The 143,826-nt window shown below is 43.5% G+C and overlaps 6 protein-coding genes and 1 pseudogene across 10 annotated transcripts; 2 read left to right on the top strand and 5 right to left on the bottom strand.

The window, feature by feature from the left end:
* The first annotated feature begins 4,592 nt into the window (after positions 1-4,592).
* LOC106579984 (NLR family CARD domain-containing protein 3) lies at positions 4,593-27,278 on the top strand. 2 transcript variants are annotated; one of them, XM_014160479.2, is made up of 11 exons: positions 4,602-4,963; positions 14,999-15,121; positions 17,535-17,648; positions 19,667-19,783; positions 22,596-22,677; positions 22,985-23,213; positions 23,315-25,127; positions 25,221-25,394; positions 25,580-25,753; positions 25,836-25,882; positions 26,000-27,278. In XM_014160479.2, exons 2-11 carry the CDS (start codon positions 15,042-15,044, stop codon positions 26,557-26,559), a joined length of 3,390 nt encoding a protein of 1,129 aa, XP_014015954.1. In that variant the 5' UTR covers positions 4,602-4,963; positions 14,999-15,041; the 3' UTR covers positions 26,560-27,278. The 2 variants fall into 2 exon arrangements, with proteins under 2 accessions (XP_045558284.1, XP_014015954.1); XM_045702328.1 differs by lacking the exon at positions 14,999-15,121 and having other exon boundaries at positions 4,593-4,963.
* Positions 27,279-32,880: 5,602 nt separating this feature from the next.
* On the bottom strand, positions 32,881-34,048 carry LOC106579639 (metalloreductase STEAP4-like; annotated as a pseudogene).
* A 495-nt stretch (positions 34,049-34,543) lies between these two features.
* Positions 34,544-43,998, bottom strand: LOC106579991 (metalloreductase STEAP4). Of its 2 annotated transcripts, XM_045702313.1 has the most exons (11): positions 43,671-43,997; positions 43,370-43,587; positions 43,118-43,225; positions 42,806-42,876; positions 42,630-42,717; positions 38,662-38,940; positions 38,477-38,571; positions 38,262-38,372; positions 38,112-38,154; positions 37,010-37,174; positions 34,545-35,758 (listed from the first exon to the last, which is right to left on the bottom strand). In XM_045702313.1, the coding sequence occupies exons 2-11, from the start codon at positions 43,583-43,585 to the stop codon at positions 35,495-35,497; spliced, it is 1,440 nt and encodes a 479-aa protein (XP_045558269.1). In that variant the 5' UTR covers positions 43,586-43,587; positions 43,671-43,997; the 3' UTR covers positions 34,545-35,494. The 2 variants fall into 2 exon arrangements, with proteins under 2 accessions (XP_045558272.1, XP_045558269.1); XM_045702316.1 differs by having other exon boundaries at positions 34,544-35,758; positions 43,370-43,998.
* Positions 43,999-77,877: 33,879 nt separating this feature from the next.
* On the top strand, positions 77,878-80,805 carry LOC106579976 (Golgi-associated plant pathogenesis-related protein 1). 2 transcript variants are annotated; one of them, XM_014160465.2, is made up of 5 exons: positions 77,878-78,330; positions 78,945-79,053; positions 79,224-79,327; positions 79,964-80,041; positions 80,295-80,544. In XM_014160465.2, the coding sequence occupies exons 1-5, from the start codon at positions 78,318-78,320 to the stop codon at positions 80,309-80,311; spliced, it is 321 nt and encodes a 106-aa protein (XP_014015940.1). In that variant the 5' UTR covers positions 77,878-78,317; the 3' UTR covers positions 80,312-80,544. The 2 variants fall into 2 exon arrangements, with proteins under 2 accessions (XP_014015940.1, XP_014015930.1); XM_014160455.2 differs by lacking the exon at positions 80,295-80,544 and adding an exon at positions 80,554-80,805 and having other exon boundaries at positions 77,908-78,330.
* A 1,960-nt stretch (positions 80,806-82,765) lies between these two features.
* Positions 82,766-85,944, bottom strand: LOC106579970 (nascent polypeptide-associated complex subunit alpha). Its single transcript, XM_014160441.2, has 7 exons — positions 85,725-85,944; positions 84,905-84,993; positions 84,556-84,624; positions 84,289-84,435; positions 84,049-84,177; positions 82,962-83,084; positions 82,766-82,780 (listed from the first exon to the last, which is right to left on the bottom strand). Exons 1-7 carry the CDS (start codon positions 85,942-85,944, stop codon positions 82,766-82,768), a joined length of 792 nt encoding a protein of 263 aa, XP_014015916.2.
* A 155-nt stretch (positions 85,945-86,099) lies between these two features.
* LOC106579955 (uncharacterized) lies at positions 86,100-104,590 on the bottom strand. Of its 2 annotated transcripts, XM_045702287.1 has the most exons (4): positions 104,255-104,590; positions 94,967-95,256; positions 87,738-94,886; positions 86,100-87,575 (listed from the first exon to the last, which is right to left on the bottom strand). In XM_045702287.1, exons 1-4 carry the CDS (start codon positions 104,337-104,339, stop codon positions 86,391-86,393), a joined length of 8,709 nt encoding a protein of 2,902 aa, XP_045558243.1. In that variant the 5' UTR covers positions 104,340-104,590; the 3' UTR covers positions 86,100-86,390. The 2 variants fall into 2 exon arrangements, with proteins under 2 accessions (XP_045558243.1, XP_014015885.2); XM_014160410.2 differs by having other exon boundaries at positions 86,100-94,886; positions 104,255-104,589.
* A 7,415-nt stretch (positions 104,591-112,005) lies between these two features.
* LOC106579951 (FAST kinase domain-containing protein 4) lies at positions 112,006-135,128 on the bottom strand. The gene is made up of 11 exons (XM_014160396.2): positions 134,804-135,128; positions 133,689-134,201; positions 133,128-133,448; positions 128,082-128,256; positions 123,411-123,568; positions 123,180-123,290; positions 122,662-122,806; positions 122,247-122,498; positions 122,060-122,171; positions 121,870-121,984; positions 112,006-112,648 (listed from the first exon to the last, which is right to left on the bottom strand). The coding sequence occupies exons 2-11, from the start codon at positions 134,097-134,099 to the stop codon at positions 112,547-112,549; spliced, it is 1,902 nt and encodes a 633-aa protein (XP_014015871.2). The 5' UTR covers positions 134,100-134,201; positions 134,804-135,128; the 3' UTR covers positions 112,006-112,546.
* Between the last annotated feature and the right edge of the window lie 8,698 nt (positions 135,129-143,826).

Genomic DNA, 143,826 nt, shown 5'->3' with positions numbered 1-143,826 from the left:
TACACTCGCAAAGCCGACCAAAAACTGAGGGCTGAGGGGCTTACATTGCAAACTTCCCTTGCTTGGCTAATCATTTGGACCACCCACCAAGATGGCGACGAGGATTCCCGCAAAGGGCATAAGGTGAGGGTAAGTGGACGAGGGTGTGTCTTTTAAGTGTTTGGACCTCATCCCTACGTTGTCTCGTGCCGAGCTGCGCATGTGCAGGCTGTCAAATCAAAGGCATTCCTTTGATATAAAGTTGTTTTTGACAAAAATGAAAATGTGTCAGTTTGTCACTTTCACAAGGTTGGAGTAATAACAATTTAAATTGCTTAAGACATTGGCTAGAATCTAAGTTGTGTCCTTAGATTTTGAGAACTTACAACTAACAAAGAATTTTTCACTTCTCTCATTGACTTCTCAAACCCCCTGGTCTGTTTCGCAAGCGTTCCTTGAAGTCTCGCGATATTGCGCGTCTGGGTTTAGAAACTCTGTGCCATAACCATCAACTTCAATGGGGTAGAGAAGTCCCAAGGATTCCGGATAGCACGGACCCAACTGAATCTCAGCTAACATAGTAACTTTACAGAGCAATGAGGAAAAAGTCGGTGGTTGAGTACTTGTATTCCTTAAAAGTCTGTATTAAAAGAGGTGGCAGGTAGCCTAGTGGTTAGAGCATTGGGCCAGTAACCAAAAGGTTACTAGATTTGAATCCCCGAGCTGACAAGGTAAAAATCTGTCATTCTGCCCCTGAACAAGGCAGTTAACCCAGTGTTCCTAGGCTGTCATTGTAAATTAGAATTTGTTCTTAACTGACTTGCCTTGTTAAATAAAGGTAAAACAAATATATATATTTAAAAAGTTGGCATTTCAGCTCTTTACAAGAAATGTAACGACTGATCAATGTTGTTGCTATCAAATCCCGTGACCAATTATCAAAACTCAACCTCGCCTTGATATAAGAGAACGGAGTTGAGCGTTCCTCGACTAGCTTCAATGTGGCTGAGCCAAAGATATTCCAAATTCTGCAGAATTCTGCAAAAATATCCACCGTGTACAAAGTAAAACACAAAATAAAGCATGCAGAATTAGGCTGATTCTCGCTAATTATCAAAAGCCAGAAAAGAGCTGTTAAATTCTACAACCACAGGAAGCGATTCCCAAACCTTCAAAAAACAAAGCCATCACCCACAGAGAGATGAACCTCGAGAAGAGTCTGGTCTTGGGGCTCTGGTCACAAACACAAACAGACCGCACAGAGCCCCAGGACAGCAACACAATTAGACCAAACCAAATCATGAGAAAACAAAAAGATAATTACTTGACACATTGGAAAGAATTAACAAAAAAACTGAGCAAAGTAGAATGCTATTTGGCCCTAAACAGAGAGTACACAGTGGCAGAATACCTGACCACTGTGACTGACCCAAACTTAAGGAAAGCTTTGACTGCATCTCAGTGCTAGAGGCATCACTACAGACCCTGGTTCGATTCCAGGCTATATCACAACCGGCCGTGATTGGGAGTCCCATAGGGCGGCGCACAATTGACCCAGCGTTGTCCGGGTTAGGGTTTGGCCGGGGTAGACCATCATTGTAATTAAGAATTTGTTCTTAACTGACTTGCCTAGTTAAATAAAGGTTAAATAAAATAAAAAAATAAATGTACAGACTAGAGGTTGACCGATTATGATTTTTCAATGACGATACCGATACAGATTATTGGAGGACCAAAAAAAAGCCGATACCAATTAATCGGCCTATTTATTTATTTATTTGTAATAATGACAATTACAACAATACTGAATGAACACTTATTTTAACTTAATATAATACATAAATAAAATCTATTTAGCCTCAAATAAATAATGAAACATGTTCAATTTGGTTTAAATAATGCAAAAACAAAGTGTTGGAGAAGAAAGTAAAAGTGCAATATGTGCCATGTAAAAAAGCTAACGTTTAAGTTCCTTGCTCAGAACATGAGAACATATGAAAGCTGGTGGTTCCTTTTAACATGAGTCTTCAATATTCCCAGGTAAGAAGTTTTAGGTTGTAGTTATTATAGAAATTATAGGACTATTTCTCTCTATACGATTTGTATTTCATATACCTTTGACTATTGGATGTTCTTATAGGCACTTTAGTATTGCCAGTGTAACAGTATAGCTTCCGTCCCTCTCCTCGCTCCTACCTAGGCTCGAACCAGGAACACATCGACAACAGCCACCCTCGAAGCAGCGTTACCCATGTAGAGCAAGGGGAAAAACTACTCCAAGTCTCAGAGCGAGTGACGTTTGAAACGCTATTAGCGCGCACCCAGCTATCTAGCTAGCCATTTCACATCAGTTACACCAGCCTAATCTTGGGAGTTGACAGGCTTGAAGTCATAAACAGTGCAATGCATTGCGAAGGGCTGCTGGCAAACGCACTAAAGTGCTGTTTGAATGAACGCTTACAAGCCTGCTGCTGCCTACCACCGCTCAGTCAGACTGCTCTATCAAATCATAGACTTAATTATAATATAATAAACACACAGAAATACGAGCCTTAGGTCATTAATATGGTAGAATCCAGAAACTATCATCTCAAAAACAAAAAGTTTTTCCTGTCAGTGAAATACAGAACCGTTCCGTATTTCATCTAACGGGTGGCATCCCTAAGTCTAAATATTCCTGTTACATTGTGTAACCGATGTGAACTGGCTAGTTAGCGGTGGTGCGCGCTAATAGTGTTTCAATCGGTGACGTCACTCGCTCTGAGACTTGAAGTAGGGTTTCCCCTTGCGTTGCAAGGGCCGTGGCTTTTGTGGCGCGATGGGTAACGATGCTTCGTGGGGTGTCAGTTGTTGATGTGTGCAAGGGTCCCTGGTTCGAGCCCGGGTTGGGGCGAAGAGAGGGACGGAACCTACACTGTTACAATTGCACAACCTTCAATGTTAAGTCATAATTACTTAAAATTCTGGCAAATTAGTTCGCAACGAGCCAGGCGGCCCAAACTGTTGCATATACCCTGACTCTGCGTGCAATGAACGCAAAATGACACAATTTCACCTGGTTAATATTGCCTGCTAACCTGGATTTCTTTTAGATAAATATGCAGGTTTAAAAATGTATTGATTTAAGGAAAGGCATTGATGTTTATGGTTAGGTACAGTCGTGCAACGATTGTGCTTTTTTCGCAAATGCGCTTTTGTTAAATCATCCCCCGTTTGGCGAAGTCGGCTGTCTTTGTTAGGAAGAAATAGTCTTCACAGTTCGCAACGAGCCAGGCGGCCCAAACTGCTGCATATACCCTGACTGTTTGCAAGAGAAGTGACACATTTTCCCTAGTTAAAAGAAATTCATGTTAGCAGGCAATATTAGCTAAATATGCAGGTTTAAAAATATATACTTGTGTATTGATTTTAAGAAAGTCATTGATGTTTATGGTTGGAGCAACGTGTACCTAAGCGATTTTATGCAACGCAGGACAGGCTAGATAAACTAGTAATATCATCAACCATGTGTAGTTAACTAGTGATTATGATTGATTGATTGTTTTTTATAAGATAAGTTTAATGCTAGCTAGCAACTTACCTTGGCTTCTTACTGCATTCGTGTAACAGGCAGGCTCCTCGTGGAGTGCAATGTAAAGCAGGTGGTTAGAGCGTTGGACTAGTTAACCGTAAGGTTGCAAGATTGAATCCCCGAGCTGACAAGGTAAAAATCTGTCGTTCTGCCCCTGAACAAGGCAGTTAACCCACCGTTCCTTGGCTGTCATTGAAAATAAGAATGTGTTCTTCACTAACTTGCCTAGTTAAATAAAGGTCTAAAAAATATATTTTTTTAAATCGCCGTCCTAAAATACCGATTTCCAATTGTTATGAAAACTTGAAATAGGCCCTAATTAATCGGCCATTCCGATTAATCGGTCGACCTCTAGTACAGACTCAGTGAGCATAGCCTTGCTATTGAGAAAGGCCGCCGTAGGCAGACCTGGCTCTCAAGAGAAGACAGGCTAAGTGTACACTTCCCACAAAATGAGGTGGAAACTGAGCAGCACCTTCTGCAAAATGTATGACCATATTAGAGACACATATTTCCCTCAGATTACACAGATCCACAAAGAATTAGAAAACAAACCCATTTTGATAAACTCCCAAATCTACTGTGTGAAATACCAGTGTGCCATCACAGCAGCAAGATTTGTGACCTGTTGCCACAAGAAATGGGCAACCAGTTAAGAACAAATGCCATTGTAAATACAACCCATATTTATGTTTATTTATTTTCCATTTTGTACTTTAACTATTTGCTACAAAACTCTATATAGACATATGACATTTGAAATGCCTTTATTGTTTTGGAACTTCTGTGAATTTAATGTTTACTGTTAATTTGTATTGTTTATTATCTATTTCACTTGCTTTAGCAATGTTAACATGTGTTTCCCATGCCACTAAAGCTCTTAAATTGAATTGATATTGGCAATGAATGGATGAACGTATAACGCCACACACAGCAGACTGTCGACCAATGGCGTTCACGTTGTCATGCTGGTCACGCAATCCCTTCTCAACGTCAGGGTATGCGTCGAGAAACATGCCTATTTTCCTCGACAGTACGTAATGTCACGATTCCAAAGCTATATAAAGATAGTAAATTACGTATCTCACATCTTGGAAAACATTCGTAATTCTGTACTTCTTGTTGGCGAAATTCATGCTAATGTTGACTTTTTGAGCTAGTTCTCAATTGACTCCCATTCACTCCTTAAAGGAGAGCTCTCCTTGGCCCAGAGGCACCCACAATGCACCATGCGGCTCATTGACATGGGATGGGGCAGGTTTTCAATGAGAGTTTCCCATCTCCTCAAAAATATCTCTGGCTGAGCTAGAGCGAAACAAAAAATAAAAGTGAAACTACAATGTTGAAGCCCAGAGGGGGAGAGGACAGATACAAGAAGATTTCGGCAACAAAGCTCCTTCAAAAACAGGACTGGTGAGCTTAATCTTATTAATTTATATAATACTAGCAAATCCGTTATTATTATGGGACACTTTGAATAGTCTAGATGAGAACAGTTAAATTAGCTGCTGTTTGAAAGTTTTAATACAATTGTATTGAACGTTTCCAAGATGGCGTAACAGTCAGACGTCTTTGTCCTGTCGTGTCCCTTGTACATATCTTTTTACATCTTTTTCTTCGCATATCTTTGAAAAATATTTTCTTAAACCTCCATTTCTAAATACTCTCCTGCAACCCGCCTCACCCAATGTGGCGTGGATCTGTTTTTATTTATTATTATTATTATTTATTTTTTTCTAAAGTATTTCTATTTACTTCGGATCTGGAATATCTGAACTGAAGTTAGTCAGCTAACTACCTACCAGCTATCAGTCAGCAAACCATTGCTAGCGGTCATCAGCTAACCTTTAGCTCGGAAAGCTCTCGCCAGTTCGAACAACGTGACTCAAACCAGAGCATAACGGAATTATTATTATTATTATTATTTTATATATATTTTTTTTCCCCATATCCCGGATTCCTACTGCAAACTCTGAACATTTTCATCTGGATCTTCGCAACTAGCTAACCGCAATCCCGGGTGACTACTCCTGGCTAGCGTTTCCATACCGGAGCAAGCACCAATTAGCCTGAAGCTAGCTCGGCCAGGGCTCCTGTGCTACCACCGAAGCCCACTAATGGGCTACAATATCCGGACCCCTTCTACTGCCGGTACGGGGCACGGAACCCCGCCGATCCTCTACGACTGGAATACCGACATAATCTGCCCGAGGATTCCAACAGGCCCCTCAGGCGCGATGTCCGCTGAAGGCCCATTCTGCTAACCGGCCTGCTAGCTATCTAGAGCTACTTGGAACCCTACTAATTCCACGACTGGTCTATCAACGTCACCGCACGAAGAGGCAAAAACAGACTTACTTCCATCGTGACGTCCCCAAAGGCTAGCTTGCTAGCCCCGGTCTGCTAACTGCTAGCTTGCCTGCCTCGGTCTGCGAACTGCTAGCTTGCCAGCCCCGGTCTGCTAATTGCTAGCTTGTTTAGCTCCGGCCTACTAACTGTTAGCATCGGCCTGCTAACTGTCTGAATCGCCGTGTCCCCAGTCAGCCCAACCAATCACTGGACCCATATGTTCACTTGGCTACGCATGCCTCTCTCTAATATCAATATGCCTCGTCCATTACTGTCCTGGTTAGTGATTACTGTCTTATTTCACTGTAGAGCCTCTAGCCCTGCTCAATATGCCTTAACCAACCATGTTGTTCCACCTCCTACATATGCAATGACATCACCTGGTTTAAACGTCTCTAGAGACGATATCTCTCTCATCATTACTCAATGCCTAGGTTTACCTCCAATGTACTCACATCCTACCTTACCTTTGTCTGTACACTATGCCTTGAATCTATGCTATCGTGCCCAGAAACCTGCTCCTTTTACTCTCTGTTCCGAACGTGCTAGACGGCCAGTTCGTATAGCCTTTAGCCGTACCCTTATCCTACTTCTCCTCTGTTCCTCTGGTGATGTGGAGATTAATCCAGGTCCTGCAGTGCCTAGCTCCACTCCCCAGGTGCTCTCATTTGTTGACTTCTGTAACCATAAAAGCCTTGGTTTCATGCATGTTAACATTAGAAGCCTACTCCCTAAGTTTGTTTTACTCACTGCTTTAGCACACTCTGCCAACCCAGATGTCTTAGCCGTGTCTGAATCCTGGCTTAGGAAAACCACCAAAAACCCTGAAATCTCCATCGCTAACTATAACATTTTCCGCCAAGATAGAACTGCCAAAGGGGGCGGTGTTGCAATCTACTGTAAAGATAGCCTGCAGAGTTCTGTATTACTATCCAAGTCTGTACCCAAACAATTTGAGCTTCTACTTCTAAAAATTCACCTTTCCAGAAACAAGTCTCTCACTGTTACCGCTTGCTATAGAGCTCCCTCTGCCCCCAGCTGTGCCCTCGATACCATATGTGAATTGATTGCCCCCCATCTATCTTCTGAGCTCGTGCTACTAGGTGACCTAAACTGGGACATGCTTAATACCCCGGCCATCCTACAATCTAAGCTTGATGCCCTCAATTTCACACAAATTATCAATGAACCTACCAGGTACAACCCCAAATCCGTAAACACGGGTACCCTCATAGATGTCATCCTAACTAACTCACCCTCCAAATACACCTCTGCTGTTTTCAATCAAGATCTCAGCGATCACTGCCTCATTGCTTGCATCTGTAATGGGTCTGGGACCCACCCCTCATCACTGTCAAACGCTCCCTAAAACACTTCTGCGAGCAGGCCTTTCTAATCGACCTGGCCGGGGTATCCTGGAATGACATTGACCCCATCCCGTCAGTAGATGATGCCTGGCTATTCTTTAAAAGTGCCTTCCTGAACCAAGGAATAGATATAGTCCTTGGTTCACTCCCTTGATCAGCACAAAAACATCCTGTGGCGTTCTGCATTAGCATCGAATAGCCCCCGTGATATGCAACTTTTCAGGGAAGTTAGGAACAAATATACACAGGCAGTTAGAAAAGCTAAGGCTAGCTTTTTCAAACAGAAATTTGCATCCTGTAGTACTAACTCTAAAAAGTTCTGGGACACTAAAGTCCATGGAGAGTAAGAGCACCTCCTCCCAGCTGCTCACTGCTCTGAGGCTAGGAAACACTGTTCCCACCGATAAATCCACTATAATTGAGAATTTCAATAAGCATTTCTCTACGGCTGGCCATGCTTTCCACCTGGCTACCCTTACCCCGGTCAACTGCCCGACACCCTCCACAGTAACCCGCCAAAGCCCCCACCATTTCTCCTTCACCCAAATCCAGATAGCTGATGTTCTGAAAGAGCTGCAAAATCTGGACCAATACAAATCAGCCGGGCTAGACAATCTGGACCCTCTCTTTCTAAAATTATCTGCTGAAATTGTTGCAACCCCTATTACTAGCCTGTTCAACCTCTCTTTCGTATCGTCTGAGATTCCCAAAGATTGGAAAGCTGCCGCGATCATCCCCCTCTTCAAAGGGGGTGACACTCTAGACCCAAACTGCTACAGACCTATATCTATCCTACCCTGTCTTTCTAAGGTCTTCGAAAGCCAAGTTAACAACCCGATTACCGGCCATTTTGAATCCCACCGTACCTTCTCCGCTATGCAATCTGGTTTTAGAGCTGGTCATGGGTGCACCTCAGCCACACTCAAGGTCCTAAACGACATCATAACCGCCATCGATAAGAGACATTACTGTGTAGCTGTATTCATCGACCTGGCCAAGGCTTTCGATTTTTCATCAATATTTTTCATAGCTGTCTATTTACTACCACAAACCGATGCTGGCACTAAGATCGCACTCAATGAGCTGGATAAAACCATAAGAAAACAGGAAAACCATAATCCAGAGGCGGCACTCCTAGTGGCCGGGGACTTTAATGCAGGGAAAATTAAATCAGTTTTACCAGAATGTTAAATGTGCAACCAGAGGCAAAAAAACTCTAGACCACTTTTACTCCACACTCAAAGACCCGCACAAAGCTCTCCCTCTCCCTCCAATTGGCAAATCTGACCATAATTCTATCCTCCTGATTCCCGCATACAAGCAAAAACTAAAGCAGGAAGCACTAATGACTCGTCAGATGAAACAGATTCTAAGATACAGGACTGTTTTGCTAGCACAAACTGGAATATGTTTAGGAATTCTTCCAATGGCATTGAGGAGTACACCACATCAGTCACTGGCTTCATCAATAAGTGCATCGATGACGTCTTCCCCACAGTGACTGTACGTACATACCCCAACCAGAAGCCATGGATTACAGGCAACATCCACACTGAGCTAAAGGGTAGAGCTGCCGCTTTCAAGGAGCGGGACTCTAACCCGGAAGCTTATAAGAAATCCCACTATGCCCTCCAACGAACCATCAAACAGGCAAAGCATCAATACAGGACTAAGATTGAATCGTACTACACCGGCTCCGACATGTGGCAGGGCTCGCAAACTGTTACAGACTACAAAGGGAAACCATCCACGAGCTGCCCAGTGACACAAGCCTACTAGACGAGCTAAATTACTTCTATGCTCGCTTCGAGGCAAGCAACACTGAAGCATGCATGAGAGCATCAGCTGTTCCGGACGACTGTGATCACGCTGTCTGTAGCCGATGTGAGTAAGACCTTTAACCTCTATGGGCTAGGTGGGACGCAAGCGTCCCACCCGTGGTGCACTCCATCAACAGCAGGTGCATTTCAAGAGCGGCAAATTTGAATCCAAATAAATGTCAAAATTCAAATTTTTCAAACATACAACTATTTTACACCCTTTGAAAGATAAACATCTCCTTAATCTAACCACGTTTTACGATTTCAAAAAGGTTTTACGGCGAAAGCATAAATTTAGAGTATGTTAGGACAGTACATTTACAAGAGTTGTGTGTAATGTTGTGCCAATTCAAAGACAGGCGTCACCAAAACCATAAAATCAGCTAAAATTATGCACTAACCTTTTACAATCTCCAACAGATGACACTCCTAGGACATTGTGTTAGACAATGCATGCATTTTTAGTTCTATCAAGTTCATATTTATATCCAAAAACAGCGTTTTACTGTGGCGTTGATGTTCAGGAAATCGTTTCCCTCCAATAACCGGCATTCAAGTCAGCACCACAAATTAAATAATTAAAATGAGAAAACATTGGTCAAATATTATATTGTCATTTAAAGAATTATAGATTTACATCTCTTGAACGCAATCAACTTGCCAGATTTAAAAATAACCTTACTGGGAAATCACACTTTGCAATAATCTGAGCACTGCGCCCAGAAAAATACGCGTTGCGATACAGACTAGCCGCCATGTTGGGGAGATCTAAAATCGAAAATACTATGTAAATAATCCATTACCTTTGATTCTCTTCATCAGATGTCACTTCCAGGTATCACAGGTCCATAACGAATGTAGTTTTGTTCAAAAAAGCTCATCATTTATGTCCAAAAATCTCCGTCTTGTTAGCACATGATCTAAGCCCGCCGGACTTCACTTCATGAACGAGGGGAAAAAAATATATTTACGTTCGTTCAAACATGTCAAACGTTGTATAGCATAAATCATTAGGGCCTTTTTTAACCAGAACATGAATAATATTCAAGGTGGACGAATGCATTCTCTTTTATAACGTATTGGAACGAGGGTACCCAACATGAACTCGCGCGCCAGGTGTCTAATGGGCCATCATCGTTCCATGGCTCTTGTTCGGTCAGATCTCCCTCCAGAAGACTCAAAACACTTTGTAAAGGCTGGTGACATCTAGTGGAAGCAATAGGAAGTGCCAAAATATTCCTCAGCCCCTGTGTTTTTCAATGGCATAGGTTTAAAGGTAATACAACACATCAGGTATCCACTTCCTGTCAGAAAATGTCTCAGGGTTTTGCCTGCCAAATGAGTTATGTTATACTCACAGACACCATTCAAACAGTTTTAGAAACTTTAGGGTGTTTTCTATCCATATATAATAAGTATATGCATATTCTAGTTACTGGGTAGGATTAGTAACCAGATTAAATCGGGTACATTTTTTTATCCAGCCGTGCAAATACTGCCCCCTAGCCCTAACAGGTTAAACAGGTCAACATTCACAACGCTGCAGGGCCAGACAGATTACCAGGATGTGTACTCCGAGCTTGAGCTGACCAACTGGCTAGTGTCTTCACTGACATTTTCAATCTGTCCCTGAGTCTGTAATACCAACATGTTTCAAGCAGACCACCATAGTCCCTGTGCCCAATAACACTAAGGTAACCTGCCTAAATTACTACCGACCCATAGCAGTCACGTCTGTAGCCATGAAGTGCTTTGAAAAGCTGGTCATGGCTCACATCAACAACATTATCCCAGAAACCCTAGACCCACTCCAATTTGCATACCGCCCCAACGGATCCACAGATGATGCAATCTCTATTGCACCCCACACTGCCCTTTCCCACCTGGACAAAAGGAACACTTATGTGAGAATGCTATTCATTGATTTTAACTCTAACTCTACACCATAGTGCCCTCAAAGCTCATCACTAAGCTAAGGACCCTGGGACTAAACACCTCCCTCTGCAACTGGATCCTGGACTTCCTGACAGGCCATCCCCAGGTGGTAAGGATAGGTAACAACACATCTGCCACGCTGATCCTCAACACGGGGGCCCCTCAGCGGTGCATCTCCAACACCATCATTAAGTTTTCCGACAACACAACAGTGACCACCGACAACGCAACAGTGACCACCGACAACGATGAGACAGCCTATAGGGAGGAGGCCAGAGACCTGGTCTTGTGGTGCCAGGATAACAACCTCTCCCTCAATGTGATCAAGACAAAGGAGATGATTGTGGACTACAGGAAAAGGAGGACCGAGCACGTCCCCATTCTCATCGATGGGGCTGTAGTGGAGCAGGTTGAGTGCTTCCTTGGTGTTCACATCACCAACAAACTATCATGGTCCAAACACACCAAGACAGTCGTGAAGAGGGCACGACAAAGCCTATTCCCCCTCAGGAGACTGAAAAGATTTGGTATGGGTCCTCAGATCCTCAAAGTTATACAGCTGCACCATTGAGAGCATCCTGACTGGTTGCATCACTGCCTGGTATAGCAACTGCTCGGCCTCCGACCGCAAGGCACTACAGAGGGTAGTGCGTACGGCCCAGTACATCACTGGGGCCCAGCTTCCTGCTATCCAGGACCTCTATACCAGGCGGTGTCAGAGGAAGGCCCTAAAAATTGTCAAAGACTCCAGCCACCCTAGTCATAGACTGTTCTCTCTGCTACCGCACGCAAGTCGTACCGGAGAGCCAAGTCCAGGTCCAAAAGGCTTCCTGACAACTTCTACCCCCAAGCCATAAGACTCCTGAACAGCAAATCAAATGGCTACCCAGACTATTTGCATTGTCCCCCCTACCCCCTTTTTTTACGCTGCTGCTACTTTCTGTTTGTTATTATCTATGCATAGTCACTTAAACTCAACCTACATTTACATATTACCTCATTTACCTCGACTAACCTGTGCCCCTGCACATTGACTCTGTACCAGTACCACCTGTATATAGCCTCGCTACTGTTATTTTACTCTAGCTCTTAAATTATTTGTTATTTTTATTTTAGTTTTTACTTATCTATTTTTACACATTTTTCTTAACTGCATTGTTGGTTAAGTGCTTGTAAGTAAGCATTTCACAGGTCTACACCTGTTGTATTCGGAGCATGTGACAAATACAATTTGATTTGAAATCAACCTAAAAACTGTGATCTAACCCACCATTTGTGAATGCATTGACTAAATTAAATTGTGAAAGGCTAGAAATCACCAGCAACACACATTATGAGATTGTAAATGATACACTAAGCATGAATTTCCACTTTAATATTCTACCAATTGGATTATGGAATTTTAACATTATGATTCTCATATATTATAGTTGATGGCTCTTTCATTATACTTGTGTCATGACATTGATGATTATAGCACATTTCCTGTAAAATACATAGGACTACATGTAAAATGCATGAATGAATGGGTACTTTGAGTAAAGGAAATTGTGGCTTTGACTTGCAAACATTGTTGTGCAAATCTCTCTTCACCCACCATCAACACCTACATCTCAGCAATCCTCATCCATGCCATTGACCTTATGATTTTGTCTATGTTTTCTATAATCATTCTCAGCAAATAAATGAGGTAAAATTACAACGCTCCCCCCACACCATTATTTTCCTTTTTGAAATGTTTAATTAGCCTACAAATTGTCAGTGCCTTATTTTCATGTACAGAACTGTACCTAGAATACAAGGGTTGGATTTGCACTAAACAATTTCATGTCAGAAAAATCATGTTGAAAATCTGGTTTACGGTTAGCCTCATACATTATCTCCTGGTATCATTTTTTTATTGAGAACATATAGCTAGCTCATCAATATGCAAATGATGTGAGTTTAGCTATTCTCTGCTTCAGATGTACAATGACATGGAGCACATTGACTGCACATGCCCATTAGACCAGTAATTCTATCATACTGTAGGCCTATGGCTGCATTGGTGATGCATGCCATTATGATAAGCTGCAAAATGGGTTCACTTCAGCTGATATCCTGAGACAGTGACAATCAAATAAAACAGATTGGAGAGCTCACAACTGGACAAAAGGTCATGTTCATTTGAGAAAGCAACACAGAAACACAGACAAATTAGAAACAGATCCCCTGTTTTCAATTGTGATTTGATTAATTAACATTGACACTAGTTTATCTTGAATAATGTTAACACTTAAAACAAGCTTAAACACTTCACATCAATGAATCAACATTGGAGGAATCAACATATAATTTCAAAATGTACTAATAGCCCAACTTGTTTCTAAATGTTAGACATCTTAGTAAATAGGCTATTATTAATAAAGCATAATTTCGGGTGAACAAAGTCCATACCAAAGGTGGCCAACCTTGCACCACTCCCTGATCTACTGGGTGAGCATGCTTCTATTCCAGCCCAGCAATAATATACATTATTATCAACTCATTAGGTTTGATAAATTAAATCAGATGTGTTAGTGCTGGGCTAGAACAGAAGCCTGCACCTCCAGGATTAGGATTGCCCTGCTACATTTGTAATATGTTTGTAGCCTACATTGTGTGTGACTTTTAACTGTATTGTTATATACAACATTTGCTAACATAAGTACACATACATACAAGGATGTGCCAGCAGTCTCTTAGGACATTCACTGGGACCTCTTCATCTGCAGACAGCTCTCCATATCTGAGGACAGACAGCACAAAGGAACAGGCTTCATTTTATTACAATTAGACAGCCCTGACTTATCTCTCTGTCTGGCTACATAGTTTTCCTCTCTAGGGACTAGAACTGGAGAATCTTTCCATGTCATCCCATGACCTGCCCTAACTAACTAGCACACGTACTCCCTTTTCTGACAGTGCGCAATTGGCCCAGTGTCGTCCAGGTTAGGATTTGGCCAGAGTAGGTCATCATTGTAAATAAGAATTTGTTCTTAACTGACTTGACTAGTTAAATACCAAAAATGTAAAAACGCTTCTCGAGTTGCACAGTGGTCACTAGAGATCCTGGAGTCCAGGCTCTGTCGCAGCCGGCCGCGACCGGGAGACCCATGGGGCGGCGGCACAATTGGCCCAGCGTCGTCCGGGTTAGGGGAGGGATTGGCCAGCAGGGATGTTCCTGTCCCATCGCACACTAGCGACTCCTGTGGCGGTCCGGGCGCAATGCATGGTGACACGGTCGCCAGGTGTACGGTGTTTCCCCCAACACATATTGGTGCGGCTGGCTTCCAGGTTAAGCGGGCATTGTGTCAAGAAGCAGTGCGGCTTGGCTGGGTTGTGTTTCGGAGGACGCATGGCTCTCGACCTTCGCCTCTCCCGAGTCCGTACGGGAGTTGCAGTGATGGGACAAGACTGTAACTACCAATTGGAGAGAAAAAGGGGTAAAAAAAATGTATAAACAAAAACAGCTGGAGCTGTTATTTACAAATGCATTTTGGTTTTTGATTTAGAATTATAGATAGGCCTAACTCAAGATAACAAGCTAATATGTAGTTAGCTAGCTGATGATTTTTCACTTAGCTATAGTATGTAAAGTTGGCTAGCTAGCTAGCGGCTCATTAGCCTACACACAGTGGCCTGCTGTAGCTAGCTAGCTAATAATACATTGTATTTACTTACTTACTTAAAGAGGTTCACGCCAACTCCCATGAAGTGGTCAATCATTTGGAGCAAAGCATTGTCAAGCGGAGGCACCGCCTCTGCTCGAAATGTACCGAGCTTGCCAGATCAGGATCTTGCAAGCTCCGTACGTACGAGGCAAATTCCTATTCAAGCCCACAGTATTTTGTTGTAGACAAAATACTTTCGCTTTCAGAATTGTCTGAGGTTTTGTCTAGGCAGAACAGCTCAGCATATCACCCAATCAAAACCACCCAAACCTCTTGATTCAACAGAAATCTGGAGTCACTACAAGTATTTGGGGGAACTGCCTCTAAAATGAGTCACTCTGTGGGGAGAGAGGAGGGGGCCATGGCCCCTAAAATGAGTCCCTCTGGGGAACTAGACAAGGAAGCTGGGTGAGTGAAATAATGGTTCTTTGTTTCTGTATATCTGTCAGTGTGTCATTCTGCTGATTTTAAGAGTGTGTTTGTAAATTCAAAGCTTTATCAGATTGTCCATTCATCAGAGTGCTCCGAGAGCGAAACATTCAGAGCACACACTGCACGATCTTGCCGAGGAGTAGGGTTGATCAGAGCGTTCTGACCTCACAACAGTAGTCAAGCATCCAAGCTAACTGGCTTAAGTTGGCTAGCTACTTCCAGACACAAATGAGAGAACACCTCACTCTGACCATTTTACTCGCCCTAACAGAGCTGGTTAGGCTGTTTTCATGTTATCTAGAGCGTTGGTGACTAACTGCTTTAAAGCTAATTTCCTGCAATTCTACATATTTTGACATGCTTAGGCTTGTGACCACAGGTCAGGTGAATTCAGGTTGCTTTGAACATTAAATTAACCCCAAAAAAGTGAGAAGGTTGGAAGCAGGGATCGATTCCAGTTCTCAGATGGAAAGTTGGATGCGACACGTGCCGGGAGCATTACCACTACACCACGGCTCTGCACAGGAAATACTAATATTAATGGTTGATGGCAGTGGGTAACCAAATCATAGATTGCGGTCTCCTTGTCAATAGGTTGCTTAAGGTAAAGACAAAAACATTTTGAAACTCTTTAAAATAGGGCTGGAAGAAATTCCTGCTTGCGCCTCAGGAGGGTTGGCCACCCCTGATCTAATGTTTCCCAAGTGCTGGGTGTTTGAAAAAGTTCTTATAACAATTAATTTCTCAAAATCACCCAACCTTCAAGAAAAATGTGTTTTTATTTTACTAGGCAAGTCAGTTAAGAATACATTCTTATTTTCAATGATGGCCTAGGAACAGTGGGTTAACTGCCTTGTTCAGAGGCAGAACGACAGATTTTTACCTTGTCAGCTCAGGGATTCGATTTTGCAACATTTTGGTTACTAGTCCAACGCTCTAACCACTAGGCTACCTGCCGCCCCACAAATAACAAATGTCAATATTCTAGCCTGCTAGTTGAAGATCCTTGCCAGTTTCTTACTCTACACAGACAAAATATGATGCGTTTATGAGTTGAGTCCCCCTACTATCTCTGCCTAGCATGTACACAATACTAAAAAGTTCTATTTGAGGCCTGGAGCATTCAATGTCCAATGCTTATTTGTATGACTTATTGAAAACTGCCCATAATTCATTTTCAAGGACACAAGTAGGCATATCAGATTTCAAATATGTGACTATGCTGACAAAATTGGTAAGAAATTGAATCATAAAATAAGTGTGGAGAATATCAGCAGTGTACTTGCCTACAAGAACCCTAATTACAGTATAGTTTAGCCCATTGTTAAGAATGAGAATTATTCCACTGATCAGACTAAATGAAGTAAATATACTGAACAAAAATATAAACGCAACATGTAAAGTGTTGGTCCCATGTTTCATGAGCTGAAATAAAAGATCCCAGAAATGTTCAATTTGCACAAAAAGCTTATTTCTCTCAAATGATGTGCACAAATTTGTTCACATCCCTGTTAGTGAGCAGTTCTCCTTTGCCAAGTTAATACATCCACCTGACAGGTGTGGCATATCAAGAAGCTGATTAAACGGCATGATCATTACACAGGTGCACCTTGTGTTGGGGACAATATACATTTTGTTGCCGACGTTTACTGACAACGGTGATATTCAACGGGTGTTGTCCGTTCGTAAATTTATCAGTTATTCTGCACTCTGGCACACTCAGGCAAGAGTGCTCTTAAATCGGAGTAGATAGCCAGAGTGAATTTACCAACGCACCCTAAATTACATTCATTATCATCAGAATAGCTGATAGAGAAGGTCTGTTTCTGTTACGTTGAAGCCCAATCCAGCAGAAGAGACCAGACTCGAAGAGGGTTGATGGAAAATAAACATCTCTGCTGATATAGGGTGTTTCACATCCTCTTCCTTTTTCTACAGGAAATTTAGTAAAGTGTTGTAAAATGTACAGAGAACAGAGATAGACAGAGGACACTAGTGCCCAAAAGCCAGTTTTAGCATGGGCAGCGTCCAAGACTTTCAGCATTTCGAAGTAGTCAACAAGGAAGGATCCCATGATTCCATCCACGTCATCAGGAGGGGTTAGGCAATGAATTACACTCGAGAACAAATATTCCATAACTTCAGGTGATAGTAAATCACAAACTTTGGCTTTATATCTGTTCAAACAACACACTCCAGGTGGCAGTATGCACCGTTTCAGTTTGTTTTCCAATTCATAGAAGTTGTAGAAGAAAATTGACTACTTCAAAATGGAGATGGCCTCAATGGCACTGCCCTTGCTCTCACATACACCATAATGAGACAGATACAATGATGTGATGTCTATGACAGAGAATCAACTCCAACACTGACTGTATGCTTTTGACAGGATCCAGCAAGAGAGACCAGACTCACCTGGACCTAGCTGTGTGTCCCTGAAGTGTGACGAGTCAATGGGTCATCCAATAGACTTCAGGAGGGGAGACTATTCTATTGGAAAAAGGTGAGACAGGTAATAGCTTCTACCAGTGGAGCGTCCGGAAAATGGCGGAAGTGGATGTTCTGTTTGAGTCAGTCGTGGAGATGAGTAAGAAGAATTGGACTACAGTGGCGAATACCAAAGGAAATAAGAGAGGTCAAGTGGTAGTGGAATTAGTAAAGGTGGTCTAGAGTTTTTTTCCCCCCTCTGGTAGCACATTTAACATGCTCATAGAAAAACTGATTTAAGTTTCCCTGCATTAAAGTCCCCGGCCACTAGGAGCGCCGCCTCTGGACGAGTGTTTTCCTGTTTGCTTATGGCGGTATACAGCTCATTGAGTGCGGTCTTAGTGCCAGCATCGGTCTGTGGTGGTATATAGACAGCTACGAAAAATACAGATAAACTCTCTGTTCGGGTGTCTGGAGTAAATCCCTCTCGTCCGATTCATTAAAGAGAAATTCTTTCTCCAGTTCAAGGTGGGTAATCGCTGTTCTGATTTCTAGAAGCTATTTTCGGTCATAAGACACGGTGGCAGAAACATTATGTACAAAATAAGTTACAAATAATGCCAAAAAAACATGCACAATTGGTTACGGGATTGTAAAACGGCAGCCATGTCCTTCGGCACCAAGCCTAGTTCTGATTTGTTTTTGGTTGGAGTAAGGTTTTTGGATCAAGGTTGTTACCTGTTTGTAGTCTATTAAAATCAGAGAAAATAAGCATCATTGTGAGTGCCGCTGAGTTTTTTTTGGGACTCAGGGATTTTACTGCAGAGGGATTACAAGGAATCCTGTCAATGAATACTCCATCATTACAGGTACCTGAGCCGGTTTAGGGACATTATTCTTTATTTAACCTTTATTTAACTAGGCATGTCAGTTAAAAACAAATTCTTATTTACAATGACAGCCTAGGAACTGTTGCTTAACTGCCTTGTTCAGGTGCAGAACAGATTTTTACCTTGTCAGCTCAGGGATTTGATCTAGCAATCTTTTGGTTACTGGTCCAACACTAACCACTAGGCTACCTGCTACCACTGAACTGAACTGTGACTGAAGGAGTGGGATAGTCTTTTTTTTATTGTTTTTAAAAACAATTATTATTAATATTGTATTCTGCATTGTTGGGAAGGGCCCATAACCATTTCACTGTTAGTCTACACCTGTTGTTTTTACGAAGCATGTGACAATTAAAAACTGATTTCATTTAATAACTCATGAACTCAGTTGAAGCAAATCAGCACTGCATTTCTGTTTTGTAAGCAGTAGTGTAGTTTGAGGGTTCTTTTAGATGGTGGATGGATGACTCTGTGTTGACAAACACTGGATGGAGACCAATTCCTATTTAACAAATTTCATGATTAACAACAATTAACAAACAACTGACCAATCAGAATAGAGCAAAGTAGTTGCTAGGTGATAATCAATTACTATTACAATTCCAAACAACTGATTCACCAAATTTAACAGTGACTTATAAAACAATAAGATCCCACATAAAATAATCCTATAGTAGTAGGGTAGCAGGCATCCTTGTGGTTAGAGAGGCGAGCCTAAATGGGTTGCCAGTTAGAATCTCGGGTCCGACAGGAAAGATCTGTTGGGAAGTGAGCTGGTAATCAGAGGGTTGCTGGTATAAAATCCTAGATGCTATTGCATACCGTTGTGCCCTTGAGCAAGGCACTTAACCCCCCCACAACAACATCTCCCCTAACGCCTACTGTGGCAGCCCCCTGCACATTTCCAAAACCTGTATATGTATACATGTCTTTCAAATTTAGTTTGGACCTTGTGTGCGATTGACCAATAAAGAAATCTTAATCATACCCCTTGTCCTGGGACCAAATCCGACCATAGAATGGCTATAACTAAGTACCCACAGGTAGATGCTGATATGTAAGTTATAGACATGTGCACGGGTAGTGGATACAGATTTTACCTAAAGATTGCTATGGCACATTTGGTTGTAAAAGGCCCTTAGTGTGTATACTATAACAAGAGGCCCCACTTAAAAATCATATTTTTTGTCACTTCTTCTGAAAGGGTCCAGCAGGAGAGACCAGACTCACCTGTACCCAGTTGTGTGTCTTTGAAGAGTGACATGTCAATGGATCCTCCATACAACTTCAGAAAGGAACCGTTTTCTACTGAACAAATGAGGTGAGAACAAACAGCAGGTCTCCTGTTTCATTCTACACTGAACAAAAATATAAACGCAACATGCTACAATTTCAAAGATTTTACTGAGTTAGACTTATAAGGAAATCGGTTCATTTGAAATAAATTCATTAGGCCCTAATCTATGGATTTCACATGACTGGGAATACAGAATCCCCCCCCAAAAAGTAGGGGTGTGGATAAAAAAAACCTGTCAGTATCTGGTGTGACCACCATTTGCCCCTTGCAGTGCGACACATCTCCTTTGCATAGTTGATCAGGCTGTTGATTGTGGCCTGTGGAATGTTGTCCCACTCCTCTTCAATGGCTGTGCGAAGTTGCTAGATATTGGTGGGAACTGGTGCACGCTGTCGTACACGTTGATCCAGAGCATCGCAAGCATGCAGGCCATTGTCGTGAAGTTGGTACCATTAATGCGATGACGATTGTTTAATTATTACGATGATTCAATTACTCATGTAACAATTAACTCATTAGCAATCTTGGGGCACCACGGAAAAAGTTTAACGAGTTACCGTTTCCCGAATTAACTCTAAAGATATAAATATATCGTTTTACCAGTCATCCATTAATTATTATTACCTCATCAGTCTCATTCTGAACGTCATTGACTTCAAATCTGCACCAACCCTAGTCTCCATGATGAATCAGCAATACACACATTGGCTTAATTATTTCTTTACTAAGTAACTAAATAATCACACAGACTTACATAAACACACACACAGGACTAATGCAATGGAAAGTCTTACCCGATATGCCGGCTTGTTACACAATGAAGGGGGGGGGGGCGGGAGAAGAAGAGACAAAGGAATTCAGCTATCGTACATACAGTTGAATAATACGCTCATCGTAAATATGGATATTTAGCACCCTAACAATCGCTCATTCGGATTTAGAAATGCAACACATATTTACGCTTGTATGTCTTTGTCGTCTCGCTCTGTTGAAAACGCCCGATCAGTCTATGGAGTCAGTCGACAGAATCTCTGGTTGTCCACCAGAGGTCACCATGTCCTTTGTAGTTGTAGTAGGTTGGTCTCAGAGTACCACGCGGTGTTCAGCGGGCCTCGTCCTTCACTCTGTTTGTTTAGAATATATACCCTAGAGATACCTATAGTGGTGAGAGGAAATTGTTCTTTGTCTCTCGTCTTCGGGTCGAGTTTCCTAGGCTTACAGTGCATAAACAGCTGCAGACTGAATGTTCCTGTGTAGTCTTCTTCGAGAGTTTCAGAGGGTCTCCACGTTTTCTGGTCTGGTAGAGATTTTCGTCTTCTCTGTTGAAAGTTTCAGAGTTTATAACCACTTCGTACCTTTCAGCTCGCGCTGTCGGTCACACTGGTCTAATGTAGAGTCGAACCATTTTACACGTCCGGCTTACCGTCCGTATACTGGTCTGTAGAAATTCCAACCATTTCAACGTGTGGTTGGTCCTCACATTCTCTGGTCTAATGTCAATTTCGTTAGCAGTTCTTTTATGCCCTTGCCTTGGAAGGCGGTTTCATCACGTTGCCACAAGGTCTGTGCTCGCATGGGCGAGGTTACTGACTGGGTAAAACTTTATATGAAAAACAATTCTCCCATTTAGAGGCTAAAATCATATTTCATCTTCTCACAAATAGCTTCATATTTAATCACATAAGTTCCACAACATTTAGATGATCTGAAGCCTATGATCCTCACCCAAGAGGAAAAGTCATGACACCATGGAAGAACTGAGACATTTTCAGCTTCCAGGAATTGTGTACAGGTCCTTGTGACATGGGGCCGTGCATTATTATGCTGAAACATGAGGTGATGGCGGAGGATGAATGGCACAACAATGAGCCTCAGGGTCTCGTCATGGTATCTCTGTACATTAAAATTGCCATTGATAAAATGCGATTGTGTTCGTTGTCCATACATGAACCCCTCCACCACCATGGGGCACTCTGTTCACAACTTTGACATCAGCAAACCACTCGCCCACATGGCGCCAGACATGTTGTGTGCCATCTGCCCGGTGCAGTTGAAACGAGGATTCGTCCATGAAGGGCACACCTCTCCAGCATGCCAATGGTCATCGAAGATGAGCATTTGCCCACTGAAGTCGGTTATCACTCCGAACTGCAGTCAGGTCAAGACCCTAGTAAGAATGACAAGCACGCAGATAAGCTTCCCTAAGACGGTTTCTGACAGTTTGTGCAGAAATTCTTAGGTTGTGCAGACCCATAGTTTCATCTTCTGTCTGGGTGGCTGGTCTCAGATGATGTGGAGGCCCTGGGCTGGCGTGGTTACACGTGGTCTGCGGATGTGAGGCTATTTCAACGTACTGCCAAATTCTCTAAATCAACATTGGAGGCAGCTTATAGTAGAGAAATGAACATTCAACAGCTCATTCTTGTAGTCAGCATGCCAATTGCATGCTCCCTCAACTTGAGACATCTGTGTCATTGTGTTCTGACAAAACTGCACATTATAGAGTGGCCTTTTATTGTCCCCAGCACAAGGTGTACCTGTGTAATGATCATGCTGTTTAATCAGATTCTTGATATGCCCCACCTGTCAGGTGGATGGATTATATTGGCAAAGGAGAAATGCTCACTAACAGGAATGTAAGCAAATTTGTGCACCGAATTTGAGAGAAATAAGCTTTTTGTGCATATGGAAAAATTCTGTGATCTTTTATTTCAGCTCATGAAACATGGGACCAACACTTTACATGTTACATTTTATATATTTGTCAGTATAGATAGAAAGCACCTAGTGACTAGCCTGTCTGAACATTTTGAAAATGTTTTTTTTCCCCCTGAAGCCACAGAGCACAACAGAGATCAGAGATTCCCAGTGGTCAGTCTTCCCAGAGTCATCCAACAGACCTGTCTTGCATTTTCAAGGTGAGCTGGGCTCATTCTGCCGGTTATGTTGCAAAACCTTTCTTAAACTGAAGCAAACAGAACAAAAACGGGGAGGGACCTACCTGAATTTGTCCAATAGAAACATCTCGCTTTGCTCTGTTTGCGTCCGTTTGTTTCTTAAACAGTTTCAGTAATGAATACACCGCTGGCTCATATGCAAAGTAACAGTAATTTGCATGAAGTGCCAACAAGTGAGTAGTATGATACTAATGGTATCAAAACAAAAAGCAAAAACTAAAGAATAACATTTGTTCCATTTTGATATCCTTTTCATTCTTTCTCTAAGCTACTTGAACACAAAATCATTACCTTTGTGAAGAGTGAGTTGAAGACGTTTCAGAGGATTCTTAATCCAGATCTCCCAGAATGCTTTGAGAGCCAGAGGGAGGGTGAGGAGAAAGTGGACGCTGAAGAGAAGAAGCAGGAGAAGAGTGCCAAAGAGGGGGCTCTGAAGATCACACTGCACATCCTGAGAGGCATAAACCAGAAGGGACTTGCTAACACACTTGAGAAAAGTAAAAACTCTCTGCCTTTAGTCATCAATGCCTCATTTATTCAATAAAAGCTATGATATAAAGGCTACTGATTTTAATCTGAATATTTTCTGAATTATCAGGTTATTTAGGCGAGCTTGCTGTGTGCCAAAGCAAACTCAAATCCAATCTGAAGAGGAGATACGAATGTGTTTTTGAGGGGATAGCAAAGCAAGGAAACCCAACACTTCTCAATAAGATCTACACAGAGCTCTACATCACAGAGGGTGGAAGTGGAGAGGTTAATAGAGAACATGAGGTGCGACAGATTGAGACAGCATCCAGAAGACAAGTAACACAAGAGAGATCAATCAAATGCAATGATATCTTTGAGCCCTTACCTGAACAAGACAAACCTATCAGAACTGTGTTGACAAAGGGAATCGCTGGTGTTGGAAAAACAGTCTCTGCTCAGAAGTTCATTCTGGACTGGGCTGAAGGAAAAGCCAATCAGGATATCCAGTTGATATTTTCACTCCCATTTCGGGAGCTGAATGTGAGGAAGGGGAAAACATACAGCTTGATTGAACTTCTCAATCACTTCTTCATAGAAACAAAAGAGTCAGGAATCTCAGACTTTGGAAAGTACAAAGTTCTGTTTGTCTTAGATGGTCTGGATGAGTGTCGACTTCCTCTAGATTTCCAAAACAACGAGAGCTTGAGTGATGTCACAGTGTCAACTTCAGTGGACATGCTGCTGACAAACCTCATCAAGGGGAATCTCCTTCCCTCTGCTCTCCTCTGGATAACCTCCCGGCCTGCAGCAGCCAATCGCATCTCTCCCGAGTGTGTTGACCAGGTGACAGAGATACGAGGGTTCAATGACCCACAGAAGGAGGACTACTTTAGGAAGAGAATCAGTAATAAGAACCTGGCCAGCAGAATCATTTCACACATTAAGTTGTCAAGGAGCCTTTACATCATGTGCCACATACCAGTCTTCAGTTGGATTTCAGCAACGGTTCTTGAGAGACTGTTGAGTGAAGCAGAGAGTGGAGAGATGCCCAAAACTCTAACTCAAATGTACGAACACTTCCTGATCTTCAACATACTGATAAAAAAACAAAAGTATCCAGGGGAACCACAGAAAGCTGAAAGAGATTCACAGATGAAAATCGATAAAGAGATAATTTTGAAACTGGGGAAGCTGGCCTTTGAACAGCTGGAAAAAGGCAATCTGATCTTCTATGAGGAAGACCTGGGAGAGTGTGGCATTGGTGTCAAAGAAGCCTCCGTGTACTCAGGAGTGTGTACACAGATCTTCAGAGAGGAGTGTGGGCTGTACCAAGACAAGGTGTACTGCTTTGTGCATCTGAGCATTCAGGAGTTTCTGGCAGCGTTATATGTGTTTCTCACATTCATTAACAACAGTGTGAATCTAATGGCTGAACAGGAAACCAACACCAGAAAGCATCAGACATCGAAATACACAACTGAAACCATCCTACACAAGAGTGCAGTCGACAAGGCCTTACAGAGTGAGAATGGTCACCTGGACCTGTTCCTCCGCTTCCTTCTGGGCCTCTCACTGGAATCCAACCAGACTCTCCTACGGGGCCTACTGACAAAGACAGAAAGATGTTCACAGACCAATGAGGAAACAGTTGAGTACATCAAGCAAAAGATCAGGGAGAATCCTTCTGCAGAGAGATGTATCAATCTTTTCCACTGTCTGAATGAGCTGAATGACCATTCTCTAGTGGATGAGATCCAAAGCTACTTGAGCTCAGGAAGTCTAGCTAGAGAAGAACTTTCACCTGCACAGTGGTCAGCTCTAGTCTTTGTGTTGCTGACTTCAGAGGAGGACCTGGATGTGTTTGAGCTGAATAAATATTCCAGTTCTGAGGAAGGTCTTCTGAGGCTTCTGCCAGTGGTCAAAGCCTCCAGAAGAGCTGTGTGAGTGTACCTAAACCCTCATTAGACACCAAACATTTTAAAAGGGGAAATTACCTTAAATTAACGTATTATTGATCATTGATTCTTCTTCAGGCTGAAAGGATGTAACCTCACAGAGAAATGCTGTGGAGCATTGGCCTTAGCACTCAGCTCCAACTCATCAGTCCTGAAAGAGCTCGACCTGAGTGACAATGACCTGCAGGATTCAGGAGTGAAGCTGCTCTCTACTGGACTGGAGAGTCCACACTGTAGACTGGAGACACTGAAGTCAGTACTGTCAGGATGTGATGTATAAGATATTCCAAAATTACAATTTAACATTTGTTATTGGTGTCCACCATGGATGTTAAAAGTGTTAAAATGTCTCTCTGCTTTAATATAATGTGACTCCGTGTTTGAAATGAAAAACAAAAAGGTACCCATTTCTGAAAGTGAAATTCCTCTTTCTGCAGGTTGTCATTCTGTGGAGTCACAGAGGAAGGCTGTGCTTCTCTGGCTTCAGCTCTGAAGTCAAACCCCTCACACCTGAGAGAGCTGGACCTGAGCTATAATCACCCAGGGGAATCAGGAGTGGAACTGCTCTCTAGTGGACTGGAGGATCCACAAACTAAACTGGAGACACTCAGGTAGAAATACAGATTCAAACAAATTGTGTGGTTTACTGCACTTCTCACACTTAAATTACTGTGTTCTTCTACTTTCCTACAGTGTGGACCATGATGCAGAGTGCTGGTTAAAATCTGGCCTGAAGAAATGTAAGTTTTGATGGCACTCCTGAAGGCTGCTTATCTAATAACCTTAACATTTGAATAAAACAAACTGTCTTCTCATACTATAGTTGTTGATTTGCAATTCATTTTGTCCTCCATCAGATGCCTGTCAGGTCACACTGGACCCAAACACAGCACACAAACATCTCTTTCTGTCTGAGGGAAACAAGAAGGTGACATGGGTGGAAGAGGAGCAACCATATCCTCATCACCCAGCGAGATTTGATCACTGGTCACAGGTGCTGTGTAGAGAGGGCCTGTCTGGGCGCTGCTACTGGGAGGTAGAGTGGAGTGGGCCTGAGACTCATGTAGGTTTGACCTATGGAGGAATCGGCAGGAAAGGAGAGGGTTATGATTGTGGGCTAAGATACAATGACAAGTCCTGGAGTCTGCGCTGCTCTGATAACACTTTTGTTGCCTATCATAATACTAGCAGCACTGCCATACCTGCTCCCTCCTCCGGCTCCCACAGAGTAGGAGTGTATCTGGACTGGCCAGCCGGCACATTGTCCTTCTACAGCGTCTCTTCTGACACCCTGACCCACATTCACACGTTCCAAAACACATTCACTGAGCCCCTCTTCCCAGGGTTTAGACTTTGGAATCATGACACCTCAGTTGCCCTTGGCTTGCTCAATAAGAAATGTGGTGGCCATGACTGAAGCCAAACAAGTTGTCTTGGGGGTGTGGTTTAATGTATGTGTGTACGTCTGTGTTCGCACGTGGCAAGCATTTGTACATTCACTCTGCCAAAACAGTACACAGTCACTCGCCCTTCTAGATAACTTGAAGTAGTCTAACCAGGTCTTGTGTCTTGAAGTCACTTAGGCTAGCAAGTACTAGCCAACTTATTTCTCCAATTAGCTTCAGTTGGCCAACTTCTTTCTCCAATTAGCTTCAGCTGGCTGGTGTGCGACCATGGCAAAGTTGGTTTGACTTTGGATAGCCTATCTCTGGAGCTAGTTAGGGACGTCAATTTATTACATTACGATTGGGTCACATGTAGCTGCACTCCGAATTGATGATTACTTGGGTGCTGCCAGCTGTGGGCAGGATTGAAATAAACCCAACATAAGGAAAACTGTTACGGTACCCTTCATAATTATCTCGCAAATCTCTGTTTTGGACGAAACTGACTTCATGACAAATGTTCTTATTTACACTTTGTAGAAAATTTTGAAGCTAAAATAAATGTTTCTGACTAATATTGATGCCACATAGGCTGTTTTATACCAGAGATGTTGTTTAATGCCTTAAATTGCTCTTTAAGCTTAAACTTATGATTGTCTTTCCAGTTCAATAGTCAATATACTGTAATTGTTTTAATCTCAATATCAGAATTGTTATGTTTGTTGTTTAATAAACATTGTTACACTTCTCAGATTAGATGAGTTTATTAGTCACATGCACAGTTTATTTCTCTTGGAAGCTTTGATCGTCTCCACGGCAGCCCCGTTAATGAGGATGGGGGCGTGCCCAGCCTGGTTCCACCTGAAGTCCACAATCAACTCCTTTGTTTTGCTGATGTTGTGGGAGAGATTGTTTACCTAGGTCTATGCCGTCAGTGCCTACCTCCTCTGTAGGCCATCTTGTCATGGTTGGTAATCAGGCCTACTACTGTCGTATTGTCATCTAACTTGATGATGGTGTTGGAACTGTGTGAGGCTGCGGTGTGTACACAGGGAGTACAGGAGGGGACTGCGGATGCACCCTTGTGGGGACCCAGTGTTGAGGATCAGTTCGTAGGAGGTAATGTTGCATAGCCCATGAGGAAGTCCAGGACCCAGTTGCAGAGGGAGCAGTTCAGTCCATGAGCTTTGTGGTGAGCTTAGAGGGTACTATGTTATTGAAGGCTGAGCTGTAGTCAATGAACAGCATCCTCACATTCCTTTTGTCCAGGTCGGTGAGGGCAGTGTGCAGTGCAATGGCAATTACGCAATTGCCATTGCGTAATTGTCTGGATCTGTCAGGGCAGTAGGTGAATTGGAGAGGGTCGAGGGAGGAGCTGATGTGGTCTTTGACTAGCCTCTCGAAGCACTTCATTATGACAAAAGTGAGTTCTATGGGTTGGTAGTCATTCAGTTTAGTTACTTTCCCTTTCTTGGGCACGGGAATGATAGTGGACATCTTGAAGCTGGTGGTGATAACGGCCTGAGCTAGAGGGAGAGATTGAAAATGTCTGAAAACACAACAGCTAGCTGGGCTGGCAGCCTTGCCAGGGTTGACACACTTGAATGACTTACATACGTCCTCCGTGAAGACCGTAAGCACGTAGCCCTCGTTGTCATCAAGGTCTCTCCTCGGCAGCTCAGAGTCATGCTTGAAGCATGAGAAAAAGGTGTTTAGCTTGTCCGTTGGGGTGGCGTTGGTGTCTGCGACATAACTGGCTTTCTTTTTGTAATCCGTGATCGTTATAAGCCCCTGCCACATACGCCTTGTGTACGACCCGCTGAATTACTTCTCCACTTTGTCCCTTGCCGTATTTATAAGCAGCATATCTCTCCTTCAGTTTCCTGACAAGGCTGCCATCAATCCACGGTTTTTGATTCAGGTAAGTTTTGAAAGACACTATCGGTATCAAATCATCTATGCATTTTTTATGAATCCGGTTAATGAGTCGGCATATTCATTGATGTTATCCCCAGAGGCACCCCGGAACACATTCCAGTCCACGTGATCAAAACAGTCTTGGAGCATGGATTCAGATTTTTATTTTATTATTTTATTGAACCTTTATTTAACTAGGCAAGTCAGTTAAGAAGAAATTCTTATTTACAATGACGGCCTACCAAAAGGCAAAAGGCCTCCTGCGGGGATGGGGGCTGGGATTAAAAATAAATTAAATAAAAATATAGGACAAAACACACATCACGACAAGAGAGACAACACAACACTACATAAAGAGAGACCTAAGTCAACAAAATAGCAGGGCAGCAACACATTACAACACAGCATGGTAGCAACACAACATGGCAGCAGCACAACATGGTAGCAGCACAAAACAGGGTACAAACATTATTGGGCACAGACAACAGCACAAAAGGCAAGAAGGTAGAGACAACAATACATCACGCAAAGCAACAGAAACTGTCAGAAAGAGTGTCCATGATTGGGGTGGCTTTACAATTTTATTTTGTAAAGCTGTTTCTTGCATCAAACAACACAACAGCATTTTCAGTCACCTTCTTGTCTGAAGGTCAAGTGGATAAAGAGGTTAATGTCAAGCCCTGCATGTTTTTTTTCAAAAGTCTAATGGAATCTAGGTCTACATTGAACACCACACATTGGCTTATACTGTAGGCTGAATGGTAGAACAGCTATTTCCTTGTTAAAATGTTATGGGATGCATTTTCTACATTGTTTTTGATGGAGGACCACTCTGGTAGGCCTACATTATGACCAAATAGCCACAGTAGACTACATGACCACTGTTAAAACTGAAACTTAAAGCAGGTACAGCCTCAGTGTTCACAGTAAACCGGCCCTGGAAGTTGCATAGAATGTTCACAACGTTTAAGTTTGCGCTCAGCAGACCTGAAATTTGCTCAGTTTGAGGGAACATTGATTATGATATGAAGAAAATGTATTTCAGAAGAACAGAATATTTTTTGGCCTACTGTAGACATATGTTATCTGGCTATGCTCCATGCCATAGGCTGTAGGCTTGTTCATTTAGCTGACAATATATGCTTATAAGTCCAATTATTTTATTTTATCAGATTTTATAGAAAGAATATAATTACATTTAGCTGAATAAAATAGAAAGGATATTTTCCCCATTAGCCTACAGAGTGAGTGCCCATATGAAGTGGCTATGTTGAGCGTAAAATTATACTTTTAAACAGGTCCTATATGATAGATTTAGAGTTACTTGGCAACTTTAGTTGTGAATGATACAAACCTTAGAATGTCTTAGAAATCAAAACATATATGGGCTGCATGGTGCAACATAAGCTATTGATGATTTGAGAAAGTAGCAACAAAAACAACTTGCGCTCTGTTCCTTGCCTCAGGTTGCACAGCTGTTCTTTCTTGAAGTGATCATATTGGGCGGAATGCAAATTTCATTGGGTCTAGGGTTTCTGGGATAATGGTGTTGATGTGAGCCATGACCAGCCTTTCAAAGCACTTCATGGCTACAGACATGAGTGCTATGGGTCGGTAGTCATTTAGGCAGGTTACCTTAGTGTTCTTGGGCACAGGGACTATGGTGGTCTGCTTGAAACATGTTGGTATTACAGACTCAGTCAGGGAGAAGTTGAAAATGTCAGTGAAGACACTTGCCAGTTGGTCAGCGCATGCTTAGAGTACACGTCCTAGTAATCCGTCTGGCACTGAGGCCTTGTGAATGTTGACCTGTTTAAAGGTCTTACTCACATCGGCTGCAGAGAGCGTGATCACACAGTCGTCCGGAACAGCTGATGCTTTCATGCATATTTCAGTGTTACTTGCCTCGAAGCGAGCATAAAAGTAATTTAGCTCGTCTGGTAGGCTCGTGTCAATGGGAAGCACTCAGCTGTGTTTCCCTTTGTAGACTGTAATAGTTTTCAAGCCCTGCCACATCCGACGAGCAGTGTAGTACGATTCGATCTTACTCCTGTATTGACGCTTTGCCTTTTTGATGGTTCGTCGGAGGGCATAGTGGGATTTTTTTATAAGCTTCCAGGTTAGAGTCCTCTCCTAGAAAGCGGCAGCTCTACCCATTAGCTCAGTGCGTATGTTACCTGTAATCCATGGCTTCTGGTTGGGGTATGTACGTACAGTCACTATGGGGATGATGTCATCAATGCACTTATTGATGAAGCCAGTGATTGATGTGGTGTACTCCTCAATGCCATCGGAAGAATCCCGGAACATATTCCTGTCTGTGTTAGCAAAACAGTCCTGTAGCTTACAATCTGCTTCATCTGACCACTTTTTTATTGACCGAGTCACTGGTGCTTCCTGCTGTAATTATTTATTGTAAGCAGGAACTTTTGTGTTGTCACTTTTCAATGGTTCATTAGAGATTGCGCATCATTGAAAGTCATTGCTAATACAAAGCTCTTAATTATTAAAGATGTAGTTTAAGTATAACTGACTGGTGTGTGAAGTTTAACTCTCCTCATTTGGTAATGCAGAAATTAGCCACCACAAGACGCTCGGTGTGTGGGTGCAATAATTGAATAACATAGATTTCTACATTTATTTTTGCAACGCTCGCGCACGCAACGCGAGTGGTGTGGTCAGCCTGTTAAAATACCTTGTTTTTGTACAGACGTCACCCTTACCTGAACAGCACCCTCACCAGAGAAGTAGAAATCAAAAAGGAGAGAAACTGGGAATTGCAGTTGAGTGCAGGTAACATAGCTAAGTAAATGGAAGAATACTCTTATTGCAATGTGGATGGCTCTTAAAACAGCATTTGGTTGTGCAAAGTGTAGTTTTTATTGACCGAGTCACTGGTGCTTCCTGCTTTAATTATTTATTGTAAGCAAGAATCAGAAGGATAGAATTATAGTCAGATTTTCATAATGGAGGGCGTCCCCGGTCACTAGGAGCGCCGCCTCTGGATGAGCGTTTCCTATTTGCTTATGGCGGTAAACAGCTCATTGAGTGTTGTCTTAGTGCCAGCATCGGTCTGTAGTGGTAAATAGACAGCTACGAAAAATACAGATGAAAACACTCTAGGTAGATAGTGTGGTCTACAGCTTATCATGAGATACTCTACCTCAGGCGAGCAAAACCTCGAGACTTCCTTAGATGATCCTTAGATGCACCAGCTGTTGTTTACAAATATACATAGACCGTCACCCCTTGTCTTACCAGATGCTGCTGTTCTATCCTGCCGATACAGTGTAGATCTTTGACATTATGGGGTATTGTGTGTAGGCCAGTGAGAGAAAACAAATGTAATCAATTTTAAATTCAGGCTGTAACTCAACAAAATAGAGAAAAAGGAATGGGTTTTGAATACTTTCTGAAGGCAGTGTATATAAACTATTTATATAAAAGTATGTGGACACCCCTTCGAATTAGTGGATTTGGCTATTTCAGCCACACCCGTTGCTGACAGGCGTATAAAATCAGCACACAGTCACGCAATCTCCTTAGACAAACATTGATGGTAGAATGGCCTTACTGAAGAGCTCAGTGACTTCAGCTCTTTCCAAGAAGTCAGTTCATCAAATTTCTGCCCAGCTAGAGCTGCCCCGGTCAACTGTAAGCGCTGTTATTGTGAAATGGAAATGTCTAGGAGTAACAATGGCACAGCCGTGACGTGGTAGGCCACACAAGCTTACAGAACGGGACGGCTGAATGCTGAAGTGCGTAGTGCGTAAAAATCATCTATCCTCAGTTGCAACACTCACAGAGTTTCAAACTGCCTCTGGAAGCACCAAACTGCTTCTGCAAGCAACATCAGCACAAGAACTGTTCGTCGGAAGCTTTATAAAATGGGTTTCCATGGCCAAGCAGCCGCACACCAGCCTTACATCACTGTTTTTCACGGTTCGGGATAGGCACCTTTGTTCCAGTGAAGGGAAATCTTAACGCTGGAATCTTGACATTCCAACTTTGTGGCCTTTTCCTGTTTCAGCATGACAATGCCCCTTTGCACAAAGCAAGCTCCATACAGAAATGGTTTGTCAATATCAGTGTGGAAGACCTTGACTGGCCTGCACAGAGCCCTGATCTGAACCCCATTGAACACCTTTGGGGGGAGTTGGAACACTGACAGCGAGCCAGACCTAATTGGCCAACATCAGTGCCCGACCTCGCTAATGCTCTTGTGGCTGAATGGAAGCAAGTCCCCGCAACAATGTTCCATCGTAGTGGAAAGCCTGCCCAGAACTGGGGGCTGTTACAGCAGCAAAGGGGGTACCAACTCCATATTAATGCCCATAATTTTAGAATGAGATGTTCGATGAGCAGGTGTCCACAAACCTTTGGTCATGTAGTGTACAATATATAGACTTGAATCTAGTAGCCAATTGTTTTCATGGTCATGGCTTGAACCTTGATGCGTGTACCTGTCTGTTGGCATCTATAGGTCCATTTTGCAGGCTCCAGGCAGACAAGGTGTTGAAGCATTTTAACCACCTCAGCTCCAGGGACCAGACTGTTCATGTACATATAACCAAATTTACATTACATCAATATACAAATCAACATATAAAAACATAAAAAACAAACATATAGCTCTCACATTTGCGGGTACTCTTCATTGGCCTCTGGGTAATAATTCTTCCTCAGGTTGTTACTGAGGTCCACCAACACCTGCAAATCAATAGGGCATCAAATACACTGATTCATATGAGCCAAATACACTGGAATATACATTATATTGGCTAAATACACAAGCATTTCTCTACACTCTCAATAACATCTGCTTATATGTATGTGACCAATAAAAATGTGATTTCAAATACACTGGAACATAGAATATATTGGCTAAATACACTGGGACATACATTATATTCGGCAGCTATACAGTTACATCCTGACAAAACAGACATTCATACATATAGCAGAAGTAATAAAACATATATGCTACCTTTCCCTTTAGCTGATTGGCCAGTGGTACCAGGAAGTCATAGTGTTCTCTCTGGACAGCAATGAAGGTCAGAAGGGTTGACTGAGCAGCTGCAGCATGGCCCAGGACCTGCATATATATTATCAACATATTGATACACACATAAACACACATACAGTATATTCACATGTAGTCCTTCAAACATAAAGAAATATATTGAAATACATTTACAACACAGTAAAAACACATCATCAGATCTATTTTATCATGTACCTGTGCTCCGTGGAGTAGGAGGCTGCTGCTGTGGGGCCGTCAGCTGTCGAACACCACCCTGTACCCCGCCTGCAGCAGACGCAGGCCCAGAGAGCACCCCAGGTCCCCTGTCCCAAACACACACACCCTCTCACACTTAGGTGGGGCAGGCACAGCCTCGCTCATCGGCGACAGGGATACACACTCACTCTTAAATTTGGGCCAGAGGAGAGGTGCTGGGTCCTGGCTAAAGACCTCTTGGACCTGGCCCTCATCGCCGATTTCCACCGCCGACACCTCGGTCAGCCAGGTATGCACTCAGGTAGGACGCCAGAGGGCGTCCCTGGGGGGTGCTGTCACGCCCTAATCTGTTTCACCTGTTCCTGTGATTGTCTCCATCCCCCCCCTCCAGGTGTTGCTTATTTTCCGCAGTGTATTTATCCCTGTGTTTCTTGTCTCTCTGTGCCAGTTTGTCTTGTATGTTTAGTCAAGTCAACCAGTTTGTATTTCCAGTTCTCCTTTTTCTAGTCCTCCTGGTTTTGACCCTTGCCTGTTTCTGGACTCTGTACCCGCCTGCCTGACTATTCTACCTGCCTTGACCACGAGCCTGTCTGCCACTCTTGCCTACCCCCTTGGATTATTAGACATTGTAAGACTCCAACCATCTGTCTCCTGTGTCTGCACCGGGGTCTCACCTTAATACTAACAAAACACATTCATAAAAAGAGCATACGAAGTACATACAACAAAAGGGAGATGAGGCTAAGACAACAGAAGGAAACAAACAAATCGACAGAACATTTACAATATGGAAACTTTTTTTGAGCAATAACAAATTAAAAGGTACATTTAAACAGTATGATCCATTTTAAATAGCCTGCATTATTCACCTGTGCAGTTTTAGTTTCCTCATGAACCAGGTTTCCATCCAACCTTTTTATGCGCGTGAACTGTCAGGAAAAAAATGTCATGACAGGCCTGATGACAACAGCACATTTGTAATTAAACCTTCCAAATATGACAACACGCTAGACAAGGTGGGATCTTTTTTTGAGTCTCAAATTATGCAAGAAATGACGGTAGAAACGCCTTTATGCGCAAATATTGATATGTTTATTATGTCGAAGTAAACATGGAGTCACACAATGACAGTGTGTGTGTGTGTGTGTGTGCTCCTCCCACACATGGGAAAGCATGCAGTTTGTCTACAGATTAAATAAGTTATGACGAACTTCACAGGGTGGTGAAAGTGCACGGTGATGAACTCGACGCAGTCTGTTTTCTGGAGGAATTGACAACACTCTGCCCTAGAGAGCATCACACTGAGTATTTGTGTTTGATTTGCCCCTGGAGAAGTAGCAGACAGACACAAAATATAAATTCAAAAACTTGGATACGTCTCAAACCTGTTTCATCTGGGGATAACTATACAGTCAGTCAAAGAGAGGATCTGTTTCATCTGGGGATAACTATACAGTCAGTCAAAGAGAGGATCTGTTTCATCTGGGGATAACTATACAGTCAGTCAAAGAGAGGATATACAGTAAGAGAATATGAGAGCGAAAGAGCTTACACCATTCTATTTACATAAGAGAACTAGTGTCTTCGTGCGGTTGAAAAAATATCCATTAAAATGCAACAATTTTTAGAGTGTAATACAAAAAGAAATACAACTGCATATCAATTAGATTATATTAGTTTTTGATCCCGGAAACATGGCAAACGATTGAATGGTAGCCAACCTCTGAGGGTGAAATAGCCAGAACAAAAATGAGTTCATGCCTCAAAGACAAGGCTATCACACTGAGGGTGTTATTTTGTGTGTGTGTCCTCTAAGGTATCAGTGGTTGGCTGTCTTTAGGGTTCCTCTGATCTGCCCCCCTCTCCCATCCCTGGCGTATGCGGGTGATGGTTCGGTCCACACAGGGGGTGATGAGCAGCAGCTTGAGCAGCAGCACCACAGAGGGAAGCACCAGACACAGCATGTAGCCTGGTGGGGTGTACCACTTGTAGATGGAGGAACTCAGGAATCGGTTCCAGCCATACAGGTAGGTGTGAGCCGTACACAACAGCAGAGTCAGGTGACCCAACTTGGACTGGTGGGGGAGAAAAGAACACACAAACACATGAACCACACACACACGCCAGGCACATGCACAGATAGAGGTCTAAGGGAGCTTGAGCACCTGCCCTTTTGCCATCCTATGAGAAAATTAACTTTGTTTGAATTTGTCTAGTTTCTCTATTGCTATTCAAATTAATTGCCCATCAAACTAGCTAATTATTTAGGAAAATTGCGCAGAGATGGAGAGAAACATTTTGTGTATTTAAAAAAAGGATCACCAGTCAGACCGCTCAAGAGGTATGCTTAGATACACAGAGAAATAAACTAAATTAAGTATAATGATTATGGTTCTAGATTACAGGAAACATATGTTTCAGATGTTTGAAAAATGCCAAATTCTCCAACTTCAGGCCACCAGTCCGGACCATCACCAAGCCATCCTCAGACACTGTAATTTTGCCCCCTCAAATTTTGGGGGTGGATGACGCCCCTGCACATACATCTCTAGGTGAATTCTCCTGGCCTGTTCTAATATATTCTTCCTATATTATATCTGATGAATAACTTAACGTTTAAATCACTGCACCAATTTGTGGGGAATGAATCAATTAGAGAATGAGCCAGAGTTTCTACTGACCCAGTTGCATTTATGAATGAGTGTGTGTGTTCCCTGTAGTGATGGAAACACAGTTTATTATCCCCAGCGCATAACCTCTGGCTTGTCTGCTGAAAATCAGATTACTTTCCTAGAGTACAGTTGCATTATGGCCTGGATGTTGGCTCTGCACCCCGCATGAATACGTCAATATTGGAAACACTGAAGGAGATAAGTGTACAAATTAGGGCAGGTAATTGCCAGGGACCTCACAATACGATATTATCACGATACTTAGGTGCGATGCGATATGTATTGCAATTCTCACGATTCTATGTGTATCATGATTCGATACTTTGATTTGATGTTCCAAACATATTGTTCACTATATGTCTGCTGCAGAGAGATGAGAGCGAGCATGAGAAAATGTTTTATCAGTCATGGAAACAAAAGTGCTGAAAACATTGACTCACTATTTAAAAAGAAGATGAGAACAAGCTAAAAGATGAAAAATCCAAATTGATACTTGGAGTCAAAGTATGAATATAACATCGTCCAAAATAATATTGCGTTACGTAACTGTATCGATTTTTTTCCCCGCATAGCTAGTAAAAATGGGCAGAAAATTTGTGCCTAGCAAGTGAGTCTGGCCTAAGCATTCAGTGTGACAGGTCCTGCTGATCCCACCTGTATGAAGCTGAACTCCCTCCAGCTAAGAACGTTACTGATGGAGGGAAGAGATGTGATTCCCAATAGGACGTACAGGCCAAATCCCAGAATTCCCAGGGACAAGTAGGAGTCACCACGCCAGGCCGTTGTGGTATCAAACGTTGTGGTCCTGTTCTCTCTGATCTGAGAGAGAGAGAAAGAGAGAGAGAGAGAGAGAGAGAGAGAGAGAGAAAGAGAGTGAGAGAAGAGAAAGAGTGAGAGAATGAGGGAGCGTGAGAGCAAGAGAGAGGCGTAATCCAGTATAATCAAAACCAGTGCTTGAATCCTGCTATATAGGTGTGTGTCCAATGTACAGATGTATGATCTTAATATGACCAGTATTGTGTCACAGCAAAATAATCCTGCAGCAACAGGATTTGAATGTTTTGTCTGTTCACACTTTTCCACTAATGTAATGTTACTTGATTGGTGGTTAGGCTATTAGCGGACCAAAATTAGGCTACATGAAAAGTGCAACGCTGTTAAGACATGCTCCGGAACTTTGGTGACTAAGAAAGTATTTTTTAAACCTCCTGCTTTGGGCTGGATGTCTCAATGTGTAGTTCATATATTCATAATCAATGAGCAAAATTACTTTCTTACCTCAATTAGCCATGAAATACTTAGTATGAAAGCGACTGTTTTCTTGGAGCTGTGCCATGCCATTTTCCCTACATTTCCCCATATGGGCCAGCCTCCTAGCAATTGGAGTTCTAGCCAAAGAGCTTTAGCCCCTCACATTTGAGTGACAGCTAGCAAGAGGCCTGCCCAGCATTATCCAATGAGGTTGCATGGCGGGCCCAACGGCTCAGTGCCCAGAGCAGAGAGAGTGAGAGGAGAGCCAAACCGTGGTGCACATATATGACCACTTTTGACTGAGTGCTACTTTCAGAACTACTGGCTAAAAAGTATACAAAAGTTCAGGACAATCTATTTAATTAATGTAACCAGCGCAGGAACATTTTCAGCGACAACAGAGTGGTTAAATTAAGATCTTACATCTGTACACAATTTTGTCTATTCAATGTTCACTGTTTTGAAAGTGTTTAATTTGGCCTTACAGCTAGTTAGGTGTTCTTACCAGAGAGACAGTATGTTCAGTGACCCAGAACATCAGATAGTACCTGAGAACAAAATCAATACTTTCTTCACTAAAAACTAAAGGAAGATACGTGTGTGTGTGTGTGTGTGTGTGTGCGTGCTTGTGCATTTGAGTGTGTGCTCCACTGACCGTATGGGTAAGATCAGTGTATAGAGCACGTGCAGAAAGGCGAACCCCAGCGACAGTAGACCCAGCTGTTTCCTGCACAGCATCCAGCTATCCAGCCAATTAGGGAAGCGCCTGATGTTAAACATACATATACACTTATAATCAACATAAATACATATGCAACATCGTGTGAACATACATGCATGCAAACACACACATACACACAGAGATCTGACCTGTACTTGGTGCCTCTGTAAAGCTGCAAGAAGGAAGCCAGGACACCAGGCAGGTAACAGAGAGACAGCATGATCAGAGACACGATGGGACACACCTGGAGAGAACACGAACACACCTTGAACAGCTGACAACACACATAGAAACAAACAGAACACAAACACTCAGAGGGACTGTGGGCCAGTACCTGGTTGGCCAGTGAGACCATGATTCTGAAGGAGATGTCTTCACCCTGGGTGACGTATGCATACATGATGTCTCTGATTAGCAGGTAGAAGAAGAAGGCAGCGCTGAGGCCGATGGCGATGCGCAGGGGGAGCCTCCACTGGGGGAACAGCTGCAGGGGGAAGTCCTCCAGCTCCCGGGCCACTGAGAGAGATCCCTGGTCCAGGGCACTGAGTCCCAGCTTGGTGGCTACCGCCATCACCACCTGCTTGGCCTCCACACTGTCTCCGCAGATATACACCTGACATATATTTATGCACATACAGTGGGGTCCTGAAATTATTTACAATATACAATACATAGTCAATCATTCAAATACTGAGCTATATTGTATGCTCCAAAAAATTGGGGAAATTGTAATATTTTGTACTAATACAATTCCTGAGAGAAAGATATTTTGTTTAACAAGTAATAAAAAAAATCTCAAAAGGGTAGGGGTCAAAATTATTGACACCCCTGTTTTCAATACCATTCAATAGCTCACTTTGCGAGGATAACAACACTGAGCCTTTTCTGAAATGATAGAAAAATGCAAATGCCTGGAGTTTGATAAACACCATTGGTACTTGGATTAAGACAAGTACAAGGTGCTTTTGTCAAATGACATGACATGACAATAGAGCTCCTTGGTCAAGCATGCCAGTTGTGGATTTGGCATTGAAAACAGAAGCATATGCAGAAAAGTAGTTACATTTATATTTTAGTCATTTAGCAGACACTCTTATCCAGAGTGACTTACAGGAGCAATTGGGGTTAAGTGCCTTGCTCAAGGGAACATCAACAGATTTTTCACCTAGACGGCTTGGGGATTCAAACCAGCAACCTCTCTGTTGCTGGCCTAATGCTCTTAACTACTAGGCTACCTGCCACCCCATACTTACTGTTAAATATGGTGGATCTTTGATGTTATGGGGCTATTTTGCTTCCATTCGTCCTGGGGCCCTTTGTCCTAAGGTCAACTGCATAATTAACTTTACCCAGTACCTTGACATTTTAACAAAAAACCTGGTTGCCTCTGCCAGGATGTCGGAACTTGCCATCAAGTGGATCTTCCAGTAAGACAATAACCCCAAACACAAATAAAAATCCACAAAGATATGGTTAATTGGACAAAAATAATTACTCCAAATGTGTTCTCCAACTCATAAAACATGTGAGAAAAAGGCTCATTTTCATTATCCTCACAAGGGGAAGGTGCTAGAGTATTGAAAACAAGGGTGCCAATAAAAAAAATATTATTACTTTCTCTGAGCAATTGTATTAGTATAAAATAATATAATTTCCCCAGAAAATGTGCATTGAATATAACTTATTTTCAAGTCTTTTTTGCTAATTTCTTTGCTCAAGGGTCCCAATAAATTTTTGACCTGATGGTATTTGGACAAATTCAACTAACTGTTGTAATTTATATTTGGCAGCCAACAAATATCATTTTTTTGTTTATTTTCAAATAACTCAAATATTATTTGGTTTTCTAAGAGCTGAATTTGAATATTAAAGAAAAGTATTGCCTTTGAAAACTATATATTCAACTACCCAAAGTATTTGAAAAGTTGGTATTTTCAAATAAAATACAAAATAAAATAAAAGTTCCCAGGTCTGGTGTGTGTGTGTCCCCCCATGTGTGTGTGTGTGTGTGTGCATGCTTCTATATGCTTCTCTTTACAGAGGATGCACAATACAGGTTTCTAGCTCCAGAATGAAGATGTTCTTAATTAACACAGAGGAGAAAGTAAAATCAATATACTGACAGTCAAAATGGACAGTGCCTTCAAAAAGTATTCACACCCCTTGACTTTCTCCCCATTTTGTTGTGTTACAACCTGCATTTGTCATCGATTAAATTGAAATTCTGTGTCACTGGCCTACACACAATACCTCATAATGTCAAAGTGGAATTATGTTTTTAGAAATGTTTAAAAATGTATACAGTCTCACCGTCAACAGTGAAGAGGTGACTCCGGAATGCTGGCCTTCTAGGCAGAGTTGCAAACAAAAAGCCATCGCTCAGACAGGCCAATAAAAAGAAAAGATTAAGATGGGCAAAAGAACACAGACACTGGACAGAGGAACTCTGCCTAGAAGGCCAGCATCCCGGAGTCACTTCTTCACTGTTGATTTTGAGACTGGTGTTTTGCGGGTACTATTTAATGAAGCTGCCAGTTGAGGACTTGTGAGGCGTCTGTTTCTCAAACTAGACACTCTAATGTACTTGTCCTCTGGCTCAGTTGTGCACTGGGGCCTCCCACTCCTCTTTCTATTCTGATTAGAGCCAGTTTGCACTGTTCTGTTAAGGGAGTAGTACACCGCGTTGTACGAGATCTTCAGTTTCTTGGCAATTTCTCATATGGAATAGCCTTCATTTCTCAGAACAAGAATAGACTGGCCATTTTGAGCCTATAATCGAACCCACAAATGCTGATGCTCCAGATACTCAACTAGTCTAAAGAAGGCCAGTTTCAATGCTTCTTTAATCAGCACAACAGTTTTCAGCTGTGCTAACATAATTGCAAAAGGGTTTTCTAATGATCAATTAGCCTTTTAAAATGATAAACTTGGATTAGCTAACACAACGTTTCATTGGAACACAGGAGTGATGGTTGCTGATAATGGGCCTCTGTACGCCTATGTAGATATTCCCCAAAAAAGCTGCCGTTTCCAGCTACAATAGTCATTTACAATATTAACAATGTCTACACTGTATTTATGGGCATTTCAACCACACCCGTTACTGACAGGTCTATAAAAACGAGCACACAGCCATGCAATCTCCAAAGACAAACAGTAGCAGTAGAATGACCTTACTGAAGAGCTCAGTGACTGTCAACATGACACCGTCATAGCATGTCACCTTTCCAACAAGTCAGTTCGTCACATTTCTGACCAGCCAGAGCTGCCCCAGTCAACTTTAAGTACTGTTATTGTGAAGTGGAAACATCTAGGAGCAACAACGGCTCAGCCACGAAGTGGTAGGCCACACAAGCTCACAAAATGGGACCACTGACTGCTGAAGCGTTTAACGCGTAAAAACCATCTGTCCTCGGTTGCAACACTCATAACCGAGTTCCAAACTGCCTCTTGAAGCAACGTCAGCACAAGAGCTGTTCATCAGGAGCTTCATGAAATGGGTTTCCATGGTCGAGCAGCCGCACACAAGCCTAATATCACCATAAGCAATGCCAAAGCGTTGGCTGGAGTGATGTAAATCTCGCCGCCATTGGACTCTAGAGCAGTGGAAACACGTTCTCTGGAGTGATGAATCACGTTTTACCTTCTGGCTGTCCGACGGACAAATGTGGCTTTGGCGGATGCCAGGAGTATGCTACCTGCCCCAATGTATAGTGACCAACTGAAAAGTTTGGTGGACGAGGAATAATGGTCTGGGGATGTTTTTCATGGTTCGGGCTAACACTGCAGCATACAATGACATTCTAGACGATTATGTGCTTCCAACATTATGGCAACAGTTTGGGGAAGGTCCTTTCCTGTTTCAGCATGACAATGCCCCTGTGCACAAAATGAGGTCCATACAGAAATGGTTTGTCGAGATCGGCGTGGAAGAACTTGACTGGCCTGCACAGAGCCCTAACCTCAACCCCATGGAACACCTTTGGGATAATTTGGAACGCCGACTGCAAGCCAGGCCTAATCGCCCAACATCAGTGCTCGACCTCACTAATGCTCTTGTGGCTGATGGAAGTAAGTCCCCGCAGCAATGTTTCAACATCTAGTGGAAAGCCTGCCCAGAGGAGTGGAGGCTGTTACAGCAGCAAAGGGGGGACCAACTCCATATTAATGCCCATCATTTTAGAATGAGATCTTCGATGAGCAGGTGTCCACAAACCTTTGGTCATGTAGTGTAGAGTATGTAGACTTGAATCTAGTAGCCAATTGTTTTCATGGGCATGGCTTGAACCTCAGTGTGTGTACCTGTCTGTTGGCATCTATAGGTCCATTCTGCAGGCTCCAGGCAGACAGGGTGTTGAAGCCTTTAACCACCTCAGCTCCAGGGACCAGACTGTTCATGTACATATAACCACATTTACATTACATCAACATACACATCAACATATAAAAACATTCCAAATGTACTATATAGCTCTCACCTTTGCAGGTATTCTGCGTTGGCCTCTGGGTACTGATTCTTCCTCAAGTTGTTACTGACATCCACCAACACCTGCAATTCAACATGGCATCAAATACACTGATTCATACAATCTATTGGCCAAATACACTGGAATATACATTCTATTGGATAAATACACTGGGACAAAGATTATATTGGCTAAATGCGCTGGGACACGGAATATATTGGCTAAATACGCTGGGACATACATTATGTTAGCCAAATATACAGTTACATGCCGACAAAACAGATATTCATACATATAGCAGAAGTCATAAAACATATATGCTACCTTCCCCTTTAGCTGATTGGCCAGTGGTACCAGGAAGTCATAGTGTTCTCTCTGGACAGCGATGAAGATCAGAAGGGCTGACTGGGCAGCTGCAGCATGGCCCAGGACCTGCATATATATTATCAACATATTGATACACACATAAACACACATACAGTATATTCACATGTAGTCCTTCAAACATAAAGAAATATATTGAAATACATTTACAACACAGTAAAAACACATCATCAGATCTATTTTATCATGTACCTGTGCTCCATGGAGTAGGAGGCTGCTGCGGGGCCGTCGGCTGCCGAACACCACCCTGTACCCCGCCTGCAGCAGACGCAGGCCCAGAGAGAGCCCCAGGTCCCCTGTCCCAAACACACACACCCTCTCACACTCAGGTGGGGCAGGGACAGCCTCCCTCATCGGAGACAGGGATACACACTCACTCTTCTCCTCACTCCTCTCCTGATCCGTCATGCCTGAACAGGGACAGGCAAAGATCACCTCGAGTCGTAGACTGAATCAACAGAAAGTGTCAAAAAGACCTAAGAGTTTAAAATACCTTCCTGAAGTTGCAATCACAGAAAAAGTACATCCACATAAATGTAGCTCTCAGGATGAACGTCCCTTTCACTTCGCTAAGTTCTTCAGCAGACACCTCCTCTAGACGGAGTTACAGTCTAGATAGAACACTGTCAATCAATGCTAGGACAGCTTACTGTAGTTGAACTACTACAATGAAATGTTCTCTTTATTACATGTCCCAAAACTATAGTCTTCAGAGTTGGAGCAGCTCCTCTGAATTATCCTGATTAAAGTCCTAACTGACTGACTGAGACACTACAGACTGAGTCTCTATTTGTATCTGGGCTCCTGGTGTGAGGAGGGAAGGAATTAGTCTCTCTGCCAAGCTGGAAACTTTGTTGGAAGAGGAGCAGTGTGTTTTTGCTTGTGCATTTCCTTATGTGTGTGTGTGTGTGTGTGCAGGAAAACCCATGGTACTCACTCTATAGTGTCTCTGAGGAGAGGCCAGTGGTTTCTGGGAAGCAGGGAGGTTAGATAATAGTGGAATACCAGACCTGGAGATCACGTTGAGGACACGGTGATCTTTCTGGGATTAGGCAACTACAAGTCACATGCGCGCACACACACGCACACACGAAGTCTGTGCTCTATCATAAAGAAATATCAAAATGAAATACATTTTTAAAGTAGTATGTATTTTGCTACAAGAGTTACTAAATGGCATACAGGTGCTTTCACAGTTCATGACAATAACACAACATCAGATACACTTTGGTTTGTTGTAATCCTATCGTTTTCATAAACTGCCTTACCTCAGATAGCTTTTAGCTCAACATTATATTGTGTGCAACAATAAGCTTGTAACTCCACAAAGCACAGAATGTCAGAAGAAATTAGTCACATCCCCATGAACAGTGTTTCCCAAATACAGCGTTGGTGACCTTGAGTTCAAATGTGGCTTGAAACACTGGTTTCGTCACAGCAAGAGCAATCTAAATGCTTGGGGTGGGTCAGAGCACAAAATAATTAGTGAACCCAAGCTTTAGACTGGGCCTAGTTTAAAGTCACCCCACCCCCTAGCTCATCCTATACAACTACTGCTTTACACATGTTTCCTATTCATTTACTGTCTATATACACCATTATATAGACATACACTGAGTGTACAAAACATTAGGAACACCTTCTGCTCTCAGAACAGCCTCAGTTTGTCGTGGCATGGACTCTACAAGGTGTCGAAAGCATTCCATAAGGATGCTGGCCCAAGTTAAATCCAATGCTTCCCACAGTTGTGTCAAGTTTGCTTAAATCTTTCGTCTTGCCCATTCACCCACACACAATCCATGTCTCAATTGTCTCAAGGCTTAGAAATCCTTCTTTAACCTGTCTCTTCCCCTTCATCTACACTGATTAAAGTGGATTTAACAGATGACATCAATAAGGGATCACAGCTTTCACCTGGTCAGTCTATGTCTTTCTGTTTTGTACACTCAGCGGATGTACTTTTTCTATATACACTGCTCAAAAAAATAAAGGGAACACTTTAACAACACTTCATAGATCTGAATGAAAGAAATAACCTTATTAAATACTTTTTTCTTTACATAGTTGAATGTGCTGACAACAAAATCACACAAAAATAATCAATGGAAATCCAATTTATCAACCCATGGAGGTCTGGATTTGGAGTCACACTCAAAATTAAAGTGGAAAACCACACTACAGGCTGATCCAACTTTGATGTAATGTCCTTAAAACAAGTCAAAATGAGGCTCAGTAGTGTGTGTGGCCTCCACGTGCCTGTATGAACTCCCTACAATGCCTAGGCATGCTCCTGATGAGGTGGCGGATGGTCTCCTGAGGGATCTCCTCCCAGACCTGGGCTAAAGCATCCGCCAACTCCTGGACAGTCTGTGGTGCAACGTGGCGTTGGTGGATGGAGCGAGACATGATGTCCCAGATGTGCTCAATTGGATTCAGGTCTGGGGAACGGGCGGGCCAGTCCATAGCATCAATGCCTTCCTCTTGCAGGAATTGCTGACACACTCCAGCCACATGAGGTCTAGCATTGTCTTGCATTAGGAGGAACCCAGGGCCAACTGCACCAGCATATGGTCTCACAAGGGGTCTAAGGATCTCATCTCGGTACCTAATGGCAGTCAGGCTACCTCTGGCGAGCACATGGAGGGCTGTGCAGCCCCCCAAAGAAATGCCAACCCACACCATGACTGACTCACCGCCAAACCGGTCATGCTGGAGGATGTTGCAGGCAGCAGAACGTTCTCCACGGCGTCTCCAGACCCTGCCACGTCTGTCACGTGCTCAGTGTGAACCTGCTTTCATCTGTGAAGAGCACAGGGCGCCAGTGGCGAATTTGCCAATCTTGGTGTTCTCTGGCAAATGCCAAACGTCCTGCACGGTGTTGGGCTGTAAGCACAACCCCCACCTGTGGACGTCGGGCCCTCATACCACCCTCATGGAGTCTGTTTCTGACCGTTTAAGCAGACACATGCACATTTGTGGCCTGCTGGAGGTCATTTTGCAGGGCACTGGCAGTGCTTCTCCTGCTCCTCCTTGCACAAAGACGGAGGTAGCAGTCCTGCTGCTGGGTTGTTGCCCTCCTACAGCCTCCTCCACGTCTCCTGATGTACTGGCCTGTCTCCTGGTAGCGCCGCCATGCTCTGGACACTACGCTGACAGACACAGCAAACCTTCTTGCCACAGCTCGCATTGATGTACCATCCTGGATGAGCTGCACTACCTGAGCCACTTGTGTGGGTTGTAGACTCCGTCTCATGCTTCCACTAGTGAAAAGCACCGCCAGCATTCAAAAGTGACCAAAACATCAGCCAGGAAGCATAGGAACTGAGAAGTGGTCTGTGGTCCGCACCTGCAGAACCACTCCTTTATTGGGGGTGTCTTGCTAATTGCCTATAATTTCCACCTGTTGTCTATTCCATTTGCACAACAGCATGTGAAATTTATTGTCAATCAGTGTTGCTTCCTAATTGGACAGTTTGATTTCACAGAAGTGTGATTGACTTGGAGTTACATTGTGTTGTTTAAGTGTTCCCTTTATTTTTTTGAGCAGTATATATATATATATATATATATATGTAGCAAGCACTCTATGGCTTAATGATCCCCAGGCTTGCCTCATTGGGGCAGGAAGTCCATATAAGGCCCGGGGGTGGAGCCAGCAAGTTGTCTTCCTTCAATCACCACTCCCCTTACCTCTCTCTGCCATCTGCCACAATATAGATATATATTTATATATATACACACACACACACACTGATCAAAAGTATAAAAGCAAAGAATGTAAAGTAAAGTGTTGGTCCCATGTTTCATGAAATAAAAGATCCCTGAATTTCTTCCCTGAATTTTTCCATATGCACAAAAAGCTTATTTCTCTCACATTTTGTGCACAAAATTGGTTTACATCCCTGTTGGTGAACATTTCTCCTTTGCCAATATAATCAATCCACCTGAGAGGTGAGGCATATCAAGAAGCTGATTAAACAGCATGATCCTTATAGAGGTGTACCTTGTGCTGGGGACAATAAAAGGCCACTTTAAAACGTCTCAAGTTTTGAGGGAGCGTGTAATTGGCATGCTGACTGCAGGAATGGCCGCAATAACTGTTGCTACAGAATTTAATTGAATGTTCATTTCTCTACCATAAGCACCTCCAACATCATTTTAGAGAATTTGGCAGTACATCCAACCGGCCTTACAACCTCAGACGACGTGTAACCACACCTGCCCAGTGGGTGGACCTATGCCCTCCCAGGCCCTGCCCAGTCATGAAATCCATTGATTATGGACTCATTTATTTATTTCAATTGACTGATTTCCTTATATGAACTGTAACTCAGTAAAATCGTTGAAATTGTTGCTTGTTGCCTTTATATTTTTGTTCAGTAATATATTAATTTATATTCCGGACTCTGACATTCGTTCTGATATTTCTTAATTTCTTTCTTTACATTTTTGGGATTTGTGTGCATTGCTTTGTATTGTTAGGTACTGTATACTGCACTGTTGAAGCTAGAAACATTAGCATTTCGATGCACCTGCGATAACCTCTGCAAAATATGTGAACGCAACCAAGAAAATTTGATTTGAGCTCTCTCTCTCTGTGTGTGATCAGTCTCTGTGTGTGGAAACGACATTAACAACCCTCCCATACACATCATGAACCACACAAAGACAGGCACACATAGACACACTGCTACCCACCCACCCACAGTATACCACAGGGAGCAATCACAGGTCAGCAGTACTGTCGTTCACCTTAACCCAAACACAGCAATTATGGTGTTCTATGAACACAGGAAGAGAAGCTTTCAGAGGTGGAAGTGAGTAATGATGTTAAACCTTGACCTATAAATCCTATATAATAATGTTTTGTGTATTTGTATTTGGAGAAAGAAAGAGAGAGAGAGAAATAGCTAGAGGGGGAGAGAGAGAGGCTAAGTCTTACATTAGCCTGTAATTTGTGGGTTTTCTTCTGAACCCATGTCACACCCACTCACCAGCAGTCATTATCTCATAAGACGGGAGGGGAAGATACAGATACACACACACAAACAAACTGATAATGGGGTACAGCGCCGGCATAGTTACTGGCCTTCTGATTGGTCTGTCCCCTTACCAGCAAAGTTTCTGCTACCTGGCAACTAACAATATGCATTCACTTCCTCCCATAATAACAAGGTTCTTCAGTTTTGGCTTTGACCGCTATTGGAATTTGCAGGTTTTTGTTCTTGCCCAGCAGCAAAAGACTGTGATTAATGTAGTTATGTAGTCAGACAAATCAATTTATAACATTTTTGACATGTTTTTTTTCTGGATTTTTTGATTGTTATTCTGTCTCTCACTGTTTAAATAAACCTACCATTAAAATTATAGACTGATCATTTCTTTGTCAGTGGGCAAACGTACAAAATCAGCAGGGGATCAAATACTTTTTTCCCTCACTGTATGCGTTGTCTCAGCCTGTGCTGCGTGTTTTGTGCTTTGTATATTATGGCTCTCGTCCCGTATCACTCTTCGAGGTTTACCCTCGCTCTTTTGTTTGGGTACATCCCAGTGTTTTGTATACGTGTTTGTTGTGGGTGTATTAAAAACCCAGATGATTTATTCCTGCGCCTGTCTCCTTTATACCAGCATGACAGATATACTGTACGGTGGAATCTCCCTCTTGACCCCTGCTCCAGTGGTGCTCTGTGAGGCCTGTAAAGTTAAATGGGTCCGATCTAATATCTCCTTGTAACACGCACACGCGCTCACATGATCCCAGAAGCTTTATAGCATTTCAATCACGGCAGTCGTAAAACATCAATGAGTGATTCTCCAATGAGAGATGAGCTTTCAGCACCCTGGATGACCAGTGTGTGTGTGTGTGTGTGTGTGAGTGACCATGGAGGCTCCACCTTGTCTCCACCAGCTCGTCTCCCAGTAGTTCATCTGCCTGGAAACTGACAATACACTCTTACCTTCATTCCCATCTCTCCATACAACTCCACTCCCTCCTCACGATCCCTCCTTTCTACACATTTTCTTCGTTACTATCATTCCCTTTGACATCAAATCCCACTCTTGAACAAATTCCTGACTGTAGTCCATCTATAATTTATCCCTCTGACCACACTCTGTTGAATATTTCACTCTGACAGTCATGTATAATACCAGTTAAATCTGTCAGGCTGCTCTCAAACCGTTGTAACGCTCCCTGGCACTTAAAGGAAAAATCCACTTAAAAACAATGTTTTTGTATTTTTTCATTAGTTCACAGTTAATACTGTCCCAAAATGTTTTGCATGTCAGCAGATACTGGACTTTCAAGAAGAAAAGTTTCACTTGCCACATCATCATGATGATGCAATGCATTTTACATCATCGTGATTGTGTGGCAAGTGACACTTAGCGTCTTGAAAGTCCTATATCTTGAAAACTTGGACTTTTCCTATAATTTGTATCTGTATTTGTATTTATTAGGGATCCCCATTAGCTACAGCTACTCTTCCTGGGGTCCAAACACATTAAGGCACTTACAATACACATACAATAAAAGATAATACAGTACATCATATAACATTCTTACACCACTACATAATGCATCTACAACACAAAATGTATGATACCACCACATAACAATATTACACTGTACATGTGTGCAGAGTGAGCATGCTAGCCCCTATGTGTATACGTGTGTCTGTACCTGTGTGTGTCTCTTCACAGTCCCCGCTGTTCCATAATGTCGCGCCTGCTCCCACTCATCCTCTCTGGCGCTCGAAGGCGCCAGGCTGCCCTTCATTACGCACACCTCACACAATCATTACGCGTGTCTGCGCTTATTGGACTCACCAGGACTCCTTCACATTTGTTGATTGCCCACCGAAAATCTGTCTGTTCCTCGGTTAGATCCCTGTGTCAGCATTATTGTCATTTTGTTTTCCCCTGTCCAGACGCTGTCCATTTTCCGTTTCTGTCCGTGTTTCATTAAACGTTCACTCCCTGTACTTTCTTCTCGTCTCCAGTGTCTGTCCTCACACATAAAGAGGATTTTATCTGTTTTTTAAATCTAATTTCTACTGCTTGCATCAGTTACTTGATGTGGTATAGAGTTTCATATAGTCATGGCTCTATGTAGTACTGTGCGCCTCCAATAGTCTTTTCTGGACTTGAGGATTGTGAATAGACCTCTGGTGGCATGTCTTGTGGGGTATGCATGGGTGTCAGAGCTGTGTTCTAGATAGTTTAAACAGACAGCTCGGTACATTCAGCTTCTCAACACCTCTTACAAAAACAAGTAGTGATGAAGTCAATCTCTCCTCCACTTTGACATGCAAATCATTAATGTTAGCTTTCCATGTACATTTAAGGGCCAACCATGCTGCCCTGTTCTGAGCCAATTGTAATAAGTCCCTCTTTGTGGCACCTGACACACGACTGTACAGTAGTCCAGGTGCAACAAAACTAGGGTCTGTAGGACCTACCTTGTTCAAAATCAAATCAAATTTTATTGGTCACATACACATGGTTAGCAGATGTTAATGCGAGTGTAGAAATATGTTTGTGCTTCTAGTTCCAACAGTGCAGTAATATCTAACAAGTAATCTAACAATTCTCCAACAACTACCAAATACACACAAATCTAACAGGTAACCTAACAATTCCCCAACAACTACCTAATACACACAAATCTAAAGGGGTGAATGAGAATATGTACATATAAGTATATGGATGAGCGATGGTCGAGCGGCATTTGCAAGGTGCAGTAGATGGTATAAAATACAGTATATACATGTGCTATGAGTAATGTAAGATATGTAAACATTATTAACTTGTTATGGATAGGGGGCAGTATTTTCACGGCCGGATAAAAAACGTACCCGATTTAATCTGATTATTACTCCTGCCCAGAAACTAGAATATGCATATAATTATTAACTTTGGATAGAAAACACTCCAAAGTTTCTAAAACTGTTTGAATGGTGTCTGTGAGTATAACAGAACTCATTTGGCAGGCCAAAACCTGAGAAGATTCCAAACAGGAAGCGCCCTCTCTGACTATTTCTTGGCCTTCTTGATCATCTCTATCCAAAACAGGGGATCTCTGCTGTAACGTGACATTTTCTAACGCTCCCATAGGCTCTCAGAAGGCGCCAGAACGTTGAATGATGACTTTGCAGGCCATGGCTGAAAAACAGTAGCGCATTTGGATAGTGGTCGATCTGAGAACAATGAGACTGGGGGCGCGTCCACGAGAAGACTCCATGTTTTTATTTTTTCGTCTTTGAACGAAAACAGGGTTTCCCGGTCGGAATATTATCGCTTTTTTACAAGAAAAATCGCATAAAAATGGATTTTAAACAGCGTTTGACATGCTTCGAAGTACGGTAATGGAATATTTTTCCATTTTTTGTCACGAAACGCACCGGGCGCGTCACCCTTCTTTACCCTTCGGATAGTGTCTTGAACGCACGAACAAAACGCCGCTATTTGGATATAACTATGGATTATTTGGAACCAAACCAACATTTGTTATTGAAGTAGAAGTCCTGGGAGTGCATTCTGACGAAGAACAGCAAAGGTAATCCAATTTTTCTTACAGTAAATCTGAGTTTGGTGAGTATCAATCTTGGTGGGTGTCAAAATAGCTAGCCATGATGGCCGGGCTATCTACTCAGAATATTGCAAAATGTGCTTTCACCGAAAAGCTATTTTAAAATCGGACACCGCGATTGCATAAAGGAGTTCTGTATCTATAATTCTTAAAATAATTATGTTTTTTGTGAACGTTTATCGTGAGTAATTTAGTAAATTCACCGGAATGCTAGTTCTGAACGTCACATGCTAATGTAAAAAGCTGGTTTTTGATTTAAATATGAACTTGATTGAACAAAACATGCATGTATTGTATAACATAATGTCCTAGGAGTGTCATCTGATGAAGATCATCAAAGGTTAGTGCTGCATTTAGCTGTGGTTTTGTTTTCTGTGACATCATATGCTAGCTTGAAAAATGGGTGTCTGAATATTTCTGGCTGGGTACTCTGCTGACATAATCTAATGTTTTGCTTTCGCTGTAAAGCCTTTTTGAAATCGGACAGTGTGGTTAGATAAAGTAGAGTCTTGTCTTTAAAATGGTGTAAAATAGTCATATGTTTGAAAAATGGACGTTTTGGGATTTTTGAGGAATTTGTAATTCGTGCCACGCCTATCATTGGATATTGGAGCAGGTGTTCCGCTAGCGGAACGTCTAGATGTTAGAGGTTAAAGTGGCATTATTTAAAGTGGTATTATTTAAAGTAACTAGTGATCCATTTATTAACCTCTCTGGGCTAGGTGGCACCAAATCGTCCCACATACGTAACAGCCAGTTGAATCCTGTGGCGCGATTTTCAAATACCTTAGAAATGCTATTACATCAATTTCTCAAACATATGACTATTTTACACCATTTTAAAGACAAGACTCTCGTTAATCTAACCACACTGTCCGATTTCAAAAAGGCTTTAAAATCCATTTTTATGCCATTTTTCTCATAAAAAAGCGATAATATTCCGACCGGGAATCTGCGTTTAGGTAAACAGACGAAAGAAAATAAAGCATGGGGTCGACTCGGGCACACGCCTAAGCCCATAGTACTCTGATCGGCCACTTGCCAAAAGCGATAATGTGTTTCAGCCAGAGGCTGCCTCGATATCGTTCAGCTTTTTCCCAGGCTCTGAGAGCCTATGGGAGCCGTAGGAAGTGTCACGTTAGAGCAAAGATCCTCAGTCTTCAATAAAAAGAGCCAAGATGAAACACAACTTGTCAGACAGGCCACTTCCTGCATGGAATCTTCTCAGGTTTTGGCCTGCCATTTGAGTTCTGTTATACTCACAGACACCATTCAAACAGTTTTAGAAACTTTAGGGTGTTTTCTATCCAAAGCCAATAATTATATGCATATTCTAGTTACTGGGCAGGAGTAGTAACCAGATTAAATCGGGTACGTTTTTTATCCGGCCGTGTCAATACTGCCCCCTAACCCTAACAGGTTAAATGTTTTACTCACATCAGCCACTGTGAAGGAGAGGGGGGGCCGCAGTCTTAGTTAGCGAGCTGCGACGGTGGCACTGTATTATCCTCAAAGTGGACAAAGAAGACGTTTAGTTTGTCAGGAAGCGTGACATCGGTATCCGCGATGTGGCTGTTTTTGTTTTTGTAGTCTGTGATTTCCTGTAGACCCTGCCACATACGTCTCGTGTTTGAGCCATTGAATTGCGACTCCACCTTGTCCCTGTACCAGCATTTCGCTTGTTTGATTGCCTTGCGGAGGGAATAACTACACTGTTTATATTCAGCCATATCTCCAGACCTCTTTCCATGGTTAAATGCGGTGGATCGCGCTTTCAGTTTTATGCAAATTCCACCATCCATCCACGGTTTCTGGTTAGGGTAGGTTTTAATAGTCACAGTGGTTATGACATCTCCAATGCACTTATTTATAAACGCACTCACAGAGTCAGCATATAGGTCAATGTTGTCTTCAGGCTGACCGGAACATATTCCAGTCCACGTGATCAAAACAATCTTGGATCGTGGCTTCCGATTGGTCCGACCAGCGTTGAATGGTTCTCATCACTGGTACACCCTGTTTGAGTTTCTGCCTATAAGCCGGGATGAGCAAGATAGCATCGTGGTCGGATTTGCCGAAGGGAGGGCGGGGGAGGGATTTGTATGCATCGCGGAAGTTAGAGTAGCAGTGGTTGAGAGTATTAGCCCTGTCGTGCAATCAATATGCTGATAAAATTTAGGTAGCATTGTTCTCAAATTTGCTTTGTTAAAATCCCCAGCTACAATAACTACAGCCTCCATATAAATAGTTTCCAGTTTACATAGAGTCCAGTGAAGTTCCTTGAGGGCCGTCTTGGGTTTGCTTGAGGGGGGATGTACACAGCGGTGACTATAACTGACGAGAAATCTCTTGGTAGGTAGAATGGCCACCAATTGATTGTAAGGAATTCTAGGTCGGGTGAGCAGAAGGACTTGAGTTCCTGTATGGTGTTATGATTACACCATGAGTTGTTAATCATAAAGAATACACCCCCGCCGTTACTTTTCCCAGAGAGGTGTTTATCTCTGTTGGCACGAACCGATTCCGACAACATATCCCGAGAGAGCCATGTTTCCGTGAAACAGAGAATGTTACAATCTCTGATGTCTCTCTGGAAGGCAACCCTCACTCGAATTTCGTCTACCTTGTTATCAAGAGACTGGACATTGGCGAGTAGTATACTTTGGAGTGGTGAGCGATGTGCCTGTTTACGAAGCCTGACCAGTAGACCGCTCCATCTGCCCCTTCTGCGGCGCTGTTGCTTTAGGTCAACTGCTGGGATCCGATCCATTGTCTTGGGTGGTGGTCCGAAGAGAGGATCCGCTTCAGGAAAGTCATATTCCTGGTCATAATGTTGGTAAGTTGACGTTGCTCTTATATCCAATAGTTCTTCCCAGCTGTATGTAATAAGACAAGATTTCCTGCGGTAACAATGTAAGAAATAATACATAAAAAAACAAAATACTGCATAGTTTCCTAAGAATGTGAAGCGTTGTGTGGATGGCGCTGAGTGATAGTGTTGTTAAGAAGGCAGAGTAGCGCTTTATTATGGACAGATTACTCCCCATTTTTGTTACTGTTGTAACCATGACCATTTATAATCCAGGCTTATTCCAAGAAATTTAGTCACCTCAACTTGATACCTTTCCACATTATTCATTACAAGATTTAGTTGAGGTTTAGGGTTTAGTGAATAATTTGTCCCAAATACAATACTTTTCATTTTTCAAATATTTAGGACTAACTTATTCCTTGCCTCCCATTCTGAAACTAACTGCAAAGCCAGTGGCATGTTGTTAGTAAAGTTTGAAAAAAGTAAGGGGCCTAGACAGCTGCCCTGGGGAATTCCTGATTCTACCTGGATTATGTTGAAGAGGCTTCCATTAAAGAGCACCCTCTATGATCTGTTAGACAGGTAACTGTTCATCCACAATACAGCAGGGGGTGTAAAGCCATAACGCATGTGTTTTTCCAGCAGCAGACTATTATCGATAATGTCAAAAGACGCACTGAAGTCTAACAAAACAGCACCCACAAACGTTTTATTATTAATTTCACTCAGCCAATCATCAGGCATTTATGTAAGTGCTGTGTTTGTTGAATGTCCTTCCCTATAAGCGTGCTGAAAGTCTGTTTGTTTACTGTAAAATAGAATTGTATCTGGTCAAACACATTTTTTCAAAAGTTTACTAAGGGTTGGTAACAGGCTGATTGGTATGCTGTTTGAGCCAGTAAAGGGGGCTTTATTAATCTTAGGTAGCGGAATTACTTTGCTTCCCTCCAGGCCTGAGAGCACACACTTTCTAGTAGGCTTAAATTGAAGACATGGCAAATAGGAGTGGCAATATCGTCCACTAACATCCAATTTGTCAGACCCCGGTGGCTTGTCATTGTTGATAGAATTCAAAATGACAATGCTTAGCTTTCATAATTTGATCAGTTAAACTTGGATGTGTAGTGTCAGCGTTTGTTGCTGGCATGTCATGCCTAAGTTTGCTAATCTTCCAAAGAAAAAATCATTAAAATAATTGGTAATATCAGTGGGATTTGTGATGAATGAGCCATCTGATTCAATGAATGATGGAGTTGAATTTGCCTTTTTGTCCAAATGTTCATTTAAGGTGCTCCAGGGCTTTTTACTATCATTCTTTATATTATGTCATTTATCTTTGTTTCATAGTATAGTTTCTTCTTCATTTTATTCAGTTAAGTCACATGATTTCTCAATTTTCTGTATGTTTGCCAATCGGTTGTGCAGCCAAACTTATTTGCCATTCCTTTTGCCTATTCCCTCTCAACCATACCATTTTTAAATCCCTCATCAATCTTTTTCTTGAGTGGGCAGCTTGATGAAAGACAGTTCATATTTAAATCACCCAGAAAATATACCCCTCTGTTGATATCACATACAATATCAAGCCTTTCACACATGTTATCCAGATGCTCACTGTTAGCAATTGGTGGTCTATAGCAGCGTCCCACAAGAATGGGCTTTAGGTTAGGCAGATGAACCTGTAGGCATATTACTTCAACAGTATTAAACATGCGATCCTCTCTAAGCTTTACATGAATGGGGTTCTGAATATAAACAGCAACACCTCCACCATTGGCATTTCTGTCTTTTCTGTAGATGTTATAACCATGTATTGCTACCACTGTATCATCAAAGGTATTATCTAAGTGAGTTTCAGAGATAGTCAGAATATGAATGTCATCTGTTACTAGCAAGGTATTAATTTCATTAACATTGTTTCTTAAGCTACATATGTTAACGTGGGCTATTTTTAGCACTTTTCTGGGATGCTTGATTGTTTTAATTGCTTTACTGGAAAGCTTATCAGAAGCAGATATGCTCATGTTAGTTATGTTAGTGCAGGGTGAGCTGTCCACAGTGGACTTCCTACTAGGGCACACCGCCTCAGTGCTAACAGTATAACTCTATAACTCTGGTTCATAGGCACATGATTAATGCAAATAATGCTGTAGGATCAGCAGAGGCATTCATGGAAGTTGGAGATATATGCAATTGGTTACTTAAATTGTGTCTCTACCAATGCCCCTGGTATAATGTACATTTGCTGAAGTATTTTGACAACTTAGCGACACAATGGTAGGGATTAACTGAGCTGGGCTTGGGTCATTGATAAGTCATTGTATCAACACAGTCTTATAATGCTGTGAAAGGCCCAGGAACCCAAATTATTCAGGTGGATCCCATCCTTCTTATAAAACTTGTCTTGTTTCCAAAAGGTATTGAAATTGTCAAGAAAAGTTACAGCCATTGAGCTGCAATAATCACATAACCAGGTGTGGAGAGAAAGAATCCTGTTAAAGCGTTCAATGTCACGATTCAGAGAGGGCACAGGGCCAGATATAATGGGTATTGTATTAGTGTTTAACAGAGAATCAATCAGCTCTTAAATATCCAGTTTAAAATGTTCAGAACTGCCCTTCATAATGTCATTAAAATCTATATGGACTACGATAGAACCAATTTGTCCTGGCGTAAAACATTCTGGAGGAGCTTAGTAATGTAATTTACTCAAACTCTGGGATAGGACATTGTTTTAGCACCAGGGACAGTCACATTTCTTACCATGGAGCTGCCCAAAATCAAGGCTGGTGAGAAGGCTGAGGAAATCTCCTGGCGAACTTCAGGCAACACCGGCCGGTCGGACAATGACAAACGACAAGGCAGAGATTCAAACGCTGTCCTGCCACTGGCATAGAAAAAGTAAACATTCCACTCTGCGTTTTCCCCAGTTTCTTACGTAGGCTGGCGACCTGCTTTGTCAAGGAAGTCATTCAATCCTATAATCCCTGGCAAGCAAACAATTGCCGTATTGGAACTTATCTGGGACTAACTTTGTTAGCTTGATGGCTAGCAGCTTAGCAAGCAGCTAGCTGTTAAAAGCAGAAATGCAATGTTTATTAATAACTTTTCAAGTTCAAAAATGTGCACTCTGCTCAAACAATACCATGGTAATATTTCACTGTAATAGCTACTGTATATGGGACAGTGCAGTTAGATTAATAGGAATTTAAGCTTTCTGCCAATATCAGATATGCCTATGTCCTGGGAAGTTTTCTTGTTACTTACAACCTCATGCTAATTGCATTAGCTCAAACGTCCTGTGGATGGGACACTGATCCCGAAGAAGTTTTAACATTGGTATATTCAGAAACTACTCTCACTTACAGTAACCATATACTTTGCACATGAACCGCCGCCCGCTTTGAGTAAGAAATCATTAATGTATTTACGTGAAATGCCTGGGTCGCCGGGGATCTCTCGTTGGACAGGGCAGCCTTGGAAATGCTTGTAAGGCTCTGATTGTTCAAAATGGTTCCACCAAGTCTTCTACTGTTGTCCTTCTTTGTAGTTGTCCGGTAACCGGTCACTTGTTGTGTAGTCCTGAACAGAACTACAGAGTCTATTTTCCATCTATTCGCTCTTGAAGATGCTTCTTTGAAGATAGGCTAGCCAGCCGTATCGATGGTTCCCCAGTGGGGTGATGAGGGTAGCGAAATACGATGGTTTGAGCAGAGTAACTGGATGGTCCCCCTTAAATTCGCTTTCCAAGATACTTTACTTAGGACAGCTAATCAGCCATACCAGTGATTGTCCAGGAGGTGACTTTATCATCTCCACCTCGTGTTGAGATTCAAAGTTCAAACCAATTTAAACGTACAGCTGCAGCAAGTTATAAAAAACAATTATCTCTCATAGCTTCTTAAATCCCATCCCTCTCTTAACAAAAACACTTTCATAATTTGTCATATTACAAGCACAATGCATAGTATGGAAACTTCATACATGTAGTGGGCATACTTTCCAAGTTGAACTGTATTTCCATTCTAACATTTTTAATGACATCACAACATAACAAACAAAATGACGTTAGTGTTCTATAGATCGCCTCTGACCATTTCCCACGTTCTATGATAGAAATATTGTTCCAGTATTCACTTGTTAGAGTTTCGGTGGAAAAAAGTATGTTGAAACAAAGAGCATTCCTTTGGTGAATCTTGGAGAGGGAGAGAGAGATCTTCTCCCTTGATTTACAACAGGATGTGAGTTGTTCATCCCCACTAGTTCTTTCCTTCCCTCCTCTACGGGTGAGAGGGGGTCTGATTTAAGTTATTTATTGCAATCCTTATCTGACTTATTTGGATTCTCGTGGACAGTCATGACATTAGGCTACTAAATGCATCATCACTCAATGCATCAACCATTGATTGAGGAGCGTGCAGCCTCTCGCTGGGCAACAGGTGATATTACGCCCAAACTCTGTATGCCATGGGCTCTCCAACCCTGTTCCTGCAGCTGCCCAATGATTAATTTGGTAAACCAAGTAAAATCTGTTTGGGAACATCGATTGTATCATGTTTTTACAAATACAAATTCAATATAATCGTAGGCTAACTGTAAGCTGCCCTGCACAATCAATGAACCAACAGTGTCGTCTAGGCCTATATGTTCTCTCCAAGACTCGTGGATAGAAAGTTTGGAGCATAGCATAAGGTAACCAGCCCACCCAGTATGCATTTTTTAAAATAATTTTTCTATTTAACCTTTATTTATCTAGGCAAGTCAGCTAATAATAATAAAGTTGACACTTAAAGGCGATTACTAGAATTCTTTTAATTTTGTAGTATAGGCTAGACCAATTATTTACCAAAGACATCTTAAATCTGTTTTTTTATGTTTTTCTGCCATGCATAATATGCAATAGGCTATGTATTGTATAAAGGCGCAATGATAATTTTCATTCAGGTTAGATTGTTGGGGGGCTCATACAGTGCATTCGGAAAGTATTCAGACCTGTTGACTTTTTCCACATTTTGTTACATTATAGCCTTATTCTAAAATTGATTAAATTGTTTTTTTCCCTGCTCAATCTACACACAATACCCCATAATGACAAAGCAAAAACAGGAAATATCACAGTTACATAAGTATTCAGACCCTTTACTCAGTACTTTGTTGAAGCACCTTTGGCAGTAATTACAGCTTTGAGTCTTCTTGGGTATGATGCTACAAGCTTGGCACACCTGTATTTAGGGAGCTTCACCCATTCCTCTCTACAGATCCTCTCAAGATCTGTCAGGTTGGATGGGGAGCATCACTACACAGTTATTTTCAGGTCATTCCAGAGATGTACGATCAGGTTCATGGCTGGCTGGCTGGCCCACACCAGGACATTCAGAGACTTGTCCCGAAGCCACTCCTGCGTTGTCTTGGCTGTCTGCTTAGGGTTGATGTCCTGTTCGAAGGTGAACCTTCGCCCCCGTCTGAGGACTTGAGCGCTCTGTAGCAGGATTTTATCAAGGATCTCTCTGTACTTTGCTCCATTCATCTTTTCCTCGATCCTGACTATCCCCACAGCATGATGTTGCTACCACCATGCTTCACCGTAGGGATGGTGCCTGGTGTCCTCCAGATGTGACACTTGGCATTCAGGCCAAAGAGTTCCATCTTGGTTTCATTAGACCAGAGAATCTTGTTTCTCATGGTCTGAGAGTCCTTTAGGTGCCTTTTGACAAACTCCAAGCAGGCTGTCATGTGCCTTTTACTGAGGAGCGGCTTCGATCTGGCCACTCTACCATAAAGACCTGATTGGTGGAGTGCTGCAGAGACGGTTGAACTTCTGGAAAGTTCTCCCATGTCCACAGAGGAACTCTAGAGCTCCGTCAGAGTGACCATCGGGTTCTTGGTCACCTCCCTGTCCAAGGCCCTTCTCCCCCGATTGCTCAGTTTGGCTGGGCGGCCAGCTCTAGGAAGAGTCTTGGTGGTTCCAAACTTCTTCCATTTCAGAATGATGGAGGCCACTGTGTTCATGGGGACCATCAATGCTGCAGATTTTTTTTGTACCCTTCCCCAGATCTGTGCCTCGACACAATCCTGTCTCGGAGCTCTACGGACAATTCTTTCGACCTCATGGCTTGGTTTTTGCTCTGACATGCACTGTCAACGGTTCGAACCTTATATAGACAGGTGTGTGCCTTTCCAAATCATGTCCAATCAATTGAATTTACCACTGGTTGACTCCAATTAAGTTGTAGAAACATCTCAAGGATGATCAATAGAAACAGGATGCACCTGAGCTCAATTTTTAGTCTCAAAGCAAAGGGTCTGAATAATTTCTGTTTTTTATTTGTAAGACATTTGCAAAAATTTAGAAAAAAATGTTTTTGATTTGTCATTCTGGGCTATTGTGTGTAGATTGATGAGAAAAAAGACAATTTAAATAATTTTAGAATAAGGCTGTAACATGACAAAATGTGGAAAACTCAACGGGTCTGAATACTTCCTGAATGCACTGTATATAGGCCTATGCATATGCTCTTATATGCGTATGGGCATTTTGAATTAATCATCACCTCTGAAAGCACTGTCCATTTTGATATTAGGCTTTGAAACAACTTCCACAACAACCATATTTTCCACTCAGTTTAACCTGTCTGGGAACCATCCTAGTCAACAGCCAGTGGAACCGCGTCGCGCGAAATACAAATACCTCATAAATGCTATAACTTCAATTTCTCAAACATATCATGTTACACAATACATGCATTTTTTTCGATAAAGTTCATATTTATATATAAAAACAGCATTTTACATCGGCGCGTGACGTTCAGAAAATATTTTCCCTCAAATGCTTCCGGTGGATCAGCGCTACAATTTACAAAATTACTATTCGAAAACATTGGTGAAATATAATATTGTCATTCAAAGAATTATAGATTAACATCTCGTGAATGCAACCGCATTGCCAGATTTAAAAATAACTTTACTGGGAAATCACACTTTGCAATAAACGAGGTGCTATGCTCAGAAAAAAAGGCTAGGCGATACAGGTTAGCGCCATCTTGGAGTCATCTAAAATCAAATATACTATTGTAAATATTCACTTACCTTTGATTATCTTCATCAGAAGGCACTTCCAGGAATTCCAGGTCCACAACAAATGTAGTTTTGTTCAAAAAAGTTAATTATTTATGTACCAATAGCTCCTTCTTGTTAGCGCGTTCCGAAGGCTACTCATAATGTACGAGGCGCGCGGGACTTGTCATCACGAATGTGCAAAAAATATATATTTACGTTCGTTCAAACATGTCAAACGTTGTATAACATAAATCTTTAGGGCCTTTTTCAATCAGAGCTTCAATAATATTCAAGGCGGACGATTGCATTGTCTTACTAAACGTTTCGGAATGAGAGGGTACCCACGGGCGCCCGCGTCATAGTAGTAATGGCCCTCCCCCTATGACCGAATTTCCTGGCCTCTCGTTCGGTCAGTTTTTACCGGAGAAGACTCAAACCACTTTGTAAAGACTGTTGACATCTAGTGGAAGCCTTAGGAAGTGCTAAATGAATCCTAACTCACGGTGTGTTTCATAGGCAAAGTGTTGAAGGTGATTCCACAAATCAGATTTCCACTTCCTGCATGGAATCTTCTCAGGTTTTGGCCTGCCATATGAGTTATGTTATACTCACAGACACCATTCAAACCGTTTTAGAAACTTTTGAGTGTTTTCTATCCAAATCTACTAATTATATGCATATTCTAGTTACTGTGCAGGAGTAGTAACCAGATTAAATCGGGTACCTTTTTTATCCGGCCGTGCAAATACTGCCCCCTAGCCCCAACAGGTTTTAACCTTGTTGTTTAACTTCTTTCTTCAATTTGATCAATCACAGTGAGGTGAGTTTTAAAAGCATGATACTGTTTTTATGATGTGATTTTTGATAGCATTTTCATTGATGTCAAAGTGGTTAGAGGGACAATAGAGCCCTGAGTACCAGGCCATTAGCGACCTAATGGTTGTTAGCGACTTATATAACCAACGCATGTCCAGAGTGCATGAGAGGAAATTACCGTGACTCACCGGTCATGTGGAATTTAAATACGGTCATGACTCATGACTGCCGGTAATATGGTGACCGCAACAGCCCTGCATTGATCTTCCTTTTTCAAAGGAGCACTGAAGCTCAATATTTAATGTGGAGCTGACAGCGTTTTAGCAACATGAAATCTTATTAAAATCTGTTCATATACACCCACAGGAAGAATATGACACCTTTTTTTTTCTGACAATCGAGGGACTTTAGATCATTAGAATGCATTCGCCAAAAGCCTCAAAATACACCTGAAATTATTTATGCAAATATGTGAATAGCACGGGAGTCCTCTTACATTTGGGAACTTTACAGTTCTATTGATCAAACAACTTTGAAAATTTAGGCAATCTCTCCCTCAGTTGCCTATGCATATCAACAACAACAAGATTAACAACTAATGCTAGCCAGAGCGAGATGAGCTAAAATCTAACGAGGGAACATTAGATAAACCCTCTCAGCTAGTTGGCCGTCAAAATTGCAGTAGTAGCATGCTTGTCCTTCTACAGCTTGCCTGCCAATGCGTGCTTGTCCAAACCCACGTTTTGACAACTGAGTGGGAACTTGTCTGCCTGGCCGCCCATTTGATCGACACCAAATATATTTGATTGACATCTAAGAGATATGCGAACTGTGGATAACAAAACAGTCGTTCAAGTTCAGCATATCTAGCTAGCAATACTATTCAAATTTTCTTGCTAGCTAACCAAATGACACCTTCATCTATAGCTGTAGCCACTGAAAAACGATGTGGGGGGAAAATCCAGTCACTCACCCACTCCACCAATGACATGACATCCTCCCAGCAGCTAGCTAGTTAATGTTAGGCTCCGTGTTTTTAGCGTGCTAAATAAATATCTAGCGACATAAATAGATACTGTTTCTCAGTTACAGTTCATATAAGGAAATCAGTCAATTTAAATAAATGCATTAGGCCCCAATCTATGGATTTCACATGACTGGGCAAGGGCGCAGCCATGGGTGGGCATAGGCCCACCTACATTGGAACCCACCCACTGGGAGCCAGGCCCAGCCAATCAGAATGAGTTTTCCCCACAGATGGGCTTTATTACAGATAGAAATACTCCTCAGAAAGAAATACTCCTTGCACTGCATGGATCACCGAAGCACTCAAAATGTATTGTAGTTGAATAGCCACCATAGGCTACTGCTCAAATGTTGCTATAATAGGCCTACATGTTTCTCCTTTGCATGGTGTTTTGTTGCAGGTTTAGTTTTTTGGTTATTCATTGTCAAGCTTTAAAAACCAAAGCAAGAGTGCAACATTTTAGTAGCCTAGCTAGGACTGTGGCATGTGTCTATACACTTTCCCTCTGCTGCACTGTAAATGGGACACACGAAAGCAATTGAAGTTGAATTCACCGATGCGAGTGCATCAAGCTGTAATTTTATAAAGTAGATAAGTCAACTGTTGACTCATTTATACTCATTTGTGTGTCCTATTCGGTCCGCAGGTCTTGTGTTTGACACAAGTGCGCTAGCCTATCAGCCATGTTATGACTGACTTCTGATCATGACTGACTTGTTGATATTCCCAGCCTTAGTTATAGTCATCCATTTTTGTTCAAAATATTGAGTGATTGAAACTGAAACAGTGCATCCCGAATGGGTAGAGGAAGCAAGCAGTATACCAGGCCAGCTGTGATTTACAACTTGATAGCAAGATTTTATGGACTACCAAGAAATGTGTTGGTAAATTACATTAATCATGCTGCATTGAACTGCTTCCTTCTATTCTGCCAATGGTAATACTTTACTTTACACCCAGCATCATAACACATTGTGACATGGTCATAACCATTTCATAATATGGTAATAACACTGCCATGACCAATACATTTACACCTATTATGACATAGATTGCATTATTTTATGGCTGGTTATGACACTTAAATAAATGTGTTTTTGCCGTGCCAAGATGTTTCCTTTTGTTTGAAAGTCCTTTGTTGATTTTTTCCATCATATTTTAAATAACTAGCAGAAAATACACTTTGTGACACTGTCATGCAGCATTATGACCATCCAGTGTCACTTTACTAGGACTAAGAAAATACACGTTTGACACTTTCAAGAAGCATTATGACCATCATAATCATATAAGCCAGATAGGCCTATCACATACATGCCCTTATGTCAGTCACCAGGGTGTCTTGTCCTGCCCCTGCATTCATACCAATCATCAGCAACAGAGCATTGAGGTAGGTGCATGTCTGACATCAATGTGTGCGCAATTACAATGATAATTTAATTTGGTCAATTTCTGAAAATTGTATTTAACATAAACATACTGTTGGCAAGTATGCTATGTTGTAATGGAATGTTTTACCTTGTGTGGTAGGTTTTGTAGGTTTAGACACTTGTGTAGGAGTCATAACCATAAATTAATGCAATATATGTCTAAATATGTGTAATGACAGTGTTATGACCATATTATGACAGGTTATGACAAGTTATGTCAGCTGTTATGGCATATTATGTCATGCTTATGACGGTGTCATAACGTGTTAGGACGCTGGGTGTCAAGTAACGTGTGACCCTGCCATACTGTACATCATGGAATGTTTTGTCAAATAGAACACATTTTTCAACCTCTTATGAATTTGGTTTTGAAGCATAAACTGGGAGTTTGATATTTTTTACGTATATTATGATTGTTTGTTTCATATCTGCAAAATAATTAAAACACTGTCCATTCCACTTTAATTATGTACATTGCAAGTAACAATGAGTAAAGTTTCTCCATGTAAAGTCTCACAGTAAAGTATCAGTCAAGTATCTAACAGTCTCATGGGGAGCCCTTGGCTTTCTATACAATCTGTTTGTCTGCTTTTCTCCCTGATTTTCTGTTTGTGGGACTTTGTCATTTCTTCAGGGTTACTGGCATCCCTCCCTCCTTCAGATGGGTTTTCTTCACACCCCATCACTTTCTCCCCAAATATGACAGCCACTTTCATTTGGGGAAAGAAAGTGCACTATTCATTTCACCAATCTCACTTTCTCTCAGTCCCTCTCTCCCCAGCACACACACACACACACACACACACACACACACACACACACACACACACACACACACCTGCTGTTTCTCACTCCCCAAGGCTGTGGTCCTGCATTCTCCTTTTATATTAGACTATGTTTTGTCCCCCTGACCTCCCATGATCCATGACTGCAGGAGAAGAGGGAGAATTCAGAAAAAAGTTATTCTTCAATAAGTCATTCTGTGTGTGTGTGTGTGTGTGTGTGTGTCTGTGTGTGTGTATATCTCTGGTATGTGTATAAGCCTATGTGAGTGAGTGCATGCATGCGTGTGTATTTGAATGTGCTTTTGTATGTGCATGAGTGAGTGAGTGTGTACGTGTGTGTGTGTATTTGCAACGTGCGTGTGCATGTGTGTGTGTTTGTTTGTGTGTGATGATTAAGTTTCAGCATTGAGCTGCCCAGTGGACACTAGAAAACACATACTCCCATTTCTCCTGTTGTTCCATCTGCTCTCCAGACCTTTTTATTATTACTGTAAACTATAAACTTTGTCTCTGTTCTGAGTTTAAGCCATAATGTGTTTGAGAACGTGGTACAGTGCTGTGAAAAAGTATTTGCCCCCTTTCTGATTTTCTCTATTTTTGATACTGAATGTTATCAGATCTTCAACCAAAACCTGATATTAGATAAAGGGAACCTGAGTTTACAAATAAATAAATAAAATAAGTATATATTTTTGTTAACAAATTTATGCAACACCCAATTCCCCTGTGTGAAAAAGTAATTGCCCCCTTACACTCAATAACGGTTTGTGCCACCGTTAGCTGCAATGACTGCAACCAAATACTTCCTGTAGTTGTTGATCAGTCTCTCACATCGCTGTGGAGGAATTTTGGCCCACTCTTACATTGCAACTGCTTTAGCTCAGCAACATTTGTGGGTTTTCAAGCATGAACTGCTCGTTTCAAGTCCTTCCACAACATCTCAATTGGGATTAGGTCTGGACTTTGACTAGGCCTTTCCCAAACTTCAAATGTGTTGCTTTTTAACCATTTTCATGTAGACTTGATTGTGTGTTTTTGATCATTGTCTTGCTGCATGAACCAGCTGCACTTCAGCTTCAGCTCACAGATGGATGGCCTGACATTCTCCTGTAGAATTCTCTGATACAGAGCAGAATTCATAGTTCCATCTATGAAGGCAAGTCATCCAGGTCCTGAGGCAGCAAAGCATCCTCAAACCATCACACTACCACCACCATGCTTGATTGTTGGTATGAGGTTCTTACTGTGGAATGCAGTGTTTGGTTTTCGCCAGACATAATGAGACCCATCTCGTCCAATATTAGGTTTTGGTTGAAGACCTGATAACATTCAGTATAAAAAATATGCAAAAGTAGAGAAAATTTGAAAGAGGGCAAATAGCAGCACTGTATATCATGGATAATACATCATTATAAGCAGAGGCGTCATGCACCCCCAAAATCTGAGGGGGTACGAAGTATGTGAAGATGGCTGGGGGGTGGTCTGGAGGGGTGCTAAGCAAACCTCTGGAGCTCTCTGTATCCTCCTGACTGGTATTTTTAAGAAATGTAATATGCTTCTTTGCATCTCTGTTACAATCTGGGTAAAAGATTGAAAGGAATGTGAGTCTTTTCCAGTACGTTTAGTAATAGTTTACTTTTCTAAAGTCTACCACCCTTGCCAGCAGCCAATCCAGCTAAGATAGTTAGACAAGCTAGCTACTCTAACTTGATTGATAGTCTGAAATAACTTTCTTGGTAGCTAGTTATGAGATTGGGAACCTATCTGGACTAGCTATAGCCAACTTCATAAAATTGCTAGGTGGCTAGTAGTATTACAGAGAAACAATATTAACAACAATTTATTTAAAAAAAATATATTGAACAGAAAAAATCCTGTGCCCCCTATGGGCATGACACCTCTGATTATAAGGCAAGGTGTTAGGCTGTGACTACATTCATGATACACCATGGCCTTATCACACTCTCCCTTTTATAAAACAGATCAGTCAACGTTTCTCACAAAGAAAGTCAATAAGATGTATAGCTGTCCGTCTATGGTAGAGGTTCCTACATAGAGGAGTGGGTGGTATGAACCAAAACCAAAACAAACACAAGCACGCACGTACCCACACACTAACTCCTTATCTCTGTGAAGTGGATCTGACACTGACACTGACAGCTTAATAGAGGAGGACAAAGAAAGAGGGCTAGCTCAGATAGGATATGGGATAGACTCATAAGTAATATGTGTGTGTGTGTTGAATGGGAGTTATCTGGCCCTGTCTCTCCATTTGTCAGCGCTTGACAGCTGTGTTTGTTTGTGTGTTTTTGTGTGCGTGTGTGTGTGTGTGTGTGTGTGACAGCTGCTGATGTGCTGCTAACCACTCTCCCCAGTCCAGCATTCTCCCAGACAGTCTCCTGTCTCGGCATAAGAGTGCTCCTCAGCCTGCCAAACACACACACACACCTTCTGTTGAATATGGTAGCCTGAATTGACCTCGGGGAGATTCAGAGTAAGAGAGTCTAGACAGATGTCCCAATTTAATCAGGTAATGGAAACTGCACTGTGGGTTCAAATGTGTCCGCTAATATTTTAGGGACAGGAGTGGTTTCGTGTCAATATCCAATTACAATGTCTGCAAGAGAAACAGCTTGACACCTCTGATACAGTGTTGGACACAAACAACACCTGTCCTTAAAATACAGCGTAAACATTCTGAGCGGTTTCCTTCTTCTGCAATTGATTGAATTCATCTTATTCAATTGTTACCATGCACCAGCAACAAAGATAGCTCTAATGTGCGAGTGCCTTTTGAATATTGAACTGAGGCAAAAAAAGAAAGAAATAAAGAAGGCCAGAAAGCCCCACAGATGGGTGACATAATCCATTAAAAAGCCAATCTCTACAAAGAAAATATCAACTCAGGATTCATGTTGAGCAGTGCAGCGACCAGTGAGAGACTGTGCTCTGAACAGGCTATCAAAACATAATACATAATCAATAAGAAACAGCCAAGGTCAATAAATATAGACGTCTATAAACCACTGGCACGGACGCCTACTGTCATCATCTGACTAACCTTACTAATTTCATCCTCCTTTTGAAGAGTTTGTCCCAGTCTGTGTGTATGTCCTATAGCTGTGTGTGTGTGTGTGTGTGTGTGTGTGTGTGTGTGTGTGTGTGTGTGTGTGTGTGTGTGTTGTAATTTAATTAGAGTGTTGATAGAGCAGGTTACTGCCTGGGGTTAATATCCGACATGCACTCTGCTCCTCTCCAAAGGCTTAATTTCTTAAAGCACATTAGGAACTTTATAGACTGCTACGGCCTTTTAAAACTGTGCGCGGTGTGTGTGTGTGTGTGTGTGTGTGTGTAACTGCACATTACATTTCTGCTGAGTAGAGTCAGCCAGGAGTCAGCCATCTCCCCCCAGACAAACCATCATCATCGTCTTGCTCTCTCCCTCTCCCTGTTTCTTCCTCTCTCATACTCTCTGCCTCAGAATCTCACGCTCGCTTTCTCTGACTATCACTTCCCTCCCTCCCTATCTCACCTTTAGATACAGATGTAGGATCTTAATTTGTGCCAGTTTGATACAGCACGAAAATAATCCTGCAGCAACGGGAAATGTGAATTGTTATGTGGATTATAATTCATGGACATTATTGTATGTGGTTTATACATTTTTCATAAGGGAAAATCAAGTCTGACATTTCTAAGCGGAAACTACAAAGTTCAGAAGCCTTTTTAAACCTCAAATACACTGCACATTTTAGGAAAGGAAAGTTCTCCTGCAACAGGGTGATCAGATTTATGGCATTTGGGGAAACGACGTCTCTTATTGTGAGAATTCTATTTAATTTGATTGACATGTGCTAGACTCCTATTAAACATGCTAGATTTACTGACTGAATACTTCCATCCTCTGTGGAACATTCTATGTGGTTCTATCTGATGACATCACAAATGCCAGCTAATTCTTACTGAATTGTAGGGTTCTGATACAGAACACTGGGCATTTATTGGGCGAAAATAAACTCCCTCCTCCTCCTCCTGCTGATCATTTAATTCCTGGTAATAAGGTCTCTTTAATACCGTCTCAGTCTCCCCACACACAAGACTTTTGAATGAGGATGAGATTGAACTGCAACAGTTATTTAAAAGTCCTCAACCTCCTCTTCCGACTGCTGGAATAGAATTATAGCAATTTATAGGTACTTATATGCACTTAAGTGCACCTTCCAAGTTATTTCACATTTTAAGCACTTTTGATATCTCCGTAGTTAACTCCGTAATGTGCCATCAATGTTAACAGCCTGAGACACACATGACAGGAGAACACAGTGGAGAGGACAACGTTGTGAAAGAATGATGGGAGGGGGTCATTATCGAATCGTTAAAGCAAGGAAATGCTTCTCATCACAGATATCAAATTATCTCCTGAGGGAGAAATAGAAAGAAAGTGCAGAGAGATAGAATAATAGAGGGAGCTAGAGAGTGGACGATAGAGAGGGGGAAGGTGAAGACAGAGACAGTGAGAGAGAAAAAGAGAGGAAAGATAGATCGATAGAGAGTGGGGAGAAAGATATATATAGAGATGAGGGATATAAATGGTTGGAACAGACACAGAGAGACCGAGAGAGCGAGAGAGACTGCCGCAGTTCACAGGTAGCAGTGCCAACCTTTATGACAGCAGAGATATTATATCTGCATGGATCAACGTCTCCACTGCCCTCCGAAAGAGCTTCTCTCTATAAATCAGATCACTTACACACACACACACACCAAAACTCAGCGGGGACACAAAGCATGTGAGGATGGTTCTGGGGGTTGTTTTTGAAAGAAAAGCTAATTTTTTATCTTTTAAAATAACACCAAATTGATCAGAAATACAGTGTAGACATTGTTAATGTTGTAAATGACTATTGTAGCTGGAAACGTCAGATTTTTTTATGGAATATCTACATAGGCGTACAGAGGCCCATTATCAGCAATCATCACTCCTGTGTTCCAATGGCACTGTCACTCCCCGACCTTAGAGATCCCTTTTATTATCTATTTGGTTAGGTCAGGGTGTGACTAGGGTGGGCAATATATGTTTTCTATTTCTTTGTTGGCCGGGTATGTTTCCCAATCAGAGGCAGCTGTCGATCATTCTCTGATTGGGGATCATACTTAGGCAGCCTTTTTTCCACCTTTAGTTTGTGGGATCTTGATTTTGTATTGCTGCTGTGTAGCCTGCAGAACTTTACGTTCGTTTTTGTATTTTGTTGTTTTGTCGGTGTTCATTTTAAATGTTCGCCTACCACGCTGCACCTTAGTCCGATCCTTCAATCGACGAACGTAACAGCAGATCCCACCACCAAAGGACCAAGTAGCGTGGCCAGGAGGAGCAGGGATCCTGGGCCCGGGAGAAAAGGGAGTGGAGGACATCATGGACATGGGAGGAGGTTATGGCAGGGGACAAGACCCTGCCATGGAAGCAGGTGGAGGCAGCGAAGGAGGATCAACGACGACTCCGGGGTTCGCAACCAGGACGCAAGCCCAAAGGACAGCCCCCCCCCAAATATTGGGGGGGGCACACGGGGTGGTCAGCGGAGCCGAGGGGTGAACCAGAGACAACATGGGAGGAGGTAGAAAGGTGGTCGATCGACCCAGGGAGAGTGCCAGAGCCCGCCGGGGAGTCAATTGAGCAGTGCGAGGAGGGATACCGGAGAATGGAGTTGGCGAGGAGTATGCGGCAACGCAGGCGTTTGGAGGAGCGCGTTACCAGTCAGGCACCATGTTTTGCGGATATACGCAATGTGTCTCCAGTGCGCATCCACAGCCCGGTGTGTTCTGTGCCAGCTCCTCACACTTGCCGTGCGAAAGTGAGCATCCAGCCAGGACGGGTTGTGCCAGCTCTACGCTCCAGACCTCCAGTACGCCTCCACGGCCCAGGATATCCTGCGCCGGCTCTACGCACTGTGTCGCCAGTGCGCCTTCACAGCCCAGTACGTCCTGTGCCAGCGCCCCGCACTTGCCGGGCTAAAGTGAGCATCCAGCCAGGACGGGTTGTGCCAGCTCTATGCTCCAGACCTCCAGTGCGCCTTCACGGCCCAGTATATCCTGTGCCGGCTCCACGCACGAAGCCTCCAGTGATGATCCATGGCCCGAAGCCTCCAGTGATGATCCATGGCCCGAAGACTCCAGTGATGATCCATGGCACGAAGCCTCCAGTGATGATCCATGGCCTGGAGCATCCAGTGATGATCCATGGCACGGAGCCTCCAATGACGATCCATGGCACGGAGCCTCCAATGACGAGCCATGGCCCGGAGCCTCCAATGACGAGCCATGGCCCGGAGCCTCCAATGACGAGCCATGGCCCGGAGCCTCCAATGACGAGCTATGGCCCGGAGCCTCCAATGACGAGCCATGGCCCGGAGCCTCCAGGGATGATCCATGGCCCGGAGTCTCCTGTGATGGTCTAGAGTCTCCAACGAAGGTCTGCGGTCCAGAGTCTCCAGCGACGGTCTGCGGTCCAGAGCCTCCAGCGACGGTCTGCGGTCCAGAGCCTCCAGCGACGGTCTGCGGTCCAGAGCCTCCAGCGACGGTCTGCGGTCCAGAGCCTCCAGCGACGGTCTGCGGTCCAGAGCCTCCAGCGACGGTCGGCGGTCCAGAGCCTCCAGCGACGGTCGGCGGTCCAGAGCCTCCAGCGACGGTCGGCGGTCCAGAGCCTCCAGCGGGGGTTCCCGGTCCGGAGCCTTCTGCGGCGATCTACGGTCCGGAGTTCCCGGCGACGACCTGCGGTCCGGAGTTTCCGGCGACGACCTGCGGTCCGGAGCTACCGGCAACGATCCCCGCACCAGAGTCGCCACCAAAGATGGCGGATCCGCGAGCGGAGCAGGGTCTATGTCCCGCACCGGAGCTGCCACCGAGGCTAGATGCCCACCCGGACCCTCCCCTATAGAGTCAGGTTTTGCGGCCGGAGTCCGCACCTTTGGGGGTGGGGTACTGTCACGCCCTGACCTTAAAGATCCATTTTATTCTCTATTTGGTTAGGTCAGGGTGTGACTAGGGTGGGCAATCTATGTTTTCTATTTCTTTGTTGGCCAGGTATGTTTCCCAATCAGAGGCAGCTGTCTATCGTTGTCTCTGATTGGGGATCATACTTGGGCAGCCTTTTTTCCACCTTTAGTTTGTGGGATCTTGATTTTGTATTGCTGCTGTGTAGCCTGCAGAACTTTACGTTCGTTTTTGTATTTTGTTGTTTTGTAGGTGTTCATTTTAATAAAAGTAAAATTTTAATTGATCATTAAAAAAGTGCTGAAGCGCGTACGGTGTAAAAACACTACCGAGTTCCAAACTGCCTCTGGAAGCAGCGTCAGCACAAGAACTGTTCATTGGGAGTTTCATGAAATGGGTTTCCATGGCCGAGCAATTGCACACAAGCCTAAGATCACCATACGCAATGCCAAGTGTAGGCTGGAGGGGTGTAAAGCTCGCCGTCATTGGACTCTGGAGCCATGGAAATGCGTTTTCTCGAGTATTGAATTACGCTCCACCATCTGGCAGTCCGACGGATGAATCAGGGTTTGGCGGAAGCCAGGAGAACGCTACCTGCCCCAATGCATAGTGCTAACTGTAAAGTTCTTGGAGGAGGAATAATGGTATGGGGCTGTTTTTCATGGTTCAGGTTAGTTCCAGTGAAGGGAAATCTTAACGCTACAGCATACAATGGCATTCGAGACGATTCTGTGCTTCCAACTTTGTGGCAACAGTTCAGGGAAGGCCCTTTCTTATTTCAGCATGACAATGCCCCCGTGCACAAAACAAGGTCCATACAGAAATGGTTTGTCGAGATCGGTGTGTAAAAACTTGACTGGCCTGCACAGAGCCCTGACCTCAACCCCATCAAACACCTTTGGCATGAATTGGAACGCCGACTGCAAGCCAGGCCTAATCGCCCAACATCAGTGTCCGACCTCACTAATTGTGGCTGAACGGAAGCGAGTCCCCACAGCAATGTTCCAACATCTAGTGGAAAGCCTTCCCAGAAGAGTGGAGGCTGTTATAGTAGCAAAGGAGGGGACCAACTCCATATTACTGCCCATGATTTTGGAATGAGATGTTTGACAAGCAGGTGCCCATATACTTTGGTCATGTAGTGTATGTTGCCCTAAAAGACTAAATAAAGCTTTGTCACCAGAATAAGGTCATGAATTATAAAATGAATGCTTCAAACTAGTTGACATTGGCAAAGTTTTCAGTGTCATCTCTGCTTTTGCGGGAAAATACATTTAGGAACAGGGAAGAAAAATAGGAAAGATATTCTGTGCCAAATATCCTAATGACATCAGTTTGACCAGTTGTTAGGAAATAGAAAGCTGTGAAAACGACCCAATATGTTTCAGTTCGGCTTGGAAACGTGAAAGGTTATAGACCTACAGTCAGTGTCCAGATTTCACTTTTCATTTAAGCCATCTGAAGAGTAGGCTACCCTTTCCTTGACATGGCATAGGTCTATTTGATGTCCCCTTCTTGTCTCTGTCGAATTAGTGTAGCGCCTCACAGTCATCACACATAGGCACTGCTATCATCCTCTTTTACCACTTCCCCAAATCTTTCCTAAACATTACTTTTCTGGCCCTCCCTTCTCTTTATTTTAAACTCTCCATTTTGCAGATGTTCTCTTATTGAATTAAACTCCGACATTTTACTTTTTGCCTCAGTGGAATTGTTCTGCCAGTTGACAAAAGCATTTGGCGTGAAGGCTATTTGGCACATGTAAAGTTAGGCCCTAAAGCTAAGGCTTATGCACTAATGCCAAATTATGAAAGAGAAATCTCAATGTAGCCTATATAAATTGCACAATAATTATTTTTTTATGTATTGTTTTAACCCGACTCATTTCCTACACAGAATAGGTCACCAGTGCAGTTTCACATTAGTGCAGAAGAAGGCTGGAGAAGAGGAGATGCAGCCCATCTAAGTGTTGGTATGAGATGTGGTCTAACTCTTTTGACTTAAACTCAGCATCCGTCCACAATCCTCATGTACCTCCTTCTTCAGTTTAGGTTCCATGTTCCACTCTTCATGTCTGTGCCAACACCGCCATCTAGTGGGAAAGACATACAAAACAAGCATCAACCTTTATTTTACACTAATTACTGTGCTACTATTATTACTGTTGTAACACATTTTGTTTAATGCAGTATGAGCCATGTCAGTTATTTTTTATACAGTCTATGAGTGTAGCTGCAGCCTGCTTGTATTTGTGGCCTATGGCTTTAATATCAGAGTCCAGAATGTCCCCAGAGATCCAAGTTTCAGTCAATACCAGAATATCCAAATGTGTCTACATAACCCAGATCTTGATGTAATCCAGTTTAGGAAGTAAACTCCTAATGTTCAGATGAATCAACCCAAGTCCTTTACGATTTGTACAACAACAACAACAAAAATGCACGACATGAAAATTTATGAAATGTATGCATTCACTACTGTAAGTCGCTCTGGATAAGAGCGTCTGCTAAATGACTAAAATGTATTAAAAAAAAATTAATTTTTAAAGTCACATGGAAACTCCAACTCAAACAAGCTATGTTCAATAGGCGGTTGCAGGCCCAGTCTGATGGTTGATGTTGATATAGTTGGTATGGCTAAAAGATTTCATAGAACTGCACCATTTGGTCTATCCCTATTAGTAATAGAGGAAAAATAAGAAATTGGAATGACTTTGCCAAGGTTAGCACCATAGGGCCTGAGGTCGCAGCCAATGTCAATATGAGGAACTCTCAGCGTAACCAATGATGGTGCCTAACCCAAGCCCTCTACGTGATTTGAAAACCAGGGGGTATTCAGGTTTATAGAATTCACACTTGAACTAAAAGCATTGGGTGAGCAGGCCACAGTGGGTTCCTCTTTTGAGCTAACAATAGCAGATCTAAGAGTGGAGTGAATGGGTACAAAATTACAACTGACAACACCCCTGGCAGTATAGACAACAGTACGACGATAACGCTTAGAGAGGACGGGAGGTATTACCTGAGCAGGGCTTGGTCTGTCTCTGAGTCAGTATCTTAACGCAGCCTTGAAATATGAAAAGGGTCCAGGTGCCTAGATGGTTTGGGTGGAGTCCATCGTCCCTGTCCATCGTGTTGAAATTGTCAGCAAAAGTTACGCCAACAGAATAGCTGTAGTCTTTAAATCAGATTTAAAGTGCTAAGAGCCTGCTGAAACCTTCACAGCCGTGACCCAGTGACGGCAAGGGACCAGACATAATTGGATGCTTTTCAGAGGCTTTTAGGTTGCTGATCAGCTCAATAAAATCCTGGTCGGTCGGCTGAACCTACCTGGCCTGCCGGAACTACCTACCTAATCTTGTAGGTAGGTCTGGCCAGGTAGGTAGGTCCAGCCGACCTACCTACCTGGCTTGCCGGCCAGCCGGACATACTTACCTGGCCGGCCAGACCTATCTAATTGGCCAGACCTACCTACATGACCGGACCTACCTACCTACCTACCTGGCTGGCTGGCCTGCCAGATCTACCTACCTAGCCGGCCGGACCTACCTTACTGGCCGGACCTACCTAACTGGCCCGCCAGTCCCATCTGGCTGGCCAGCCGGACCTACCTATCAGCCTATATCATATAATTTGACGACATCAGTGCATTTGTTACAATACTAATCCATATAGCCTAAAGTGCAGTCATTTTTCAAGAGGGGTTTCTTTGCCATGATGTCATCAATGGGTTCCCAAATACGAATGGAGCAAGAGACCGCACCAACATCGCCATAAAAGCATCATCCAAAAAAATTATGTTAACAGAAAAGGCTTCCACTCAACACTTTAGCATTGACAACTTCCCCAATCAACTCTTTTATCACAGCCGTCAGCCTTATCAGAGTCATGATCCCCTCGCGACTTAGCTTGCCCTTCCTTCTCGGCACGCTCTACCTCCGAACTGCCGCTAGCGTTGGAAACTATGTTGCTCTCCTCAAACTTCCGTTTCTTCTTCATCTGTGCCTCCATAGACCTATCGCTTCCCTTCAAACCCCTACTCTCTTTCTCTCCCACTTTCTTTTTTTTCTCCCTTTTATTTTTACCGCTATGCTCCATACTTGCTTCACTTTCTTCTCCATCACGATCTCCTACCATCTCTGACCCTGTCACAGCACAGCGTTGCCGAACTGTCGCCACACCGAGTAAAGTGTGATTGTTTTCTTATTCCCTTTCAGTCGAATTGCAGTGCCACTACTCTGATCAAGCCACCAAAACAAATGACCAGCCCTTTGGAATCATGACACCTCATTTGCCCTTGGCAGGTAGAATAGCTTACTGTGTCCTGGAGCAAGTCTTTAGGGAAGTAATCTTTTGAGGAAATGTACACTTAAAGAGGGGCTGAAGTTACTCATTTGTCATATTTTTTTTTTTTTGCATGCTCAATAAGAAATGCAGCAGCCATGACGGAAGTCAAACGAGACTTTAATGTGGGTGTGTGTTCGCACGTGACAAGGGTTTGTATATTCACTCTGCCAAAACAGTTAGTCATTCACCCTTCTAGATAACATGAAAAAGTCTAACCGTGTCTTGAAGTCACTTAGACTAGCTAGTGCTAGCTACCTTCTTTTGCCAATTATCTTCAGCCGGCTGTTGTGCCCAAGTGGCAGTTAGGCTATCCAAAGTCTATCTCAGGGGCTAGTTAGGGACCGTCAATAAATTACACAATGTGACTAGGACAATATTTACATTAAAGGCACATCTTTTAGTTGTCTCATTAACTGCTTTCAATATGTATATATGAATTTACAATTTATAGTTGGTTCGAGGTTTTTAAGTCATTGAAATTTGGAGCTATTTAAATATTTTAATATTGTCACATGTACATTGTGTAATTTTATTGATGGTCCCTAACTATACCCTAGCCTAAGGGTATTACAATCAGGTCACATGCAGCTGCACTTCGAATTGATGATTACGTGGGTGCTGCCAGCTGTGGGTAGGATTGAATAAACCCAACCCAAGGAAAATTGTTATAGTACCCTCATTTGTTTTAAATGACATTTTCTTGAAAATCTCAGTTTTGGACGAGACTGACTTAAGGACCAGAATGATCCTACAATTTACACTTTGTAGTCAATTTGGACACTAGAATACATTTTTCAGACTAATATCAATGCCACATAGGCTCACCCTAGTAAAACTGTGTAAAAGTGCTTCTAAACAGTTAAACTGCTCTTAATTTAGTTAGGGTATAATGTCCAGCTCACTGTTTCAAGCAGAAAGCAGGAATCTCAGGCCATAAAAGGGCATGTGTCTCATAGAGATGATGTCATCCGAACAGCCATGCTGGGTCTCCCCTTTCAGTTACACAGAGGGAGGGAGAGAGCGAGAGCGAGCCTGTGTGTTAGAGAGGGATAAGGGGAGAGGGAGTATAATGTGTGTGTGTGGCCAAGGAAACAGCAGGGTGTTTAAGAGTGAGAGAGGACAGAAGCAGAAGGTTTGAGAAAGACGATTTTACTAGAGGGAGAAGTGTGAGCAAGAGGAACAAAGGTTACGAAGAAAATAGGAATACAGAGAGGGAGAGGGGGACAGAAACAAAGTTATAGCAGCTGTTTCAGACCATCAGAGAGCGGGACCAAGAGAGAGTTTCTGTGTCATGGGCAAATCAGGTAAGACTACATGAGATTTAATTGTACTGGAATATGACTGTGTGAAAGTGGAAAAGTTTATCAAAGTGAAACGTGTGTGTGTGTGAATCGCCTCATTGTGTGTGTGTGTGAATCGCCTCATTGTGTGTGTGTGTGAATCGCCTCATTGTGTGTGTGTGTGTGAATCGCCTCATTGTGTGAATGCCAGAGAGATTGGAGATGTGTGAGTAGGGCTGTGATTGGCACCAGGCTGGGGGAGAGTGGATGTGTCCCCCATTCATACATACCCTGGTACTGTCTGTCTAGTATTATAGACTCAAACCTGGGGAACAGCAATATGTATGGGGCTTAGTGGAGATTTACTACTGCCTAAGTTACTGTCTGATTATCTGCAGCCTACTGTTTTATTGAGTTGTATTAATGATTTGAAAGTTTGTATATTACAGTGAAAACAAGGGAAACAATAGACATTTACCTTCAGTTTTTTCATGGCATCTTGTTTTATGTGATTCTGTGTCTCTCTCTCTCTGTGTTTCTCTGTGTGTCTCTCTCTGTGTGTCTCTCTCTGTGTTTCTCTGTGTTTTCTCTGTGTCTCTCTGTCTCTCTCTGTGTTTCTCTGTGTGTCTCTCTCTCAGCTTCTAAGCAGTTTTCGGAGGAGGTGTTGCGGAGTCATAATGAGTATCGTAGAAAGCACCAGGCACCACCTCTGAAGCTGTGCAGCAAGCTGAGTAGCGATGCCACTAGGTGGGTCACCCAGACATCTCCCCCCCTCCCAACCTACACACACACACACACACACAGAGACATGGCCAACCACACCCAAACCCTTACTTCCTTCCTTCCACTTCACCTAACCCCACCCATCTTTTAGCTGTCTTTATTTAACTATTACCACAACTATCTCCACCCTGTAGGTATGCTGAGTCTCTGGCCAGCACACGGATCCTGAAGCACAGTGTTGAGTCCAGTAAGGGGAGCTGTGGCGAGAACCTTGCCTGGGCCTCCTATGACCAACCAGGTACACACTCTAACATGATGACTCCTAATGCTATGCCCAAACACTGGCATAGCCTGCATATGTGTAGTTATGGAAACGAGGACAGATACATTATTCACTGTGTACGGTAGAGATAGTAACATTAAAGAGAGTGATCCAGAGTCTCGTTAGGGTTTAGTTAGGTCTAAACTATAGACTATCCTGTCCAGTGGTGGCCCAGGCAGGAACAGCTGGGGTCCATTTCCCTGCTCTGTGTATGGAGTGTTTCAGCATCAAGACCATGACTCCGAGCACAACTATGTCTGTACTCTGACCTGACAGACCTGACAGTCTGCTGTGATTCATAAACCGTCTCCTATGGATACATACTATCACTGGGTCAAGCTCAGTTCATCTCTCTCTGGACTGCTCCTCTGAAACCTGAGTTCTCAAACCTCTCCATGTTTTTCTGACCCACCTAAAGCTTTGGCAGCTTTTAGATGGTTAGCACTGTTGCCTTGGACAGCTGCCATCTTGGTTAATATTTCCTTGCCGCTGTCATCTCTGCTGGAACTCTGGGGGTTTTGGCCTGAGTTTCTGTTAAACAATAGTGACAAAGGCAACAAACAAGTATAATGTTATGTGATAACCTGTAACCTTTGTCCTCTCTGTGAATAGGGAAGGATGTGGCTGACCGCTGGTATGACGAGGTCAAACAATACAACTTCAACCGCCCCGGCTTTTCCTCTGGTACAGGTGAGACACGCATGCACACAGACACACACACTCTGACTTGTGTAGTCCTGCATGCCACAGTGTTGTGTTCACCCAAGCTGGGTTCAGTGTTGGACTGTGTGGTCTTTGTTCTATAAATGTGACATTATCATTTTGTGACTGTGTAGATCTGTGACTCTGCTCACAATCATGCATGGAACACTGCTTCCTGTGGAAAATCACAGTTCTTTATAGCATTCCCAGTCATTTCTGTCATTCCTGTTCTCTTCTGAAGCCTCCTGCTCAGTGTGACCGACCCTACAGCGTCAGGATGACTCCTATCAACTAATGTGCTGCTGACAGATAAAGGAGGAGAGGAAAGACAGAGGGGGAGAGATGGGAGTGTGCAATAGAGGGGAAAGAGTGTATAGGGGGGGGAGGAGATTAATATAGGGTTCTGTAGCTGTAAATATTTAGAGGAGCAGTGCTGCAGACGGCTTCCTTCAGTGAATGTGTTTAGCTTGTCTCTCTCCTCTCGCTCTCTCTCTAACCAGGTCATTTCACAGCAATGGTGTGGAAGGGCAGTAAGAAGCTGGGTGTGGGGAAGGCCAGTGTGCCAGATGGCTCGTCATTCGTGGTAGCCAGGTACTTTCCAGCAGGGAACATCACCAACCAGGGACACTTTGACAACAACGTCCTGCCGCCCAAGGACTGAGGAACATACTGACGCATCACCCCCATCCAAAAGACATTTGCACTTTGTGTGTGTATATATGTATATATATATATAACAAAACCACTGTGACTAACAAATGCATGAACAAAAATATAGGCACACCATTGACCAAACCATGCCAGCTGTGCCTTCTGGAGGTGTACCAGCCACCCAACTGGGTTTCGACCTACTCATTCCATCGTTAGTGGGGGTAGAGATTTTACACACAGTAAAATCATTTCTGATAATAAAAAAATAGTACCAGTTAAGTTTGGACACACCTACTCATTCAACGGTTTTTCTTTATTTGACTATTTTCTACATTGTAGAATAATAGTGAAGACATCACAACTATGAAATAACACATATGGAATCATGTAGTAACCAAAATAGTGATAATTAAACAACTCAAAATTATATTTTAGATTCTTCAAAGTAGCCACCCTTTGCCTTGATGACGCCTTTGCACTCTTGACATTCTCTCAACCAGCTTCACCTGGAATGCTTTTCCAACAGTCTTGAAGGAGTTCTCACATGCTGAGCACTTGTTGGCTGCTTTTCCTTCACTTTGCGGTTCAATCCATCTCAATTGGGTTGAGGTCAGGTGGTTGTGGAGGCCAGGTCATCTGATGCAGCACTCATGACTCTCCTTCTTGCTCAAATAGCCCTTACACAGCTTGGAGTTGTGTTGAGTCATTGTCCTGTGGGGGAAAAAATGATAGTCCCACTAAGCGCAAACCAGATCGGATGGTGTTTCGCTGCAGAATGCTGTGGTAGCCATGCTGGTTTGAATTCTAAGTAAATCACTGACAGTGTCACCAGCAAAGCACCATTACACCTCCTCCATGCTTCACGGTGGGAACTACACATGCAGAGATCATCCGTTCACCTATTCTGCGTCTCACAAAGACACGGCGGTTGGAACCAAAAAATCCAAATTTGGACTAATCAGACCAAAGGACAGATTTCCACCAGTCTCATGTCCATTGCTCATGTTTCTTGGCCCAAGCAAGTCTTTTCTTCTTATTGGTGCCCTTTTTAGTAGTGGTTTCTTTGCAGTAATTCGACCATGAAGGCCTGATTCAGGCAATCTCCTCTGAACAGTTGATGTTGAATTGTCTGTTACTTGAACTCTGTGAAGCATTTATTTGGGCTGTGATTTCTGAGGCTGATAACTCTAATGAACTTATCCTCTGCAGCAAAGGTAACTCTGGGTCTTCCTTTCCTGTGGCGGTCCTCATGAGAGCCAGTTTCATCATAGCCCTTGATGGTTTTTGCGACTGACTGACCTTCATGTCTTAAAGTAATGATGGACTGTTTCTCTTCGCTTATTTGAGCTGTTCTTGCCATAATATGGACTTGGCCTTTTACCAAATAGGGCTATCTTCTGTATACCACCCCTACCTTGTCATAATACAACTGATTGGCTCAAACGCATTAAGAAGGAAAGAAATTCCACAAATTAACTTTTATCAAGGCACACCTGTTAATTGAAATGCATTCCAGGTGACTACCTCATGAAGCTGTTTGAGAGAATGCCAAGAGTGTGCAAAGCTGTCATCAAGGCAAAGAGAATCTCAAATGTAAAATATATTTTGATTTGTATAACACTTTTTTGGTTACTACATGATTCCATGTGTTATTTCATAGTTTTGATGTCTTCACTATTATTCTACAATGTAGAAAATAGTAAAAAAAACACTGGAATGAGTAGGTGTTTCCAAACTTTTCAATGGTACTGTATGTGTTTTACTCATTGTGGGCATGTAATTGTGAGCATGATTTAAACTGACCTGTTTTCTGAACTGAACACTTGTTTTGACTATGTTTTGTATTCTGTTTGTTTTATGTAATAAAAGCAACTGTCTGTAAAATGCCCCATTTTCACTATACATGCAGAACATGACATGTGCAATATAAGGGTGGTTAACAGTATTACCCACTAGTGTGGTTATAACAGACTGTTTATTAGCAGGTAAGGAGAATGCAACATAGCAGCGATACAGATGTGACTGTGGCATTTATGCTTTGGGAGGGAGGGGGGGTTCCTCTCACATGGTCAGCTCCTGTGGGAGAGAAGAAAGATGGAGAGAATTACTTGGGGTTGGATGCGTGAAGAATGTATATTGTTAAGCTTTTTTTTCAAGGCCTGTTAAAAAAAGGACTGTTGCAATCAGTAGGTCATAACAGCAAATGTAGGACATAGTGTGTTACAACAGATTCCTTCCTTCATAAATCCCTCCTCACCATGATAGCGTTAACGATGTCGTTGGTGTTGTGTCTGAGGGCGCGGACAGCTTTAGAACGGGACACGTTAGCCTGGGCCATCACCAGCTCTATATCCCTCTGCTCCAACCCTCCCTCGTCCACCTGACAGAGGTCAAAGTCAGTTGCACTATGGAACACTTCTGAACATGGGAAAAAAAAAAAATGCTACAATTCTTAACTGCAAAATTTGGGCGGCAAGTAGCCTAGTGGTTAGAGCATTGGACTAGTAATCGGAAGGTTGCAAGATCGAATCCCCGAGCTGACAAGGTAAAAAGCTGTCGTTCTGCCCCTGAACAAGGCAGTTAACCCGCTGTTCTTAAGCCATCATTGAAAATAAGAATTTGTTCTTAACTGACTTGCCTAGTAAAATAAATAAAAATTCCATCAGGCTAACTACAGTAAAGTCCTTAAGTAACAATACTTGAAAATACTACTTAAGTTGTTTTTGGGGGTATCTGTACTTGACTTGAACTATTTCTACTTTTGACAACTTTTGCTTCACTACATTCCTAAAGAAAACAATGTACTTTTTTCTCCATACATTTTCCTTGAGACTTAAAAGTACTCGTTACATTTTGAATGCTTAGCAGGACAGGAAAATGGTCTAATTCACATACTTATCAAGAGAACATCCCGGTCATCCCTACTGCCTCTGATCTGGGGGACCTACTGAACACGTGCTTTGTTTGTAAATTATGTCTGAGTGTTAGAGGGTGCCCCTGGCAAGCATGCCGTGTGGTATGCTTAATATAACTAATTTGAAAGGATGTATACTTAAGTATATATGAGCAATTACATTTACTTTATATTTAAAACCAAATACAGGATTTTCCTGTGTGACTCACTTTTACTTGAGTCATTTTCTATTAAGGTATCTTTATTTTTACTCAAGTATGACAGTTGGGTACTTTTTCCACCACTGCAATAGAGAGGACTGAAATGTAACAACACTAGACAGAATTGTTTCATATTAAGATCTAAAAGAACTACCGTACATGAAAGAGTAAGAATAGCGTAAAGGTTGGTGTTTTTCCTTGACATAATGAGTGAGCATGCATTTCCATACCTCCTCCTCCTCGCTCTCCTCCTTGATGGTGAGGCTGGGTGGTGCAGGGGGCACCAGTGGGGAGGCCTCCACCGGGACCTTAAACTTCTCTGCCGCTGCCTTGTGCACCTGTTGAGACAGGTCCTCTATCTAGGAAGGAAATAGGAAGAGAGAGGTCACCTTGGCCTCTGAACACAATGTAGATGAGAGAAAAGAGAGAGGGGGATAAAGAGAGAGAGTGAGAGAAGGTTAGGATGTCACCTTGGCCTCTCCAAACACGATGTAGATGTCTGACGCGGGGCTCTTGAAGACGTCAGGTCTGCTGATGACAAACAAGATGCTCTTCGACTTCCTTATAGTGATCCTGGTCACACCGTGGACCGGCCGCAAGCCCAGCTTACCCATGGCCTAAACACACACACACACTGGTTACACCATGACGCGGCCAAACACACAGAATACACACACATTTGCTCTGTGTTTGATTAGCTGGGTCTGCCGCATGGAGCAGCTGTGTTCACATCTCGCCTTGCGGGCCTTCTTCTCACTGCGGCTCTGCTTAGGTCTGTTAATCCCCTCATCAGCAGGAGAGATGGGCTGAGAGAGAGAAGGAGGACAACAAAATCAATTCAACACATCAAACCTGAGAACATTCTACAGTAGTTTACCCATATCCAGAATGATAATATGGAAAAGATCTCTGAAGCTGCGACCCATTCAGAAAATACAGGCCCCACAACACGTATCCTTCTTACCCCCCTACCTAAAGGTAATGACATCAATATGTTATTACATAACACACAGTGAAAGCAAGGTTTCCACCCTTGGAGACGAGGGGACTTCTAGAGTGTTCTCTGCCCACACACGGTAGATTCACCTGTGGTTCTGAGGATCTCAGTGGCACCACCTCTGGTTCTTCCAACTCTGGCACTGATCCCTCACTCTCCGACTCATTGCAGGAGCCCACTGTGGAACACACACACTGTTACTCTCAGAGGACTGCATCACATCCTCATTGCTATGGTAACTAATGACTGAGATATAGATGATGAGGATATGGTGTAGCTCGTTAGCACTCTGGTAATGGGACAGTCCATCATAAAGCTTTACGGCTAACCAAATCACCGATCTTAGAGGAGAAATAGATCACCTCATTAAATAGCAATGGCATTTCATCTCTATGTTATGGAACATGCATGTTATGACGTATAATTACATTCTGTACAACTGTGTTTCAATGCATGTAGTATTGTTCATTATGCTGCAGTGCTACCACACATACAGTACACATAAATCCCCATCCATGATTCTATGTACGTATCATCTACCGGGAGGTCAGTTCTAGCTAGATTGACCCAGTGGTTTCAGGTTGACTGACGGTTGCCCTAAAATAACCTCTATTGAAAGATGTGCAATAACAATATTCCTCCTGGATAAAATGATCCTCTCTCTGAGTATTTCTCCTCCATTATTCAGTAGCTGAAGCAGTGTTTTGTGGTCGACGGGGTATTATTGAGAAGCCTTCCTAGAATCTAAAGTATGTCCTTCATCAGGACCATAGCAGGGCCACTAGACATATTCAGAGCCATCTGTGTGTGTGAGGAAGGTCATAGGTGGAGTCACTTCTCAGAATCACTTTCTCAAGGAAACAGAGAAAATGACAGAGAGAGAGAGATATGGGTTTGCAGAGTACGTACAGTTGTATTTGAAGGACAGGTCCAGCTGCTGTGAATCCTTGTGGCTGATTGGACAGTCTATCTGTCTCTCAGTTGGTTGGCGGGAGGAGTGAAGCAGTATCTCTCGCTGATTGGAGGAGCCAGACTCTTTATGAGAAGGGTTTCCCACAATCCCCCTGGGCTGAGTCATGTGATGTCTTAGAGGAACAGCAGTGTCATCGTCATCACTGTCTGTGTCCATCCCATCTGTAACAAAATCCAAATTCACACAGGTTGGACTGATTCATGATTCACTGATTCTTGATTACCAAAAAGAGAAAATCAAATCACTCCACACCTTTATCTCTCTTGAGTGTAACTCACCTCTGTCCTGTGGCCTTTGTGACTGAACTGGCTTGATCTGTCTGTTGGGCTCGGTGAGGAGGTTTGGCTGGGGCTGGGCCTGGCAGCGGATGTCTAGGACAGGCACTGTGGTTGGAGCCTCCAGCCGTGGCAGAGACTCCTGGGTAGGCTGGGTAAGGCTGGGGGTCGAGGGCAGGGCTGACGTGGGTGGAGATGAGAATGAGTAGGGGGTAGGGGAGATACGGACACTTTCAGTGGGTATAGGGGGATGCTTAGGAAGGGCGATAGGGGTAGTAGAAAGGGTTGCGGAGGCTGCCTGAAGATTGGTTGATTGAGGCTGGGTGTCTAGGAGTGGGGTGACAGGCTGGACTGTGGTGAAGAGAGGCTGGGACTCCTGTATGGGGGTGGGGAGGTCCTCATCTGGCGGCACCATGAAGGTACTGGGGGGGAGGAGAGGAGGAGAGAGGAGAGGGGGGAGAGAGGGGGAGGAGAGGAGGAGGGAAGAGGTGGAGGAGAAGAGGATCTATTCTGTTCTGTAGGGGAGGCATGGCCACTCCCCACATTGTTATCGTTGATGTCCTTCCTGCTTTCTGTCTGGCAGCCAGGCAGCGGCCTGTTGTCAAGCATTTCCTGGTGCACTTCCATGTTCACTTCCTGGTTGACTAGGAGAGCGGGAGCGATAGGGCAGAGGTTGGAAGGACTAGGGGGAGTCGGGGCCCTGGAGGCGTTTCTGTTTTCCCCTCTCTTCTCGGACTCTGCTTCAGGTTTGCCCTTCACAGGTGTCCTCTGTCTGGTATCTGCAGCAGATTTTTGTCCCCTCATGTTCTTATTCTTTTGCTTCCCTGGTGGGGAGGTGTCTTCTAGGGTCTTGGCAGTGAGAGCTGGTTCCTGTGGGTTATCAGTAGACCCAAAGCCTGGCGGAGATTGTCTTTGCGGCTGACTGGGTCTGTCTCTGCTCTGCTTCCCTCTCCTCCCTGGCTGAGGAGGAATGAGGGCTTTCTTTGTGCTCAGCTCTCCCTCGGGTGTCTGACGCTGTGCAGGTTCTGGAACACTCTCTGTTGGAGAGAATCTCTCCTCTGCTCTCTCCTCCACCTCTCTTTCCCCTGAGATACAAACACTACTCTCCTGTCCTTCTAAGGCCCCACTCGTCTTTGGTTGGTCAATGTGCCTGTCAGTCTTCTGACCGCCACCACCCTCTCTTTGGCTCATCGTTTGTGGCTCTGTCTCCTTTGGCTGAGGCTGGGAACAGAGTTTTTGCACACTTTCTACCGTGTCTTTGCCCACTGATAGGGAAGATTCTTGGAAAACTTGTACCTTCTCTACTGTGTCTTTGCTCACTGATGGGGAAAATTCTTGGGAAACTTGGACCTTCTCTACTGTGTCATTGCTCACTGATTGGGACGTTTCTTGGGAAACATGTACCTTCTCTAATGTGTCGTTGCCCACTGATGGGGAAATTTCTTGGGAAACTTGGACCTTCTCTACTGTGTCTTTACTCACTGATAGGGAAGTTTCTTGGGAAACTTGGACCTTCTCTACGGTGTCTTTGCCCAATGATGGGGAAGTTTCCTGGGAAACTTGAACCTTCTCTACTGTGTATTTGCCTACTGATAGGGGAGATTGTTTGGAGACTTGGACCTTCTCTACTGTGTCTTTGCCTACTGATAGGGGAGATTGTTTGGAGACTTGGACCTTCTCTACTGTGTCTTTGCTCACTGATGGGGAAGTTTCTTGGGAAACTTGGACCTTCTCTACTGTGTCTTTGCTCACTGATGGGAAAGTTTCTTGGGAAACTTGGACCTCATCTACGGTGTCTTTGCCCACTGATGGGGAAGTTTCTTGGGACACTTGGATCTTCTCTACTGTGTCTTTGCCCAATGATGGGGAAGTTTCCTGGGAAACTTGAAACTTCTCTACTGTGTATTTACCCACTAATGGGAAAGTTTCTTGGGAAACTTGGACCTTCTCTACTGTGTCTTTGCCCACTGATAGGGGAGATTGTTTGGAGACTTGGACCTTCTCTACTGTGTCTTTGCCCACTGATGGGAAAGTTTCTTGGGAAACTTGGACCTTCTCTACCGTGTATTTGCCCACTGATGGGGAAGATTCTTGGGAAACTTGGATCTTCTCTACTGTGTCTTTGCTCACTGACGGGGAAGTTTCTTGATAAACTTGGACTTTCTCTACTGTGTCTTTGCCCACTGATAGGGGAGATTCTTGGGAGACTTGGACCTTCTCTACTGTGTCTTTGCTCACTGATTGGAAAGTTTCTTGGGAAACTTGGATCTTCTCTACTGTGTCTTTGCCCACTGATGGGGATGTTTCTTGGGAAACTTGGATCTTCTCTACTGTGTCTTTGCTCACAGATGGGAAGGTTTCTTGGGAAACTTGAACCTTCTCTACTGTGTATTTGCCCACTGATGGGGAAGTTTCTTGGGAAACTTGGGCTTTCTCTACTGTGTCTTTGCCCACTGATAGGGGAGATTCTTGGGAGACTTGGACCTTCTCTACTGTGTCTTTGCCCACTGATGGGGAAGTTTCTTGGGAAGTTTGGACTTTATCTACTGTGTCTTTACCCACTGATAGGGGAGATTCTTGGGAGACTTGGACCTTCTCTTCTGTGTCTTTGCCCACTGATGGGGAAGTTTCTTGGGAAGTTTGGACTTTATCTACTGTGTCTTTACCCACTGATAGGGGAGATTCTTGGGAGACTTGGACCTTCTCTTCTGTGTCTTTGCTCACTGATGGGAAAGTTTCTTGGGAAACTTGTACCTTCTCTACCGTGTATTTGCCCACTGATGGGGAAGATTCTTGGGAAACTTGGACCTTCTCTACTGTGTCTTTGCTCACTGACGGGGAAGTTTCTTGGGAAACTTGGACTTTCTCTACTGTGTCTTTGCCCACTGATAGGGAAGATTCTTGGGAGACTTGGACCTTCTCCACTGTGTCTTTGCTCACTGATGGGAAAGTTTCTTGGGAAACTTGGACCTTCTCTACTGTGTCTTTGCCCACTGATGGCGATGTTTCTTGGGAAGTTTGGACTTTATCTACTGTGTCTTTACCCACTGATAGGGGAGATTCTTGGGAGACTTGGACCTTCTCTTCTGTGTCTTTGCTCACTGATGGGAAAGTTTCTTGGGAAACTTGGACTTTCTCTACTGTGTCTTTGCCCACTGATAGGGGAGATTCTTGGGAGACTTGGACCTTCTCTACTGTGTCTTTGCCCACTGATGGGAAAGTTTCTTGGGAAACTTGTACCTTCTCTACCGTGTATTTGCCCACTGATGGGGAAGATTCTTGGGAAACTTGGACCTTCTCTACTGTGTCTTTGCTCACTGACGGGGAAGTTTCTTGGGAAACTTGGACTTTCTCTACTGTGTCTTTGCCCACTGATAGGGAAGATTCTTGGGAGACTTGGACCTTCTCCACTGTGTCTTTGCTCACTGATGGGAAAGTTTCTTGGGAAACTTGGACCTTCTCTACTGTGTCTTTGCCCACTGATGGCGATGTTTCTTGGGAAACTTGGACCTTGTCTACTGTGTCTTTGCTCACTGATGGGGAAATTTCTAGGAATAATTGGACCTTCTCTACTGTGTCTTTGCTCACTGACGGGGAAGTCTCTTGGGAAACTTGGACCTTCTCTACTGTGTCTTTGCCCACTGATGGGGAAGATTCTTGGGAAACTTGGACCTTCTCTACTGTGTGTTTGCCCACTGATAGGGACGATTCTTGGAATACTTTGACCTTCTCTACTGTGTCTTTGCTCGCTGATGGGGAATTTTCTTGGGAAACTTGGACCTTCTCTACTGTGTCTTTGCTCACTGATGGGGGAAATTCTTTGGAAACTTGGACCTTCTCTACTGTGTCTTTGCCCACTGATAGGAAAAATTCTTGGAAAACTTGAACCTTCTCTACTGTGACTTTACCCACTGATGGGGAAGTTTCTTGGGAAACTTGGACCTTCTCTACTGTGTCTTTGCCCACTGAGAGAGAAGTTTCTTGGGAGACTTGGACATTCTCTACTGTGTCTTTCCTCAGTGATCGGGAAGTTTCTAGGGACAGTCTGCCTGACTTGGAGTTGCTTGGTCTGATTTTATGGCTGAAGGATCCAAATGCCCCACCCAGCAGAGACAGAGCAGGGTCTGCCTGTTTGACTGCTGGGTTAATATCTGTGTTAGTGTTGGGTCTGGAAATGGCTGCCTCTACTGAACCAGGGCTCTGGTCTGAGACAGTCTGTGGTTTACCTCCTGGTGGTGAGACACGCCCAGGGCTTTCCATGGACGAGGAAGGCTGTCTTATGTCTGATTGGTGTGTTGAGCTGTCAGTTGATGTTGTTGGCCTATCGGAGGCTGCAGCAGCCTGTGATCTCACCTCTGTGAGTGGTATGTTTGAGAGAGACGCCCTCAGACTCACACTCTGGCTCTGGTGTTTCACCTCCTCTGACAGGGCATTCAGAGTCACACAGGTTGGCATTCCAGAGGATAGGAACACTGAGTCATTGTTGTTGTTTTCCTGCTCCTCCTTGTTTTCCGGGTGACTCTGCAAGTTGCTGACATCATCCTCTGGGAATTGGGAGCTTCCGTCCTCTCCTCCCCCTGCCTCTGATATCTCCTCGATGGACCTCCAGCTGGACAGGTTGGACTCTGGCACTCCCTCTCCCACAAGCTCGACATCTGCCATCTTGTCTGGCCGACCACACAGGCTGTTGTTGTCTTCTTCGTCCCCCATTATATCACCCACCTCATCCTCGTCTGTGCCAATATTGGGCAGCCCGGAGAGTGTCTGTCCAATCTTCTGTCCAATTGTCTGTCCAACTGTATGTCCCTCCACCTCATACAGTAATAGGCTCTGTGCCTCCAACCCACAGCCCTGCCCCAGAGAGAGAGATAGGGCCTCCCCTGGCCCCCAGGCCCCGGCCCCTGCTCCTAACCCCCTCCTATCAGCCCTCCAGACCCCATCCCCCCTCCTCCCCCCTGCATCTGTCTCTGAGTTCTCCCTCTTGGGAGAGACAGCCAGGGGTGTGTGAGGGGAGCCCAGGGCCCCAGGGCCCCCGTCCTCAGTGCTCAGGGTGTTCTCCCTCAGGTTCTCCTGGGCGGGGTCACATGGGAAGATGTCAGGGGTCAGGGACAGGTTGTCAGCCAGGTCAGGTGAGCTCTCAGGGCAGGAGGAGACAGGGATGTTGCTGGGGTTAGGCTCTTTCGGGTATGAGAGCAGAGGGACCCCCTTGTTCAGGTCGTTGGTGGCAGTGGTCCCTTCAAGGACCTGATGGGAGTCCACACCTTCAGCGCTGCGGTTCTCGTTCTTATGGTCCAGTTCCAGCACTGACACCAGAAGCGGTTTGGACCGGACTGAAGCTGTTGCCACCCCAAACACACGTGGGAGCGGCTTGCGGGGCTCAGAGGTCTTCTGTTTAGGCCGGGGTGTGTCTGACTTAGAGGGGCGTGGCTTAATGAGTAGTTTGAACGAGTCTCTGTCTGTCTGCTCTGTGTGGTCCTCGTCTGAAGTCTCTGTGCTCTGTTCATTATTCTCTCTCTCCGCACCGCTCTGTTTGTCCTTCCCTCTCTCCCCACCGCTCTGTTTGTCCTTTCCTCTCTCCCAAACGCTCTGTTTGTTCTTCCCTCTCTCCCCACTGCTCTGTTTGTCCTTCCCTCTATCTCCACCGCTCTGTTTGTCCTTCCCTCTCTCCCCACCGCTCTGTTTGTCCTTCCCTCTCTCCCCACTGCTCTGTTTGTCCTTCCCTGTCTCCCCACCGCTCTGTTTGTCTTTCTCTCTCTTTGCACTGCTCCTTTTGTCCTCCTCTCTCACCGTACCAGCCTGTACTTCCTCTGCAACTGCTTTGGCTCGCCCTGCTCCTGTTGCCAGGGTCACAGGGCTGTTATGGGATGGCTGGCTTGCCAGGGTGACAGGATTGCTGTGGGATGCTGTCTCCTCGATTGTAGCAGCAGGGTTAGTGTTAGGAGTATCAGCAGGGTTAGTGTTAGGAGTAGCAGCAGGGTTAGTGTTAGGAGTAGCAGTAGGCTTAGTGTTAGGAGTAGCAGCAGGGTTAGTGTTAGGAGTAGCAGCAGGGTTAGTGTTAGGAGTAGCAGCAGAGTTTGGGGTAGAGCATGCACCTGGGGTAGTTTTGGGGTTTGAGACTGTAGCAGGATTAGTGTTAGTGGTACAGGCCGTACCAGATTTAGCGTTAGGGGCAGGAGCACTGTTAGTGTTAGGGGTAGAGACCGTAGCAGGGTTCATTTCAGGTGTACATACGGTAGCAGGGTTAGTTTTGGAGGTTGAGGAAGTAGCAGAGTTATTTTGTGGGATTGAGGCTGTAGCAGGGTTAGTGTTAGTGGTGCAGACAGTAGCAGATTTAGCATTAAGGGCAGGAGCACAGTTAGTGTTGGGGTTAGAGAAAGATGCAGGTTTGGTTTTAGGGGTTAACACAGTAGCAGAAGTAGTCTTTGGGGTAGTGAAGGCAGGGTAAGGGGTTATAGAAAGTTTAGGGATAAGGGTAGAGACATAAGGGCTCTCCTGAGAAGGAGCGGGGACAGGAGGTTCAGAGGACTCTGAAGAGATCTCCATTTCACTCCCACTACTGCTGTTGGAGGACTCGGGGTGGGCTGATTCCGCAGGTTGGGCAGGTGCAAGTGCAGGTTGTGGTGGTCTGGGTCCTGGAGGATCCTCAGGCCGGGGCTCTTTGTCACCTGGGGGATTGATTAGGCTAGGTCTGCTCTGGGACTGGGACAGTTCAGTGCTGTGGGCCTCTGGTCTGGTTTCAGGCTGAGGTTTGGCTTGGTGTGGTTCTGTGTGTGGTTCTGTGGGTGGTCCTGTGGGTGGTTCAGCATGTCTCTCTGTGCTGTACAGCCGCTCATCCTCTTCACCATTATAAGAGGCGGAGTCTAGTGAGTCGTCAGTGTCGTCATGGAAACAGAAGGACTCATCCAGCCCTTCGTTGATGGAAGTTTCTGACAGTGAATGAAGGAAGGAGGCCGAGTTGTCCTCTTCAGCTGGGTCATTTACAGCCTTACCCTCACCCTCCTCCTCCTCTTCCTCATCCTCACCCTCCTCTTGATCCACCTCTTCCTCTATCACTATTTCTACTTTAGCCTCCTCTATCTCTACCTTAGCCTCCACTTCTTCTTCCTCATCATCTTCATCATCATCCTCCACGTCCCCCTCCTCCTCTCCGGCCGCGTATGCATCCACATCGTTCCCTTCGTTCCTGTCGTTTCCCTCTCCTCCCTCATTCCCCTCCTCTGTGGGGAAGAGAGTGATCTCCATGGAGTCTGCCTGGAAGAGGAGACTGGTGTGGAGGGGGAAGTTAAGCAGAGAGGCTGGGATCATACTCTCCTCTTCCTCCTCCTCCTCCATCTCTCCATCATCACTGTAGGAGCCTGGGAACAGCAGGAAGGTACCCATCTCTCCGTAAGGGCTGGAGTTATCCCCGTCTGACACATCTGGAGAGCAGGTGTCCATGGTAAGGTTGGAGGAGGCAGGGTTGACGCTGGAGGTGTGAGGGCTTAGGTTCCCCATATCTGGGGCGAAGGGGAAGGAAATGGAGGTCAGCCTTGGGGAGTCTGCTCCATCATCTGGGTTAGTAATGGGAGAGTAAAGCTCCTCAGACACACAGGCCTGCAGCTCCAGCTCCAGGCCTCTTTGCATCAGGGGATTTGAGTACTGCTGTCCCCCAGCCAGAGCATCCTCTGCTGGGCAGAGCGAGCCCTCCGACTCCCCTCCATCTTCCTGGGAGTCGGTGCTTCTGCCGCTGCTGCTCCTCAATGGGGAAGTGTCCTCTGTCACCCAGCGAGGGCGACAGCTACCCCTTGAGACTGTCGCTTCCTCACTCCTCCTCTCCCTTACCTCCCCTCTCAGCACCTCCTCCTCCTCCAGGATCACAGTTTCTGCTAGACCCTTATAGAGGCAGAACCGCCACTCTGCTGCTCCTCCTCCCTTCTCCTCTGCCCTCTCCCCTACTGCTCCCCTATCCTCCCCCACTTCGTCTCCGATTTCGGACAGCGAGCTGACAAAGCATGCAGGTGCCTCCTGCACCTCCTCTGCCAGGAGAAGATTGGGGGAGGTGCAGGGGGAGGTGGAAGAGGTCCAGCTGCCCCCCTCCGCCGTGACGTAGGAGCCAGAGGGGGAAGTGAGGGGGGAGCACAGGTCCTCACTGTCCGAGGGGGAGTTTGGTGAGAGGGGAGAGGCTGGGGAGCCGGGGTAAGAGCGGTGTTTGAGGTGTAAGGGGCGAGCAGCCATCTTGATGGGGGTGGAGGGGGCGGTGTAGTATAGGTCAGGATCCAGGGACGAGGGAACACCCACTCTCAGAGGGTCCACGGCATAGGCCGGCTCAGTGAAGGATAGGATAGCAGAGGGATAGGCTGGCTCGGACAGGGAGGGCATGGCATACATGGCACATACAAAAGGCATTTCGCCATAGGGAGACAGCCCTGCCTCCAAAGGGCTTAAGCTGCCCGTCAAGCTAACATCCACTGTGACTGGCTCTGAGGAGGGAGGGGAGGCAGGGATGAGGGGGGTTAGGAGAGGGGTGAGGAGAGGGCTAATGGGCAGGACAGGGCTTCTCTCCTGCTCTTGCTCCATCTTTGGGGTCAGAGGTGAATTGGCTCTCTCCTGCCCTGTGTCCAGTTGGGCCTTTTCTCCAGCCTCGGCCTGGGGCTCTAAGGGAGGCTTAGGGACCTCCAAGACTGGGCCTCCGGGCAGGGGTATCGCCTGGCTGCTCTGCCCGCATGGGCACTTCCCTGTCAGGGTTTTCTTTGTCTTGAGCAGGGCCTCCTGGCCCATCACCACCCGTGTGTTCATGTTCTCTGGCTCCTTGTAGTCGCTCTCCACCTCTGAGCCCATCAGAACCTGGAGAACATAATGAGAACGTTGGAAAAACATAAAGAGAAGAGTAGACCATTGGTAAACATACACACACATACACACACCTTGATTCTCTCCATCTTCACGGGTCCGCTGCGGCGTCCACAGGGTCCGTGACCTCCAAACGTCCCGCTAAGTCGGACCGTGTTACTGTGGCGACGGTCTGAACCTTCAGGCTGGGGTCGCGGGGTCGTGGAGGAGCTGGGTGTGGCCCGAACCAGCCGTGGCCCGAACAGAGAGGTGCATGATGGGAGCAGCTTCTGAGGGGTGCTGGGGGAGGGACTAGAGCCACTGTCACTAGGGGTCGAGCCACTGTCACTAGGAGTGGAATCAGTGGAGGCATGTCTGGTCATGTCTGAAAGAGGAGCGAAAAAGAAGAAACTGTTTCTGTAATGTTATGTCCATGAGGTCAGAATCACTAGCTGCTTCATGACGTGGCAACAGTAACTGTAATGGAAAAAAGGCAACTGGAATTTCAGTTTACCTCCTGAATGTATTAAAAATAATACAATTAAAACACAAAATATCTGTAATGGATGCTGTAGTCTCTTTGCCTTTGTTAAATAGAAACAGTCCTTTCAGCTCTCTCTTTGAAGCTTGTTCTCCCTCATTTACCGTTACACACACAGCCATACTTAGCGGATCTAGAATTTCACCTAAATGTCAGAGAAAACAAGTGACTGAAAAGACCACACTCACAGCAGGGTACACATCAAGTGGCATCAACATATCAAAAATATAATATCCCTACTGTCTTCACTTACAACCATCAACTACGGCTGGGTGAATGGAGTCCATTTACTGGTAGTGAGTTCTGAATGAATGAAATGTGTGCTCCCTCCATTTACAGGGCTCACTGCCCAGGGTAGTTCTTTATTCAGGTACTTTTCCTTCCACAGTAGTGACCCCTGACCCCCAAGGGAATGGAACACACCCTGAGTTTGCTGAAGTCTGCATATCTGGCTGTAGTACCTGCTGCTAGGGCAGTTGAGCCCGCACTGTGCACGAGTGTGTGTAAGCTTGTGCATGTTGGGGTTTTTCCCCTCTCCTCTACCCCTCCTCTCATCTTTCCTCTATCCATCTAACAATTCTTTGTGATGCATTGGAAAACCTCCCTGGTCTTTGAGGTTGAATCTGTGTTTGAAATGCACTGCTCGACTGAGGGACCTTAGAGATGATTGCATGTGTGGGGTACAGAGATGAGGTAGTTGTACAAAAATCACAAAGTGAGTCCATGCAACTTACAGTGGATATAAAAAGTCTACACACCCCTGTTAAAATGCCATGTTTTTGTGATGTAAAAGAATGAGACAAAGATAAATCATGTCAGAACTTTTTCTACTGTTAATGTGACCTATAATGTGAACAATTCAATTGAAAAACAAACTGAAATCTTCGAGGGGGAAAAATGAAAAACAAAAACCTTACAATAACCTGGTTGCATAAGTGTGCACACCCTCTTGTAACTGGGGATGTGGCTGTGTTCAGAATTAACCAATCACATTCAAACTCATGTTAAATAGAAGTCATTACACACCTGCCATCATTTAAAGTGACTCTGATTAATCACAAATAAAGTTCAGATGTTCTAGTAGGATTTTCCTGACATTTTCTTAGTTGCATCTCAGAGCAAAAGACATGGTCCGCAGAGAGCTTCCAAAGCATCAGAGGGATCTCATTGTTGAAAGATATCAGTCAGGAGAAGGGTACAAAATAATTTCCAAAGCATTACATATACCATGGAACACAGTGAAGACAGTCATCATCAAGTGGAGAAAATATGGCACCACAGAGACATTACCAAGAACTGGACGTCCCTCCAAAATGTATGAAAAGACGAGAAGAAAACTGGTCAGGGAGGCTTCCAAGAGGCCTACAGCAACATTAAAGGAACTGCAGGAATTTCTGGCAAGTACTGGCTGTGTGCTACATGTGACAACAATCTCCCATATTCTTTATATGAATGGGCTATGGGGTAGGGTGGAAAGACGGAAGCCTTTTCTTACAATGAAAAACATCCAAGCCCGGCTGAAGTTTGCAAAAACAAACATCAAGTCCACCAAAAGCACGTGGGAAAATGTGTTATGGTCTGATGAAACCAAGGTTGAACTTTTTGGCCATAATTCCAAAAGGTATGTTTGTACACTGCACATCACCCAAAGAACACCATACCCACAGTGAAGCATGGTGGTGGCAGCATCATGCTTTGGGGCTGTTTTTCTTCAGCTGGAACCGGGGCCTTAGTCAGGGTGGAGGGAATTATGAACAGTTCCAAATACCAGGCAATTTTGGCACAAAACCTTCAGGCGTCCGTTAGAAAGCTGAAGATGAAGATGAAGAGGAAGTTCACCTTTCAGCACGGCAACGACCCAAAGCACACATCCAAATCCACCAGAAGAAGATTAACGTTTTGGAATGGCCCAGCCAGAGCCCAGACCTGAATCCAATTGAACATCTCTGGGGTGATCTGAAGAGGGCTGTGCACAGGAGATGTCCTCGCAATCTGACAGATTTGGAGCGCTTTTGCAAAGAAGAGTGGGCAAATATTGCCACATCAAGATGTGCCATGCTAATAGACTCCTACCCAAAAAGACTGAGTGCTGTAATAAAATCAAAAGGTGCTTCAACAAAGTATTAGTTTAAGGGTGTGCACACTTATGCAACCAGGTTATTGTGTTTTTTTGTTGTTGTTTTTTTCCCCTCAAAGATTTCAGTTTGTTTTTCAATTGAATTGTTCACATTATAGGTCACATTAAAGGTGGAAAAAGTTCTGACATGATTTATCTTTGTCTCATTATTTTACATCACAAAAACCTGCCATTTTAACAGGGGTGTGTAGACTTTTGAAATCCACTGTATGTGACTTGTTAAGCAAATTTGATTTGAAATGTTTTGTCCTGAACATATTTAGGCATGCGATAACAAAGGTGTTGAATACTTATTGACTCAAGACATTTCAGCTTTTAATTTTTTATTAATTTGTAAACATTTCTAAAAACATAATCTACTTTGACATTATGGGGTATTGGAGAAAGAGAGAGAAAAGACAAGAGAGAATGAAAGGAATTGAATAAAGAAGAATTCATATTGATTGATGGGTAACATCGAGAACATGCTGGTCTTGTGTGATATTCATCCCAGATCCTGCAGGGGCGCTACATGCAGGGTGTCTGTTGCCCTCTTCCGTTGCTTGATGCTTGATAGTACTACAGCTAGCACAGTTCGATAACTTCACTAGCTACTTCATGTACAACTTGAAAATACCATGCTAACACTGCTCTCAGTGCTTAGTGGTAAAATGATGGCCAACATGGTAGCTAGCTTATGCTCCTCCTTCTCTTATTTGAAATGAGGCTATTGTTGCTAGCTCTCGTCTTTCTCTTTGCACTTTTGCTCTCTCTCCTCCTCATCTTTCTCTCTTTTGCTCTCTCTCTTGCTCTACCTCTCTCTCTCTCTAATCAGACACTCAGATTAGCCATAGGCTAAATGGAGCCATTATTAGATTACCGCCTTTCCCTCGACACACACACACTCCACTCCAGTGACTACGCCATCGTCTCCATAACCTTCAACAGGAACGAAGGATCATTTTGAGAGAAAATGACAGAATGGAGGAGAGGAACTAGGGCAAGAGTGCGAGTGGAGGAGGGAGTCTGGATCAGTCAGAGAGAGAGAGAAAAGCGAGAGAGGGATCGACAAAGGGGGTATTTTCCATTCTATTATGATCCGCTCTGCTGCTCCTTACTGATGTTACGGTTCTGCAGGATTTAAATGAAAACAACACACTAGACTCCTTATGAGATTTCCATGAAATACCCTGAGTCCTGTCATGTACTGTGTGTGCACAGGCCAAGGTTATTATAGTAAACGAAAATGAAAACAAAAACTAATCATGAAAAAAACAACTTAGTAACTGAAATAAAATAATTAACAAATACGTTTGAAAAACTAAAACTATCTTCGACTCCTAAACTAACTAAAATAAAATAAAAACCATCATGAATTATGTTCAGTTTTAGTTTATCTTCTAAACTTAGGGCATGTAGTACTAAAGTCAAAAATAATTGGATAGGTGTAAAAATGGGCAAGAGTTTCTTTCTCCCATATTTTTTGCACCAGTCTCAGCACCATTCCTTTTAAATCTAAGTCACATTGAGATTGACTTTATAATTTAAACCTAACCTAACCTATGACCTGACCCTTCAACTAATGCATTTACCAAAGATTATCTATATACTGACAAGAGATGGGACTCAATGCTCTAACAATGGGAATAAATGTCAGAAAAGGCTGAAGGCAGGCGGGAGGAGGTGGGAGCAGGCTGGAACATTCTAGCCAATAAGAGAGCAGATTTGCATGTGAACAATGGGCACATCTCCGATATAACATAAAAATATATATATAATAATTCAAATTGGAGACTTATATTTCCCTCACTAACTTTAAACATCAGCTATCTGAGCAGCTAACTGATCGCTGCAGCTGTATATAGCCCATCTGTAAATAGCCCACCCAATCTACCTACCTCATCCCCATATTGTTTTTTTTACTTTTCTGCTCTTTTGCACACCAGTATTTCTACTTGCACATCACCATCTGCTCATCTATCACCCCAGTGTTAATTTGCTAAATTGTAATTACTTCGCTACTATGGCCTTCCTCACGTCATTTGCACACACTGTATATAGACTTTTTTCTATTGTGTTATTGACAGTACGCTTGTTTATTCCATGTGTAACTCTGTGTTGTTGTTTGTGTCGCACTGCTGTCATGTCCTGACCATAGTGAGTGGTTATCTTCTATGGTAGAGTAGATCAGGGTGTGACAGGGGGTGTTTGTCTGTTTTTGTATGTCTATGTTCAGTTTCTAGTTTTGCATTTCTATGTTGGAGTTGTTTGGCATGACCTCCAATTAGAGAGAGCAGGTTGTCGTTGCCTCTAATTGGAGGTCCTATTTAAGTTGATGTTTGTTTCACATGTGTTTGTGGGTGATTATTCATTGTGAGTGTACTTGATCCTCCTGCGTCACGGCTTGTTGTTTTGTGTATATTTTGAAGTGTTTTGCATTCTCTTTCACTGGTTAAATAAATATGTGGAACTACGAAAACGCTGCATCTTGGTCCGCTCCTTCTAACAGCTGTGACAACTGCTTTGCTTTATCTTGGCCAGGTCGCAGTTGTAAATGAGAACTTGTTCTCAACTAGCCTACCTTGTGAAATAAAAAAATAATAAAATAAAAATGGCTCCAGCCTCCCTAAAACCTCCCTAAAAACTGAAACTAAATAATATACAATTAATACTAAATAAAAACTAGCAAATCAGGTCTGAAAATGAGCTGAAACTAAAGTGAATTGCAAATACAAATCGAAAAACCAATAGAAATAAAAACAAATAAAAAAGCACTAAACTATAAAAACCTTGGTACAGACATAGGGATATTCACACACAAACACTGACCAGAGAACAGGACTTTATTCTCTTCTCTCAACTGGGCCATCGCCATGCACAGTGACCTCAGGCACGTGCATGCGCACGCATGCGCACACACACACACACACACACACACACACACACACACACACACACACACACACACACACACACACACACACACACACACACACACACACACACACACACACACACACACACACACACACACACACACACACACACACACACACACACACACACACACACTTGCTCCACCAGGAACACAAATATCACTTACTGATGGAGTATGCGGACTCTCTCTCCCTCCCTCTTTGTTTATCTCTGATAGCCCATCCTCTTCTGCTGCATTTCTCTTTGTCCTCTTTCCCTCCCTCCTTTTATCCCCCCTCTATTTCTTCTTTTCTCTCCTGTCTCCCCCTTCCCTTTCCCTTCCTTCCTCTCTCTGTGCCTGTGGTCTAGCTAATAGCTAATATCGTCAGCACTTAGCTGCACTGTCTCTATCCCTTCCTAGGCCCAGGCCCAGGGTGGTGATGTTTATCACTGGATTGTTATGCTGAGTCATGTCACAGTGTGTGCACGCACGCGCGCACGCACACACACATACACAAATTTGTCACAGAGATGCATACAAGGACACAATAAGACGTGCCACTCTAAGGTTTCTTTGTTTGTGTGTGCGCGTGTGGCTCTGCCTACACCCACATGCTTGGAGTGTGCAGGCCGCAGCAGGCTGGAACTGCGTCACAGAGGCTGCTTCCACGGTCTGTCAGGCCCCAGAGCGAGCTTCTTCAGCCTTCACTCCAAGACAGTCCCAGGCCTTGAGACAAGCCCCAGGAGCCTACTGCCTCACAATACCTCTCTCCAGCTCTCTGCCTCTCCCCCTTTCTCCCTCCCTCCCTCCCTCCCTCCCGCTCTCTCTCTCTCTCCCGCCATCATCCTATTCTGCTGCCTTCTCTTCTCATCTAACTATAGTGTTCTCAGTGCAGGATGCACTCGTTTCAAAACAGTGATGTTTCGGATTGAAAGGCCTTCATCAGAACATTCCAGGAACAGACAAGACAATGTAAGGATATGATTTGTATTAAACCTAAACTAGTAGGATGGGTATTTTACGAAAAACTAGTGGCAATGCAATAATACATAGACTAGACATCTTTCTCCAAAAAGCCATCTGGATTACATCACATCATTAGTGCCAGACCAGCAGAGTTGATACATGCTGTCTGAGACGTACACCTAATCTCTTTACTATACCCGTACAGCACCTTATACCATAAATCCCTTTACTATACCTGTACAGCACCTTATACCAGAAATCCCTTTACTATACCTGTACAGCACCTTATACCATAAATCCCTTTACTATACATATACACTATAGAACCTATACCTAGGGCCAGGAGTTTTGGGGCACTTTTTGAGGCATTGTGCATTTACAGCATTGTCTACTAGTGTTGCTGCAGGTAGGACATTTTCTGTAATTGACACGAGTTGTCTCCAATCAATCAATCAATGTCGGGTTGTACGTGTGTCCAGTGACTGTCAAGCCAACAACTTAACTATTGCGCCAAGAGGTCTGAACCTCTTGATGGGCTCACTAGGTGTTTGGTTAAGGTCGCTTCACTGCCCCCTTCCTTCAGGAGAGTGTGTCCCCAGACTCCCCACACTTCCCTCACGTGTACACACCTCTTGGATGGCCTCACGGGCTCCATCCCACCTCTGACACCAATGTAGCGAATTTGGGGTGTAGCCCCAGCCCGGGACTTGAACCCAGATACAGCGACTGTTAAGGCAACACCTTAATTGTTATGCCAACACCAAGAGGTTCCTCTTGGCATGACGATTAAGGTGTTGGCTTGACAACCACTGGACCTGGGTGCAAGTCCTGGTCGGGGCAACCCTCCCGAATTTGCTACGATATACTTCCAAGGTTGGTTTCTTTGACTCTCCCATTTAACTGCCCAAATTGACCTATTTTTAGCTACAACTTTCGATTCCGTTCGAAAGGATCAGCTTCAGCAAATTGAGGTGTAGAATCACTCTTCTACAAATAGTATTCCCTGCAAAATATTAGGTTTGGTGCAATTAAGATTTGCAGAGCTACGCACAACCAGACATTGATTGATCGGAGGAGACAGCATGTGTCAATTACCGAACATTTTCTACCTGCAGCAACACTAGTGGACAATGCAGGTAAAAGCACAGTGCTTCAAAACTCCTGGCCCTCCTGGCCCTACCTATACACTCTACTGTACAGTCTGAACCTATACAGCACCACTGTACCTATACAGAACCCTGAATGGAGAGGAATTGTGGGTGGCCTTGCTCAAGGGCAGGATCAGAGATCCAGTTCCATTGCCATTTTTGAGTCTCCCAGCCTGGGGCTTGAACCAGAAACCTTTCGGCTGCTGGCCCGCCACTTCTAACCTCTATGCTACTGTACCTTATACCCCAACTGCCTCTACTGTCGGAGAGATAATACCCTAACCCAGGGATCATCAACTACATTCAGCCGCAGGCCGAATTTTTCTTGAGCGGATGGTCGGGGGGCCAGAACATAATTACTAATAATTTGTAGACTGCAAATTAACTGCAAGAAGCCCAAACAGATATAATATTTGACTAAAACAATCATTTCAAACCTTGCTTACATTTGTATACATCATACATTATATCACTTCATGTCTCTCTATTATGCGTGGGAATACATGGGAACAGATTTCTTAAATTAAAATCACTTGGAGTGATTTCCTCGTATTTGGTAGTCTTTTATGACCAACAATGAAAATCCCCCCCAAAATAAACATGATATATTTATTTTTTGTGGTTTTATTTGGGGGCCAAATAAACCACAAATAAAACCTAACCCTTACATTGTACTTCTACTGTCTGAGACATACATTTATCCCCCCAGTGTACTTATCCCCCTTCACTTCAACACAATGAACTCACAAACAGAATACACAGGTAAATACACAGTCTGGGAGATGCAACTCCTATACTCTAACTTTACTGTCAAGTACAGAATCTAACATAGAATACATCTATTGTCTGCTAGACACAAACCTACCAGATGCAACATACCAACAATACTATAATAACCATATTGACTACATCATCTCATCAATAGCTATGTTAGCAGTAAGTAGCATACAGTGACATGTACACACACAGTTCCAGTAGTCGGTGTCTTATCTAACATGAACAATTCGTTTTCAAATGCTCTGCTTTACCCTACATCAGTCCATGTCTGAATCTGTTCCTTCAGTATCTGGCCCTGCTGTTACTGTGTGGATGCTGCTGCTGAGTACGGTGCTGTGTCATGTCCCTGCATGCTGAGACTGGGGGAAGGGAAGTAACGGACGAGAGAGAGAGAGGGAGGAGCTGTTCCACTCTGCCCTGAGAAAACACATCGCCACTGGGCAGTGGGATGGGGCTGGGGAGAGACTGGGGGAAGGGGATGTGGGTATGGGGTTCGTGAGGGGAAAGGGGAATATGGAGCTGGGGCTCGGGGTCAGGTAGGGGGAAGGGGATGTTTGTGGGGTTAAGTAGGGTAAGTGTTGTGGATGGGGGGGTCTGGGGTGAAGGCTAGGGTGCTGGAGCTGGAACTAGGACTGGAGTGGGGATCACAGATAGACAGACAGACAGACAGACATGACCCAGCTCTACCTCTCTAATCCGTCAGTCTGTTTGCCTCCCACATGGCAGTATAGCAGGTATCTATTATCCCTCCTCTACCAGCCTCTCTGTAACTCCAACATCTCCTCCTCTCCCTAGTGTCTCACATGCTCCTCACCCTCCCCGTCTCTCCTCTGCCATCTACACTCTCCCATGTCCTCCTTCCCCTCTCTCTTTTCCCCCCTCTATCCCGCCTCCCCCTCTCCACCCAGGTGGTCCTACCTGGTTCAGGCAGGCCTGTCTGCTCTGCTCCAAGCTCCGGATGTCTTTCTTTGGGGACAGATCTGCGAGAGCTCTCCCCCGGCATGGCTGTCTCTGGATCTCTCTGGTTCTGACGCAACAATAACTCCACACCACCCAGCAGCCAAGGTGAACAGAGAGAGAGTGCGCAGTAGAGGGAGGGGCAGAGAGAGAGAGAGAGAGAGAGAGAGAGAGAGGGTGAATGCTCAGCGACCTAGCACTCAGATCTCCTGCAGCACACGTGTGTCTATATGTGTGTGTGTTAGAGAGAGAGTGCATGCCTCTCTCTGTGGTGCAGCAGAGCAGAGCCGTGATGATGCTATGAGTGAGAGTGTGTTTGGGTCTCGCGATGCTGCCAGTGTGTGTGTGTGTATGTGTGGGCGCATGTGTTTGTGTGGAATCTGAGAGGGAGCTGCAGTATTCTCTCTCATTACCCATCTGAGCTGCACTGCCTCCCTCCTCCCCTCCCTCTTTCCTTCCCATCCCTCTCTCCCTCCCTCTCTCCTTCCCATCCCTCTCTCCCTCCCTCTCTCTCTCCCTGGCGATGACTTGATACTCAGCGATGATGTCAGCAGATTTCTGCTGCTGTCTGAGTGCTGCCCCCATCCTTACAGGAAGGTACTGCAGAGACAGAGGGCTACAGAGAGGGTGTGCGGAGAAGATGGGCTATTGCAGAAAGAGAGATGGAGGAAATAACGGTTGTGAAAGGGAGATTGAAGGAGAGTTACAAAGAAAGAAAAGAGAAAGGGGGACTTTCAGTCTCCTCCCCTTTTCCATTTGTCCCCCCCAAAACCCACAGATCACAGGTAGTTTCCATGGCCACCCCAAGCTTCCCACGCTGGGTGTGTGTGTGTGTGTGTGTGTGTGTGTGTATCAGGGGGTTTCTGCGTCTGCTCTGCCAGCTCAACAGAATCCGCTGTCTCCTCTCTCTGCCAATTTCAGCCCGGCTGGCATTCATACATCAGCGGTAATATCCTCCTCTCTCATCTGCTTACTCATATTTCTCTGCTCCTTGCTGACCTGAGGTCAGCAACACACAGAGACATACTGCCCTCAGGCAGGATCTGGTCTCTATGACAACACAGTTAATACTGGGACAGCTGGCTGGCTGGGCTCAGAGGTGGGGTGATGAGATCAATCAGTCAATCAACCAACTAACCAATCAATGGAGTTACTTAGCAGCTCACTCTCTACATCGCAACATGATCTCAACACTCATGGGGCCAGAGTTCGAAATGAACCCTCGGAGCCTTTTGAATTATAGCATTTGGCTCCCAAGTGGCGCAGCAGTCTCAGTGCAAGAGGTGTCACTACAGTCCCTGGTTCAAATCCAGGCTGTATGACATTTGGCTGTGATTGGGAGTCCCATAGGTCGGCGCACAATTGGCACAGCGTCGTCTGGGTTTGGCCGGGGTAGGCCGTCATTGTAAATAAGAATTTGTTCTTAACTGACTTGCCTAGTTAAATTAAGGTTAAATTAAAAATATATATATTTACTTACATGTTGGAGCTGCTACAGAAATAGAATATGTAGATCAGTCATGATTCTCTCTTTCATGTGTTACAATCTAGAAAGTGGTGTAAAAATACTTCAAGGTACTACTTAAGTAGTTTGTTGGGGTTTTTGTACTTTACTTTTTATATTTTTTTACAACTTTACTTCACAACACTCCTAAAGAAAATAATGTACTTTTTACTCCATACATTTTCCTTGACACCCAAAAGTACTCGTTACATTTTGAATGCTTAGCAGGACAGAAAAATTGTCCATCTCATACACTTATGAAGAGAACATCCCAGGTCATCCCTACAGTACTTCCTCTGATCGTGCGGACTCACTAAACCCACATGCTTTGTTTGTAACTGATGTCTAAGTGTTGGAGTGTGCCGCTGGCTATCTGTAAGTACATTTTTAAAAAAGAAGAAAATGCTACCGTTTGGTTAGCTTAATATAAGGAATTTGAAATGATTTATACTTTTATTATATGTAACTAATTACATTTACTTTTGATACTTAAGTATATTTAAAACCAAAAACTTTTACTCAATTGGTATTGTACTGGGTGACTTTCACTTTTACTTAAGTCATTTTCTATTAGGGTATCTTGACTTTTACTCAAGTATGACAATTGGGTACTTTTTCCACTACAGATTCTAGGTGAAATAATAAATGGAAACAGAATCTTAAACATCCTGCTTTATCATTATAGCTGAGCACACATGCTCCAAATCATCGCTAAGCAACTCAACTACATACAGTGCAGTCAAAAAGTATCCACACCCATTTACTTTTTTCATATTTTGTTGCGCTACATTGAGATTTTGTGTCACTGGCCTACCCATAATGTCAAAATGGATTATGTTTTTAAAATTCTTTACAAATGAATTAAAAATGAAAAGCTGAAATGTCCTGAGTAAATAAGTATTCAACCCCTTTGTTATGGCAAGCCTAAATAAGTTCAGGAGTAAAAATGTGCGTAACAAGTCACACAATAAGTTGCATGTAATGTGAGCAATAATAGTGTTTAACATGATTTTTGAATGACTACCTCATCTCTGTACCCCACACATACAATTATCTGTAAGGTCAAACAGTGAATTTCAATCACAGATTCAAACACAAAGAAGAGCACCTATTGGTAGATGGGTAAAAAAAGGCAGACATTGAATATCCCTTTGAGCATGGTGAAGTTATTAATTACACTTTGGATGGTGTATCAATATACTCAGTCACTACAAAAGATACAGGTGTCCTTCCTAACTCAGTTGCCGGAGGGGAAGGAAACCGCTCAGGGATTTCACCATGAGGCCAATGGTGAAAACAGTTACTGAGTTAATGGCTATGATCGGAGAAAACTGAGGATGGATCAACAACATTGTAGTTACTCCAAAATACTAACCAAAATTACATTGAAAATAAGGTAGCTTGTACAGAATAAAATATATTCCAAACATGCATCCTGTTTGTAATAAGGCAGTAAAGTAAAACTGCAGAAAATGTGGCAAAGAAATAAACTTTATGTCCTGAATACAAAGTGTTATGTTTGGGGCAAATCCAACACAACATCTCTTCATATTTTCAAGCATGGTGGTGGCTGCATCATGTTATGGGTATGCTTGTCATCGGCAATGACTGGGGAATTTCTTTGCATAAAAATAAACGGAATGGAGCTAAGCACAAGCAAACCTCTAGATGAAAACTTGTTTCATTCTCTTTTCCATCAGACACTGGGAGATGAAAAAATCTTTCAGCATGACAATAACCCAAAACACAAGACCATATCTACACTAAGGTTGCTTACCAAGACAGGGAATGTTCCTGAGTGGCGAGTTACAGTTTTGACTACAAATCTACTTTGAGGCTTTAAAAGTGTTCTTACACTATGATTTTGAACATTCAAAGCAACTGGGAAACGTCCACGGCAGGCATTGTTGTAGCGTTAGCTTGCTCTATACCTTCTGAGTGATAGGATTCACGAGCACCACCACCAATCAGCCTACACTACTGCACACACCCATTGTTACTATGCCAACTATTGTTGCCATGTCATCAAATAACTGCTGTCTGGACACACACAAATCCGATTTGGTCACTTATAACTTGCTGTTTGCAAAGTCAGTATTCCAAAACGGATTTGAAAAATTAAATTTGAGCATTAAGGCCTGCAGTGTGAACAAGGCTTTAGAAACTTAACCAGAAAGACTCACAGCTGTAATCACTGCCAAAGGTGCTTCTACAAAGTATTGACTCAGTGGTGTGGATATTTATGTAAATTAGATATTTCTGTATTTAATTTACAATACAATTTGCCATAAAATTCTAAATACATGTTTTCACTTTGTCATTATGGGGTATTGTGTGTAGACGGGTAAGAAAGATATATTTTTTTAATTCAGGCTGTAACACAACAAAATGTGAAATAAGTCAAGGGGTATGGACGGCACGGACACAACAGCGGTGTGTGTGAGCCGATCCCTGTGGGATACATTCAGCAACCCCCCCGACAACACACACACACCACTGACCCATCACGTTTGATAATAAATACGTCTTATTAGCTGCATCTTGTGAAGAGAAGAATCCTCTGGCTGAATATCACACCATCAGGATGCCAATGATACCATAGAAGCTCATCCAACTCAACGTCCTCTCTAAACACACCGTGAGGGAAGTCAAGACCTACCAGAGCCATAGATAATGTGCTTGTCCACATTGCAGCCAACAGTGCAGGCGGATGATGTCTGACCGGCTTTCGGAGCCATCATCGACTCAGTGGGTTTTGTCCAACATGTCTCCGGACCTACTCACTGCCACAGTCATACTCTGGACCTTGTATTGTCCCGTGGAATAAATATTGTGGATCTTAATGTTTTTCCTCATAATCCTGGACTATCAGACCACCATTTTATTACATTTGCAATCGCAACAAATAATCTGCTCAGACCCCAACCAAGGTTAATCAAAAGTCATGCTATAAATTCTCGGACAACCCAAAGATTCTTAGATGCCCTTCCAGATTCCCTCCACCTACCCAAGGACGTCAGAGTACAAAAACCGGTTAACCACCTGAGGGACTAAATGTAACCTGGCGTAATACCCTAGATGCAGTCGCAAAGCTAAAAACAAAAAACATTTGTCATAAGAAACTAGCTCCCTGGTATACAGAAAATACCCGAGCCCTGAAGCAAACTTCCAGAAAATTGGAACAGAAATGGCGCTACACCAAACTGGAAGTCTTCCGACTGGCTTGGAAAGACAGTACCGTGCAGTATCGAAGAGCCCTCACTGCTGCTCGATCATCCTATTTTTCCAACTTCATTGAGGAGAATAAGAACAATCCAAAATGTATTTTTGATACTGTCGCAAAGCTAACTAAAAAGCAGCATTCCCCAAGAGAGGATGGCTTTCACTTCAGCAGTGATAAAATCATTAACTTCTTTGACGAAAAGATCACGATCATTAGAAAGCAAATTACGGACTCCTCTATAAAGTTCAGTTGTCCTGAGTCTGCACAACACTGCCAGGACCTAGGATCAAGGGAGACACTCAAGTTTTTTAATACTATATCTCTTGACACGATGAAAATAGTCTTGGCCTCTAAACCTTCTAGCTGCATACTGGACCCTATTCCAACTAAACTACTGAAAGAGCTGCTTCCTGTGCTTGGCCCTCCTATGTTGAACATAATAAATGGCTCCCTATCCACCGGATGTGTACAAAACTCACTAAAAGTGGCAGTAATAAAGCCTCTCTTGAAAAAGCCAAACCATGACCCAGAAAATATAAAAAATATCGGCCTATATCGATTCACCCATTCCTCTCCAAAACATTTTTAAAAGCTGTTGCGCAGCAACTCACTGCCTTCCTGAAGACAAACAATGTATACGAAACAGTTCAGCCTGGTTTTAGACCCCATCATAGCACTGAGACTGCACTCATGGAGGTGGTAAATGACCTTTTAATGGCGTCAGACCAAGGCTCTGCATCTGTCCTCGTGCTCCTAGACCTTAGTGCTGCTTTCGATACCAGCGATCACCACATTCTTTTGGAGAGACTGGAAACCCAAATTGGTCTACATGGACAAGTTCTGGCCTGGTTTAGATCTTATCTGTCGGAAAGATATCAGTTTGTCTCTGTGGATGGTTTGTCTTCTGAAAAATCAACTGTAAATTTCGGTGTTCCTCAGGGTTCCGTTTTAGGACCACTATATATTTTACCTCTTGGTGATGTCATTCGGAAACATAATGTTAACTTTCACTGCTATGCGGACGATACACAGCTGTACATTCCGATGAAACATGGTGAAGCCCCAAAATTGCCCTCCCTGGAAGCCTGTTTTTCAGACAAGGAAGTGGATGGCGGCAAATGTTTTACTTTAAAACTCGGACAAAACAGAGATGCTAGTTCTAGGTCTCAAGAAACAAAGAGATCTTCTGTTGGATCTGACAATTAATCTTGATGGTTGAACAGTCATCTCAAATAAAACTGGGAAGGACCTCGGCTTTACTCTGGCCCATGATCTCTATTTTGACGAACATATCAAGAATATTTCAAGGACAGCTTTTTTCCATCTTCATAACATTGCAAAAATCAGAAACTTTCTGTCCAAAAATGATGCAGGAAAATTACTCCATGCTTTTGTCACTTCTAGATTAGACTACTTCAATGCTCTACTTTCCGGCTACCCGGATAAAGTACGAAATAAACTTCAGTTAGTGCTAAACACGGCTGCTAGAATCTTGACTAGAACCCAAAAATGTTATCATATTACTCCAGTGCAATCCTCTCTACACTGAATTTCTAAGCAAAAAGCTGGAGGCAGGGCTTTCTTCTATAGAGCTCCATTTTTATGGAATGATCTGCCTATCCATTTGAGAGACGCAGACTCGGTCTCGACCTTTAAGTCTTTATTGAAGACTCATATTTTCAGTAGGTCCTATGATTGAGTGTAGTCTGACCCAGGGGTGTGAAGGTGAACGTAAAGGCCCTGGAGCGACGAACCACCCATGCTGTCTCTGCCTGGCCAGTTCCCCTCTTTCCACTGGGATTCTCTGCCTCTAACCCTATTACGGGGGCTGAGTCACTGGCTTACAGGTGCTCTTCCATGCCGTCCCTAGGAGGGGTGCGTCACTTGAGTCACTGACGTGATCTTCCTGTCCGGGTTGATGCCCTCCTCGGGTTCATGCCATGGGGGAGATCTTTGTGGGCTATACTCGGCCTTGTTTCAGGGTAGTAGTTGGTTGAAGATATCCCTCTAGTGGTGTGGGGCTGTGCTTTGGCAAAGTGGGTGGGGTTATATCCTACCTGTTTGGCCCTGTCTGGGGGTATCGTCGGACGGGGCCACAGTGTCTCCCGACCCCTCCTGTCTCAGCCTCCAGTATTTATGCTGCGTCAGGGGGCTAGGGTCAGTCTGTTATATCTGGAGTATTTCTCCTGTCTCATTCGGTGTCCTGTGTGAATTTAAGTATGCTCCCTTTAATTCTCTCTCTCTTTCTCCTCTCTGAGGACCTGAGCCCTAGGACCATGCCTCAGGACTACCTAGCCTGATGACTCCTTGCTGTCCCCAGTCCACCTGGTCATGCTGCTGCTCCTGTTTCAACTGTTCTACCTGCGGCTATGGAACCCTGACCTGTTCACTGGACATGCTACCTTGTCCCGGACCTGCTGTTCTGGACCCTCTCTCTACCGTACCTCGTCTCTAACTCTGAATGATCGGCTATGAAAAGCCAACTGACATTTACTCCTGAGGTGCTGACCTGTTGCACCCTCTCTAACCACTGTGATTATTATTATCTGACCCTGCAGGTCACCTATGAAGGTTTGAACATCTTGATCATGTTCTGTTATAATCTCCTCCCGGCACAGCCAGAAGAGGACTGCCCCCCCCCTCAGAGCCTGGTTCCTCTCTAGGTTTCTTCCTAGGTTCTGGCCTTTCTAGGGAGTTTTTCCTAGCCACCGTGCCTCTGCATTGCTTGCTGTTTGGGGTTTTAGGCTGGGTTTCTGTACAGCACTTTGTGATATCGGCTTATGTAAAAAGGGCTATATAAATAAATTTGATTGACTGATCTACAAATCACCTTGCATCATGAATAAATACTTATTATTTGTAGATCAGTCAGTCACAATTTACCCACAATGGATCACAGATTTGATGCTCTCAAACACAACCAATGTTAGTCATGGAACATTTGTGCCAACATGGACGACAGTGTGTGGAACACGTATAGCGAAATTAAAGCATAAAATAATTTATTCAATCATAACATCACTCAACAAAGCTCATATTGATAATATAATTAGACCAATTTATTCACAGGTGATACACAGCTTTTAACATTGATTGGGGCGTTGATTATATGATGCTGCTCTCCATTCTCTTTGACTGAGTGTCACTTAGGGACACATCTCCTTAGCAAGAGGTCTTTCTTCCCTTGCTTTCTGCTGTAGAGCCCACTCTCTCTTTCTCCCTCTCTGTTTGCTCTCTTCAGCATACAGAACTCTCAGGGGCCGTCTCCATGGTAACATGGAAAGCCCCACGCATCGGCAAGGCAACCAAAGATAAAACGACAAAGACATTTTCCACCAAGCAGCTTGTTTTAAAGTGGGTTGATTAGTGTGTGTGTGTGTGTGTGTGTGTGTGTGTTTGTGTGGTTGTTGTTCAGAGTTGTTTGAGACCAGATTGGTTCTGGTGAGCTGTCTGTGACATCCTGGCTCTCCTCTTTCCAGTCCAGTTGAGTCTGGTTCAGTTCTAAACTTCTGCTGTTTGGCCTAGTTCACTTCGCCATTTCCTCAGCAATGGCCTTCCCCATCTTATCCTTCACATATGCCACTTTCTGCCAATCAGACTTCAGCTCCAGCCACTCATAGTATGGCACCTAGGGAGGGACAGAAAGTACAGATTCAGGGTTTGTCTATCAATAATACTCTTTACCTTGTAGTATTATAGATACACCCAGTAGCATTTTTATGCAAATCAGGTTTGAAGACAATCTAGGTGGTTCTCTCGTTTGGGTAAAAGTCCATCCTCCGTCTTCTCTCCTCTATGACCCGGAAACTGATAAGTTGTCGAGATGTGTCAATTCGTTAGTAGGAAGAGTGTCCTCCCCTCCTCGATAGCCCCCTTTCATTGAGGATTCTCATGTGTATCCTACCACAGAAAAGTTAAATCTGCCAAAAACCCTTTGAATCAGCTTATTTTTTGTCAGTGGAGAAAAACACGCACGTTTGAAAACGATATGCTACTTATTATTTTATTTATAAAAAGTCAGAACTACCTCATTTGTTTTGATCACTTTAGACATTTATCTTGCAGACTCTCCTCGATTAACTTTGACCTTTTTCAGAAGGCGGCAAAAGAGGACAGAGGAGAGAGGACAAATCGAATTGATAAAATGCCTGTCTGAAAGTCTGTCTCAGGTAAGTTCAGTGGCCTAGTTTACCCAGCATGCACCACTGCAGACCTGAGAGCTCTCAGGCTAACGCAATTGGCCTAGATGAGAGAGAAAGGTAAGATTGGCTCACGCGATTGTCCTAGATGAGAGAGACAGCTGGGATTGGCTAAGGAGCTTGGCCTAGATGAAACAGAGCTGCTGCTATTCTCCTGGCTCCTGACTGACTCTCAGGCCTTTTTATAACTGGCATCCTTCAGGGAGACAGACCAGCCAGGCCCTGCATGATGCAGCATTAAATCAGCATTAGATTGCTTTTTATAGCATTAGCTAGCCAACTATAGCATCATACGGTACACCGCTAGCCAGCATTAGCCACTAGGGTTGTCACGATACCAGTATCACTATAACTACTGTGGCAAGGAAACTAAAAGGTAGAGGTAATTTCTTGAGGAAAAACAAAACTGTCCAAATGTTGTTAACAAACATTATGTTGTCACCCAGAGTCCAATTATTGAATTTTCCAAGTTATATCACACTATTTAATACAAGTGTACAAAAAATTAAGAACACCTGCTCTTGCCATGACAGACTGACCAGATGAAAGCTGTGATCCCTTATTGATGTCACTTGTTAAATCCACTTCAATCAGTGTAGATGAAAGGGGAGGAGACAGGTTAAAAAAAGGATTTTAAGCCTTGAGACATGGATTGTGTACAGCGCATTCGGAAAGTATTCAGACCCCTTGACTTTTTCCACATTTTGTCACGTTACAGTCTTATTCTAAAATTGATTAAATCATTTTATTCCTCACCAATCTATACACCATCATGACAAAGGGAAAACAGCTTTAGACATGCATTACAAATAAAAAAAACAAAGATACCTTATTTGCATACAGCCTAGTGGTTAGAGCATTGGCCTAGTAACCGAAAGGTTGCAAGATCGAATCCCTGAGCTGACAAGGTAAAAATCTGTCGTTCTGCCCCTGAACAAGGCAGTTAACCCACTGTTCCTAGGCCGTCATTGAAAATAAGAATTTGTTCTTAACTGACTTGCCTAGTTAAATAAAATAAAATGTAAAAAATTCAGACCCCTTGCTATGAGACTCGAAATTGAGCTCAGGTGCATTCTTGAGATGTTTCTACAACTTGAATGGAGTCCACCTGTGGTAAATTTAATTGATTGGACATGATTTGGAAAGGCACACACCTGTCTACATAAGGTCCCACAGTTCACAGTGCATGTCAGAGCAAAAACCAAGCCATGAGGTCGAAGGAATTCAAATCCAATTTTATTTGTCACATGCACTGAATACAACAGGTGTAGACCTTACAGTGAAATGCTTACTTACAATGTTTATGACAACTATGTTGTTTCCACTTTGATCTTAATATAAATCCACAAGCGTACTATAATTACAATATTAGTGTGTTTCTTACATCTGCAAACAGCTAGTTTGTATTTTCTTAGCAAGTTATGCTAAATCGTGTTAGCCACTAATGCTAGCTAACTAGCCAATAAAAGTACTGAGTCGGGCAAACGTAGCTAGCTAATACAGCCTGATACCAGTGCTGGTGGAGGCCTAAATCAGCATGTTGTTTCTTCAAAAGTACCTTCTATATCAAAGAGGAATAGGCGAAGCATGAATATGTTGGCTACATGAATAAAGATTTAATGTAGCCAAAGATTACAGGGTCCCCTAGGAAACAATGAACATCACTTTGGTTCCTACCCAATCACAACAACTCGCTAATGGCATTTTCACTCGTCATGTCAAACAATGTATTCAGTGCCCGCTATTATTTATATTCTAACTATAGAATTAGAATAAACATATTTCCATGATTCCAAAAGTTCACAGTGTTTTGATCTAGATCACAATTGCAACATTTGGTTAAAAATAAGGCCCAGCTTTTTTCCCATATCGTGGCAGTGTGGAAATTATCTCAAATGAGTGCAGAAAATGCAGAAATTGATGGAAACGCAGGAAATTATATTAAGTTGAAGTTGAATTGAACAGTGTAAAACTGAATGGAGAAAGACCCATTGAAATAACTGAGTATAAACTCTGCAAAAAAAGAAAAGTCCTCTCACTGTCAACTGTGTTTATGTTCAGCAAACTTAACATGTGTAAATATTTGTATGAACATAACAAGATTCAACAACTGAGACATAAACTGAACAAGTTCCACAGACATGTGGATAATGTGTCCCTGAACAAAGGGGGGGGTGAAAATCAAAGTCAGTATCTGGTGTGGCCACCAGCTGCATTAAGTACTGCAGGGCATCTCCTCCTCAAACTGCACTCGATTTGCCAGTTCTTGCTGTGAGATGCTACCCCACTCTTCCATCAAGGCACCTGCAAGTTTCCGGACATTTCTGGGGGGGGAATGGCCCTTGCCCTCACCCTCCAATCCAACAGGTCCCAGACGTGCACAATGGGATTGAGATCAGGGCTCTTCGCTGGCCATGGCAGAACACTGACATTCCTGTCTTGCAGGAAATCACGCACAGAACGAGCAGTATGGCTGGTGGCATTGTCATGCTGGAGGGTCATGTCAGGATGAGCTTGCAGGAAGGGTACCACCCACATGAGGGAGGAGAACGTCTTCCCTGTAACGCACAGCTTTGAGATTGCCTGCAATGACAACAAGCTCAGTCCGATGATGCTGTGACACACCGCCCCAGACCATGATGGACCCTCCACCTCCAAATCGATCCCGCTCCAGAGTACAGGCCTCGGTGTAACGCTCATTCCTTAGCGCTGATCACCGGAAGCATTTGAGGGAAAATATTTTCTGAACGTCACGCGCCGATGTAAAATGCTGTTTTTATATATAAATATGAACTTTACCGAACAAAAAATGCATGTATTGTGTAACATGATGTCCTATGAGTGTCATCTGATGAAGATTGTCAAAGGTTAGTGCTGAATGCTAGTTGCTTTGAAAATGGCAGTGTGATTTTTTTTGCCAGGGTACTCTCCTAACATAATCTAATGTTTTGCTTTTGCTGTAAAGCCTTTTTGAAATCGGACAACGTGGTTCGATTCAGGAGAGGTCCATCTATAAAATGGTGTAAAATATTTTCCCTCAAATACTGCCGGTGAATCAGCGCCACAATTTACAAAAATACTTGTCATAAACGTTGATACAAATTAAAACTGTCATTCAAAGAATTATAGATGAACATCTCCTTTATGCAAACGCTATGAAAGATTTCAAAAAAGCTTCACGAGGAAGCTTTTAGTACTGAGCTCAGAAAAATACACTAGGCTATACAGATAGTCGCCATCTTGGAGTCATCTAAAATCATAATTTGCATTAGAAATATTCCCTTACCTTTGATGATCTTCATCTGAAGGCACTTCCAGGAATCCCAGGTCCACAACAAATGTTGTTTTGTTCGATAAAGTCCATAATTTATGTCCAAATAACTCCTTGTTGTTCTCGCGTTCAGTAAGCTACTTCAAATGTAGAAAGCGCGAGGGCAATGTTGCGACAAAAAGTTTAAAAAAAATTGTATTTACGTTCGTTCAAACATGTCAAACGTTGTAAAACATCAATCTTTAGGGCCTTCAGAACGTGAAGATTAAGTAATATTTCAACCGGACGGTTCCTGTGTCTTGAAAAAGTTTTTGGAACGGGAGATGTCATTCTCTGGGTGACAAACTTCCCAGGCTTCTCATTCGGTCTCTGTTCATCGTAGACGCTTCAAACAACTTTCTAAAGACTGTTGACATCTAGTGGAAGCCTTAGGAAGTGTCTACGATTGGCAATGACTTGAAAGGACTACAAGCACCAGAATTCTCACTTCCTGCTTAGATTTTTCTCAGGATTTTGTCTGCCATATGAGTTATGTTATACTCACAGACATCATTCAAACAGTTTTAGAAACTTCAGTGATTTCTATCCAAATCTATTAATAATTTGCATATTACAGTTCCTGGGCCCGAGTAGTAGGCCGTTTAATTTGGGTACGTTTTTCATCCGGCCGTGAAAATACTGCCCCCTACCCTAACGACTGTTCCACAGGTGCATGTTCATTAATTGTTTATGGTTCATTGAATGGGAAACTGTTTAAACCCTTTCCAATGAAGATCTGTGAAGTTATTTGGATTTTTACGAATTATCTTTGAAAGACAGGGTCCTGAAAAAGTGACGTTTATATGCGTTGCCACCCTAGGGTCACGCACTACTCATAAAGCAAATGTAGAATTGATATTAATCAAAAACATAAAATACCGTCAAATAGCATCATACATTTGAAAAATACCATATGATATTTTATGCATATCGCCCAGCTCTTTTTATTATTTAATCTTTATTTAACCAGGTTGACCAGTTGAGAACAAGTTCTCATTTACAACTGCGACCTGACCAAGATAAAGCAAAGCAGTGCGACAAAAACAGAGTTACACATGGGATAAACAAACGTACAGTCAATAACACAATAGAAAACGTACTTGGACCTAGACTTGGCACTCCAGTACCGCTTGCCGTGCGGAAGCAGAGAGATCAGTCTATGACTCGGGTGACTGGAGTCTGACAATTTTTAGGGCCTTCTACACCGCTTGGTATAGAGGTCCTGGATGGCAGGAAGATTGGGCCCGGTGATGTACTGGGCCGTACGCACTATCCACTGTAGTGCCTTGTGGTCGGAGGCCGAGCAGTTGCCATACCAGGCAGTGATGCAACCAGTCAGGATGCTCTCGATGGTGCAGCTGTAAAACCTTTTCAGGATCTGAGGACCCATGCCAAATCTTTTCAGTCTCCTGAGGGGTAATAGGTTTTGCCCTCTTCACGACTGTCTTGGTGTGCTTGGACCATATTAGTTTGTTGGTGATGTGGACGCCAGGGAACTTGGAAGCTCTCAACCTGCTCCACTGCAGCCCCGTCGATGAGAATGGGGACGTGCTCGGTCCTCCTTTTCCTGTAGTCCACAATCATCTCCTTTGTCTTGACACGTTGAGGGAGAGGTTGTTGTCCTTGCACCACACGGTCAGGTCTCTGACCTCATCCGTATAGGCTGTCTCATCATTGTCGGTAATCAGGCCTACCACTGTTGTGTTGTCAGCAAACTTAATGATGGTGTTGGAGTCGTGCCTGGCCGTGCAGTCATGAGTGAACAGGGAGTACAGAAGGGGACTGAGCACGCACCCCTGAGGGGCCCCCGTGTTGAGGATGAGCATGGTGGACGTGTACCTACCCTTACCACCTGGGGGCGGCCCGTCAGGAAGTCCAGGATCCAGTTGCAGAGGGAGGTGTTTAGTCCCAGAGTCCTTAACTTAGTGATGAGCTTTGAGGGCACTACGGTGTTGAACGCTGAGCTGTAGTCAATGAATAGCATTCTCACATAGGTGTTCCTTTTGTCCAGGTGGGAGAGGGCAGTTTGGAGTGCAATAGAGATTGCATCATCTGTGGATCTGTTGTTGCGGTATACAAATTGGAGTGGATCTAGGGTTTCTGGGATAATGGTGTTGTGAGCCATGACCAGCTTTTCAAAGCACTTCATAGCTACAGACGTGAGTGCTACGGGTCGGTGGTCATTTAGGCAGGTTACCTTAGTGTTCTTGGGCACAGGGACAATGGTGGTCTGCTTGAAACATGTTGGTATTACAGACAGGGAGAGGTTGAAAATGTCAGTGAAGACACTTCCCAGTTGGTCAGCTCATGCTCGGAGTACACGTCCTGGTAATCCGTCTGGTCCAGCGGCCTTGTGAATGTTGACCTGTTTAAAAGGTCTTACTCACATCTCCTGCAGAGAATGTGATCACACAGTCGTCCGGAACAGCTGATGCTCTCATGCATGTTTCAGTGTTACTTGCCTCGAAGCAAGCATAAAAGTAATTTAGCTCGTCTGGTAGGCTCGTGTCACTGGGCAGCTCTCGGCTGTGCTTCCCTTCGTAGTCTGTAATAGTTTGCAAGCCCTGCCACATCCGACAAGCGTCGGAGCCGGTGTAGTACAATTCAATCTTAGTCCCGTATTGACGCTTTGCCTGTTTGATGGTTCATCAGAGGGCATAGCGGGATTTATTATAAGCTTCCCGCTCCTTGAAAGCGGCAGCTCTACCCTTTAGCTCAGTGCGAATGTTACTCCATGGCTTCAGGTTGGGGTATGTACGTACAGTCACTGTGGTGATGACGTCCTCGATGCACTTATTGATAAAGCCAGTGACTGATGTGATGTACTCCTCAGTGCCATCGAAAGAATCCCAGAACATATCCCAGTCTGTGCTAGCAATACAGTCCTGTAGTTTAGCATCTGCTTCATCTGACCACTTTTTTTTTTTTTTTAATAGACCGAGTCACTGGTGCTTCCTGCTTTAATTTTTGCTTGTAAGCAGGAAGATAGAGTTATGGTCAGTTTTGCCAAATGGAGGGCGAGGGAGAGCTTTGTACACGTCTCTGTGTGTGAAGTAAAGGTGGTCACAATTTTTGTTCCCTCTTGTTGCACATTTAACATGCTGATAGAAATTAGTCTTGTCCGTAGAGCTTCGAGACAGGGTTGTGTCGAGGTACAGATCTGGGGAAGGGTACCAAAAAAATATCTGTAGCATTGAAGGTCACAAGTACACAGTGGCTTCCATCATTCTTGAATGGAAGAAGTTTGGAACCACCAAGACTCTTCCTAGAGCTGGCCACCCGGCCAAACTGAGCAATTGGGGGAGAAAGGCCTTGTTCAGGCAGGTGACCAAGAACCAGATGGTTACTCTGACAGAGCTCCAGAGTTCCTCTGTGGAGATGGGATCACCTTCCAGAAGGACAACCAAGAACCAGATGGTTACTCTGACAGAGCTCCAGAGTTCCTCTGTGGAGATGGGAGAACCTTCCAGAAGGACAACCATCTCTGCAGCACTCCACCAATCAGGCCTTTATGGTAGAGTGGCCAGACGGAAGCCACTCCTCAGTAAAATGGACATGACAGCACGCTTGGAGTTTGCCAAAAGGCACCTAACGGACCATCAGACCATGAGAAACATGATTCGCTGGTCTGATGAAACCAAGATGGAACTCTTTGGCCTGAATGCCAAGTGTCACGTCTGGAGGAAACCTAGCACCATCCCTACGGTGAAGCATGGTGGTGGCAGCATCATGCTGTGGGGATGTTTTTCAGCGGCAGGGACTGGGAGACTAGTCAGGATTCCAGGAAAGTTGAACGCAAAGTACAGAGAGATCCATGATAAAAACCTGCTCCAGAGCACTCAGGACCTCAGACTTGGGAGAAGGTTCATCTTCCAACCGGACAATGACCCTAAGTACACAGCCAAGACAACGCAGGAGTGGTTTCGGGACAAGTCTCTGAATGTCCTTGTGTGGCCCAGCCATAGCCTGGACTTGAACCCGAGCTAATATCTCTGGAGACACCTGAAAATAGCTGTGCAGCGACGTTCCCCATCCAACCTGACAGAGCTTGAGAGAATCTGCAGAGAAGAATCTGAGAAACTCCCCAAATACAGGTGTGAAAAACTTGTAGCGTCATACCCAAGACTCGAGGCTGTAATCGCTACCAAAAGGTACTTTAAAGTACCGAGTACAGGGTCTAAATACTTATGTGAATGTGATATTTCAGTTTATTTTTAATAAATTAGCAACAATTTCTAAAAACCTGTTTTTGCTTTGTCATTATGGGGTATTGTGTGTAGATTGATGAGGTAAAAACATTTTAATCCATTTTAGAATAAGGCTGTAACATAACAAAATATGGGGAAAGTCAAGGGGTCTGAATACTTTCCGAATGCCCTGTACGTGTGCCATTCAAAGGGTAAATGGGCTAGAGAAAACATTTCGATGCCTTTGAATGGGTTATGGTAGTAGGTGCCAGGTGCACCGATTTGTGTGTCAAGAACTGCAACGCTGCTGGGTTTTTCACACTCAACAGTTTCCTGTGTGTATCAAGAATGGTCCACCACCCAAAGGACATCCAGCCAAGTTGACACAACTGTGGGAAGCATTGGAGTCAACCTTGGCCAGCAACCCTGTGGAACACTTTTGACACCTTGTGGAGTCCATGCCCTGACGAATTGAGGCTGTTTTGAGGGCAAAAGGGGGGAGTGCAACTCAATATGAAGGTGTTCTTAATGTTTTGTATACTCAGTTTATACAGCAGTTTTGAATAAGGACAATAGAGTATAGTTGGCTTCGTGTTCTCTTTTTGCCATAGAAAAGAGTATTGTGTTATACTGACAACCCTATTAGCCACACAAAGAGCTTGTTGTTCTCATAGTCTGTTAATCAGAGAAGGATAAAGAACCCTTTTACTTTGTCAGGGTGATGAGTTAATTTGCTGAAGTGGAAAGACAGACGTGTATATCTCACACAGCCCATTCCCTATGTAACAACTCTGAGGCACATGCTAAGGGGATGTGCTATGAACCACACCTAGACATCTACAGTGGATGGAAGTCAATTCCCTTTTAACTTCAGAAGACTGCTGTACTGTGCGTGTGTTACTTTGAGGCAATGAGCTTCAAGCAGTGTAATGCTGTGTCCATCCCGGTCTACCTGATCTCCCACAGGAAAGAGGCTTGTTCTGGTGATTACACCCAAGAGTGCCTGGCCTGGGGTGGAGAGTGGTGGAGGTGGTGTGTATGCTGTGGTTAAGGTTTGTGTGTGTGCGATAGACAGTGACTGTCAGAATGACTGCCAGAACATCTCTTTCAGTCCACCTCCATCACTCCCTCTCTCCTCGTCATCCCTCCTTACCTCTACAAGGATAAAGCCAGCCAGTTTGAGATGCCGTCTCATCATGGTGAATCGTCCCAGCAGATCTTTACTCCTGGAGCCATAGTTAGGAAACTCCCAAGTCAAGAACGCTAACCTGCAAAGAGGAGGACTGTCAGAACACATGCACACACACAGACACACACACACACACAGACCCTTCTTCCCTCACCTGCATGCCCCCTCAGGTAGGGGCTTGGCTCCGCCTCCTCCAGGCAGGTGAGGGGCTGTCAGGGTCACCAGGTCCATTGGCTTATTTTCACTGTCCACCACCAGCTCTCCATCTGATAGGACACAACAAGTCAGTCACCTGTTGTTCCAGCCTTACAGTGTATGTGTGTGTGTGCACGTGTATTCACCTATGGTCCAGCCGTATATAGTGTTGACCCCGGTACGTAGGGCCTCTGCTTTCCCCCCCACCAGATTATCCAGGGCCCCCTTCAGCCCAGCCTGTAGAGGGGAGAGGGGGGAGTCCTGGCCCAGGGTGGAGGGAAGCAACATGGCCTCTGTAGGCAGGGTGGAGGACAGAGACTCTGGGTGTTCTAACTGGAGGGTAGCAATGATGTGGAGGAGCTTCAGGCGATAGTTCTCCACTCGAGACAGACTGCCTTCTGTAAAACAGCAATATAGCAACGCAACATGAAATCAGCAGAATCACCCAAGTCTGTACAGCTGAGAAAGTACAGGGCTATGAACACAGACCACATGAACATCAGTGGATCGGTCCTCTGCTGCCATCTCCTGGGGTGGACCAGTACTAGAATGTGTGTTTACCTGAGAGTTTGGCAACATGTGTGTGTTGGTTGAGGGCTGTGATGTGCTGGGGCTTGGCCTGCTGTAACACACACAGAGACCACACCACGTCTGTCTGCAGGAACGCCTCCAGGCTCGGGAGAACACCCTCCAGGGCAGAGTGGACCTACATACACACAGGAGGAGATAGTTGACAAACACGGACTACATTCAGGGAAGATACTCTAACCAAAAGCATCTTCCCCTCATCAGCCAAAGTTGATAGAACTGTAATGTGCAGCACTGACATGACTCTACATGACTGAGAACCCAGTCTATTCTACACAATATTTATCCTTGAGTATCCAGGCTGCATCACCTCCGCTGTGATTGGGAGTCCCATAGGGCGGTAGACAATTGGCCCAGCGCCGTCCGGGTTTGGCCGGGGTAGGCAGTCATTGTAAATAATAATTTGTTCTTAACTGACTAGTTAAATAAAATGAAAACAAATAAAAAGAATAAGGTAAATAAAGAAACAAATTGCTACTCTCATTGTTTACCTTCTTGTAGAACTCCTCCCCCTTGCTGGGCTGGAAGTTGAGCCTGGCCAGTGACATGAGCAGGTTACAAAGCTGCAGTGTGCTGTACTTCTGACTGTTCACACTGTAGTGCTGAATAGTTTTGTTTTTATCAAACAAAGGAAGAAAATAAGAGGATGAGTTAATCAAGAGGGCTAGGGGATGATCCAATCAGTTTAAGACGTGTTTAGAAGTGTTTGAGTGTGCGCGGACCTCAGTGAATGCCTCAAACAATGGGAGATGGAGCCACTTGAGGAAGGCTAGTGATTTGGCGCAGCGAGTAACATCGGCAGAACTAATCTCTGGCATTCTGGGTAACAACTCGGCTGCCAATCGCTGGAAGACCTGGGAGTGGTGGAAATTCAACTTCCCTGAGAGAGAGAGAGAGAGAGAGAGAGAGATAATGTAAAGCCCCCATGCAGTCTTTGTAATTTTATTTTGAAATGATCACTGTATGTCTAATAAATCACTGTGTTCAATTATAGAAAATATTTTTTACAATTTATTTCCCTGAACCTCCTTTGGCCCCTGAAATGATGTCTGATTGTGTGGGCATTAGGAAAAATTAAGATATTTACATACACAGCCCTGATTGGCTGATAGGATGGTCTAGTCCACCACTTACCCAGATGAACAGTCATTGGTCTATTATATTAAGATCATGATGTGGGCCAAAACGTTCCATCCCACCTGAACAGGCTGAAATTCCAGGGGCCTCATTCATCAACCGTGCGTACATTTCTTACTCAATTCTGGCGTACTTGGAGATTCTAGGATTTGCGTGCACCTCAAATTATTGGTATTTATCAATACTGTCACAGGCAAGCAACATATATATAAGTGAACACTTATATAAATGGTGCCAGAGGGGATGGCTGCTGTTTTACGGGCTCCTAACCAACTATGCTATTTTGTTAGTTTTACTGCATTGTTTGTAACTTATTTTTTACATAAAGTTGCTGCTACCGTCTCTTATGACCAAAAAGAGCTTCTGGACATCAGAAGAGCGCTTACTCTCCTCAAACTGGACAAAGATTTTTTCTTTAATGAGTCCGACCTGAAGGATATACTGCTTCCCCGAGACCAGGCCCAAATCCCTGTCATTCGTGTGAAGATGGAAATACAGGGGGCGAAGGTCGGGGTGCCTTGTGAGGATTCGTAAACTGCCACTACCATTGGTTCTATTGGCCAACGTGCAATCACTGGAAAACAAACTGGATGATCTACGATCGAGACTTACTAATGGGACATTATTTTTTTTTAAATATCTTATGTTTCACCGAGTCGTGGCTGAACAATGACACGGATAATATAGAGCTGGCTAGGTTTTCCGTGCATTGGCAGGACAAAGCAGCTACGTCTGGTAAGATGAGGGGCGGGTGTGTGTGTCTATTTGTCAATAACAGCTGGTGTGCAATGTCTAATATTAAAGAAGTCTCAAGGTATTGCTTGCCTGAAGTAGAGTACCTCATAATAGGCTGTAGACCATACTATCTACCAAGAGAGTTCTCATCCATATTAGTCGTAGCTGTCTATTCACCGCCACAAACCGATGCTGGCACTCAACAAGCTTTATAAGGCCATAAGCAAACAAGAAAATGCTCATGCCGAAGCGGTACTTCTAGTGTCTGGGGACTTTAATGCAGGCAAACTTAAATCTGTTGTTACATAATTTCTACCAGCATGTCACACAAAAAAAAATCTCTAGACCACCTTTACTCCACACACAGAGACGCATACAAAGCTCTCCCTAGCAAACCATTTGGCAAATCTGACCATAATTCTATCCTCCTGATTCCTGCTTACAAGCAAAAACTAAAGCAGGAAGTACTAGTGACTTGCTCAATACGGCAGTGGTTAGATGACGCAGATGCTACAGTACTATTTTGCTTGCACAGACTGGAATATGTTCCATGATTCATCCAATGCCATTGAGGAGTATACCACCTCAGTCACCGGCTTCATCAATAAGGGCATTGACGACATCATCCCCACAGTGACGTACATTTATTTATTTAACTAGGCAAGTCAGTTAAGAACAAATTCTTATTTAAAATGACAGCCAAATCTGGACGACGCTGTGCCAATTGTGGCCACCCTATGGGACTCCCAATCACGGCCGGTTGTGATACCCTGGTTCGAATCGGTGTATGTAGTGACGCCTCAAACATTGAGATGCAGCGCCTTAGACCGCTATGCCACTAGGGAGCCTAATCAAAAGCCATGGATTACAGGCAACATCCGCACTGCGCTCAAGGCTAGAGATCCCGCTTTCAAGGAGCGGGACACTAATCCAGATGCTTATAAGAAATCCCGCTATGCCCCTGCAACTCTTCCCTGATAAAATCTGAGATTTTTCCCCCAAATTCTGATTTATATTTTCCCAAATTATGTTCTGTGTTTAATTTTTCATTCTTAAAATTACAATTGTTCATACAGAACCATCAAATTTGGATGTTCGGAGTCCATGTCAATGCTTAAATCACATCAGAAGAAATTTGCGGTGGAGCAAGTGAAAATTGCATGTACTTCCAGAATTGTTTGCCGAGCTACTCATGTGTGAACCACTAGAAGTTGTGTGCACGCATGGTTTTAGATTTGCGTGGAGACGCACACACTTTCCCATCAAGTTCAAAATGGATAAATACCAACCTTTATGGGAAAACTGGTGCACGCAAGGTTTAGAGTCCTTTTTTTGCGCACGCACCTTGATAATCGAGGGCACAGGCATTTTTTTCAAACAGCTCTTACACAAAAAGGGCATATCATAATTTTCACAATTACAGTGTGCTATTTTTGGCCTCAGTGTGAAAATATCATTTTAAAAACTGTGGGGGGGAATCACATTTACTGCACCGCCCCTTTAAATCTGTTGGAATACAGAAAAATTCACAGCTGAAATATCAGTTGATCGCAGGTAGTTTGTTGTTAGGTAGATTGTTAACAAAGATGGGGAATAACAATGGTACCAGTTCAACCCTGTGGCACATCCTTTTACATCTCCAGATTTAAAAAATTATAATAAATATAATATATATATATATATCTCAAAAAAATAAAGGGAACACTTAAACAACACAATGTAACTCCAAGTCAATCACACTTCTGTGAAATCAAACAGTCCACTTAGGAAGCAACACTGATTGACAATACATTTCACATGCTGTTGTGCAAATGAAATAGACAACAGGTGGAAATTATAGGCAATTAGCAAGACACCCCCAATAAAGGAGTGGTTCTGCAGGTGGTAACCACAGACCACTTCTCAGTTCCTATGCTTCCTGGCTGATGTTTTGGTCACTTTTGAATGCTGGCGGTGCTTTCCCTCTAGTGGTAGCATGAGACGGAATCTACAACCCACACACACTACGCTGTGTCTGTCAGCGTAGTGTCCAGAGCATGGAGGCGCTACCAGGAGACAGGCCAGTACATCAGGAGACGTGGAGGAGGCCGTTGGAGGGCTACAACCCAGCAGCAGGACCGCTACCTCTGCCTTTGTGCAAGGAGGAGCAGGAGGAGCACTGCCAGAGCCCTGCAAAATGACCTCCAGCAGGCCACAAATGTGCATGTGTCTGCTCAAACGGTCAGAAACAGACTCCATGAAGGTGGTATGAGGGCCCGACGTCCACAGGTGGGGGTTGTGCTTACAGCCCAACACCGTGCAGGACGTTTGGCATTTGCCAGAGAACACCAAGATTGGCAAATTCGCCACTGGCGCCCTGTGCTCTTCACAGATGAAAGCAGGTTCATACTGAGCACGTGACAGACGTGACAGTCTGGAGACGCCGTGGAGAACGTTCTGCTGCCTGCAACATCCTCCAGCATGACCGGTTTGGCGGTGGGTCAGTCATGGTGTGGGGTGCCATTTCTTTGGGGGGCCGCACAGCCCTCCATGTGCTCGCCAGAGGTAGCCTGACTGTCATTAGGTACCGAGATGAGATCCTCAGACCCCTTGTGAGACCATATGCTGGTGCGGTTGGCCCTGGGTTCTTCCTAATGCAAGACAATGCTAGACCTCATGTGGCTGGAGTGTATCAGCAGTTCCTGCAAGAGGAAGGCATTGATGCTATGGACTGGCCCGCCCGTTCCCCAGACCTGAATCCAATTGAGCACATCTGGGACATCATGTCTCGCTCCATCCACCAACGCCACGTTGCACCACAGACTGTCCAGGAGTTGGCGGATGCTTTAGTCCAGGTCTGGGAGGAGATCCCTCAGGAGACCATCCGCCACCTCATCAGGAGCATGCCCAGGCGTTGTAGGGAGGTCATACAGGCACATGGAGGCCACACACACTACTGAGCCTCATTTTGACTTGTTTTAAGGACATTACATCAAAGTTGGATCAGCCTGTAGTGTGGTTTTCCACTTTAATTTTGAGTGTGACTCCAAATCCAGACCTCCATGGGTTGATAAATTGGATGTCCATTGATTATTTTTGAGTGATTTTGTTGTCAGCACATTCAACTATGTAAAGAAAAAATTATTTAATAAGATTATTTCATTCATTCAGATCTAGGATGTGTTATTTTAGTGTTCCCTTTATTTTTTTGAGCAGTGTATATAAATAAATAAATAACTGTTGAGCAATAACAGACATTTCGGTTATTGTTCAGCTTTTAAACAACTTATTGACCTACAGTGATTATATTATTTGAATTCCATTTCGTTCAGTTTTTTTTCTTTGAGCTCAATGCGCACATTGCACAGTTTCTCTAGAGAAAAAAACCCAGTATGCCTTATTTACTTTGAAGAACTAAACATTTGTGATTTTGGCAGACAGCATAGGCAGCACCTCTATGGAGATGAAATAATAAAGTCAAAATAAAACAAAATGTAATATACACAACAACTGAAATATTTTTGTCAAGTGTGTGTGTGTACCATATGCGTAGGCGAGGTCCAACAGTACCGGTGTGGTAAGGTCTGTTGAGGGTTTCTGTAAGAGGTAGTACGACAGAGCTCTGAGCAGAGGCACTGAACGGCGTCCCTGAGACGCCAGAGATACAGACACCCTGCGGATATCCTCCGCCCCAAACCCTTCAGCTAGCTCCAACGCCTGGGGTGGGAAAAGAGAGAGGGGGGAGACAGAGAGAAAAGAAAAGGAGTGTTGGGTTGAGATAGATTTGTTGATGGTGGCAGTTACAGTTCCACTCAGCTATATATGTACAGTTGAAGTTGGAAGTTTACATACGAGTTTTATTGACTCCAACCTAAGTGTTTTTCAACCACTCCACAAATTTCTCGTTAACAAACTATAGTTTTGGCACAGTCTGTGAGGACATCTACTTTGTGCATGACACATTTAATTATTCCAACAATTGTTTACACACAGATTATTTCACTGTATCACAATTCCAGTGGGTCAGAAGTTTACATTCACTAAGTTGACTGTGCCTTTAAACAGCTCGGAAGATTCCAGAAAATTATGTCATGGCTTTAGAAGCTTCTGATAGGCTAATTGACATCATTTGAGTCAAATGGAGGTTTACCTGTATTTCAAGGTCTACCTTCAAACTCAGCGCCTATTTGCTTGACATCATGGGAAAATGAAAATCAGCCAAGACCTCAGAAAAAAAATTGGAGACCTCCACAAGTCTGGTACATCCTTGAGAGCAATTTCCAAATGCCTGAATGTACCACGTTCATCTGTACAAACAATAGTATGCAAGTATAAACACCATGGGACCACGCAGCCGTCATACCGCTCAGGAAGGAGAAGCGTTCTGTCTCCTAGAGATGAACGTACTTTGTGCGAAAAGTGCAAATCAATCCCAGAACAACAGCAAAGGACATTGTGAAGATGCTGGAGGAAACAGGTACAGAAGTATCTTTATTCACAATAAAACGAGTCCTATATCGACATAACCTGAAAGGTCACTCAGCAAGGAAGAAACCACTGCTCCAAAACCACCATAAAAAAGCCAGACTAGGGTTTGCAACTGCACATGGAGAAATGTCTTCTGGTCTGATGAAACAAAAATAGAACTGTTTGGCCATAATGACCATCGTTATGTTTGGAGGAAAAAGGGGGATGCTTGCAAGCCGAAGAACACCATCCCAACCGTGAAGCATGGGGGTGGCAGCATCATGTTGTGGAGGTGCTTTGCTGCAGGAGGGACTGGTGCACTTCACAAAATAGATGGCTTCATGAGGAAGGAAAATTATGTGGATATATTGAAGCAACATCTCAAGACATCAGTCAGGAAGTTAAAGCTTGGTCGCAAATGGGTCAAATGGGCACTGAGTTTGAAGGAAGGCCTTCAAATACATCCAAAAGTACACCTCCAATTGACTCAAATGATGTCAATTAGCCTATCAGAAGCTTCTAAAGCCATTACATCATTTTCTGGAATTTTCCAAGAAGTTTGAAGTACAGTCAACTTAGTGTATTTAAACCTCTAGCTGTATCTGGAATTGTGATACAGTGGAATTGTGATAGTGAATTATAAGTGAAATAATCTGTCTGTAAACAATTGTTGGAAAAATGACTTGTGTCATGCACAAAGTAGATGTCCTAACTGACTTGCCAAACTACAGGTTGATAACAAGAAATTTGTGGAGTGGTTGAAAAACGAGTTAATGACTCCAACCTAAGTGTATGTAAACTTCTGACTTCAACTGTATGCATGTACGTACACGCATGCACGCGTACGCACGCACGCACGCACAACACCATAATGACAAAGCGAAAACCGATATAGGCATTTTTGCAAATGTATCAAATTTAAAAAAGATACTTTACATAAATAAGTATTCAGACCCTTTGCTAAGACTAGAAATTGAGCTCAGGTGCATCCTTGAGATGTTTCTACAACTTGATTCGAGTCCACTTGTGGTAAATTCAATTGATTGGACATGATTTGGAAAGGCACACACCTGTCTATATAAGGTCCCACAGTTGACAGTGCACGTAAGAGCAAAAACCAAGCCATGAGGTCTAAGGAATTGTCCATAGAGCTCTGAGACAGGATTGTGTCGAGGCACAGATCTGGGGAAGGGTACCAAAAAATATCTGCAGCATTGAAGGTCTCCAAGAACACAGTGGCCTCCATCATTCTGAAATGGAAGTAGTATGGAACCACCAAGACTCTTCCTAGAGCTGGCTGCCCGGCCAAACTGAGCAATCGGGAGAATGAGGGCCTTGATCAGGGAGGTGACCAAGAACCCGATGGTCACTCTGACAGAGCTCTAGAGTTCCTCTGTGGAGATGGGAGAACCTTCCAGAAGGACAACCATCTCTGCTGCACTCCACCAATCAGGCATTTATGGTAGACAGAAACCACTCCTCAGTAAAAGGCACATGACAGCCCGCTTGGAGTTGCCAAAAGGCACCTAAAGACTGTCAGACCATGAGAAACAAGATTCTCTGGTCTCATGAAACCAAGATTGAACTCTTTGACCTGAATGCCAAGCATCCCATCTGGTGAAGCATGGTTGTGGCAGCATCACGCTGTGGTGATGTTTTTCTGCAGCAGGGATAAGCAGACTAGTCAGGATCTAGGCAAAGATGAACGGCGCAAAGTACAGAGATCCTTAATGAAAACCTGCTCCTGAGTGCTCAGGACCTCAGACTGGGGCAAAGGTTCACATTCCATCAGGACAACGACCCTAAGCACACAGCCAAGACAACGCAAGAGTGGCTTCGGGACAATTCTCTGAATGTCCTTGAGTGGCCCAGCCAGAACCCGGACTTGAACCCAATCGAACATCTCTGGAGATCTGAAAATAGCTGTGCAGCAATGCTCCCCATCCAACCTGACAGAGCTTGACAGGATCTGCAGAGAAGAATCTGAGAATCTTCCCAAATACACATGTGCCAAGCTTGTAGCGTCAGACTCAAGAAGAATCGAGGCTGTAATCGCTGCCAAAGGTGCTTCAACAAAGTACTAAGTAAAGGGTCTGAATACCTATGTAAATGTGATATTAAGGGCTTGTAAGTAAGCATTTCACAGTAAGGTCTACACGTTGTATTCGGCACATATGACAAATACATTTTTATTTGATATTTCAGTTTTTTTTAAATAAATTATCAAAAATGTCTAAATCTGTTTTTGCTTTGTTATTGTGTGTAGATTGATGAGGGGAAAAACTATTAATACATTTTAGAATAAAGCGGTAAGGTAACAAAATGTGGAAAAAGGGGTCTGAATACTTTGTTCAATTTTATTGTTATATTACATCATGTTTTTTTACTATAATATAGGTGTCTTGACTGTGATAAGGGCTCTGGAAATAAGGGCATCTTGTCTGCTAAATTAACAAGCAAGCCTATGCCATTGCACAGCCATATGTTTCTACAAGCAAGCACCACTGCTGAGGTTACTGCCTTTTTGAAGATCATGTTCCATGATATAATATAACCAGTTGATATTAAGGTTTCAATAAATTAATCTTAAATGGCACTTGCTTTTTTTATTGACTGAATACTGTGTATATGGGGCAATTTAGCAATTAGGATTTGTTATCTTTAATGGTTATGATACATTTGGCATTGTCGAGCACTGTTGGCATAGGCCTATAGATAAATGCGCACATTTCTTTCCAGTGCGGTTCTTGTGTTCTAAAAATATATATACTGCTCAAAAAAATAAAAGGGAACACTTTAACAACACAATGTAACTCCAAGTCAATCACACTTCTGTGAAATCAAACTGTCCACTTAGGAAGCAACACTGATTGAAAATAAATGTCACATGCTGTTGTGCAAATGGAATAGACAACAGGTGGAAATTATAGGCAATTAGCAAGACACCCCCAATAAAGGAGTGGTTCTGCAGGTGGTAACCACAGACCACTTCTCAGTTCCTATGCTTCCTGGCTGATGTTTTGGTCACTTGAATTTCTTTGGGGGGCCGCACAGCCCTCCATGTGCTCGCCAGAGGTAGCCTGACTGCCATTAGGTATCGAGATGAGATCCTCAGACCCCTTGTGAGACCATATGCTGGTGCGGTTGGCCCTGGGTTCCTCCTAATGCAAGACAATGCTAGACCTCATGTGGCTGGAGTGTGTCAGCAGTTCCTGCAAGAGGAAGGCATTTTTGCTATGGACTGGCCCGCCCGTTCCCCAGACCTGAATCCAATTGAGCACATCTGGGACATCATGTCTCGCTCCATCCACCAACGCCACGTTGCACCACAGACTGTCCAGGAGTTGGCGGATGCTTTAGTCCAGGTCTGGGAGGAGATCCCTCAGGAGACCATCCGCCACCTCATCGGGAGCATGCCCAGGAGTTGTAGGGAGGTCAAACAGGCACGTGGAGGCCACACACACTACTGAGCCTCATTTTGACTTGTTTTAAGGACATTACATCAAAGTTGGATCAGCCTGCAGTGTGGTTTTCCACTTTAATTTTGAGTGTGACTCCAAATCCAGACCTCCATGGGTTGATAAATTGGATTTCCATTGATTATTTTTGTGTGATTTTGTTGTCAGCACATTCAACTATGTAAAGATAAAAGTATTTAATAAGATTATTTCATTCAGATCTAGGATGTGTTATTTTAGTGTTCCCTTTATTTTTTTGAGCAGTGCATTTTTAAATTCATTTGAGTACTCAGAAAATAAATAGAGTATTCGAACAGTCAAATGCCCATCCCTAATCATTGCGTGCAAGGAATGTTGACAAATAGTACTATAGTTGACTACTTTAATAAACTAAGTCAATTTGTCCAAATACTTATGAGTTTTTCAAATGGAGGGACTAGATACATAAGGTGCTTCATTTCTAAACAGTAAAACAGATATGCATGAAAATACCCTAAAATAAAAGCTAACATTCTTTCCTGTCGCCTAATCTGAAACATTCTGTCTCAAATCTAAAATGCTGGAGTATAGCAACAATTTAAATGTATTTTTAGTCACTGTCCAAATACATTTTTGATAACTCAGTATGTGTAGTGTGGGGGTAGTAGTATAGGTGCTTGTTACCTTATCCTCCAGTCTGTCCATCAGTGCAGGACTGAGGTGTCCAGCCCTAGCCATTAGGGTACTGACTGTTCTAGCGTCAGCGATCTCAGTCCAGCGGAGCTCCAGCTGTTTCAGCGCTGCACTCACCAGCGACACCTCCATCTGACCCTTCTGCCCTGCTCCCCAGTCTGCCAGGAAAGCCAACTGTTTGTGGGAGAGTCTGCGTACACGCCACAGCACCTCTGTCTGGATGGAGCGTTGTACTGCAGCTGTAGGAGGAACACCCAGAGCAGAGAGGGAGCGCAGCAGAGAGACCAGCGTACCATTCCACACTGATGCTACCTGGGGAAGAGATACATGCACACACGGTCAATTTACACACACTCAAAGAAACTCTCAGAGAGCACCGAAAGGTTTAGTGAATATTTTGAGCCGCCCTCTGCCTTAACTGTAACCTGCCCCATGTCTCTTGCTTTCATCACTCCTTACCCATCTTCATCCCCTCTCAACCCTCCACTTATCTACCCTCACCTTTCCTCATCCTACCTGTCCCCTGACCCTTCTTACAACACCCTCTCCTACCTGTGCAGTAACAGTGTCCATTATGTCCAGCAGTCTGGGATCATTCAGCAGCTCAAATTGGTCCATTTTAGCTCCACCTTTCTCTCTCCCAGCCAATCTGACAAGCTGAACCAGAGCCTTAGCCGCCTGATTGGCATTTCCTCCTTGTGCCGCCCACGCCTGCAGGACATCCTGTGGAGATTGGGCCCTCTCTAAGAGCTCATCCAGCTGGGTGCGTTTGGGCTCGATGAGATACTCCTCTTTGACCAAACTCCTGCCCTCACATAGCCCCCTTAATACAGGCTGCCGCCAAGCCTGGGCCCACAGTGGCTCTGCTGGCCCAGCTGCAGCGGTAGGCAGGCGGGCAGCTGAGGCCTGGGGGGTGGCCCTGGGGAGGAGACGGGCACATCGGCCCAGCAGACGGCTGGTCATGGAGGAATAGAGAGCAGCACGAGACCAGAGAGAGCTGCACAAGGCCAGAGAGCAGTGAAACACGTATTCACAACACAGCAGCCAGAGTCACCATGCTAATACCTGAGAGTGAGCAATATAGAGAAAGAGTGAAAGAGAGAGTTAATTCAGGAGAGTGAATATCACTCAGTGGTTTTCATTCTTTTTTTGGTTCCTGAACCTACGATCACATGTTGCTATGCCCAAACAACCCCTTCATGTGGAACTTTATGATAAGGACTATATGTTCTTATTCTCCGTAGTCTGCCGGCATGGACTGCTGTCAACAAGCTTAGCCTAGCGATCTTTTGAGACGCTTTAGCAATTAGTAACAGTAACGCAGGGATTGTGTGTTGTGTAACATAACATTGTGTCAACAATCGTGTAGCCTGTACTACTACAAACAAAACATTTGCAGGAAATCAATGAATAGACATGGTTGTGGCAACTAGTCATAGTGAACTGAGCTGAATTAACGTCACTAGCAACACTTCAGTCTCAAAAGCTGAGCTGCGATCAAGCGTATTCTGACCTTGCCGACTAGGGTTTCTGCCGTTCTAGCTATTACAATTATGCAACTCAGACTGGCAACATTCTCTGCATTCACAACTACACATGTGACAGGTCTTATGTAGACATATAAATACATGTAGCTGCCATTGCTTTCTTTAAAGGACTGTTCTTACCTTGATAAATAAGATAGAAAGCAAGTGGTAGAAGACGAAGGCGACATTCACATGGAGCTGTCAGCAATAGTCGCAAGAATATGACCTCAAAGCTACCAGTGTCACATGATTGTCGGACGAAGCTGCGATTGGTCCACTTGTTTCAAGGCACTTTAGGTCGTTTTTTAAAATGTATTGCAGAACCTGGTCTTGATGTCTATGTGCGGAACCCATAGAATTAGATACACCCAGTGGTGTAAAAAGTTATTCTGCCCTTGAATTGCGTTCCCATGCAAAACTAGACAGATAGCTAACAACTAAGTCTTCAATAAAACTCCCAAGGCCTGACTTTTCCTGAATTAATATATTGAAAACGTTTATGTTGTGAAACTGCAAAATACAGAAAAGAAAATACTTTAGTATTCAATTCACATCGGCATACTGCAGCTGTATATTTACATTTCAAGTTGAAGTTGCATAAATACAAAGCACGTGCAAAGGTACCATGTATCTGACATGATGCCAAACCATATAGCTAATTGTTACTCATATGGTAATTGGCTAACTCCTTTCATTACTCTAATAATTTGCAACCATCTCTGTACAATAACAAAGCATATTACACTAGAAACAGTAACAAAACTATAGTATTGTATGTTTTACAATTCGTTTACATGACGCACGAGCAAAGTAATACAGCTGACGTCATACATGAAAGGCAATGCAATTCGTGTGAGTAAATACAACCAACTAACATTGATAAGTAAGTAATTATATCAATAACAAGATTATCATCACTAGCAATATGCTTGAATCGAACTTACAAACAAATATTTTCCGAGGCTGAAGCGTGACAAGAAATAACTGCACTGAAAGACCTGCACCGTAGCGTTGTTTTTAGCTGGTTCTCTGCGTGCAGAACGACTACTCTACTTCCTGTTTCCATACAGTCTTTCTATGTACCAGAAAGCTCCACTAGGGAGCAATAAACATCATGGAACACAATGAAAATCCATCTTAACCACTGTAATAAAATCATCTGTTACCTTCTAACAGGATGGCAGCACAAACGTACTTAAGTAAAAAATAATTTAAAGTACTACTTAAGTAGGTTTTTGGGGTATCTGTACTTTACTATTTATATTTTTGACAACTTTTACTTTTACTTCACTACATTCATAAAGAAAATAATGTACTTTTTACTCCATACATTTTCCCTGACACCCAAAAGAACTCGTTACATTTTGAATGCTTAGCAGGACAGGCAAATGGTCCAATACATGCATTTATCAAGAAAACATCCCTGGTCATCCCTACTGCCTCTGATCTGGCGGACTCACTAAACACACATGCTTTGTTTGTAAATTATGTCTGACTGTTGGAGATCCGTAAATGTAAAAAAAAAAATTGTGCCGTCTGGTTTGCTTAATATAAGGAATTAGAAATTATTTATAGTTTTACTTTTGATTCTTAAGTATATTTAAAACCAAATACTTTTTTACTTTTACTCTAGTACTATTTTACTGGGTGACATTCACTTTTACTTGAGTCATTTTCTATTGAGGTATCTTTACTTGTACTGAAGTATGACAATACGGTACTTTTTCCACCACTGGATACACAGTTAACAGCCCGTTAAGGAGTGTTCGGTAAGTCTCTCAATTGAAATTTAGTAAATGTTTTGAAACACATTTCATAGTCTCAAAACTGTAAAACTTCTCACTGTTTTCCATCAAATTGCAAAAACCTCTAAAAATAAATGTTATACTTTCATGTGAGATTTCCTATAAGCCACATTTACAAATGTTAAAGCTGTTGATGAGTCAGAAAAGTCAAACAATTATTATGTTAAAACACCCTTTTGGGAAGATTTATATATTATTTTTACATTTGACATTTTAGTAATTTAGCAGATGCTCTTCTCCAGAGCGACTTACAGTGAGTGCATACATTTTCATTCTTTTTTTGTACTTTTTGTAGATTGTTTCCGCCAATCATCCGTCCCATGACATCCCATGATAATAAAAGCAAGATACATACACCAGACAGTACCAGTCAAAAGTTTGGACACACCTACCCATTCAAAGGTTTTTCTTTATTTTTACTATTTTTTACATTTTAGACATCAAAGCTATGAAATAACACATATGGAATCATGCAGTAACCAAAAAAGTGTCAAATCAATCAAAATATATCTTATATTTGAGATTCTTCAAAGTAGCCACCCTTTGCCTTGATGACAGCTTTGCACACTCTTGGCATTCTCTTAACCAGCTTCATGAGGAAGTCACCTGGAATTCATTTCAATTGTCATGTGTGCCTGGTTAAAAGTTCATTTGTGGAATTTCTTTCCTTCTTAATGCATTTGAGCCAATCAGTTGTATTATGACAAGATAGGGGTGGTATACAGAAGATAGCCTTATTTGGTAAAAGACCAAGTCCATATTATGGCAAGAACAGCTCAAATAAGCAAAGAGAAACAACAGTCCATCATTACTTTAAGACATGAAGGTCAGTCAATCCGGAAAACGTCAAGAATTTTGAACGTTTCTTCAACTGCAGTCGCAAAATCCATCAAGGGCTATGATGAAACTGGCTCTCATGAGGACCACCACAGGAAAGGAAGACCCAGAGTTACCTCTGCTGCAGAGGATAAGTTCCTTAGAGTTACCAGCATCAGATATTGCAGCCCAAATAAATGCTTCACAGAGTTCAAGCAACAGACACATCTCAACATCAACTGTTCAGAGGAGACTGCCTGAATCAGGCCTTCATGGTCGAATTACTGCAAAGAAACCACAACTAAAGGACACCAATAAGAAGAAGAGACTTGCTTGGGCCAAGAAACACGAGCATTGGACATTAGACCGGTGTAAATCTGTCCTTTGGTCTGATGAGTCCAAATTTGAGATTTTTGGTTCCAACCGCCGTGTCTTTGTGAGACACAGAGTAGGTGAATGGATGATCTCTGCATGTGTGGTTCCCACATGAAGCATAGAGGAGGAGGTGTGATGATGTGGGGGTGTTTGCTGGTGACACTGTCTGTGATTTATTTAGAATTCAAAGCACACTTAACCAGCATGGCTAACACGGTTTGCACTTAGTGGGACTATCAAACACATATAGTTTGCACTTTTTCAACAGAACAATGACCCAACACACTTCCAGGCTGTGTAAGGGCTATTTGACCAAGAAGGAGAGTGATGGACTGCTGCATCAGATGACCTTGCCTCTACAATCACCCGACCTCAACCCAAATTAGATGGTTTGAGATGAGTTGGACCGCAGAGTGTAGGAAAAGCAGCCAACAAGTGCTCAGCATATGTGGGAACTCCTTCAAGACTGCTGGAAAAGCATTCCAGGTGAAGGTGGTTGAGAGAATGCCAAGACTGTGCAAAGCTGTCATCAAGGCAAAGGGTGGCTACTTTGAAGAATCTAAAATCTAAAATATATTTTGAGTTGTTTAACACTTTTTTGGTTGATAAATGATTCCATATGTATTATTTCATAGTTTTGATGTCAACACTATTATTCTACAATGTAGAAAATAGTAAAAATAAAGAAAAACCCTTGAATGAGTAGGTGTGTCCAAACTTTTGACTGGTACTGTATATACAAAAGTATGTGGACACCCCTTAAAATTTGTGGATTCGGCTATTTGATGACAGGTGTAGAAAATCGAGCACACAGCCATGAAATCTCCATAGAAAGACATTGGCAGTAGAATAGCCTTACTGAATAGCTCAGTGACTTTCAACATGGCACCATCACAGGATGCCACCTTTCCAATACAGTTGACTGTATCTTAAAACGGCTTGGAAAATTCCAGAAAATGATGTAATGGCTTTAGAAGCTTCTGATAGGCTAATTGACACCATTTGAGTCAATTGGAGGTGTACCTGTGGATGTATTTCAAGGCCTTCCTTCAAACTCTGTGCCTCTTTGCTTGACATCATGGGAAAAATCAAAAGAAATCAGCCAATACCTCAGAAAAACAATTGTAGACCTCCACAAGTCTGGGTCGTCCTTGGGGGCAATTTCCAAACACCTGAAGGTACCACATTCATCTTTACAAACAATAGTATGCAAGTATAAACACCATGGGACCACACATCATACCGCTCAGGAAGGAGGCGCGTTCTGTCTCCTAGAGATGAACATATTTTGGTGCGAAAGGTGCAAATCAATCCCAGAACAACAGCAAAGGACATTGTGAAGATGTGGGAGGAAACAGGTACAAAAGCATCTATAGCCACAGTAAAACGAGTCCTATATCGACATAACCTGAAAGGCCGCTCAGCAAGGAAGAAGCCACTGCTCCAAAACCGCCATAAAAAAAGCCAGACTACGGTTTGCAACTGCACATGGGGACAAAAATCATACTTTTTGGAGAAATGTCCTCTGGTCTGATGAAACAAAAATAGAACTGTTTGGCCATAATGACCATCGTTATGTTTGGAGGAATAAGGGGGAGGCTTGCAAGTCGAAGAACACCATCCCAACCGTGAAGCACGGGGGTGGCAGCATCATGTTGTGGGGGTGCTTTTCTGCAGGAGGGACTGGTGTACTTCACAAAATAGATGGCATCATGAGGAAGAAAAAAATATGTGGATATATTGAAGCAACGTCTCATGACATCAGTCAGGAAGTTAAAGTTTGGTCGTAAATGGTTCTTCCAAATGGAAAATGACCCCAAGCATACTTCCAATGTTGTGGCAAAATGGCTTAAGGACAACAAAGTCAAGTTATTGGAGTGGCCATCACAAAGCCCTGACCTCAATCCTATAGAAAATTTGTGGGAAGAATTGAAAAAGCATGCGAGCAAGGAGGCCTACAAACCTGACTCAGTTACACAAGCTCTATCAGGAGGAATGGGCCAAAATTTACCCAACTTATTGTGGGAAGCTTGTGGAAGGCTACCCGAAACGTTTGACCCAAGTTAAACAATTTAAAGCAATGCTACCAAATACTAATTGAGTGTATGTGAACTTCTGATCCACTGGGAATGTGATGAAAGAAATAAAAGCTCAAATAAATCATTCTCGCTACTATTATTCTGACATTTCACATTCATAAATTAAAACCTGTTAGGGCTAGGGGGCAGTATTGACACGGCTGGATAAAAAACATACCCGATTTAATCTGGTTACCACTCCTACCCAGTAACTAGAATATGCATATACTTATTACATATGGATAGAAAACACCCTAAAGTTTCTAAAACTGTTTGAATGGTGTCTGTGAGTATAACAGAACTCAAATGGCAGGTCAAAACCTGAGAGATTCCTTTACAGGAAGTGGCCTGTCTGACCATTTCTTGAACTTCTTTTCATTTACATTTACATTTAAGTCATTTAGCAGACGCTCTTATCCAGAGCGACTTACAAATTGGTGCATTCACCTTATGATATCCAGTGGAACAACCACTTTACAATAGTGCATCTAAATCTTTTAAGGGGGGGGTTAGAAGGATTACTTTATCCTATCCTAGGTATTCCTTAAAGAGGTGGGGTTTCAGGTGTCTCCGGAAGGTGGTGACTGACTCCGCTGTCCTGGCGTCGTGAGGGAGCTTGTTCCACCATTGGGGTGCCAGAGCAGCGAACAGTTTTGACTGGGCTGAGCGGGAACTGTGCTTCCTCAGAGGTAGGGGGGCCAGCAGGCCAGAGGTGGATGAACGCAGTGCCCTTGTTTGGGTGTAGGGCCTGATCAGAGCCTGAAGGTATGGAGGTGCCGTTCCCTTCACAGCTCCGTAGGCAATCACCATGGTCTTGTAGCGGATGCGAGCTTCAACTGGAAGCCAGTGGAGAAAGCGGAGAAGCGGGGTGACGTGAGAGAACTTGGGAAGGTTGAACACCAGACGGGCTGCGGCGTTCTGGATGAGTTGTAGGGGTTTAATGGCACAGGCAGGGAGCCCAGCCAACAGCGAGTTGCAGTAATCCAGACGGGAGATGACAAGTGCCTGGATTAGGACCTGCGCCGCTTCCTGTGTGAGGCAGGGTCGTACTCTGCGAATGTTGTAGAGCATGAACCTACAGGATCGGGTCACCGCCTTGATGTTAGTTCCATCTCTATCTTTTACTAAGGATCTCTGCTCTAACGTGACACTTCCTACGTCGTCCATAGGCGCTCAGAGCCCGGGAAAAAACAGAATGTCGTCATCCCAGCCCCAGGCTGAAACACATTATCGCCTTTCTCAAGTGGCCGATCAAGGGACTCTGGGCTTAGGCGCATGACCCGACCGCCCCCGCCTTTGTGATTTTTTCCTCTGTTTGCCGAAAAGGAAATTCCCTGTCGGAATATTATCGCTTTTCTACGAGAAAAATGGCGTAAAAATTGATTTTAAACAGCGGTTGACATGCTTCGAAGTACGGTAATGGAATATTTAGAATTTTTTTGTCACGAATTGCGCCATGCGCACGACCCTTCTTTACCATTTCGGATAGTGTCTGGAACGCACGAACAAAACGCCGCTATTCGGATATAACGATGGATTATTTTGGACCAAACCAACATTTGTTATTGAAGTAGCAGTCCTGGGAGTGCATTCTGACGAAGACAACAAAAGGTAATCAAACTTTTATAATAGTAAATATGATTATGGTGAGTGCTAAACTTGCCGGGTGTCTAAATAGCTAGCCCGTGATGCCTGGGCTATGTACTTAGAATATTGCAAAATGTGCTTTCACCAAAAAGCTATTTTAAAATCGGACATATCGAGTGCATAGAGGAGGTCTGTATCTATAATTCTTAAAATAATTGTTATGCTTTTTGTGAACGTTTATCGTGAGTAATTTAGTAAAATGTTAGCGAATTCCCGGAAGTTTGCGGGGGTATGCTAGTTCTGAACGTCACATGCTAATGTAAAAAGCTGGTTTTTGATATAAATATGAACTTGATTGAACAAAACATGCATGTATTGTATAACATAATGTCCTAGGGTTGTCATCTGATGAAGATCATCAAAGGTGAGTGCTGCATTTAGCTGTCTTCTGGGTTTTGGTGACATTATATGCTAGCTTGAAAAATGGGTGTCTGATTATTTCTGGCTTGGTACTCTGCTGACATAATCTAATGTTTTGTTTTCGTTGTAAAGCCTTTTTGAAATCGGACAGTGTGGTTAGATTAACGAGAGTCTTGTCTTTAAATAGCTGTAAAATAGTCATATGTTTGAGAAATTGAAGTAATAGGATTTTTAAGGTTTTGAAAATCGCGCCACAGGCTTCAAGTGGCTGTTACGTAGGTGGGACGAATTCGTCCCGCCTAGCCCATAGAGGTTAAAGTGATGATCCTAACTGACCTAAGACAGGGAAATTTACTAGGATTAAATGTCAGGAATTGTGAAATACTGAGTTTAAATGTACAGTATTTGGCTAAGGTGTAGGTATATATATATAGGACAAAACACACATCACGACAAGAGAGACAACGCAACACTACATAAAGAGAGACCTAAGACAACAGCATAGCATGGCAGCAACACAACATGACAACAACATGGTAGCAACACAACATGGCAGCAGCACAACATGGTAGCAGGACAAAACATGGTACAAACATTATTGGGCACAGACAACAGCACAAAGGGCAAGAAGGTAGAGACAACAATACATCACGCAAAGCAGCCACAACTGTCAGTAAGAGTCTCCATGATTGAGTCTTTGAATGAAGAGATGGAGATAAAACTGTACAGTTTGAGTGTTTGTTGCAGCTCGTTCCAGTCAGGGGCGAAAATCTGATATCAACTTTGGGGGGGACAATTACATGACATTTTCTCAAGAGCAATTCCTGAGGGGGACACCAAAAGTAGTGCTGTAACACATAGCCTACATTGTAATATGGTAAATGTATATTGAGGAACCAAAGAAATAAGGTGTTTGCCGTACTCCTAACTACCGGTACCCAAAACTACACAACTATTCACAACAGCAATACCCTTGCCCTTAACAAATCTTAGTTCAGTCACCAGTTTAAGTTGAGTGGGGGTATCCATGGCATTTTCCAATTATGTTCCTATTTTACAAGTAAAAAAAATGGAGAACCTTTCATAATGTTGCCAAACAAAGACTCAACAAACTTACCTGAGACTCCCTGTCTATGCCAGTCTGTCCCTGCATATCTGTCCCCAACTCTGCTGTCTGTGTGCAATCTGTTGCCTGCTCTGCCTAATGACATCATTGTGAAACATTTCCATTAGAATTTCATTTCTTTCTTATGAACATTTTATCAACTAGTCTTTGAGATATTAGGCTACTAGGATTCTTACTTTGCGTTTTGGTGTAGTGAAAAATACTCTGATGTCCGTCTTTTATTTTTCTGCCATTTTTCTACCTGGCTGGCTGGCTACACACACACACAGTGTGTAGGTTATTTACATTAGGAGATGGGCTTCTATCATCTTATCTTTTATCATTCTATTTGGGCTTCGATCTAAAAGGTAGCTAGCAAATGTGAAACGGATTAAAATGACAAGAGTTGACAGCTGTATGAGTTCACCATTTACATAACATATGCTGCAACCTTTTGTAATTTTAATAGTTTGTTTCATATTGGCTGGCTTCCAACAATAGCTGAATTTGCAAAGCTAGCGAGCACCAATTCAGTTTCAGTGGTGTTTGCTATAATCTTTGCTACCTGGGTTAAATCAGTTTATCGCTAACCTTATCACAGGGACTTTGAAGCACACGTCATCTGCATGCTGATCTCGGAATAAATTAACCATAGCAAAGATTCCATCTTTGACGAGGCCACATAAATGGAATAGGTACTAGCTAGCTTAATAGTTAATATTTGCGCGCTAGCTGTGCATATTCAGCTAGTGTGTGTGCGCGATTGACTGGATTAACCTCACGTCAGTTACGTTCATTGAGTGCCTTTCAGACAGTGGCTACGACCCCTCTGTTACCTTGCCAGTGGATCAAACCATTGTGAGGAAAAGGGTGGGGGGGTCGCAATCTTTTGAAACTTAAAAACGCGCTGTTAAGTGTCTATAATCAGCACAATTGCTTTCATTGCGTATTATTAATATTATTTAAATTACATAGTTA

Source organism: Salmo salar, chromosome ssa02 (assembly GCF_905237065.1).
Source record: "Salmo salar chromosome ssa02, Ssal_v3.1, whole genome shotgun sequence".
NCBI classification, from domain to species: Eukaryota; Metazoa; Chordata; class Actinopteri; order Salmoniformes; family Salmonidae; genus Salmo; species Salmo salar.
This window is presented reverse-complemented; position numbering and strand designations above follow the sequence as displayed.

Excerpts from the sequence above, each read along its gene's own strand:
- LOC106579970 (XM_014160441.2), bottom strand. The coding sequence starts at position 85,944 with ATGGACACAGACAGTGATGACGATGACACTGCTGTTCCTCTAAGACAT. Across the intron at positions 84,625-84,904 it reads TGAGATCCTCAGAACCACAG|CCCATCTCTCCTGCTGATGA; the intron begins GTGAATCTACCG and ends TCTCTCTCTCAG. Across the intron at positions 84,436-84,555 it reads GTGAGAAGAAGGCCCGCAAG|GCCATGGGTAAGCTGGGCTT; the intron begins GCGAGATGTGAA and ends GTGTGTGTTTAG.
- LOC106579991 (XM_045702316.1), bottom strand. The coding sequence starts at position 43,585 with ATGACGGATCAGGAGAGGAGTGAGGAGAAGAGTGAGTGTGTATCCCTG. Across the intron at positions 43,226-43,369 it reads TCCTACTCCATGGAGCACAG|GTCCTGGGCCATGCTGCAGC; the intron begins GTACATGATAAA and ends ATATATATGCAG. Across the intron at positions 38,373-38,476 it reads TACAGAGGCACCAAGTACAG|GCGCTTCCCTAATTGGCTGG; the intron begins GTCAGATCTCTG and ends GTTTAACATCAG.
- LOC106579976 (XM_014160455.2), top strand. Across the intron at positions 79,054-79,223 it reads CTGAGTAGCGATGCCACTAG|GTATGCTGAGTCTCTGGCCA; the intron begins GTGGGTCACCCA and ends TCCACCCTGTAG. Across the intron at positions 80,042-80,553 it reads CGGCTTTTCCTCTGGTACAG|GTCATTTCACAGCAATGGTG; the intron begins GTGAGACACGCA and ends CTCTCTAACCAG.
- LOC106579951 (XM_014160396.2), bottom strand. The coding sequence starts at position 134,099 with ATGACCAGCCGTCTGCTGGGCCGATGTGCCCGTCTCCTCCCCAGGGCC. Across the intron at positions 133,449-133,688 it reads TGGACACTGTTACTGCACAG|GTAGCATCAGTGTGGAATGG; the intron begins GTAGGAGAGGGT and ends TCTCTTCCCCAG. Across the intron at positions 112,649-121,869 it reads CTGGCTTTATCCTTGTAGAG|GTGCCATACTATGAGTGGCT; the intron begins GTAAGGAGGGAT and ends GTCCCTCCCTAG.
- LOC106579955 (XM_014160410.2), bottom strand. The coding sequence starts at position 104,339 with ATGCCGGGGGAGAGCTCTCGCAGATCTGTCCCCAAAGAAAGACATCCG. Across the intron at positions 95,257-104,254 it reads GACAGGCCTGCCTGAACCAG|ACATGACCAGACATGCCTCC; the intron begins GTAGGACCACCT and ends CTCCTCTTTCAG. Across the intron at positions 94,887-94,966 it reads TGAAGATGGAGAGAATCAAG|GTTCTGATGGGCTCAGAGGT; the intron begins GTGTGTGTATGT and ends TATGTTCTCCAG.
- LOC106579984 (XM_014160479.2), top strand. The coding sequence starts at position 15,042 with ATGAGTCACTCTGTGGGGAGAGAGGAGGGGGCCATGGCCCCTAAAATG. Across the intron at positions 15,122-17,534 it reads GAACTAGACAAGGAAGCTGG|GATCCAGCAAGAGAGACCAG; the intron begins GTGAGTGAAATA and ends TGCTTTTGACAG. Across the intron at positions 25,395-25,579 it reads TGTAGACTGGAGACACTGAA|GTTGTCATTCTGTGGAGTCA; the intron begins GTCAGTACTGTC and ends CTCTTTCTGCAG.